This window comes from Cibotium barometz, chromosome 26 (assembly GCF_041138505.1).
Source record: "Cibotium barometz isolate CiBa-2024 chromosome 26, ASM4113850v1, whole genome shotgun sequence".
Classification (NCBI taxonomy): domain Eukaryota; kingdom Viridiplantae; phylum Streptophyta; class Polypodiopsida; order Cyatheales; family Cibotiaceae; genus Cibotium; species Cibotium barometz.
In genome coordinates, this window is record NC_141071.1 from 54,784,324 (window position 1) to 54,928,502 (window position 144,179).

Below are 144,179 nucleotides of genomic sequence, written 5' to 3' on the forward strand. Positions count from 1 at the left end.
CCAAAAGAACTGGAAGCCATCCGTTCTACAAGCTAACGTGGGTAGTATAGGCAAAAACATCTGTATATAGCCACAAACATGCCATCTTTAGAAACGCGTTGCTTTTCCATATTTTTAGTATGCATGACTCTAAATATGTAAAAGTACTCTAAATATGACCTCTTATCACCTAAATTTGAATTTCTATTTTTGGAGATACTTATCTCTTAATAGAACTATTCTTGTCTTCTTATTTCTTTTAGGATTGTTGGAGCTAATATTTTTATTCTAGCACTTTCCTAATGTTTCTAGCCTTATTGTCTCACTCTTCTCTAATTACACTCTCTTTCCTTATTATTGAAATCTATATTAAAAGAGACACATACATACAAGGCTTGGGAGGGACCTTACAACTAGCAATGTCAGCATACCATGGCACTTGCGTTTCTATTAAAAATAGTTGAGCGTCTGGCAGATCATTATCTATCCCAATCTCTTGATCATCCATCAATAATCTAGATAAATGATCGGCCAATACACGTGACTTTCTTGCTTTAGTCACCACTTGGAAATCAAACTCCTAAAATAAAAGCATTCATCTAATAACACGTCTTAATAATTCTGGCTTATTCAAGAGGTATTTCAAAGCCTCATGGTCAATAAATTTGTTTCCCAAAAGATAACGACGAAGCTTCTCGATGGAGAATACTATCAAGAGATATTCCTTTTCTATTGTCGTATACTTTTATTCCACATCACTTAAGTTCCTACTCGCATAATATATAGGATAATATACTTTATTATTATCTACTTGGCATAATACCAAGCCAACTACCATCATTGAAACATTAGCGTGAATATGGAATTCTTTAGTCCAATCCAAAGGTACCAAAACTAGAGCTTCCACTAATCTGTATTTAAGGAGCTCAAAAGCTCCTTGGTTGACAATCCTTCAACCACATAAAAGGAGTATCTTTCCTCATCAATAATGCAATTAAAGGCAAAGAAATAATGGTAAATTTTGTGATAAAACGTCGATAGTAGTTCACATGGCTTAGAAATTATCGTTTTTGTTTAAGATTACTAGGCGGAGGTAACTCACTAATTTTTCTAATCTTTGCTTTATCCATAGCAATCCCCTCTTTGGAGACTACATGTCCTAACAGTGTACCACTTTCTACACCAAAGACACGTTCCTCTAGGTTCAAGGATATCCTAGCCTCAAAATACTTTGATTGAATACTTGTTCCAACTTATCAGGCATATCCCACAAGAGTGCCAAAGATACAAAAAATAATCTAGTAAAACCTCCATCCAATGCTTAAGAAAATCTTGATAAGCTATTATCATGACATGTTGGAAAGTAGCTGGGGAATTGTATAACCCAAATGGCATAACTTTATAGGCAAAGGTTCCCCACTCAAGCATACAGGTTGTTTTTAGGTTGATCCTCAGGATGGATTAACACTTGGTTGTATCCACTAAAACCATCCATAAAGGAATATAGCTTATGGCCAGCTACTTTATCTACAACTTGGTCAGTGAATGGTAAAGGAAAATGATATTTCTTTGTCTTATTATTCAATTGCCAATAATCCACACAAATATGGATCTTTTTGCTTTTCTTAGGGACTATCACAATAGGTGAAACGTATTCATTACTGTAAGCTATAGGATAGATAAACCCACATCTATGAGCTTAGTGATTTTCAGCTTCAACAAGCTCTACATACACTATGTTTGTTTGTCCTTGTCATCTCACTGACAAACAGGTCTTGCATCAGTCTTTAAGTCAATATAATGTTGACAAAGCTTGGGCTTAACTCCTTTTAAGTCTTTATAGGATCATGTAAAAACACTTGAATGTTTAATTAAAACATCTTGTAAATCCTTTAAATAAAATCATTCTAATTGAGAACCTATTAATGAGGATTTTCCTTCAATAATTTATAATTTTGATGACAACTATGTTCCAGTATCATGTGCATAAGTAGATTGATATCTCTCACTAGATACTTTAGGAATGTCTCAAGATATATGCATCAAATTTTTTTATAGAAGACCATGTCAATTTGACTTAGTTGTTTCTTTATCTTTATCTTTTGTTACAATAATCACTGGTACATATGGCACAATCTCATGACATTCATAAAATTCCTCTTCATGTGTCTCCATTAATTCAACCATAAAACAAGTAAGTTCAATTTCTCTCTTTTACTATCACTTCCCTCACATCTATGTAAGACATTGTAACGCCTCTTCCTACATTTAGACTCATGTGATTTCAAACCCCTGGCTACTTATTTACATCTAGTTTTTCATCTCTTCTACCCTACTTCAATAGATTTAGCTTCCAAGCTTGTTTCTTCCCATCTATGGAAAGTCACTTCATCCTTCAAAGTCTAAACATAACTCTCATTCAAGGCTACTGCCTTCTATAAACCCCCTGTAGCCTCTTGTTCTTCTTCCTCAAATTGTCGAATAAGGGCATATTCCTTCTTCTTAAGTTAGCGTATAAGTATCTCTCGTTCTTCTATAATTAGATTTTTCCCTTCTAGTGATGCATCTAATGAGGCAATTTCTTCTTTGTGATATAGCCATCTCTCGTAATTCCTTGCTCTAGCATAACTCTCACAATGCTTGTGCTTTATCTATTTCTAGACACAAGATTACAACTCTCGCTCCCCTTAGTTTCTCTTCAGCTTCTGTCTTTTCTTCTTCTAACTCAACATACAACTCCCTTAATTCACTTACATTATAATTTTTAATTTCACAAAGTCATTATCTAAATTAACTTTTTGACTCTTGTTATCCACCATGTATCGTTTACCGATGTCTTCATTACCTTTTCTCTTCATTGTGAACATCATTTCTTCTAGGCTTTTATCTTCCAGCACTTCATGATTCTCCCCACCATAAATGTCGAATCGACTCCTAAATTCTTTCTCATGCACTATCACTTCCTTCTTCTCCTCTCTCTCACACTCTCTATCATTAATTTTTGAATCCTCCCAAACACTCTCTCTATCTTCCACGATACTTTCTATCATCAAACAGTCAGTCACTCTATTCTTCATAAGTAGATAGCCAATCAGGATGTCCCTTTCTCAGCCATTCCTTGAGGAATAATGCACTTTGTATTCCTCTAACCCATTTTGTTTTACATAGTTTTGTTGGTGCATAGTATTCACTACCATGTTACCTCCCGAAGGTAATGCACTAAGCTTTAAGGCTCTAATCAGCCCCAAATAAGGTTGTTCACCCTTTGAGAACTTATCCTCACTTGTGCTTATTACCTCTCTCTTGGATCCATTCCATAATTTGTAGTATCCTCCTTAGTAATTTCCTTAAGCCACTCCTTAGTTACTACTCTTATTTTAACTCAGTCATCCCGAGGAGGGACATACCACTAAGAAACTAATTCTAAACTCTAGTCAATGATCTTTAATGCTCGCAACACCCCTAGGGGTTTAACTCTTTGCTTTAGCCAACTTCAAGACTAACTAGTAGGTTCTAAAGCCTTCAACTCTAACTCCTCCATAGTTTACTCTTTCATTCAATTAACAGTTGTCCTTCCTTCTAACTATGCTCCATGAATTGACATATTATCTTATGTTGACATCTATCACAAGATCTTCTAGATCTAAGAATAGATCCACTATTTGTACATCTTTTGCTTTCCTAAACTTAAGGTTTAATCTATCAACCACCACTCTAACTCTACGTGATCTTCTTATCGATTTTTGGTAGAGTTATCTCCTACAACTAGGAGCAACCTCAAGTATTTGTCTTAAGTTTATGGACATGGAAATCTTCTCTAATTATGTCCATAAATCAAACACTATATTCTGTGGAGATCCACTAACTTCCTTTTAAGTCATCCTTTCTATATGAACTAATTGTTCAGGAAAGGATGCCACTCCTACCTTCATTTCATTGGGGCAATAAGCCACTATATGCCCCTCTTGTTAACAAGGATAACATATTATGGGGCATTGTGGCCTAAAGTGATTACCACTCATTCCCACTAGTTCTAGGATTTCTAAAGTTTCTTCTAAAAGGAGAACCTCTCCACATATTTCCACTATTAGTAGGATATGAGGTTCTGGGTAGTATCGCGAAGGTTACCCTTGTACTAAAATCCTCTTTGAATAAAAGGTTGTAGTGGCGGGCCTATCTCATGAGTAGCATTTGTTCTATTCATGAAGTTATAATTATTTTATAACCCTTGAGCTTTGTCATGTGTGCTAATGGTTGCGCTTGATATGACATTGGTCTTCACTATGATTATTTTGCAAACAATAATTACAAAAGAGAGTTAGTGGTTGATCTGGAACAATCCTTGACATTGTTGGACATTCTGTTGCTAAATGGCCATACCCATGGCCTTTCCCACACTAAATCTTTGATCTTGGTGGGTTTTGAGTATTTTTCGCATTTTAAGGTGCCACAATATATACCCCCTTCTCTTGCAAGCTTACCACACTAAGAATCTCTTTAAATTTTTCCAACAAATTTGCTACTATTTTACTGACCTTAGCTTCACTCAAGGGGGTGCTTGAGGAGTACCCGTTTGAACCATGTATGCTAGGTGTAGACACATAGGTATTGTATGTATAGCCAGATGCATTATGACCCATCATGGCTTGTCCTTGTGCATTCTTCTGGGTGGCACGGTGGGCATCCCATAAGCTTGAGGTGGCTTCGCTGGCTTTCTTGTGAAGGTTATGGAGGTATAGGATCTTGTAGTAGCAATTCTCGTCATTGTTGTTGACTCAATGTTATGGCTCACCCTAACCCCCTGGTGAACCGCAACTATCATGAGGATCTTTCTAATGGCCGAGCTCATAACCCTTGAGGTCTCTAAGCTCTACAACTCCTTGAGAAGCAATTCCACCGCGCCTCCCGTGAGAACGTTGTTACACCACCACGTTGCACTACGAGTAATCGTCCCTCCTCTCACCTCACATCACTCACACACAATCACTAGCATGCATTAGAGAGAGAGATTAGCAAGAGCAAGACTCAATTGCACAATGGGAGAGTCTCTTATATTATGAGAGAAATTCACTTATATACATGGCCACCATAAGTGTTCACACTCACTTAAACTGGGCCGACCAAGCACTTTAGGCTCATAAGAGGCCATATACAATGACTACTCTCATAATATAACTATGAAGTACATCACTTAGGACTTCATTCTACATGCTACCACATGCTCTTGAAGTGGGAATTTCCATAAATACTCCGTCGTCACACCATTACGAGCGCCCATCCAAGTTGTAGATTTAGATACCATTGCTTCATATCTTGAATGTATGACCCTTTGGTGTATCTACCTTGACTCCTTGATGTAAGATAATGGTAGTAGCTCTTGTAAACCCTAGGAATGGGTTAACATTCTCCCCTTCCTGATGATGGTGATCGCATTGAAAGATTTTGTGTGGGGAGAATTGACAAGCTTATAGATGGCCTTGATGTTGAGTGGCATTCAATGGTCTTTATTCCTCTCTAGAAGGAATAAGAAAAGCTGGTTAGTGAATGAAAAGGTTAGTGGTTTATTTGGAATTCCAAACGGGGTGAGGGGGTGGGGTTTTTTGTGAATGATTTATATTTGTGTGAGCATGTTTTTTTTGTATTTTTTGCTCACTTTGTTTTGGCAATCAGAAGCAAGGTTACATGTGATTTGTGTTAGTGGGGATGTTAAGAGATGTTAATAATGGGAGAGAAGAGAGGAAAGGATCCAAAGAAATATAGAAATAATCATCAAGACAAGATGGTGATTCTCAGTTCCTCATTTGATTCATTGAAGTGACATTCATCATTTGATTCATTGAAGTGACATTCATCATTTGAAGAAATTGGCCTTCGATGAAGTCCTTTTGTGTGGCAGGATTCTTGTCAAATGTTGTGGAGTAGGACCTGTTCTTTCATGCTTCCTTCCATGTGGTTTTTATTCTTTTATATATATTTCAGTGCTCCTATGAAGAATGAAGAAGATATAATGAAGTACAAGAAGTGAGTCATATAGACTCTTATTGAACTGATCTGTGTTGAAGTCACCACTAGTTGGCGAGGATGGAAAGAATTACATCGACTTGCGAGGCTAATATAGATATCATTGATTTGTGAAGATGGTAGCGTCATTTGGAGAGGTTTGTAATTTGAAGGAAAATTTCAAACGATGGGTTGTTGTACCATTGACCAGGCTTTCGCCCACCACCATGGCCCCCTATCTAGAGATGTTCCTGGAAAATATCGATGGTGAGACTTTGGTGCAAACGTTCTCCAATGCATGAGTATAGATATGTACTCATGGACAAGCTGCTACATTAACATATCCAAAAGAATAGTAAGCGATAAGCTTAACAAGATATAATGGCTTGAAGATCCTTAGGAGTTTCTTGTGATATTCTACCACTTCTAGGTAGGCCGTGTGTTTTTTTAAAACTCACCCTAACCACCCTTGAAACACATCCAACAAGATATGGTCGAGCTCATAGCCCTTGAGGTCTCCAAGCTATACAACTCCTCGAGAAGTAATTCCACCGTGCCTCTGCGAAGACGAGCGTTGTCACACCCCCGCGTTGCACTATGGGTATTCATCCCTCCTCTCACCTCACCTCACCTCACCTCACATCACTCACACACACTCACTAGCATGCATTAGAGAGAGATATTAGCAAGATCAAGACTTGATTGCACAATGGGAGAGTCTCTTGTATTATGAGAGAAATTCACTTATATACATGGTCATAAGTGTTCACACTCACTTAAACTATGGTCGATCGGGCACTTTAGGCTCATAAGAGGCCTAATGTTACAATGACTACTCTTATAATATATCCATGAAGTACATCACTTAGGACTTCATTCTACATGCTACCACATGCTCTTGAAGCGGGAATTGCCATAAATACTCTATCACACCATTACGGGCACCTGTCCAAGTTGTAGATTTGGACACCATTGCTTCATATCTTGAATGTATAACCCTTTGGTGTATCTACCTTGACTCTTTGATGTAAGATAATGGTAGTAGCTCTTGTTAACCCTAGGAATGGGTTAATACTCAATTGTACTTCCTCCAATATCTAGCCTCTTGTTATGCATCTACCTAGTGTAGTAGCTCTTGTTAACCCTAGGAATGGGTTAATACTCAATTGTACTTCCTCCAATATCTAGCATCTTGTTATGCATCTACCTAGTGTAGTAGGACGCCTAAGGCTTCTACATTTTGCAACCCATCAATAAACCTTCACTTTTGTGTTTTCCCATTTGGAGCAATAGCTCCTATCTTCCTCACAATATTCTTCATTCACTCAATGTCATGGTCTATACTCTCATTTATGCCATGGTCTATACGCTCATTTATGCCCTGGGATAAGTAATCTAATTGTTGTGTCAATTGATCTTGAAAACCTTGCCTCCCAAACTTTGTAAGAAAGGCTTGTAATAAGTCATTATACGTTGCTCTTAAGTCTAGGTCAAGATTCCCATAATAACTAGCAGCTTCATCCTTGAGTGTGGTTGGAAAGATATGCAATTTTGTGTCATCATCCACAATTTTTTAGCCACACATGTAACCTCGAATATTTATTTATGATCGTCTAGGTCTTCGTCCCAAAGTACTCTATATTGTGTAAAGTCCGCTAAAAGCAAACTGTCCTTCTCATCAGCGGTCGAACTGCCCTTAGCTCAAAGAAAAGCAAAGCTAATCCTGAACTTAAGCACTTTCCCTTTGGGTATATGAAATAATCTTTAAACCCAAAATCTTTGTAATTATCTAATGTGCTTTTTCCTTCTTGAATTTGTGGAGAGGGGGGTGTGTTCTTGAACACTACCTTCCTCTCCTTCGTGTTCCTTTTCCTCTCTTTTTACTTCCTCTTTTAATAGGGCTTACATCGGATTGATAACCCTGATCGTCACTTGAAACTAATCTATCCCAGTATAAGAGATTGTTCTCGCTTATGCTATAGGGTGTACTCCCTATAATATGTCCTTTGTTTAAATTTCTAAATGCTAATATGGTTCCTTTAGGTTTCTCCCCTAGTAGTTCATTCAACTCCTCCAAACACTCAGCAAGTCTCTTGTTACATCTTTCCCAGCGTTCTTCTCTTTCTCTATTTCTCACTTCTCTACTCCTTTCATTGCTCATCCATCTAACTCTATCTATTCTTTCCTTAATGACTCCACTCTAAGTATTAATCACCTCATAGACTGTTGAAAAAGACTCACAAGATTCTCCCACTAACAATGCTCGTAAAGGTTGCACTTTACTAGAAAAAATACTTATGAATCGTCTATAATATGCTACTCTCCCTATAGTGCTCCTAAGTTCTATCTTAGTGATGGGCCTATCCATAAAGAAGAATCACTCTATTCATAAGTGAGAATCATGTTGTCCCCCCACAAGGTCTCTAGATCCTCTAGCTCTTTCTTCACTCTAGTACAAAAGTTTACCTTCATACCACTGCACAAAATAAAATGTTTCCTAAGGTCTTCATAATGCACGTGATGTGGTATGGTTGTTTGCAGTAGTGTGGGGCCTCTCTAATATCCACTATAAGTGGAAAAAGCAATGGTTTCTAATTCTATTTTATCCACTAATCCGCAATGTGTGGCTAGTTGAATAGCTAGATGGCTAGGTTGTGAGTCTTCTAAGTATTCTAATCGTATATCTTCACACAAAGAGTTAATTTCTCTTTGACTCCCTACTCACTAGTTTCTCCCTCAACATCACTTAATTCACATATAACATCATCTTCTTCTTGGATTTCCTCACACTAACGCACCTCTTCTTCTTTGGATACCTAACGTATACACTACAGTTTTCTCTAAGTAGACTCTTAATTATGGGTAGCTTTGCATTACCTGGTACGTCGTCTACTCATGCTAGATCTAAATATTCACTAGTTACTTCCTTGCTAATACTCATACTAAGTTACCCATTTGTAACAAGTGCTAGCACTCTCAACAGACCTACCAAAAATGATCCACTAGACTACTCTCCGTAAACACAAGTTACTAGCCAACTAAGTATAAGGCTGTTATACTATTAATGAGGTAATGTATACATTATCTACTACATTTCACACACATGTTCTAAATACCAAATAAACATGTTTATTTTTCTAACCAACCTTTAATTACTTCTAAATTTTGAGTTATTAGCCCCCCAAAATCTAAGCAATTATTACAATTTCCAAAGCAAGCATATAATATAGAAATCAAATTTTGTCGGCCACTAACACTCACCAAAATAAACATTTCATCTTCATAGCACACTGAAAATCATTTAACTCTCCACTAAATCATAGTTTAATCATAATTAACACTATGACTATATGATAAAGTCATTTTCAATTGAAACCCTTCAACAAAAAAATTCTACTCATATAATTAATCTTATGTTCTTTTAACAGAATCCCCAAATTCTCTCATAATAAGGAAATATTAAATTTTCAACAAAAATTGAACATTTATAGAGAAAAATTAAGAATATTTATTTTAAAAACCATTTTTGAGATCAAACTACATCTAGACATAATCGAGATTAGCAAAACATAACCCTAATTTCCATGTTTATTTTTCATCATTTTCTATTTATATTTCTTTTTCTAAAAAATTGGTAGCCCTCTTAAAAACACATAAAACCCTAACTTTTCATAGCAAACAGCAACCCAATATCTTCAAAAAAAATTCATTGATAAAACATGTTTAGAAACATAATTGACCAACTCCATTCCTTCTAGTTCACTATTTAACATGATTTCTTTAATGAATTATGAAATTACTGCCTAACTTGGAAATTAATATTTAAATAAAAATTTATTCCAAAAATTCAAGTTTGTGTTCTCATTAAAATATTTATTTTTAATCAAAATTAATAAATAATTAATATAATTAGTACTTCCTTTGTTAATTAAGGTGCCGCCAAAATTAAGAAAAGTGATTAATTTCAATATTTAACATGTTTAATTCCTCATCTAGTACTTGGATTTGTTAACTTATAACATAATACACCTTTGTTAATCCCCACATGCTTAAATTTTCACTAAAACTCTTAATATGGCCTAATTATCATCATTTTATACATAATCACAAAGAAGAATACCATATAAACTTGTTTAATTCATTTTGGAGTTGAGGAATATGTTGCTTTTCTCCTTAAGCCTTCCCTATACCAATCTTCATCCATATTTTATCCATAATTTTCCCTCAATAAGTAAATAATCCTCTCAAGAATTCTAATTAGACATAGAAGAGAGAGATATTAGTGAAGGTTAAGCATGCATTCATCCCTCCTACCCATAAGCATGCATTCATCCCTCCTACCCATAAGCAATGTAAACCTCAACCTACACACCCAATGGAGAGCAAGAAGATGATCAAAATTGCTCCCAAATTTCCCTAGAATAAGGTGCTAAAAGCTACTCCAAAAACCTCCTTTCACATGAAAATTTTGAGCTCTTTCACATATGCATTACACCCCTTCACACCTCCAATGCCCGGGCACCCACTAAATTGATCAATTTTTGTTTATTCCACCTCTATTAGTACTCCAACTTTTCTCTAAATTGGACCTACCTCACTTCTGCCAATCCAGCAACACATTCTTGGGCTCCTGGCACTTATTAAAGTTTTTGGAAAAATATCGACGTCAAATACATCAAAACGGTTCAAAAATGAATCAAAGACCCTAAAAATAGGGATAAGCATCCTAAAATGTTTTTAAAATTTTTATAAAATCTATAATTACCTACTAAAATTTTCTAATTTTTACCCTTAGACATTATTAAAAAGTGCTAAAATACACCTAATTTTGCTCAAAAATTAAGCAAATCAAGTCCCAATTTAGGAGTAATCAAAAATCAAGGTAAAGAGTAAATTTCCTCAAAAATATGATAAAGCCATTAGTGTTGTAGCTAGGCAAAAGGAGAGGAAAATAAAATTTGAATAGGAAATGACTAAGGATAGGAGTAGAGAGAATCAGATTTCTGAAGAGGATTAGGGAGCTACTAATCAGACAAATTAGGGATGTGCTACATACTCTCATCTACTTCAGAGGATTACTCAGCCCCATTGGAAAATTTGAATCTACATGTAAGGTTTGGGACAAAGACATGTTATTCCAACTGAACTAAATAGACCAATTAGGAGGCAATAACAAGAATATGTATGCTAAAATTTATTATGAAAGAGGTCATGGAATGAACAATTATCCATATCCTAGAGGAGATCGAGAGAGAATACGTCACGCCCAAATCAGGCCAAAAATCAAACTAGCCATCATACAGACACCGAAACAAGTAGAAAGGGTGTTTAATCAAGAGGGGGGCTAACCCCACCACCTGTGCAAGAAAGAAGGCCTATGGAGGTAGGAGGACCAGCCCTAGTAAATCCTCCTTTCAACCAATTCTGGGAGCTGACAAAAAACATCATCATAGAGGTTGAGGAAGCTGAATTGGAAGTTGATGTCAAAACATATGAATAGGCTAATCTCATGCCATTGCAAAAGAGGTAATTTAGATCAAATTAGAAAGGAGAAAGAACTGAAACTTCTATGTAAGAAAAAAAAAGAGAAAAAATAACAAAGTCAAAGATGTGGATGTGTAAGAGGAACCAGGAATAAGTAAGAAGAAGAAGAGGATTAGAAGGAAGGAAACCCTTACTAATTTTCCATTAGGACATGGTCAAAGACCCTAAAACCTTTTGGAAGACTTAAACAAATGAAGACTTAAACAAATGAAAAGGACCAAACATCACATGGTCTCAACTTTTGGAGTTAGCTCCAAAGATGAGGAGGCACTGGAGTAGGGCTGTTAGCATCAAATTACCCAAGAAGAAGAGAATTATTATTCAAATCTAACTAGCCTCAAGCCACAAGCTGATGTGGAACCCACCTTGGATGCTTTGATAAAAGGACATAGGAATTCAAAGGTCTATATAGATGGTGGAGCACAGGTGAGTATCATGACTGAGGATACCATGCATAAACTTAGTTTGAAGTTGGTGGCGAATAATTCTAGCATAAGGTGTGTTGGAGTTATACAATCTCTGAAAATTACAATATGTGGTATAGAATCTAAAGTGGATATGTATGTGATGCCAACAAAGGGAGATGGCTACCCCATCATACTTGGAAGGCCATCATTGATAGCAATGGGGGCTATCCAAATAGGTTTGCTTATACTTAAGCTAGAGATGGAAGAAAACAAAGGAATGCCAGTCATCTATGTATGAAGCAGGGAAAACATGTTAAACTATGAGACTACAATGGATGAAGAAAGTACAAATGAGTACATCACTACTAAATGAGGAAGAATCTACCATTTTAGATGAAGAGGTTTCTAGTGTTGAACTCTATGATATAACTCTATGGAAACAGGAGGAAAGAGGGACTCCAACTCAAGAATCAATTTAGGAAAATCAAAATTCAAGAAAATTTTAAAAATCAGATATTAAGAGAAACTAAAGAAGATTATTTCCAAAAGATCTCACTCTAGCGGAGCAAGAGCAATACCTAGCCATGCTTAAGAAGTTCCCATATTTGTTGATTACTGATGAGTATACTAATCAGGGGAGTTCAAGGATTCTCAGCACTATATAGATCTCAAAGAAGGAACCAAGCCTGTTGTTCAAATACTAAGGAGGTTGGGAGTCATTTAGTATGAGGCTCTATTGAAGCAAATGAACAAATTGTTAGCTGTTGGATTTATCTATCCGATAGAAAATTTTGAATGGGTGTTTCCTATTGTCATAACACCAAAGAAGAATGGAAAATGGAGAATATGTGTGGACTTTAAACCCTTGAATGTATTTCCCTCTCCCATTTCAGGATGAAATACTCAATGAGGTTATAGATCATAAACTCTATATTGTTTGTGATGGATACTCTTGCTATTTTTAGATTAGAATACCTAAAGAAGATTTAAAAAAAGACAACCTTTGTGACCCCTTGGGGATGCCTTGCATATAGAGTTATGCCTTTCGAAAACTAACAAATGCCCTTGCTACTTTTAGAGTTTTATGAACCAGTTGTTTACGCCATTTTTGGGAGCTTTTATAAGGGTTTTCATGGATGATTTTTGCATATACAATAGTTGGTCTAGTTAGGAGGTCAGCTAAATCTTGAAAAATGTCATGTTGGAGAAAGAAAAGCTACTCTTTTAGGGCATGTGGTCAAGGGATAGAACCTGATCTGAAAAAAGTGGCAAGGTTCATAAATCTTCTCTATCACCTATTTTTTGATCTTTAGCAAATGTTGTGTATTCTGGGAAGATTATGAAGAAAATTAGTTTAAATAGGTTGAAGAGGTGTTAGTTACTCTTCCTACCATCATGCCACCTGATTGGAATGCCATATTCTACATAGGACCAAGCATAGGATCCGATTCAATAGGTGTAGTGCTTATGTAGAGAAAAGGACGTTAATCAAGGGTACATGAGACCTATCTACTTTGTAAGTAGAGTGCTTCAAACCAATAAAAGATAATATTTTTGAAGTGAAATAGATGATGTTATATCTAATTTAAGTAGTCAAAAAATTCAAATCTTATCATCTTCCTAGAAAGATTGTGGTTATCACATATGACTCTACATTTCCTTATGTGGCACAACACATGAACACTTTATCTAAAGTAGTTAAATGGATCATAGAGCTTCACAAATTTCATTATAATTTCATGGGGTGAAAGACAGCGCAAGACCCAGTCTTGGTGACATTTTGACATACAGTTATCATAAAAAACCAAAAAGGGGAGGATCTAAAGTCAAAGAGGAGAGGTTCATGTCTAATTTACCTGATGCATTGATGGAGCTTATAAGATGGCAATAGGACAGAGTAGAGGAAGAATTATCATCTTTGATCTAGGTGGAAGTTGTGAGGTTCAGAAATGCAACCGGAATCTTATTCTAGGATAGATTGTGGAAGAGTAGAGAATTCACAAGAATTGATTCAACCATAAAAACCATTGCTTTGCAAGCTTCAACTAAATCAAATCAATTGAAATTCAAACACTTAACAAAATTAAAATACTGAGCTCAATAGACCATGTTGGGTGCAATCTTCCCCCCTCTTGTGTGTGGCCTCTCCCCACACAAGAGTATTTCTTTATTAGTTTTCTTTTCACCAAAATTAGGCCATAGCCCCCAAAATATACAAAATGTGCTTTTTAGAGAGCACGGCACTCTTCTTTAACAAAAATAGAGTGTCAAATATTGGGACTAGGGTAAAGCCATAGGCTTTAATAAATTCCACATAATAAATGTATCTTTCCTAAAGTTCAAAATGGAAAAATCATTTGCTAAGGTTGCAAGCTACTATGCTTGCCAAAAATGAAATGTGATGAACCAAGACATTTCTTCCAAAGTAAACTCTTCAATTCCCATAGTCTTCATCACCTGAAAATATAAGCCCAATTAATTATTAAATTAATTCCACAAATATTAAACAGGCACAAATCATAACCAACTCATGATTACCAGGCGTAAGTACTTCCAGGGATCACCCTGCCAATACAAACCTAACTGAAATAATCATAGACGGCCTCAAACATACGTCATATACCGCACGTATTAATATTTATAGTGGTGTCACCCACGATATTAACCTAGCCGGCATGACGCAAGAGTAACCTAGGCGTCCCCAAATTACTCAAGAGGGAAAAAAGAAATAATATTCTTCTAGAGGACTTAAAATATATTCTCATAACATCCCTCTTGCTTGAGTTTGCAATTGTCCTCAATTGTGGATTTGCTGGGTTTGAAAAGAATGAAGAATTTCAGGGTAAACTCAGAAAAATTTCTCAGGCATCCATTTAGCATCTTCTTGAGGATGATTCTTAAAAGTCAAAAGATACTTGAAGTATTGATTACCTGTTCTGGTTGTTGTTATCTCTTGATCAATGATAGCATCAGGAACTAGTACTTCTTCCTCTCCTTCAATAAGAGGTGGTTCCTCATATGTTAGGTGAGTAGGAAGTGTTCCTCGAAAAGGTTTCAAGAGATGGATATGAAAAGAATTGTGGATATTCCAATTAGATGGAAGCTCTAGTCTATAGGCCACATCATTAATCTTTTGAAGGATTTTAAATGGCCCATAATATCTAGGCGCTAGCTTAACTGCAGGGAAATTTTCCACACTCTTTAATCGACGTTTTTCAATTCTCAAAAGTACATAATCACCTTCTTGAAATGAAAAATCTTTACGCTTCCTATTTGCTTGAGTTGTATACTTCTCTTGAGCTCTTGCAATACAATCACGCACTTCAGATAAAATGCAATCAAAGTCTCTAACATATTGGTCGGCAACTTCAATCTTATGAGAGAGTCTAGTAGCCGGAATAGGTAAAGCTCTACCATAGATAATCTCAAATGGTGCTCGACCAGTATAGCAGAATGAGGAGTATTATTATAAGCAAATTGGAGTAGGTGTATGTACTTATCCCATGCACTAGGTTGCTGGGAAACATAGGCTCTAAGCATATCTAGGATAGTGCTATTTGTGACTTCGGTCTGTCCATTCAATTCCGGATGGAAAGCCATGGAAAAATCTAACTTAGTGCCTAAGTTTGAGAAAAGGGCAACCCAAAAGTGACTACAAAATTTAGAATCTCTATCAGAAACTATCACTTTGGGTAGTCCATGATGAACAAAAATTTGCTTAACAAATATGTTCGCGGCTTGCTGAGAAGTTAGTGTCTTTTTACATGGAATGAAATAGGCTTGCTTACTAAACCTGTCCACTATTGTCCAAATCATGTTATGATGACTGGAAGTAGTAGGGAAGCCAGTAATGAAGTTCATAGACACTTGTTCCCATGGTCTATCTGGAATGGGTAGAGGCATAAGTAATCCCAAAGCTTTGCCTTTGTAGCTTTTAATTGTTTGGCAAATGTTACATTCAGCTACAAATTTAGCTACATCATTCTTTAAATGAGGCCAAAAGAATTCTCGAGAAACTACTTGAAGAGTTGCGGAAACTCCTCTATGTCCCACAAATGGTGGTTGGTGCATCTCTTCCAAGACAAGTTGTCTATAAGGTTGAGTAACACACAACCTTTTCTCAAAGAAAAGATAGCCATCATTATGAGAATAACTTCCTTGAGGTGTCCAATTGTTTTCACGCAATTTGATCCATATTTCAGAAAAATCTGGATCAACTTCATAAGTTTCTTTCATAAGTACAAATGGTTCACTTTCAATAATGGAAATGTTGTTGATATTTGGTCTTCGACTCAAAGCATCGGCAACAACATTTTCTTTTCCAGGTTGGTATTGAATCATAGGTTGGAAACTTTGAATGAAAGATGCCCATTTGATGTGCCTATCTGAAATAAGAGGTTGCGAAAGCAAATGCCTAATGCTTTGTTGATGTCTTGATAAGAAATTCAGAACCCATTAGGTAATGCTTCCAAATTTTCAAAGCATGCACTACTGTTGCTAATTCCTTGTCATATGTGCTATAATTTTGCTCTGCAGGCTTAAGCTTTCTACTTTAATAAGCAATAGGATGGTTGTCTTGCATAAGAACAGCTCCAAATCCTTTGCCACTAGCATCAGTCACTACTATAAAGAATGGTCTTTGAAAATCAGGTAGTGTTAGAACTGGTGCTTGTGTTAAAGCATTCTTGAGTGTTGCAAAAGATTTATCTTGCTTTTCAGTCCAATTGAAATTTGTAGCTTTCTTAAGGAGTTCAATCAAAGGATGAGCAATACAAGCGAAATTCTTGACGAACTTCCTATAATAACTACATAGGCCAAGAAAAGATCTAAGATCATGTATGTTTCTAGGCGTAGGCCAAGAAGCAATACGCTCAATTTTCTTAGGATCTATAGGAATCCCTTCAGCCGACACTATATGACCTAAGTATTCAATCTCTTCTTGAAAGAAAGAACTCTTTTCAGGATTGACATACAATTCATTTTCTCTCAAAAGGTTGAACACTTGTTCCAAGTGTTGTTCATGCTCTTGTCGATCCTTGCTGAAAACAAGAATGTCATCAAAGAACACTATAACAAAACTTTAAAACTTAAGGAATATGCGATTCATCATACGGCTGAAAGTAGCTGGAGCATTGGTCAAACCAAATGGCATAACCAAAAACTCATAATGACCAGTTTGGGTTCTAAAAGCTGTCTTAAAAATGTCAGATTGAGTCATACAAACTTGATGATACCCAGACTTTAGGTCAATCTTGCTAAAGACCTTTGATCCTCTAAGCTTGTCAAGAAGATCATCTACCCTAGGAATAGGATATCTGTTCTTGACAGTAATCTTATTCAATGCACGGTAGTCTACACACATTCGGTAAGTTCTTTTCTTCTTCTTAACAAGAAGTACTGGAGCTCCAAAAGGTGAACTACTAGGTCGAATAAGGCCTCTCTCTAGCAAGTCTTCTATTTGGTTTTGGATTTCTTTTTGCTCTAAATTGTTGACTCTATAGGGAGCTTTACAAGGCGGAGAATTTCCAGGCAATAAGTCAATACTATGATCCTCAGTCCTAGACTTAGGTAATCCTGGAGGTAGATCTTCCATGAAACAGTCACTAAATTTGGAGATAAAAAGATCAAACTTTGGACTTTTGGATGTGTCAGACTCAGCATCAAGCTGGTTAACCCATACCATATAAGTCTTGTCTCTTTTTCTTAGAGCTCTCTTTGCTTGAGTGTGACTCAACAAAGGACTCATTTCTCCTTTGACTTGACACTGGGAGGATAATATTTTCATTGTCCTTTCTTAGAGAAATGCTATGAGTGTCATAGTCTATAACAGGATTGTACTTGTGTCTCCAAGGCATACCCAAAATTATATCTACCCCTTGTAAAGGTGCAACTAAGAAATCCCTCTTTTCTGTTAAAGGCTTGATGCATAAATCCAAATCTTTCACCTCTTGCATGCAATTATACTTTGTTCCAGTAAATGCTGCTTTGACTTTATAGTGCATAGGTGAAGAATGAAGATTTAATGCTCTAAGTGCCTTTTCAGAAATGAAATCATGTGTACTACCATAATCATGCAAAATAAAAACTTCATGTCCATTTATTGTTCCTTTTATTTTAAGCAAAGAATGAACATGAGATTTACCTTCTTGTTCTGAGTAGTCTGGATCGGAATTACCCTCTTACTTGAATGATTCTTCTTCATGGTCGTCTTCTTCAAACAAATCCCGAGCGATTCCGCGTGATTCAAGAGTCTTGGGCTAGTCGAATTGTTGATGAAATAATTTTTCTGCACTTTGAAACCTGCTAAAACAGTCCTATAAACCTTGCTCAATCTCTGTAATATTTTCTGAAATTTTTCAAAATTTTTCAGAAATGATTTTGGAATTTTCTGACCTTTTCTAGGTAATTTTTAAGCCTTTAAAAACCTGTAAATCACTTTTCTGCACCTAGAAATTTCAGATTTGGAAACCTTTTGTATTTCTCTTCAAATTTGAAAATATGAGAAGTAAAGGCTCCAAAAAAGTGATGTGACTTGTATAGGGATTGGGAAAAGTAAGATTAGGATTAAGAAGTGATTAAGCTTATGGAGGGGATTAAGCACTTTGAATTTTTTTTAATCACTCCCACTCACCGTTTTGCGCCAGAGGCTGCCGCCGTGCGCCTTCTCCATGAATTTCTTTGTGTGATTTTTTTTTTGATGGCTTTTACATGATAATTGTGCTCCGTCCATTATAGATTTGCTAGTGCTTGAAGCTTTCTGATTTCTGAGAGAATACTGTGAGGTTTTTGGCTATGAGGATTTCATCCATGTGGTCAGATTTTGATTTCACTGAGTATTTAGAAAAACCACTTTTTGATAGAGAGGGATGGTTTTGTAGGGTGGTGAGTGGATTTGAGAGTAGATCTAGTTTTGAATCTTTGTCCTTTGGGTAAAGACCTACAAAACACCCTTCTGTCCACTGGATAAATTCCTGCACTTTCTTGATTTTTGAGAAGTTGAAGCCCTTTCCTACCTTCTCCACAAATCTCCTAGCCCAAGCTCTGATACCACTGCAACCGAAATCTTATTCTAGGATAGATTGTGGAAGAGTAGAGAATTCACAAGAATTGATTCAACCATAAAAACCATTGCTTTGCAAGCTTCAACTAAATCAAATCAATTGAAATTCAAACACTTAACAAAATTAAAATACTTAGCTCAATAGACCATGTTGGGTGCAATCTTCCCCCCTCTTGTGCGTGGCCTCTCCCCACACAAGAGTATTTCTTTATTAGCTTTCTTTTCACCAAAATTAGGCCATAGCCCCCAAAATATACAAAATGTGATTTTTAGAGAGCACGGCACTCTTCTTTAACAAAAATAGAGTGTCAAATATTGGGACTAGGGTAAAGCCATAGACTTTAATAAATTCCACATAATAAATGTATCTTTCCTAAAGTTCAAAATGGAAAAATCATTTGCTAAGGTTGCAAGCTACTATGCTTGCCAAAAATGAAATGTGATGAACCAAGACATTTCTTCCAAAGTAAACTCTTCAATTCCCATAGTCTTCATCACCTGAAAATATAAGCCCAATTAATTATTAAATTAATCCCACAAATATTAAACGGGCACAAATCATAACCAACTCATGACTACCAGGCGTAAGTACTTCCAGGGATCACTCTGCCAATACAAACCTAACTGAAATAATCATAGACGGCCTCAAACATACGTCATATACCTCACGTATTAATATTTATAGTGGTGTCATCCACGATATTAACCTAGCCGGCATGACGCAAGAGTAACCTAGGCGTTCCCAAATTACTCAAGAGGGAAAAAAGAAATAATATTCTTCTAGAGGACTTAAAATATATTCTCATAACAAGAAAAGAAGAATCAAGGATTAGGGACATAAATGTCCCCAATCAAGAGGGTGGGCTAAATGATGCAAGAAATTGAATGTTGTATAGAGTTTGCTGAATAAATCCAAGGGCTTTTCCCCATTGGACTAGTATGGATGGTAGGATGTTGGGTTGTACATATAAACTTCTTCTTCAAGTTTCCACCATAGGTATGCCAAGAGTAGAGCAAAAAGGAGGTCAAGAACAGTTCAAAAAATCAAAACAGATACAAATATACGTACAATTCAAAAAAAATGAATAGGTATAATACATGTACATTTCAAGTACAATATAGAAACAATCCTAATACAATTCAGAAATTAGGGGTTTTAGACCAAAATCTTGAATAAAATTCAAATGTGATCTTATAGGGCTCTTCTCCAAAGATTTGAGAAACACTTGTACCAAATGTCATTCCATTGGTGTTCATTTTTTGACATACAAATTATCAATTTTCAATTCAAGCCATATAGTAAAACAATAACAAATCTGATCTAATCTGAGGGTTTCAAATGGAGTTTAAGGAGTTCATCCATCATTAAAAGGTCATAACCAAAAATGAATTAGGTCTACTACTATCAGAGGACTGTGCACAATTTAGATTTTAGAAACATGACAGTTTCAAGGAAGTTCTCTAATTTACATCCAAACATGAATCTGATCTATCAAATAGATAGTAGGCATCATGGGAAACACCTCTATAAAGTTTTATAAGGTTCCATTCTAGTCTTTCAATAGCTCAAATCAGGTTCTCAAGACATGATCAGTGGATGGGAGTTTTAGATTTCAGTTGAATTCAGGGTTTCAACTAGAACTCAGGGTGTGCAGCATTATGAACCTAAGCTACATACAAGATTTTGCTTGGTTCAAATGAGGTAAAGATGACCAGCCATGTATTTCAAAAAAATCAAATGTTTTACTGATTTGCAGGTGAGCCTAAATTGTAGGGTTAAGTTGGCATATGTTGTTCACATAGGATATGAGTTGTCTAAGCAAGAATCCACATCAAATGCCAAACTCGATGGGGATAGGTTGCTAGAATCATGGGGGTAGATTTAGCAAGAGGGAGAGATACTAGGAGACACTTCCTTCTTGCCCTTTTTAGGAGTATTTTCAAGAGAAATGGCTAAAGACAAGTTCTAGAAGAGGGGGAACACGAGTTCATACCATTTTTGCAAGAGGGTCATACCTGACATGTGTACAACACCTATGTGTCGATAGCAAATTCCAAAAGGTAATAAAGCATGCTCTTGTAGGTCACGGATAGCAATTAATTATGAGAGGAAACCATATCATGATCACGGAACACATTGACATGCACCTGTACCTCATGTGGAAGAGGTCTTCTCTCTGTTTCTCTATTTTTTTAATAATTCTAGTCTCTGATGTGAAGTTGATCCATGAAGTGGTTAATAATGCAATCTATCGCAATGCTTCCCTGGCCTTGGAGAAAGCTACTGAGCTTTTGGTATGCTAAGAACAGATGATATATGTGACTATGCAACAATTCAAAAATATTAGGTTTGAGAATCAGAATTTACAGATTTGGACTGAGCTAAAGAGTTTTCTTAGGGACGGAGATTCCTTTTGAGTTTTTTAATGAGTCTATAATCTTAAGCTTGTAAATGAGATCAATGTGAATATCATCTTTCCTAAATTTCTGCAAATTTCTCTACAAGTATCTGAATCAATTTTTTGACTTGACCAGTTCTTTCTTGAATCAGTTTTTGACTTGACCAAATCATTTTATGTAATAATATATGGGCCTTGTAAGTGGTAAAGAGAGAGAAGTTGCCTTGGATAGGACTTAACTTCCTTCTTTGAAAAGGGGTGTCATTTTGTTTTGATCCAAGCCACCTAGTGATCACCTACTAGGGTAGTGTCTCTTGCTGGCACTTTGGGAGAGTTATCACCATGAGTTAAAGATGTCTTACCTTTTATATGGTTTGAGAGGCTTGGATGATTGGGAGATTGATGCCTAGGGAGGTGTGGGTTTGGGACTTGGGCTATTTGGCAGCTTAATTAGCTGATTGTTGCTGTTTCATAGGGGTATAGATGCCATCTATAGAAAAACTCAGTCACAACAACAATAAAGAAATACACTTTATATGAAGTGAGTTACTGGTACCCATCACCAACCAGAAAAAATAGAATGCCAACCTATAAAAGCATAAAGCCCCAACTATAGGAAGTGCTATTGTAGGGGTATGTTGAATGTTAAGATTCATGGTACCTCCTACAAGAAGCTAATTAGCTTAATGACATACTAAGAACATACTAATGACACATGATTAAGTTAAACCTATGGTGGATGGTGTTTAAGTGCGCTCAAAATGATGAGTGTATGCATTAGACTCAAGCACAATTAGGTTACAAGATTAAGACTTGTACTCATAGAGAGGCTTGAGATGTGTGCAAGTGCTTGTACTTCCATTACTTGAAAATGATCCCTTTTATATGGGTAGAGTACATCTTTTCTTGGTCCTTGCATATGGGATAATCCACTTTTGCCATGTGGCTTCCTCCTTACCTATGCACTCCATGCCTCTACATGTGCTCTATGGCACCACATTTGTGAGTTACAACAGTCATTACTCCCACGGGTGCTCAACTGCTACTCTTAGGTGGTCAGGTAGATATACACAACAAACAAGATGAAAAGATAAGATGGGTGTCTACTCATATGGTGACCCCTCTTTTACAACAGATAGCTAGGGTAGTGCTGGTGGTTGCCTCCTTGCTCTTTAGAAGATCTGATCTCTGGGAGTCTCTTCATACTTGGTGGTCAAAGTAGTCCCCATAAAGTTACCTTTGCTTTTCCTCAATCTGCAATCTTCTTCTTTGTACCCGAACTTGTTATAGAATTACACTTTGTCTTGTCTTTGAACCTGCATTCATTTTGAAAGTGCCCTTTCCTGCCACAATTATGACACTTCAAACTTCTTTTGTTGAACAATGCATGCTCACAACAGTGCTAAGATTGCTTCCTTTTAATTCTCTCTCCTTATCCAAAAGGGAGAAAACACATCTATCAAATGTTGGCTCTGGTAGATTCTTCAAGGTTGTTTGACAAGTGCATTGTATTCTGTTGGCATGCTTTTTAAGATTATTGCAACTGCATCTTTATCTCCAATCCTAGCATCTATGCCATCCAACTGGGTCATGATGCTTTTCATTTTACTAACAAATTGAGCCAAAGATTCATTAAAGTTTATTTTTAGACCATAGAACTCAATCTTTAAGTGAATTTCCTAGTTCTTTGCCATAGCTCTAAACACTTCAATGTATCCCATGCATCTTTTGCATGTTCCATAGAGTAAATGTGATGAATAAGCCTAGGTGTAGATGTAAACCAATGAGTGACAATGCTTTCTCATCTTTTTTAACCCACCCTTCACTTTATTTTCCTTAGTGACTTTCCACAATTTCTTATACATTAGGAAGTACTTCATTTGTGTAGCCCAAGTGTGGAACCCTTCCCCATTGAACTTCTCTACATGCGAATTGTTGCTTGTTGATGTTGCCATAATGAGAAGTTCTTACCAATGAGCTTATGATTCTTCAATTGTTGGCAGTGTCTATTCTCATACAACTTAACAAGTTTGGATTCTTTAAACAGGATGAAATGCGTTGTGAGCGTGCTTCTAAATTCTAATTTTTTACTTCTAGAGCTTCCTGATGGTAGTCCCAATGCAAAACTAGTGCTTTTGATGTCTAAACATGTTAAATAAAACCTTAATTACTCAATTATACCCTCAATGCATTCAATTTACTACTAATGACCTTTGAATAATAGTGATTAAGACTAAAAATAGTGATTAACAAGGTTGAGAATGGAGGATAAAATTGGGCATGAGGAAGCATCCATTGAGAGGGCTTTTTGCATGAGGGTGTTGCCCTAGATGAGAGAAAGAGCCTTATATAAAAAAAGATAACCCAAATCTTCAAAAAATAGGTAAAATTTATGGATTTATGTCGCTTGGTTATTAGTTTGTTGTGGTCGCGTCCAATGAAGAAATGAGCCAAGATTTGATTTGTGGCTTACACCATTGCTAAGCTATCCCTACAGGGGCTTGGGCTAATTGTGCACAGCCACGGAGCTTTCAACAAAAAATCAATCGGCATTTCAACGCCATTTTTGGGCTGTAGGAGATGGTTTTGTCTAATTCTTCTTAGCAAATACTTAGCTTTTGGTTGCTAAACATGTCCACAAAGTTTGGAGACAAATGGCTAGGAGAATGGGCAATGGCAAGCTTGTGAAATTTGAGCCACAAGAGGGTGAAGAAGATAAGCCTCCTGAGATTAGTAGCTAATTAGATTATTAATGAAGAGATTAGACTAATGTGAGATAAGACTAAGCTAATAAGAAGCTCAAGGAGGAGAGGGAAGGGTTTGAGACCATGTTAAGATTCATGGTACCTCCTAAAACAAGCTAATTAGCTTAATGACACACTAAGTACATACTAATGACACATGATTAAGTTAAACCTACGGTGGATGGTGTCTAAGTGCACTCATAATGATAAGTGTATACATTAGACTCAAGCACAATTAGGTTACAAGATTAAGACTTGTACTTAGAGAGGTTTGAGATGTGTGCAAGTGCTTGTACTTCTATTGCTTGAAAACCCCTTTTATATGGGTAGAGTACATCTTTGCTTGGTCCTTGCATGTGGGATAATCCACTTTTGCCATGTGGCTTCCTCCTCACACCTACTCACTCCCTGCCTCTACATGTGCTCTATGGCACCACACTTCTCAACATTGAAGTCAAGACTTACCTTAGCTTTGCCAAAGCATTTGTTTTTAGGTCTTTCCTTTGAGCCTCAAATGCAACTTCCCATTTGGGTGCACTAGCTCGTCCATCGCATCCTTACTCCATCATCACACCAGAATGCCCCTTGCCAAAGGGGTGAAGGGAGAGCTCTCAGTGGGTGCAAAGATGGAGGCAAGAAGAGATCGCTTTCGTGTGATGGTGCTCTCAAATTTCAAAACGATCCATGTTGCATGTCCCAGCTGTGATAAAGGTGAATGCAAAGATCTTGTAGGAATCGTTGTCCCCCCTTATGTTGTTTGTCGACTCCCTCATAAGATTCGGAGGGATAGTTGCATGGAGTATAAGCGACTAATGCCCTTTCTTCTATGGTTGTAATCCTAGTGCCTTCCTCCATCTTCCACGCATGGGGAACCTTTATAGGAGTATGCATAATTTTGGGATATGTGCCATGTATGTGTAACATCATCATTTGCTGCATAATTTTGGGATATGTGCCATGTATGTGTAACATCATCATTTGCACCCTTTGACCTCCTTTGCCATGGTATCTACACTATGAATAAAAGCAAGGTGCTAGCACATCTTCTCCAAAGCTTTGAGAAGCACTGATTACACTTGAGGCATCCATCTAGCAAACCAAAGAACTTCAGTTTGAGTTGAGAGGCATCCTCCTAATGGCCCAAAATTTCTTATGTACTCTCTCTCTTCTTTAACATCACACTTGCTAAAGGCTAGAGGATGACTAACACCATCTCTTGTTGGAGTATCTTCACTCTATGGTGGTTGGAAGTCAATTTTCCTTGGTCTACCCTTTTGCTTTCTATCTCTATCTTCCATAACATACCCTGGGTGGTGTGAGCATTTTTTCTCCACACCTATTGAACTTCATTTCTTTCACTGCACTGTTTCTCTATCTCCGTGGAGAGACCTTAGTTGCTCATACATAGGGATATATGTGACAACCCCATGGATGGTTTGTACTATTTGTGGGGGAGTTGGTGTGCTTCTCTAAGATCATTCAATCAAGGTCTCTAGGCTATAGCCACCACCAACATGCCTACCTAGCATGTAAGCATATTGTTTTACACTTTGAAGTAAGGCATTCACCATATTTGAGATGCAAGCAGAGAGTGATCTTGCTTTTTTAACCCTCACCTACAATCCAACTTCTATGCATGCTCTCAACCAAATTTGTTCTTGCAGTACATGCTCGGGGGGTGCACTATATGGAAGCCCCTCCTACGACGTGCGTTCAAGGGGTATTTAAAAAACCCCTTATCTGTGAATTTTGAGCTAATAAAACTACCCCTTTTTCTTTATAGACTTACGGGTTTTTTTCCAAAGTACAATTAAAATACCCCTCTTGTAATTGTATTTCTGTAAATTTACCCAATATTTTGGATTAAAAAAACCCCACCTAATGATCGCACGTGGTAGACTTACATTTTTTGAGGTGCACCCCCCGAGAGTACATGCTTCCTCCAAGGGGCTCCTCTCTACCTAATAAAAAGAATTTAACATTCAAAGCCACATTACATATCTACAAAGCATGTAAGAAATGTTTATCTGATGTATGATCACCAGAGCAATAAGGTTTCCCCAATGTGTAACCCCCCCTCACCTCCCACCAACTCAACCAAATATCCATTGATGGGATGTTGTTGTTAGCCACGTTACCATGTCGCTCGTGAGACGACCACTGTCTAATGATCCTGGATTGATTAGAAGCCTTATCCTTTGTTCTATTCAAGAACCTACTGCTCACATAGTGATAAATGTTTACCTCTCATTTCAAGCTTCACAAATTTGTGGGTGTGTTGGTGAAGGCTTTACTCTCGATGGAACAAACATGTGTGTTCCCTATGTACCATCACCTTCTATGGACCACCATTGAAAACTATTCTAACAACCTTCCAATTGGCTCCAGCCTCATCCACCATGAACCCATGGATATCAGCAAAAGGATGGCCACATTGGTGCATTGTTACATTCAATATTTCCTAGAATAACACTTGACTTTTGTGTTCTTTTCCTTTCCCTTCATTTAATAGGTTGCAATTGTGAGTAACTTCCAGACACTATTGTTAGCCAAACTAATAGGTAAACACAAAGTTAAGCAAAACCCTACTCCTAGTTTAATAGAAGCCTCAAGCATATATGTTACCTGGGATTATACACATGACATGCCATCATATTCTAATTGACTACTTGGTGTGTATGGTCAAATTGCACCCAGGAATTGCACAAATTTCCTTTCGCTCCATGCCTCATTCAACTGACTACAGCCACACCTAATGCAGGACCCTGGTAGACATCTTGAATACGAAATGTCTTTCATCATCAGAGGTAACCCCTGACCTAGAAAAAAGCGACTTATGTGAAAAAATGGATAGGTCGATCTGCTTTTCAACAATAAAAAATGTTGTCAAACCTTTTTTCTCCCATTGGCATTTGAGATTGGGTAACAATCTTTTTGAACCTATACATAGAAAAGAAAAATTAAGCAAATTATATATATATATATATATATATAACATATAATACTACTGACATTCATTCATTGTCATATCATATTTTTTATTTTCCAGGAGTGAAACCAATTCTTCTAAAAAGTTGGTGAGCTCAACATCCCCTATAGTATGTGATCCATCCGTATTATCATCTTCAAGGACTATAGACATTAGTTCCTTTGTAAACAGACATTTGAACCTTCCTAGGTCATGTATTCCTCTCTACCGTAATGACTTCTACCCCACCAATTTATTTGGCTATGGCGTTGATGGTCTCCGCTTTCAAAGCTCTCCGTAACAACCAAATGATCTCTGCTACAAAACCTCACTTGGTAATGATGATGATGATCTCTGCTACAATTTCTAGAATACAGAGCTTCCTGTAACAACTGGATAATTCTATAGAACAAATTCTTGCTTGGCTATGAGACGATGATAACATCTGCTATAAGTTCTGGGCTCTCTGTTATAGACAGATAATCTTTGCTTCACTTGGCTATGGCGATGATGAGCTCTACTAAGAATCCCAGGGTTTGGGGTACCAAAAGGTTAGGATTTTGTGTGTTTGAGAGAGAGTAAAGCCTTGATGCTGCGAAAGCTTAACAGATGATGAAGATCTTCGCGTGTAACAAAGATGGAGTGGAGAGAAGACCCACCCTGCTACGTCGTGTAGTTGGGAGATTGCCTTGCCCCGCCATCGCCATGAGAACATAAAGGCATCAATCATCACTCCCGCGAGTCATAGTTTGCATCATGAACGAACTAGCACGCTTCATGTCTGGGTTTTTTTAGCATAGAACTGTACCACAACAATGTAAGAGCATGTTGACAAAGGCCACTTGCTCAATTCGCTCTGCATGGATGGAGGCCTCAAAGACCTCGATTTGGCCGAGCGCCTGCGATAAGAAGGTGACCGCAGAGAGATGATCAGAGAGAGGGTGGCGCATGTTGTGATGTCGCCATAAAGGCCTCTTGCTCGATTTGCTCTACATGGATGGAGGCCTCGAAGACTACGAGAAGAAGGAGACTGAGGAGAGATGATCAGAGACGTGGCACGTGATGTGCTTATAGTTGCAGTCGCCACCCATGGACTTGACAGAGAAAGAGATCCTAGCTCGCACTAACTAATGGACAATGTCTGTGCTTTCTGATTCAACATGTTGTGACGCTGACACAAAGGCCTCTTGCTCAATTCGCTCTGCATGGACAGGGGCCTTGGAGATCCTAATTTATTTGGCTGTAGCGCTGCGAGAAGAAGGAGACTGAGGAGAGATGATCAGAGAGGCAGGTGGAGCATGCTATGACGCTACGTCTTGCTCGATTTGCTTTGCATGGACGGAGGCCTTGGCGCGAGAAGAAGGAGATTGAGGAGAGATAATCAAAGAGGCATTGCACAACGTTGTAGTCGCCCCAGTTGTAGTCGCCCCATGGACTTGACAGACAAAGAGATCCTAGCTCGCACTAACTATGGACGAAAAGCTTGCGAGCTCTGAAAAGATGCAGGGATGTTCTTCTTCTTCTCAACAAAAGGGTTGTAACAAAAAGATTAGGAAAATACAACATAAGTACTAAAGTACTATGTACATGTAGTTCATAATGTAAACACGCTAAGTGAGTGAACTGGCAAGATAAGTATGCCATGACTCAATGGTGGACAAGTAGCTAGTGTAGTCCAGCTATAGAATCACTAGCAAAGATCTATCATGTCACCATCCTACCAAACACGTCAGTGATGTAAGTGGAGGAAACGATCACCCAGGCGAGCCCCGAGTGTGGGACCCTGCCCCACGCAAGAAGTGCTACTTCCGCTACTAGCACCCCTGAAACTGTTGCGCGGTGGGGACAGGGATCTTACAGGTGATAACATATTTTGCTATCTTATCATGCCATGCTCTCGGTGCCTGTTATATAAAGCTTTCCGCAACTTGCATACAAAATCAAGGTGACCCACATATTTATAACCTGGTGGTGGCTGATCCATATACACTTCTTCTTACAAATTACCATGCAAGAATGCATTATTAGCATCCATTTGTTATAAACCCCGTCCTTTTGATGCAGCCACCGCCGTAATAATAACTCTCATGTTTGCCATCTTGGCAACGAGGCTGAACGTCTCCTCACATAATCAATGCCATAATTTCGAGAATAACCTTTGGCAACCAATCTTGCTTTATACCTACTAATACTTCCATTTGAGTTGTGCTTTATTTTGTACACCCGTTTGCATCCAATAGGCTTCTTGTCCTCAGGCAATGGCACCAATTTCCAAGTCTCATTTACATCGACCAATGCAGCCATTTCTTCATCCATGGCTTTCTCCCAATCTAAATTCTCAATAGCTTCGTCAAAACATGTGGGTTCAACATCTTACATAACTTTAGCCATATATGTATAATGACGAGCGACATAACCATCATATGTCAACCTATGAACAGATTTTCTAAATCTCCCTGACCTGCATTGTCCCCATGATCACTACCTGGCATTTTTGCAACTTTTATTGCCTTTCTTACACCACGTGTTCTAATAGAGCTAGAATCCCGATCTCATCATCAAGGCTCTGCTCCGAGCCACTAGACTCTCCATCAACATAAGAATGCCTTGTAGAAATTTCGGGTATACCAAGAGGCTCACCAAGCTTCTCTTTGCCTTTCCGTGATGTACCAACTGCATTTTCAGGACTGGTATTTTGGCACAGCCTGTCATTCCATGGTCTATCAACAACAAACCCACAATACAAGAGGACTCTCTAGGTCTACTCAATGGCTATGATTGCTGACTTGCATTTTGTGCAATCACATTCCCAGTTACATCAACCCCAACAACATCTTTTTTAGCAGCATACCAGCTACTTATTTCATTAAACACAACATCTTTGCTTACCCTTAAGGGAATATCCAATAAACACACATTGCTCAAGGGAATATCCAATAAAAACACATTTTTTAGCCTTTGGATCTAGCTTCGTACGCAACTCATTTGGCACATGCACATAGGCAATACATCCAAAAACTTTCAAGTGGAACAAATCAGGTTTCTTGCCACTGAATTTCTCCTCTAGCGTTACATCATGTATGGCTGCAGTAGGAGTCCTATTCATGATATAAACTAATGTAGAAAAAGCTTCAGCCCAATAGCTATGCGAGATATTCTTCTCTGTCTACTTTCCAAATTTATATGCTTCATGTACTTTCTACATACCATCAACCATAAACTTAGATAGCCCTGTCACAATTTCTTTAGTTTGAATAAACTTCATTCTTTGCACATTTACATGCCCAATTCTCTTATGCCAAATGTATATATCTACAGCAACTCTGAAACCCTATGCAAACATTGTAGCTTTCACTTTAGGCATATTTACATCTAGTGTAAACATTATGCCCACTCTATTGCCTTTTGTAACCAACCTGCACTTGTCTTTAAAGTCTTCGATATAATATCCATTAGGGTTAGAGCGCACCTGCAAACCCTCCTCAATTATCTGGCCAATAGAAACCATATTCTTTATAATATTTGGAACGAGAAGTACATTTACACGATACTTTACCTTACCATTTTGTATACACGATGGCGCATTTCCAACATGGGTAATTAGATGAGTAGTATCATCCCCTATTTCAACAAAACCTAGCTTTTTAGGATTTTTCATATTCTTGAACCACTTGTCAGGACTGGTCATGTGGTTCGAAGCACCTAAATCCACATACCATACATCACCATTGCATGAAAATACATCATTTTTTGACACAGCATTAAGCACATGTCGCATAAGAAACAACCTTTCATTGTCCTCATTACTTCGGCGGTTAGAGGATGCATAATTATTTTACTGCACTTTTTCACTTCTCATGTCATTTTGCTTCTTATAGCACTCTGCCTGCACATACCCAGATTTGCCCCACAATAAAAATAGCCTCATGTATCATTTTGCTGCCGTTGCCAATTTTCACGACCTCTTTAACTCCCCCTGCCTCTAAACTAGCCTCTTCCACTTGTGTGTTGTTGTTGTGATTCATAGGACTGTTGTTATTTGTCGACCATAATTTTTATTACCTATTCGGCCACCACCTTTTGGCCACGGCCTCGGCCTCCACCTTGTCCTCTACCTACACTTGTGTAGAAGGCCTATTGCTCCGAACTGCCTTTGTTTTGTGAAGACTAGTCTTCACCCAAACTCTTTTCTTCAATGATCACCATTAACACCAAATCTGTAAAGTTGGGAATGTTCTCCTAAGACTAAATAGATGTCTTGAATGCCTTGTATTATGGCCCAAAACCACGTAGACATACTTCCACCTTATCATCATCATCAATAGAAACACCAATAGATGCAAGGGATTCCACAATGCCCTTGATCTTCAAGGCATAATCATTCATAGACACATTTCTCTTCTCCATAGTACGAAGCTCATTTTTCAACTGAATCTTCTATGCCTTGGTGTTAGTTTCATACAGCTTCACCAAGGTGTCCCATGCCTCCTTGGGTGACTTGGCATCGTATATATGCCCAATCATAGTGTCATGTATGCTAATAGAAAGCTAATACATGACTTTCCTTGCTCCTTGATTCCAATCCTTGTATTCTTTTACATCTACAATAGTTGGATTAATCTCAGGTATCTCTGGTGTCTCCTCATGTTCATCTTCAATGTTCATCTTCATGTTCATCTTCAATGTAGTTTCTTGTCAAGCTTCTCTGTAATAATTTGGTTAATTCCATCATTTGACATCTTGTTCGCAACACAAACTCACCAAAAACAACACTCTTGTTTGACCTGCACAAACTATTGTATTCTCTGCAGCAACAGTACTATACTGCATCCAAACTATCACAACCAGTGACCTCAAATTGCATACATACACCCAATGGCAACTATAAGACCTCTTTATATTACACACAGTGTCTGCACAACCAATTGCCCTTCCTGCAGTTCCAAAAACAAAAATCTGCAGAGAATCAAAACTCACCCACAATGCACACAAATGCTCTACAAATTGAAAAATGCAGGCCCAAATGCACCCAACGGCCCAAAAAATTTGGTCTAGAAGACATTATAGTTGCCATGCAATTTTGCTCCTGCAAAGACATCTCCTCAATCAGAGTTCGTTGTTTGTCAATGCCTCTCAAAGAGCTCCCGACAAGGATGTAGTAGTAGCCAACACAAAGGGGGAAGAGTAGATGAAGCTCTTACCCTCGTACTGCTTCTTCCTGTGCTTATCTTGCTTTGCCACTCAGCTTCTTAGCATAAACTAGGCTTTGATACCATGAAAAGATGCAAGGAGAAAGAGAGCTTGAGCTCTTGCAAGTACACACACACATACTTACACAAACCCTAGAAGAGAACACACAAGATGAGAGGTTAAAAATTCTTCTTCTTCTTCTCAACAAAATGGTTGTAATAAAAAGATAAGGAAAATACAACATAAGTACTAAAGTACTATGTACATACAATCCATAATGTGAACACGCTAAAGGGCCCAGAAATGCATGCTCAAATTGTTAAAAAAGGTTTGTTGTTGAAAATCAAAATTGATGTTAGCAATGCTTTGATTTGATATGTATGCTAAATGTGGCCTCCTTGTAAAAAGACGTGTTCATAAAGCTATTATAATATGGTTGAAATTATGCCACCCTTGCTCCTTGGAAGCTTGTGTCAACATAGGAGCAATAGAGAAGGTCTGAGAAATACATGTTGAAATGCCAAAAAAGGGTTGTTGAAAGGAGATATAATTGTTGGCAATGCATTGGTTGATATGTATGCTAAATGTAGTTTGTCTATAGAGGCATACAAAGTGCTAGATGTTACCTCATGGACTGCACTAATCAGTGTATGATATACTGACCAGGAACATGGCGAGGAAGCACTAAATTGTTTGGAATAGGTACAACATGAGGACATCTCATTCACATATATTTAGGGCTTGAAAGTTTGTGGGTAGCATAGGAGCCACTGACAAGGGTCAAGAAATATATGTTGAGATTGCCAGAACAGGGTTGGAAATAGATATTATGGTTGGCAATGCATTGGTTGACATGCATGCTAAATGTGGTTTGATGTTATGGTTCACCCTAAGCCTCCTTGAAACACATCCAAAAAGAGATTACCTGGTGAATGTTGTGAGGATCTTTCCAATGGCCGAGCTTGTAATCCTTGAGGTCTCAAAGCTCTACAACCCCTTGAGAAGCAATTCCACCATATCTCCCGCGAGCGTTGTCACACCGTCGCGTTGCACTACGGGTCCTCGTCCCTCCTCTCACCTCACTTCACTCACACACACTCATTAGCATGCAATAGGGAGAGAGATTAGCAAGAGGATTAGCAAGAGCAAGACTCAATTGCACAATGGGAGAGTATGCTGTATTATGAGAGAAATTCACTTATATACATGGCCATAAGTGTTCACACTCACTTAGACTGTGGCCGACTGGGAACTTTAGGCTCATAAGAGGCCTAATGCTATTACAATGACTACTCTCATAATATATCCATGAAGTACATCACTTAGGACTTCATCCTAACTTGCTACCACATGCTCTTAAAGCAGGAATCGCCATAAATACTCCGTCACACCATTACGGGCGCCCATCCAAGTTGTAGTTTTGGACACTATTGCTTCATATCTTGAATGTATGACTCTTTGGTGTATCTACCGTGACTCCTTGATGTAAGATAATGGCAGTACCTCTTGTTAATCCTAGAATTGGATTAACTTCCCCCCCTTCCCTGATGGCGATCGCGTCCTCGTGATCGCATTGAAGACCTTTGTGTGGGGAGAATGAACAAGCTTTATTGATGGCTTTGATGTTGAGTGACGTTCAATGGTCTTTGTTCCTCCGGAAGAAATAAGAAAAGCTAGTTAATGAATGAGGAGGTTAGTGGTGTATTGGAAATTCCTAACGGGGTGGGGGGTGGGGTTTTTTGCAAATGATTGCATTTTTATATTTACTTGAGCCTCTCTTTTTTTTGGGCTCAATTTGTTTTGGCAATCATTGACAAGGTTACATGTGATTTTTGCTAGTGGGGACACTAAGAGATGTTAATAATGGGAGAAAAGAGAGGGAAGGATTCGGAGGAACATAGACTTAATCATCAGAACGAGATGCTGATTCTCAGTTCCTTATTGAAGCGCCATTCATCATTTGAAGAATTTGGCCTTTGATGATGTCCCTTTGTGTGGCAGGATTCTTGTCAAATGTTATTGATAAGGACATGTTCCTGTCTTCTTCTACCCATGTGCTTTTTATATTTTTATGTATATTTAAGTGCTCTTATGAAGCAAATTTACATGAAGTACAAGAATTGAGTCACATAGACTCTTATTTCTGCTCTGTGTTGAAGTGGCCACTTGTTGGTGAGGATTGAAAAAATTAAGTTGACTTACGAGGCTAATATAAATATCTTCAGTAAGGATTAAAGATCATTGATTTATGAAGATGGTGGCGTTGTTTGAAGAGGTTTGTAATTTGAAGGAAAATTCCAGGCGATGGGTTGTACCATTGACAGGCTCTCACCCACCATGGCCCCCCTATCCAGAGATGTACCTGGAAGTTGTCGATGGTGGGGCTTTGGTGCAAATGTTCTCCAACGCGTGACTATGGATATGTACTCATGGAGTAGCTGCTACATTAATTTAGCCAAAAGAATCATAAGCAATAAGCTTAACAAATATATAGTGGCTAGTGCATGATATGGCTTAATCCGTGATGGGGCTTAAATCGTGAAAGTGGAGGCTCTTAAGCCGTGAGACTATAATTCATGTGAGAAACTTGAACTCGTGAGATTACAAGATTTTTGGCTATGAAGGGATATTTCGTGAGATGGCCTAATTCGATGAAGTTGCATCTAGGTCATGACTTGCAAGCAACCTCTTCTTATGCACTTATTTCTCACATCCAAAGGGGTGACAAGATCATTGTTATTTTATCCTTGATGCGATCATAAGTCTTCGTTTGCAGATGTGGGTATTGATTCTGGAATTTGTTGCTCAGATATTATCGAGGCAGTAGGGAAGAATGTTGATTCTTTGGTTGAACACACAAGCTCTTGTGTTGGTGCTGAACGAGAGTTGTTGAGTGATTTGCTTGTCATTGCTTGGGCCTTTCTTCTTGTCGAACTTTAGGTGAAGTTGTTGGGATTGAAGTCGGTAGTGAGGTTTTCGTCACATTGTTCGATCTTGGCAAGCATATGATGGAATTACCATCATAGTATCCTTGTTGAAGCACATGCACAGGCACCCATCTTTGATGGACACTGTAAATTGGTGGCCGATGTGCTTAGTGTTAAGACTTTCTTCATTGTGCAAGATTGGGGGACTTTGTGATGTGCTTGGGGACCCAAGCTTTGGTATTTCTTTGGTAGTAGTGTTTTTGGTACCCACACTTGTTGCATTGGTGGAGTTCTTTGACAAACTCGCATAGGCTTTTGTGGACGGTGTTGTGGAGTGCCTATCTTTTTCCTTGGCTTTCGAGTGATGCGTTGAGGAAGAGTCAAGTCACCTAAATTTAATTGGCACCTTCATAGTAGCCTTGAGCTACAAGTAGCTACTTCTCCACCCACATTTCGATACTATTAAGATATCGTGATTGTGGGACTCTTGGTGGAGTTTTCTTTTGGGTTGATGTGGAAGGTTTGGGGCTCTCCTTGACTTTGGTTGGTGCTGAGGCTACAGGTTTGAGACTCATGGGCATTGTTGATGATGATGAGGTTAGAGTCTCTTGTGGAGTGGCTGTCGATTGACCAGGAATTTGAGAATGTGGTTGTCTCCTTTGGTGAGGTTTATCGATGAAGATACATAGGCTCCGGGCTCTTTCCTTTGATTTCCTTGTTTTAGAGATAGACTGTTTGGCTCTAGAAACTTCTTCAGGAATAGCTGCTGATTATGCGATTTTGGTATCGAACTTCGTAGGTGAGGATGGGGTTGAAGGAGTAGCTGCTTTACTGTAGTCAGTCGTTTTGATGCAAATGGTTAGGTCATTGTGTAGAGAGGCTTTTGTGGAAGAGGCTTGTATCCTTTTGTGTTCAACATCATAGATATCCATTAAAGTTGGATCCTCTTCCTTGCAGTATAGTATTGTCAACTTTTTGTCATTGACCATCATAATGACTCTATCGCTAGCAAAGCACAGCGGTGCTTGGGCAGAAATAGTCCATTTATGCCCCAAGATCAAACATGCTTCTAACACATACTCAGCCACAAAAAACTTGCAAGTGAGGGGGTTAGTTTCAATATACATTGTATGTTCAAAGTACCCCAAACATGGCATGTTCAGCTCTTGTGTAAAGGTAATCCTTTTAGGATGTGCCATGAGTGTTGGTTGACCTAACAAATCCCATAGCTCGAGGGTCATGAGATTGTGTTCTCATGTTGGGTAAAGTTGTGCTTGAGTTGTGGTGATTTTATTTGTAATTTCCAATCCAACCATAATCCTAGGGATCTTTTCAGTAAGATATGTTGGAAGTTCCAGCTCCTACAAGGTTTCTTCTTCCTGTAATAGTAATTTTACATTGCTTGCAGGAGTGCTCAAGGTGACTGTTTATAGGAGTGCTCAAGGTGATTGTTTGCAGGAGTGCTCAAGGTGACTGTTTGCATGGATTCATCTAGTGAATACAATGATTAACCTACCCAAGTTCTGCCAAGGGACGACATCATACTCAAGGGAATCTAGGGTAACATGGAATGTAAATTCCATATCGCCATCGATTGTTTGAGTAGTGTATCTAAAGTAACCTAGAACTTCAATATTCAACCAACCATAATCTTAGGGATGTTTTCAGTAAGATATGTTGGAAGTTCCGGCTCCTGCAAGGTTTCTTCCTCCCGTAATAGCAATTTTACATTGCTTGCAGGAGTGTTCAAGGTGACTGTTTGCAGGAGTGTTCAAGGTGATTGTTTGCATGGATTCATCTAGTGAATACAACGATTCACCTACCCAAGTTCCACTAAGGGACGACATCATACTCAACCATAATTTCCAATCCAACCATAATCCTAGGGATCTTTTCAGTAAGATATGTAAGAAGTTCCAATCCTGCAGGGTTTCTTCCTCCCGTAATAGCAATTTTACATTGCTTGCAAGAGTGTTCAAGGTGACTGTTTGCAGGAGTGTTCAAGGTGACTATTTGCATGGATTCATCTAGTGAATACAACGATTCACCTACCCAAGTTTTGCCAAGGGATGAGATCATACTCAAGGGAATCTAGGGTAACATGGAATGTAAATTCCATATCGCCATTGAGTAGTGTATCTAAAGTAACCTAGAACTTTAATATTTTGTCCATTGGCTCCTTTTGTAAGACTATTGCTTGTAGGGATGAGTTTAGGTTGTCCCAATGACACCCAAGTGTCTATTTTCCACGATGTTATGACTAGCTCGAGGGCTAATCAATGCACGTTTGCGCTTAACATCATTGCTTATAGGAAAATCCAACCATACCATGATAGAATCTTCCAAAGGAACCATGGGTGTTTCGGTTATTGTTTTCGGCTTCAGATCCCGTTTCTGTTCCATACTCCCATTCACTTTCATCCTCATTTTGGCTTTCACCTTTTTCAAGAGTACCCAATGCATACATTGGCACACTTGGCCCTCTAACAATTTTTAATGATGTCTATTTGAAAACTTACGAATCCTCATAGTCTTGTTTTATGGAGTTCTTTATGTCTTGGCATAACTCAAGTTGAGCCCTTAAAGGTGCATGTGATGTTGTCTTTATCATGAGAGAAGAGCATTCCTCCGAATGAGGTTTTGAGAGACTGTTTTAATCTTGTAAGGGAATTATCGAATTCCTCACGTGCTTTCTCAAGCGTATAGTTCGTACAATCTGTCTCAAATAACTCTTATGTAGAAAGTATGTCTTCCTCTTGAAAGAGAAAGCGGTACTCCTCTAGGCTTTGTATCTTGGTTCCTATTTTAGGTTTGGCATTATGAGGCTCAATCACAATCGGTGACCCTGTAAGACATTCAACCAAGCTAAGCATGCTCTCCTGAGCTTGCTTTTTGCATTCCGCATATATCATGTGATCATTATTATCCATTTGGGGTGGTTAAGTGGGTTCTAGTTTCTTGATTAGTCTATGTGGTGCATTGAATGAAGAGTAAGAACTAGTTTCATCCTCACTTAGTGATGTACTAGAACTTGTTTCATTCTCTGACCTTCTTTGGTTTGTCAGTTTTTCATTATGTTTACCCATGTTTTGTACACTTAAGATGTTAAGAGTTGTATTTTATGAGACAAGTTACATTGAAGCAACTCGTCTTGAGCAATCTTGGAACATGTGAACAATGCCACATCGTTCACACATGGGTCACAAGGTGTCAGTGACTATGGGCATGGAAGTATTCCAAACTGTGTAGTCTACCACCTTGTGAGGTCCACGACAATAGAAACACTAAAGTGTTCGATTAACTGCTTCCTGAGCAGTTTCTACCCTTTGAACTGTTTCTGTTTGGTGCATGGGAGATGGAGGTTTTGAGTCCATTGTGGATGAAGCGGGACACTTTTTTAGTATCATGGTCAAAGGTTTTACAATGTATGTAGTATAGAAGAACAGGTGCCTTGTATGCACAATGAGGATTGGGATGGTCGTAGTGATTGCACTCAACACAATGCATTTTGTTCCTCACTTTTAAAGGCATTAAGGATATCTAGTTTTGAAGGTTTTTATCCTCTCTTAGAGATGTTAGGTGTAAGGTTTTAAACAAGGCTCAATAAAATTCAGGGAATGTCAATTCCGAGATCGATCTTTCTTTTGCCATTTCTTCACTTGGTTTAGATGAGGAACACCTCGTAGCATGATCATCTTCTATCATGTTGTCATCTAAACGTATTGCTTCTTTGTAACATTGATTGAATGTTTTCGGATTGGATACAATGATCAAGTTGTGTAAGTGGTTATTCTTTAAGCCCATCATGAAACATCTCTTCAATTGAACTTCGTTTAATTTTTTCCATGACTTACAATGTGAGTCCAAGAGTTTTATCCTAAGGATAAAATCTCTAATGGATTCATTTGGTTAACGCTCAATTGAATAGAGTTTTGTCACTGCACTCCACCGATCACCTTGTCTGGAAAAGCAATGTATAAAGGTTGATTTTAAGGTTTTGAAGTTGGTCTTGATTGCCAGCATCAATGTGATGAACCATCGACTAGCTTTTCCCTCTAATAAGCATAAGTTCAATGCATGTACCTTAGTGGGGCAGTTGGGATTTCCAAAGGCTTAACATCTCTATTCAAACATTTGAATGAATTGAACAGGGTCGGTTGTTCCGTCATATTTGTCCATAATTTTGAAAATTTGTACGGCCGTATTTCTATATGAGTCACTGAGGCCGTATGTGAGTACTCTTGTTGTTGAAAGAGACTCAATGAGTCCTTGGCCACCCCCCTTCCTAGACTAGTCAGTATGTCCAAGGTGTGGGCATCCAAGAAAGGGTTGGTACTTATAGGATTTGCGAGAATGTTAGGTAAGGAACCAAAGCCTAGTGGGATAGAAGTGATAGGGAGTGTAAAACCTGATGACACGCTTGTTATAGGCAGGGCCAATGGTATTGGGAGGTGAATTTGTGGCATAGATCTCAATGGCTCGAAGATGTCAGCCATTGGGTTCAGTCCTTGTGTAATCCCTATCAATCTCTCTATTGTGGCCACATGACAGAGTGCCTAAATGCTCCTTAATGAGCAATCACAGTTTTTTTTTGTTTTTTATACTCTCCCACACCCCGTTACAGCCTCAAGAGTCTTGGCGTAGTCTTCATTGGATCAAATGGGTTTCCATTTGCCCTAATTAGCTTAGGTGCTATACGCACGTGAACCTGAGATATTTTTTCAGAAAAAACGTATGCTAGGAACTTCCCAGATGGAAGATAATTAGCTTAGGTGCTATACGCACGTGAACCTGAGATATTTTTCCAGAAAAAACGTATGCTAGGAACTTCCCAGATGGAAGATGCGGTCCTAAAACCTATTTTCTATCATTGTCTCAAGACGGAAAAAAATTTCAAGAATTTCTTCCTTGTTTTGTAGCACGTTTTTTAGGGTGTTCTAAAAGGAATTTTGAAAAACTTTGTATGAGGGAGTTGTAGTATTTTTGGAGTACAACTTTGTTTCCTTGAGTCATATGTGATTTTGTCATTTAAACCCTCAAAAAGTAGTCCGAATATGGCTCGTCGTCATTTTCACGCTAGTTTTTTTATGATTTTTCGTATGTTTTGGGTTGTTTTTGCCTCAATTTCTCGGTCAAATTTTGAGGCTGCTAGTCGGAGGCCAAAATGGTTGATTTTAACTTTGGATGACCGAGTCCAAAGTCGAAGAGCTCGATATTAGCTTTCTAATGAGTCTTAGAGCGCCTTCATTGGATATACGGTTTAGGAGATACGGGCCTCCAAACAGGGATAGTTTCCATAGTTTTTTTTTAAACCGACGAACCCCTTTTCACGTAGGCAGACTTCACGAGTTTTATAAATTTTGACTTTTAAAAAAAATGCCATGAAACCTTAGGTTTTCACGCCGTGAACTGGACTCCACCGAATATTAAATTTGATTTTTTTTAACGTCGTAAAACGTTAAATGTTTCACGTCGTGAACCGGACTCCACAGAATATTTTTTTTTAAAGCACCATGAAACCTTAGGTTTTCAAGCTGTTTCAAAACGTTAAATGTTTCACTCCATGAACCGAACTCCACGGAATATTAAATTCAATTTTTTTTATACGTCATGAAACCTTAGGTTTTCATGTCGTGAAACATTTAATGTTTCACGCCATGAACTAGACTCTACAGAATATTAAATTCATTTTTATTTATTTTAAATTAACTTCTAAACTTTCACGGTCGAAATTTTGTTCATAGCTGGAATTTATTTTGTTGAAATTTCTTTCACGGCTAGAAATTTTCATCGAAATTTCTCACGGCCAAAATTTTTCGTCGAAATTTCATGTCGGACTGTTTCACTTTGGTTTTTTTTTAGGTCTAGTAGGAAATACGAATTTCTCTTTTTTTTGGAGCAATATTTTTAAATTTAAAATGAAAGGGACAGGGCATTTTCCCAAAAAAGTAAGTGGGAATCAAAAAAGCCAACCTTTTAATGACACCCCTTACACCCTTCATAAATGACCCCCAAAATGGACAATTTTGACAACTCATGAGTATCTATTCATTGAATGCTCATTAGCCTTAATAAGTTATGTAAAAAAGTGATTAAAGATTAATCCAAGTTTAATCTTTTCACTGATCTTTTCCTTTTACATTAATCAAGGACTCTAATTAACCACTAATCTCTAATTAATTCACCCAATTGAGCAAATCATTGGATAGAGCAAGGGAATGCTAATCTTTGTGTATCAATAATTGTGTAAATTAATCTAAAATAGGAGATTAATTAGACTCTTAATTATGGTCTCCTCTTTTAAGGTAAAAGTAAGCAAAGAGAGCCAAATTTCTCCAATTGATGAAAAAATTGATATGATTAGGTGTTTTGATGCATCTAGATGCTTTCAAAACAGTCAAAAACCTCAATTTCAACTACTCATATGATCCATTTAGACCCCAATTAACACATTTTCTAAATTTTTGGCCTTTTAAACAAGATTAATCACCCTTAATGACAAAAACCAATCCATTAAGAGAAATTAGTCAAATTCAAGGGTTTTTTTATGGTTTTAAGAAAATTTTTGAAAGATTAAGCTACTCCTAATGCTTGCTAACACTCTAATCCAAACAATTTCAACAAAAAACACACAGTTAAACTATAATTAATGATCTTAGTTCTATGTTTAAACTAAAGAGAGCTAACATGCACTAAGAATTGCATTCTATTGCATTGTTTGATGCAATGGATGCAAAAAACTAAGCCTAATACAAACTATGTGCAAGCCCTAAGAACATGAAAAACCACAAAAGCAACAACAAAAATAACAAATTAATCTAAAAATTAAGCAAAAAGCATTCTTTTCAGAAACAAAAAAGAGAGCTATTCTACACCAAATCTCACACAAATCCACATCTTTTTCATGGGAAACCATTAATCAAGATAATGGGTTATGTGTAGATTAGAGGCAAAACGATGAAAAAAGCCAAGGGATGGCTCCTCAGCCACCCAGCGCCAAAAATGTTATGGCTCACCCTAACTCTCCTTGAAACACATCCAAAAAGAGATTACCTGGTGAAACGTAACTATTGTGAGGATCTTTCCAATGGCCGAGCTCGTGACCCTTGAGGTCTCTAAGCTCTACAACTCCTTGAGAAGCAATTCCACCGCGTCTCCAAGTGTTGTCACACTGCCGCGTTGCACTACGGGTCCTCGTCCCTCCTCTCACCTCACTTCACTCACACACACTCAGTAGCATGCATTAGGGAGAGAGATTAGCAAGATAATTAGCAAGAGCAATACTCAATTACACAATGGGAGAGTATGTTATATTATGAGAGAAATTCGCTTATATACATGGCCATAAGTGTTCACACTCACTTAAACTGTGGGCCGGTCGACCGGGCACTTTAGGCTCATAAGAGGCCTAATGCTATTACAATGACTACTCTCATAATATATCCATAAGGTACATCACTTAGGACTTCATCCTAACTTGCTACCACACGCTCTTGAAGCGAGAATCGCCATAAATACTTTGTCACACCATTACGGGCGCTCGTCCAAGTTGTAGTTTTGGACACTATTGCTTTATATCTTGAATGTATGACCCTTTGGTGTATCTACCATGACTCCTTGATGTAAAATTGGATTAACACACTTGCTTATTTGCTGCAAAAGCATAGGAAGTGTGACATGCTTTCAGTTCGAGATACAGTCTTGTCCCTAGTAATATGTGTAGTTTGTTATGTGAAGATGGTTGGCCATACTCTCAAAGCATAAGAAAATTAAAAAATGAGCAGACCCATGAGCCCCTCCATGGTCTACGCTAGACCATGGGGGGGATCACGACCCTGCTCATTTTTTTATGTTCTTGTGCTCTGAGAGGATGGCTAGCCCTCTTTTGTTTGATTCCTTGTGCTTTATTTTGGGCTGCATATGTATTTGATTTAAACGGCATAACCACACGAAATAAAAAATCAACAAGGGGCTATGAGCTAAAAAAAGGGGAGCCGTGAGCCCCCATGATCTTCATTCATGCCCCCCCCTTTTTTTTCCTTTTTTTGGCTCTATGTGTATGGCTAGCCATCTTTTTGGATTTCTTGTGCTTTGAGAGAGATGTGTACTGTGTAATGTGTGCTTTAAACTACACAAGAACACAAAATCAAAATTCAACATGGAGGCCGTGATCACATTTTGAACTGCATGTATGTATTTGAATGGCCGTGAGCATGTTTTAAAAGAAACTCTCACATACAAAGAGAGCTCACCATACACACAGAGTGCAAAAAATCCCAAAAAAAAAAAGAGAGAGGAGGGGGGCCATGAGCCCCCCCATGGTCGCGCTAATGCAAACCATGAGGGGGCTCATAGGCCCCCTCTTTTTTAATATTTTTTTACATAGACCAATGAAAAAAGATTTTATTTTGTTTAAATCAAGAAACATATTAATTTTTAGATACAAAAACATAATTTTATTTTTTGAGTGTACAATTCAACAAGATCTGAATATAAACATTGTAGATGATTCTTCTTATTTGCTTTTTGAAAAATTCTCCTTCTTTTTGTCATAGTTATTATTAGGTGTGTGTAGTGTAGTGCCTCCTACTTTGCTATAAAATGATCAAGGACTTTAACTTAAGAGCCTCTCTTCTAGGATTTGGTGCAGCTTGATGTTCTTAAGAGTAGACAGATGTATGGCTTGCTGTATTTGAGAGCTTCCTTTGCAAAGCTTGATGTTCTTAAGAGTAGACAGATGTATGGCTTGCTGTATTTGAGAGCTTCCTTTGCAAAGCTTGATGTTCTTAAGAGTAGACAGATGTATGGCTTACTATATTTGACAGCTTCCTTTGCAAAGCTTTTTCTAGAACAAAGGATTTTTTGGGTGCCGAAAGAAGCTTTTTCTAACCAAAAGCATTTTCTAGAAGAACTAAGTTTCAAACAAAATTTGGGATTTGAACAATCATACCCATATGCTTTGCTGATGGCATGCTGGGTCCTATAGAGGCATAAAGTATATGTGCATGTGTGTGGCTATGGATGCATGCATTTGATTATTTGCCTTCATTTTGGATTATGTGTAAGTGTGCTATCATATGGAGTGTATGTGGGAATAAATGCACATTTGGACATGTGCATTTGTATGTTTATTAGTGTCATGATGTGTGTTTGTGCTTTTTTATGTGCGTATATGAATGCATTATTCAAAAGAATGAGTATTGCATTTTCTTTTTTGGTGCACGATGCAAAGTTGGCTTAAAGAGGTTATGTGCTCTTAAAATATAATATGCCAAAAGGGAAGCATGGGAAATGAGGAGGTAATATAAGCATGCTTATGGATCTGAGGCATATCTTATAATTGTAACCATGGATGATCTTGTAGGTTCACACGTTTATTTTAATGCACTCAAGGGCTACAATTGGTTCCATGAGTGAAGAGGGCAACATAAGTTACTATTGAGGTTGGTGGTGTGGGTGGTCAAATACCTACCTATTATGCCTCCAGAAGGTATCGAAAATGAAGGTCATGGTGAGACTAGTGACCAATAACAAATTCTGGGGACTTTAATTATAGAGGTGCAAAAGGGGCAAACTCTCGGGGAAGGATATATAGATTGGCCTCTTGCAAGATGTGTTGTGGCAGGTTTTGGGCGGAGACACGACCTTCCGAACTACCACTCATCCCTCTATGCCACTTAATACCTAATGAGGCCATTCGCACATCTTTTGAGGTGGATGTCCTCTGTAATAGTTTTGATAGGATGGGGTATGTGATTTCCAATTTCCCTTTTTTGGTTGCATTGAGGAAACTAGGTAGTGAGTCATATTTGGAGGTCACAGATATGGATTTGGTAGAATGGGTCCTATATATGGTGTGCAGTGAATGAGCTATTTGAAAGGGAGCTCACAGATGGGTGGAGAGATATGTCAGGCAAAAAGTTTCTTGTTTGGGATGGCAATTATAGGGTCAAGGTGTGGTGTGCACAGATTAGGAAAGGTAAACTTTGACATAATGCATTAACACCTTATATTTTATTAGCTTATATAATGCATTAAATCCATATGTTTTATTAGCTTAGTCACATATACCATCCTGACATGTGAGTTAGTGTATTGCTGCTGATGAGTGTAGGGAGAGGGAGCTCCTGGTAGCACTTCAATCAGAGGATCACTGAGCCTTGTTGCAATGGTTATCATACATATGTACTATATTGTTTCTTCTCTCATGTACGACGATGATGTTTGTTGTAGATTGGCTCGTTTACATGTGGCTTTGTTGATCTATTAGCTCTCGATATTCTCCTCAGAAAGAGTATGTCTATGACATTTGGAGGTTTAGCCTCAACATGCTATGTGTGAGCTCTTAAAGTTTCATGGATTGTATGAGGTCCTTGTGCCCTAGTTGGCACAATAAAAATTTTAAGGATTAATACCATGATTTTGCACTCAATACTATGATAGCGATGCTTGGCTAATACCATGATTTTGCACTCAATACCATGATATTGATGCTTCGCTAATACCAAGATAGTGATTTTTGGGGTTTTTTTTAACATGATAGTAATGCTTAACTAATACCATGATTTTTAACATGATATAGTGATGCTTAGCTTATACGAAGATAGTGATTTTTGGGGGGTTTTTAAACATGATAGTAATGCTTAGCTAATACTTTATCATCCCTTAACTTGATCCACTAGGTCAAGTGTTAACAGTAGCAATCTGTCATCAGCACAATCCACCAAAGAAATGATTGATCCTCCCCATTCATATTACCAAAAAGTTGCATCTATACAACACAAGGGTGCCCATTGCCTATCTCTATTTATATATACAAGACTTATGGCTAGGCAAATGTTACATCAACGAGACCCATGACTATACATAATGTGAAATGCTCTTAGACTAGAGGTGGGGATTTCCTAATGTACGAAAACTGTGAACATATACATAGACACTAGAATATTACTAGCTTTTTGCCCCCCCTACACATTCCATGGGCAGCCAGATACTATAAATATGAGGCCATGTCTACAGGTTACTTTTAGTAATGAGAAAGAGGTAATCCCAATAATCACAGTTGAGTTTTCTTGGTGGTTAATAACTTACATGCTTTCCCTCTCTCCCTTTGATGCATGCTTGTGGATTGTGGGTGTTTTCTTTGATGTGTTTCTTGTGATGTTCTCTCTCTTTCTCTCTAGCTTTCTCACCACTCCAAGCACCATTGGCATTGAGGTTGAGGTGAGCTTTTCCATAGATCCTTCCCTCTTTACTCCCTTGCCACTCTTGCAAGGCACACCTTTGGTGATGTAAGTGCAGTGGTCTAGCTTCCCTACATAAGAGGGGGTTGTCACCTTTGATGCCTAGATACAATCCCTTTATTGATCCTCCCCCCTCATATTTAGAAAGATTGGGAGACAAAATTTGTAGACTACCTCCAAATTGAAAGCAACATTCTCCCGAGCATTGTTTTTGTCTGCTTCATCTCTCCATTTAATCATCCACTTAGAAACCATCTTGTTCCCCTACAATCTCAATAATAAAAACCGACTCATGGTGGGAAACATAAATTGATAGATCCTCGGGTCTCACAAGCTCATTGTCAAACATACCAAGCTATCTCCTGCACCAAAAACCGCTTTCAATCTACTAACATGAAAGATAGGATGCATGCGAACTCTATCCAGCCTCATTAATCTTTTTAAAGATCAAATAATATCCCGAGTATTTCAGAGACAACTTTAAATACTTTTGGTTGCTCAATTCATGGTTTCTATGTATACCTATGCACGTGACTTATAACCAAACTAATAGGCAATCCAATCAACAATTAATTAAAACCAATACCAAACTAATAGTCAATCCAATCAACTATTGTTTAAAACCAATACCAATGACCAAGCTTTAGAATCCTTGAAAGAAATTGAGCTATGATAACAAATGAAAACACCCACTAAATAAGTTGTCCTCAAAAGACATTGAGCTATGATACCAAATGGAACACCCAATGCTAGCTATAAACATCTTTTTGAGAAGCTAATGCCTGAGGTAATTTAGCATTAGCAGTAGTACAAACTAGCCTTTTTTTAAGGAGTTCACAAGAAAACGAGTTTGAATCTATCATAGTTAAAGTAAAGTAATTAATAAAGATATTATTTTGTTCAAACAAAAATACAAAGGGGCTTACTTATAGTACGTTTATTTATTTATGAAATGCAACTATTATATTAAGTTTTGAAAATATATCAATCGATACACCCCAATGCATTGCAGAAAGGCAAAAAATACACGATAATAACTTCTATATGTTAAGCCTTTACTCTTTATAGTTTGACCCTCTTCTAGTGACGTAGACCACATAGTCTAGTACCAAAATAATTTGCCACATTGGATAAAAAGCCTTAGCCTCTCAAATATGAGGGGGTAACACATGGATAAAAGAGTAGGAGATTTTTTTTGCAAAGGGATTTACTTATAGTACACTTATTTATTTATGAAATACAACTATTATATTAAGTTTTGAAAATATAACAATTAATACACCCCAGTGCATTGTAATAAAGGTAAAAAATAGTACATGATAATAGCTTCTATATGTAAAGTCTTTACTCTTTATAGCTTGCCCCTCTTCTTGTGACTTAGACTGCAAGGTCTAGTACCAAAATAATTTACCACATTGACCAAAAAGCCTTAGCCTCTCAAATATGAGGGGGTAACACATGGATAAAAGAGTAGGATATTTTTTTTGCACAAGGCTCTTGAGGTTGCAACGCACGTATTCAATTATAACCCTTAAATCTGGCTAATGGAGATGGCTACATGCCTAACCCTTAAATCTGGCTAATGGAGATGGCTACATGCCTAACCCTTAAATCTGGCTAATGGAGATGGCTACATGCCTAACAAGGCAAGGCCACCTTAGTTGCCATCTAGAAAGCATCATTGAACCAATCAACTTGATTCACCTACATTCATCAACTACATTCAATTAATGTGGTTTGCCTTTACCCGATGATATTTAAGGACCATTGCAACCTACGCTAGTCACAACAAAAAGGTCAAAGTCTAGGCACCTACTCTTTGTGTAAGTAATTATCGGCATCATTAGTGTGCATGAAACTAACCTCAGCCCACATGGTGAATAAGGGCACTTACACATATGGTTCAGAAATGCCGGGCTCAAGTGCATGTCTAGGGAGATCGACAAGGGTCTATGAGCTTGGGTGGGGGAGAGCTCCCTCAAAGTGGCCATTTTTTCCCAAAAAATTCAAGGGCAAGGGAAGCATGTAAACCACCTCATAAATCTATTGAGACAAATTAAATGTCGCTAATGTGGCATTTAATTAATATATCCTTAGGAGATGAGTTTCACCCCACCCCACCCCACCCCACGCTCTCCCTCTCCTATGTCTCACTCCCTCTACTCGTTGAGTGAGCACTTTGAGGCTTTTTATAAAGAATTATGGACCTTAAATAGAAAGGATATGGGTGAATGCATGCAAATAGAAAGTAGATGGGTAAATGTATGCATATAGAAATGATATGGGTGAGGCCTACGAGCGTGTAGTTGAGTTGGTAGAATAGTTGGATTCCATTGCAATAATGAGGACCTGGGTTCGATGCCGTCAAGCTGCGTCGAGACAGGGGTGTGTGTTGTGAGCAGATGAATAATCCACCTTCCCACTAACATAGAAACGATAACGAGGGTCATCATTTTATTGCCATAAATAGAGAGGATATGAGGTCATCATTTTATTGATTTTTTCAAGCATTAATCATTACATACTAAAATGAAACCTTAGAAAAACACTCTTATTTTTGAAAATCAACAGAATATATATTTAATGGAAATGCAAAAAACATTTTGGTGCCATATATTTTTTGTTGGTGTTGTATATTCACACTTTTTGTTGGTGCTGTATTAATAAGGCGACTTATTAATAGCATAAATTTATGGCTGCTAAGGTTGAAACATCTCGACAATCTCTGCCACCACTCCCTTGGCGCCCACGCCCTTGTTGCTAGTCCCACCAATCTCCGCTGCCACCCCCTTGGTTCCCACCTTCTCAACTATCTCCGCCACCACCCCCTTGGGCTTTCCCGGATAGGATTTGCTTAAAGCACTTCACACTAGAGCTACTCGATAAGGCTTTGGCTACACGACGGAGACTGGAGTAGGGGTTTTCGCTCCACGATAGGGCCATCCGATCAAGGTTTTTGCCTTGAGGTGAGGACTAGGGCTTGGCTCAACGGCAGGGCCTCTGAGAGTACAACCTTCATCGTCGTCTTGTCGTCACACTGGCCTTCTCTTGTGACTGTGTGGAGTCTGCGAGAGACAGAAAGCCTACGCTTTTCACAACCACTCCTACGGCTAATTGAGACTCTTGAGGCTGCAACCAGCCCCCGTAACCCGTGGGGCAGTGCACTTAGGAGGAAGCTACGAAGAAAGAGAGAGAGGTTGTTCCACTCGGCCATGAGCTTCTTGAGACGCACGCTTGCCACATATACCTACACGAAAGTCCTTCCAATTATAAAAATATCCAAAATCAACTATTTCTAATTCAGCCGTTAATGCACCTTAGAAGAAAAGAATTCCTCCAAGTGCAAACTAATTAATTAATAAGAGAAACATTTTGGGTGCATATTTGAGCAATGTGGGTGGAAAAAAATACCTTTATCCTTTCATCACTCAAAAAATTGCGCATTAGATGTGAGCATTATATCCATGGCTTGGATATGAATGCGGGTGGGTGCTGCTACGCAAGCTCAGAAGAGTCATGGGCCTGCGAGAGCTGGGCTTTATTCCGGGCGAGCCCTTCCCTTCGCTCACGCAGCATTCCTTTTGGGACAAACGAGTAAGCCCATTTCGTTGCTTTCGGCCGGAAGAGCAGCAACTCGTGCAGCTAACCACCACCACCACCAACAACGACAACAATAGGAGCCAGATTTATCCATATTGGGTAAAGAAGCATCGCTCCCTCTCTCGCAGAATCGTAGAGCTCACCAAAAGACGCCAGCTCGATTTGGTAAGCCTCACCCTTCTTGATTGCTTATGTATCACATGCATGCAATGTGTATGTATGTATGTATGTATCACACATGTATGCATGTACGTATAATAATCCGTGACCAGTTTTTTGTGTCATTGTCTGATGATTTCGTTCATCTCTCTCACCCCAAAATGTAATGGTAAGCTACCATTGATCTAACCCTCTTCATCCCTCGGTTTGCTCCAGGCCCTTCAAATACTAGATGATGCCATCCTGAATAACTTCAGACCTAATCGAGTGGTGATGAACTCTGCGCTTGCAGCATGCGTACATTGCGGTGATCTGTCTCGTGCCCATACCATCTTTGAGAGTATGCTGCAGCCAGGCAATTGCGGAGTAGATGGTGTAACCTATGCAATCCTCATAAAAGTACGCAAATCACCTCAACATAGTCTGTTGTTCAAGTTGTCAATCCCCTCACTATGTCTAAGCTAGAATCGCATTCACATTTCAAAGGTGGTCAAATGGCTAATTGATGATGTTGTAGCCGGTGGCAAAATTGTTGTAGGGGCTTGGTAAGAGTAGGATGTTGGACGAGGCTTTTGAGCTTGTAGAAGCTCTCGAGAATGGGACAGCTCCAGGGGCCCCGGCATTGACAGAGGTCCACCTTCGTACTTTACTCAATGCCTTTGCAGATGCAGGTGAATTTGGCATCTTCTTTTCACCTTCCTTTTCGTCTAGATTTGATAGCTTTGGGTGATGAGTGTTCGTTTTTCTCAAGTGGTTTAGAATGTTTTGTACCTTTATATGCATTTTTTTTTGGTTATGTCCTACAAAATATTTGCTTTGTGAGGTTTTTAGTTGTGAATATAATCCAAGCTAAGCATTGTTAACTTGGGAGATGTCCACAGATTTAAACTTTTATGTGTTGCTAGCATGTTTGCAATCGAAGAAAATTGTGTTTAGCCATGGCTTACTCCAGACCAGAAAGCGGAGGCAGGCAAGACCGGTGGCAAGTTGAGTGCTGAGGAGATTGCTTAGCACAAGGAGGAGGTTAGGTGTTTCCTTTGTCATACAAAAGGACACACTTCTCGGGAGTGTCCTAAGAAGACTATCGCTCCAAAGATCGCCGCCTCAACCTCCACGGCTTCAATGGTGAGCCCAGCTCCCACACAGTCCCCAATGGCTGCCCCTAGTTCTTCAAATCCCAACGCTTTTGTTGGAGCAATCATTAGTCGAGAGCTCGAAGATAAGCTGAAGGGTGCCCATGACCAAGAGTATGAGCGCAATGAATTGCTCAAGATCTTTGGCTACATAGGTGGCCAGAGAGGAGTCATCTTGTTTGACAGCGGCAGCAGGGAGGACATGGTCACGGAACAGGCCGCTTGGCGTTCCCGTTTCGTCTTGACTTTGGTGGACAAGCAAGTTGAGGGTTTTAGCACAGGCATGACGACGAGCGTCAAGTATGAAGCTCTAGGTGCTGAATTAGTTATTCAGGACATAAGTTTATGCGTGATTTTATGGTTGTCCTCTTGTAGGAGCAGACATATAATTGGGCATTCAATGGTTTCACAAGTTTCTTCCTGATGTCAAGTGGGACAAGCACACTTTCCAGATTAGTCAGAATGTGTCAAACGCCCCAGTGACTATTAAGTGTGAGCGAGGAATTCTGAACTTTCCGCTCATAAGCCACTTGCAGGCTAAACGAGCAATCAAGAAAGGCACACATTGTGTGATGATTTACATCTAGACTGCCCAGACGGTGGCCAGTGCTTCCGAGAAGTATTTGGCTCTCCATGGAAAGTTCCAGAAGATTTTTCTTCGGTACAATCTTCCTCCCGAGCTCCCCCCGTCCAGACCGGAGGACCATAAGATTGATCTCCTCCCAGGCTCGGAACCCTCGAGCAAATTTCCATATCGCCTTTCCAAGGCAATGGAATCAGAGTTCGATCGCCAACTCCAAGAATTGTTGCAATTTGGCTTTATCCACCCCAGCGTGTCACCATTTGTAGCACCGATCCTATTTGTCAAGAAAAAAGATGGGTCTTCTTGTTTGTGTGTCGATTATCGTGCACTCAATAAGCTGACTATCAAGAGTAGATTCTTGATGCCTCGAATAGATTATATTCTTGAGAGGCTGAATGGGGCTAAGGTGTTCTCGAAACTCGATTTGAAGAGTGGGTATCACTAGGTGAGGATTGTTGAGGGAGACATCTCCAAGAAAACCTTCCGTACGGAATGGGCCCACTATGAATGTGTTCATATCTTCCGTACGGAATGGGCCCACTATGAATGTGTTCATATCTTTTGGCTTGACGAACGGCCCAGCCACATTTAACCGCACGATGATGCGTGTGTTTTGGGAATTGATTGGAAAGTGTGTGCATATTTCTCGACGACATACTAGTATTTTCAGCTATGGTTGAGCAGCATGACATTGATGGGGAGAAAGTCCCGAAGTTGCTGGAAAGCAACCAGCTCTACGTCAATGAGAAGAAGTCGGAATTTGATTTGTTCAAGGTTCATTACCTTGGATATATAATTAGTGCAGAAAGCATTCGACTTGATCCGGCCAAGGTGGTCGAGATTGTCAATTCGGAAGTACCACAAACTGTTTATATAACATCAGATCCTTTGTGGGTATATGCTAGGCATACTCCACCCACATAAACAAGTTTTATAACGTCTCGATGGATCTCACCGATGTGCTAAAGGGTATCAAGACAAGAAGGCAACAGATTCGGATGACTCCACGAGGGTTGGAGGCATTCAAGAACCTCAAGGTAGCTTTGTCAGAGGCGCCTTGTCTAGCACTTGCCTCGTAGGACGAGCCATTCCAGGTGATCACTAATGCGAGTAACATAGCAATTGGAGTTGTATTACAACAGAATGGTCATCCAGTAGCTTACATGTCTTGTTAGTTATTGCCCGCAGAAGAGAATTACTTAGTCTACGATCGGGAACTCCTCGCAGTTATACATGCCTTGAAACATTGGAAACATTTTCTTTATGGCGGTGACTTTGAGGTTCGCATTGACCATCAGGCATCATGCTGGATTCAGACAATGCCAAGTGCACAGTGGAGTGACCGACAGCACCGTTGGAGCCAGATATTCCAGTAATTTGGTGGTATGATTGAGTAGCTTCCAGGAAAGGCCAATCTAGTAGCTGATGCTTTAAGTAGGAAGAGACAGGCAACGTTGATTCAGACCACTAGACTTGACCTTGTTGGTATGAGACTAGATGACATGAAGCACACGTACGTAAATTTTGAGGAATTCAGTACACAGTGGGAACATGCATTGGATACTATAGGACCATGCCACTTTTTGATACGCGATGGTTGGCTTTTCTACAAAGACCGACTATGTGTCATGAAGTCGTCCAGGGCAGCTCTTCTCCATGACGCCCATAATGCCATTACTGGTGGTCATAGGGGCATGAATTCGACTTTGGAGAAGATGGAACGACAATATTGTTGGCCAAAGATGTGTTTTTATACGTACCAACACTGTGATATTTGTCAAAAAGTGAAAGCTCCTCGTGGGAAGAAGATAGGGTTGTTATGATAGCCCTTGCAATTCCTGAGAGACCTTTCCAAGATACTTCGATGGATTTTGTCACGAACCTGCCTCCCAGTCCAGGTAAGCATAATACTCAGTGCTTAACTATAGTTGATAGATTTAGCAAATTTGTTATGCTTTTTCCATGCAGGGCCAATGTGACCGCGGAGGATGTTGCCTATTTGTTCATTCGGCATTGGTACCCGATTGGCGGAATTTTTGGGACCATAGTGTTGTAAGAATGCGCAGCGGAAGACTAACGCACGTAGGAGACGCATAACCATCGAGCTCCACGAACACCCCCAATGGGCACTGCAGCATCCTTCCACTGGGCTCCCATCTCCCGGTGAGCTGCCCCCCAAAACACCGGCCAGAGGAGATAACTATGACAAGGTGCCACTCTAGCCTATATATGGCTCTTCAACTTCCCATGCTTCCACTTATGGGATAATCCAAGGCACCTTCTAGCCATAGATCACACGCTCGAAATCGCCGACCTTCCAACACCCTCCCTCGATTTGAGCTCCGCAAGCCACCGAGGCGTGAGGAGGTCACCCAAGACCACACACGCCTGAGCCGCCCAGGACCACACGCGCCCGGGCTCTGGTACCATGTAAGAATGCGCAGCGGAAGACTAACGCACGTCGGAGACGCATCACCATCGAGCTCCACGAACACTACCAACGGGCATTGCAGCATTCCTCCACTGGGCTCCCATCTCCCAGTGAGCCGCCCTCTAAAACACCGGCTGAAGGAGATAACTATGACAAGGTGCCACTCTAGCCTATATATGGCTCTTCAACTTCCCATGCTTCCACTTATGGGATAATCCAAGGCACCTTCTAGCCATAGATCACACACTCGAAATTGCCAACCTTCCAACAAGTATCAGACCGAGATGCCAAGTTTACCAGTCGTTTTTGGAGGGCATTGTTTGATAACTTTGGTACTAAATTGAATTTTTCCAGTGTATTTCACCCACAGACGGACGGCTAGACAGAAATCTACAACCAGTTGGCCTTTGATGTGCTGAAGTGTTATGTCCACAATCAGCAAGGTAAGTGGGAATCTTATTTGCCTTTAGTTTAAGCTGTGTTGAATGATTTCTTTTTCTTCAGCTATTGGCAGGACTCCATATGAGGCAGCGTTTGGAAGACCATTCCAGTCACTATTGACCAGGACCTCGTCTTCAGTACCTAAAGCGAATAGATTGATGGAGTCTTACTAGGAGTCAGGAAAAGACAGGTTGGCTAAAGCGTAGGAGGCCTACACTCGACAGGCCAATAAAGACTGAAGGGATATGAAGTTTTCGGAAGGTGATTGGGTATATATTCGGATTATGAAGCAAAGGTTGAAACGGGTGGGCAAGTGATGCCCAAAGTTGTCATTCAGGAGCTTCGGACCTTTTCTCATCCAGAGAAAGATTAACGACGTTTCAATGAATTTAAAGCTACTCCAAGTTGGACTATGCACGATGTGTTCCACGTCAATTGGTTAAAACCATATGCAGGTACGATCCCTTCGGAAGTTAAAGATGAGGCGGAACCAGATATCATTGATGGAGCTGAAGTTATGGTTCGAGAACAGATCCTTTTGCACTGCTTCAAGCATGGCTCAAGCCGAAGGCAAAGACAGTTCCTCACAAAGTTTCAGGACCGAGATACCCACGAAGCGGTATGGCTTGACAAATAGTTTTCGACGATTATCTGGCGTTATTGACGGATTATTTGGAGGCTATGCAGCTTCCGTCAAGTTAAGCAGAAGGGGATGTCACGTGCATCCTACACTTGGATGCCACGTAGACATATCTATACAGAAGGTGCAGGACCTGGGGTGGAAAACTGGTCCCATGTGAGCCCAGTCCGGGACGAATCAACCAGGGTTCCACTCCATTCGTCCGAGGTCAGGTGTGCATTGTCCTGCACATCGTCCAAGGCCAAGTGTGCATTGTCTAGCACATGAAACAGTTCCAATCCGCACTGTGAGTCTCCCTTTGGATGGCAATTGTTCTGTATGTTTGGTCCGTGGTGACCAGATGTGAGATGCAATCCGCACTGTGAGTCTCCCTTTGGATCGCAATTGTTCTGTATGTTTGGTCCGTGGTGACCAGATGTGAGATGGCTGTGTAGATGTAGGTATGCATCAGGTCTGGGCATGGGGAAGGCTATGGGCCACCCCAAGGGGCCAGGCAGGCCCCAGGACTTGCCCACCAGCCCAACGAAGGGCTGGGCAGGCTGTCGGCCAGCCCAAGAGGGCTTGGCCAGGCAGCCGACTTGCCTTTGGGCCAGCCCAACCCATGGGGCAGCCAAGACTGCAGGCGGCCAGTGTCTAGGGGCTGCCCAGCAGCTTGCGTTGGCCTGGAGAGCAGGCCACAGAGGCGGACAGGCCAATCAGGCAGCTCAGGTGTGAAATGTGGGACTTTACAGCATTAAATACTAGTTAATAAGTCGTGGAGAGAAAAAGTATCCAGCCGACCAGCATCAAATAGGGGTATAAATACCCAGTGCATAAATCAATCCCAATCATCTCATAATTCACAAAGTGCTGGAGCTAACTCAAGGGCCAGGAGAGCCAAGGAGAAGCTAATGCAAAGGGTGAATAATTGAAGGTCAAGGGCAGAGGATCCTCCTCAGCCAAGAAGGTTGAGGTTCAGTCTTTTATTTTCAGATTTGCATCATTCTAATAAAAGCAAATACACCATTCGTGGTGGGGGCCCTACAGAGGGTATTCGGGACCCAATACTGTGTCCTCCTCTCTCTCTCTCTCTCTCTCTCTCTCTCTCTTTTTCTGCACATCTACATTCCCTTGCTAGCCAGTGGTCGAAAGGTTGCAGTAAGGGCAAAGGGAAGTATTCACAGGAGAAGTCTTTTGAGCAGGAGCTCGACTTCGATCGTGGCGCCTTGAAGGCAGAGAGGACCTGTAACAATTGTGGCGAGAAAGGACAGTATTGGGGGAAATGTCCTAAGTGGAGCACCGAGAAGGGTGCAGATTCCTCAGTAGTAACTGTGAAGACTCTAGATTTTGTGCACTTGGAGATTATGGACACGGATGCTTCATCTTCTTCGAGCAGGGAGGCAGTTGGACTCACCACTAGGGACGCATGTCACATCCTGATTGGTGACAAGTCTACTATCCCTATTCTGAGGGCAGGTTAGAGATCGTTCCTGATGGCAGAGGGGGGAAGCATTCCTCCCAGGTTCTTTTTGTCCCATCCCTTGGTTTTCATCTGTTGTCAGTGTATGAGGTTTGCTAGACTGGTGTACGGGTGGAGTTTGATGAGCATTTTGTTGCTCTCCGGGACAAAGTAACATGCCAGATTGTATGGGAAGGCGGAGTGGAGAATGGGATCTACAAACTCTCAACACTCCCTCTTACAAGTTCTCAGTTAGGTGATTTGTGGCAGTTTCGTCATGACCACTTGAATGTGGATGCGTTGCGGCAGCAGGCTTTCCCGGACTAGATGGTGGATGGCTTGCCAGATGTTGGCAGCAGTAGGCAGGGACATTCCAGTTCTTGCATTTGTCAGTCAGAGGAACCTTTGCAGGTGAACTATGCTTTGATGTCTTGTATCATTCGGGACAAAGAGCCTACTGCAGTTGAGGAAGCTCTTTTTTCCCAAGGGACTTGTAGAAAAGCCATGCAAGTAGTAGATGGTGACTTGCAGGAGGAGGTGTCTGTTGAGCAGCCTCCAAGCTTTGAGGTTCTGGGTTCAAAAGGGGTCGTTTACAGGTTTCGGAAGGCCTTGTATGGTCTTGAGCAGGTTCCCAAGGCTTGGCATACCAAAGTTACAGTTGATGATCCTTGTGAGCAGGCTGATGCCTCCTTGTATCGGAAGCGTGTTGGTCCATTGATTTGATTGCTGAACACCAGATTGGACTTGAACTTTCCTGTGGGGCTGTTGAGCTCATTCATGTAGATGCCTTTGAAGACTCATTGGGACACAGGATTGCAGATCTTGCGGTAACCGCAGGGTACGAAGGATCTTGGACTCTTCTATGACACTAGAGAGGGAACAATGGAACAAGTCAGACTTCAAGGTTGGAGTGACTCAGATTGGGGAGGAGATCCAGACATTAGGAGATCTACATCAGGCTACGGATTTACCCTTGGTTTAGGAGCTATTTCATGGAGCAACAAGAGGCAGCCAACCATTGCCTTGTCTTCTACAGAGGCAGAGTACCGGGCTGCTTGTGGTGCTGCTTGCGAGGTTGTGTGGCTGCGGAGGTTACTTGGCGAGATTGGGTTTCCACTAGCGGAACCTACGGTCATCCAGAGTCACTTTGTTTGTGAGGAGTTTTTTGTTGATGACATCTTGCTAGAGTTTTGTTCAACGGAGAACAATGTGGCGGACCTCTTCATAAAGTCTCTACCTTAGGCGACTTTCGCAAGAACAAGAGAATGAGTCGTGTGCAAAAGTGCTGCGCTCCCTCACCGTCCCTGCTCGCTTGGGCCCTCCGTCCCTTCTCTTCACATCATAGCGCCTCCCCCCGTCTTCTTCTGCCCCCACCCCCCTGTTTTCGTCGTCTTCCTCCCCCCTCTTCCCTACGTAACTGCGCTTCTCTCCCCTGCCCGCATGTCCGCCCCCCTTTTGCGCCTTTGTCTGCCCTCCATTTGCGCCCCTATCCGCCCCTTCAGCGCCCTTTGTCCGTTCCCACCATTTGCCCCCCCCCCCGTCCTTCGCCTTCCCCCTCTTTGTCGCGGTTTTTGCCCCCTTGAGCCTGCCCCTCCCCTTCCTCTTAGTCTTTTTCTGTACCCTCTTTTTCTCCCGTTCCCTGCAGGTTTGTTTCAGGTCTTCGGGGTGTTTCATTCGGCAAGTCTCGGCCTTTTTTGGTCTTTCCCTCGGGAGGACTCCATGGCAGCCACTCTGTAATCCCAGGCCACCGTTGCTTGCCTATCTCTTTCCGATGGGGACGTTTAGATCCTCGCCACGATTGTTGCAGCACTAGAGGCCTCCACCCTGGTTTGCAAGATTGTCGGTAATTGCCCTGCGCGTGGCCAACTCAGGGATCTTCTTCAGGCTAGCCTCGTAGGTGCGCCTGCAAAGATCGTAGACATTCATCCTTTGGGGTGTGGCTACTACCAGGTTGAGTTCGACTGGCCAGCAGCATCTGATCTTGTCATGCAGCTGAGCCCCGTTAGGCCTTCTTTGCCCGATGGCAGCACGGCTTCGACCCGGCATCCGACCCTCTCGCTGGAGTTTCAGGCTTTCCCGTGACTGTCCCCGTGACAGGCCTCAGGAAGTAATACCTTCCTCTTCTCCTCTTATCCGAGGGCGCCTTGAGCATGGGACTTCCCAGGTTTCTCGGAGATTGGATTGCACATAGGCTTCTACCTTAGGCGGAGTAGGAGAGAGGCCTGACAGGGATTTGAGGTAGAGGAAGGCTAAGCATCGACATCGACATCGACTCGGCTATTCCTCAAGAGTGGTTGACTTCAATTCCAGAACCCCCCCCCCCCCCCCCCCCCCCCCCCCCCCCCTTCCCCCCAGTGTGGCTAGGTGTGTTCACAGATTGGGTGGAGACTCTGGATGCCCCTTTCTTTGCATATATAACGCGGCTTGGTCGTAGGATCTAGATGCCTGAGATAGATGGCACACCGACAGTAGCAGCACAATGGCAGTCTTAGGGCCTATCACAGCGCTTCCTTTCAGATTTCTAGAAGAGGCTTTGGGATGGCTTTCGACCGAGGAAGATCACTTTCTGGCTGACGGCACATAGGAGTCTGGCGGTTGGTACTTGGCTGGCAGTCGGAGGTCGGTTAGCAGCTTGCTCGAGGTGCAGCTACCCCCAGGAGTCTCAGGACATTGCCTTTGGGATTGCCCGAAGGCTCAGCGGATTTGGTAGCGGATTCTCCTCATCTTCGCTATGGACAGGGCATCGACCCGGATCATCACTTGGGGTACTGTCGCTTGGGACACCGAGGCTAGAGTGGTGCTAGTTTGTACTCTGAGGCTCCCTTTGGAATGATGTCAGGTGACCAGGTGACCTGAGTAGCTGTTTGCAACCAGTTGCTAGGCATCTGTAGAAGCATGTAGGATTGCATGTAGATGGGGCCAGCCCTTAGGGCTACCCCAGGAAAGAGATGTTGCATGTCTTGATTTGGGCATTGGGTAGGCTGTAGGCCACCCAAGAAGGGCCAGGAAAGATGTGGGATAATAGACTGCCACATGATAGTGTGAGCAGCGGAAGGCAGGAATCCATTCCAACAAGCTTCTGCTGCTGACAGACTGCTACCTATGCTGGCCGACAGGTTCCTGGGCTTGTCATAAGGCTTCCTTAAGTGTGTTAAACCCACTTTTCATCTGCTGCCCAAATCAGGGATTAGCCTTGAGACCAGCCATGTCCATATGTGCACTAGACAAGTTCGAGTGAGCTTGGGCAGCTCAATTGCGTACCCTACAATGGGTTCTAAGGCCTGAGGAATACCAGCGAAAAGAGAGCCAAAAAATGGCCCTCAAACAGCACCAAATTCCTTCATTTTGGATGGTGAAATAGTCCAATCAGGCTGCCCAACAATAGATCACACATAGTTTGTTAGGCAAGGTGTGAAACAACTTACAAAGTATGAACATGCAACCCTTGCAACCCCCCCAAAAAATAAACATGGGATAATGGCTTGGTCATACTGTTTGATGACCTGGGCATGCACACACAGACAATCTTACATTGTCAGTGATTTGCATAGAACAAATGCAAGGTGTATGTAGTGCAGTAGAATGGCTCAAACAGGAACTTGAAACGTGATTTTGTACAGTCTTAGCTCATAGCTGACATTTACAATCAATTTATGTTAAATTTACATGAACTGTTTTGACTTCCAAGCATGTTCTATGGAAGTGTTAGTTGTGGCTAAGCTCACAGCTTGGCTTCTAGGTGGATATTACATGCTCATGTCTGTATGAATAAGTAATTTGTCACAAGAAGCATATGGAGACATTCATTTCCATGATTTTGTTTACATACATGGAGATGGAGACTTGCAGGTGATTGTTGTTGGTTTTGCTGAGTAGACAGCTGTGCCATGTGTGTAGTGCAGGGGAAATGATGCGTGCACGTGGAGTGCTTATTAGGTACCGCCCTCTATTCAATCGAACGGGCCCATCCATATTCACATACAATATTCTTATCAAGGTCCTCTCTCTCAGGATTTTTACTTCAAATATTTAAAAACTCGATACATGATGGCTGCTAAAGTCTACTCTTGTTGTTATGAAGTGTAAGAAAATTTCAGAAAATATGCCAGTTTAGTTACCTTTCTTGTATTCATGTGCAATTTTTTTTGTAGGGTTATGCACGGTCTGCTAATCCAATGGAAGCTTTGAAGCTGAGAGAAGACATTAATAGATTGGGACTGCAACCACAAAAGATTACCTTCAATTCACTGATTCTAGCATGTGTGCGTGGAGGAAATTTGGGAGAGGCTCTACAGGTGCTGAAAGAGATGAAGGTGTGTCGCGACCTTTCTGGACAAAATTCTTTGCAAGAAAAGTCAGAAGTAAAGAAACTTGAAGACTGTTTGAACATTATGTGGATCGTTTTTCTAATCAAGTGTTGGTCTTTCTTCTCAGGAATCAGCACGGCAGTTGGAATCTTCTGAACTTCTTCCTGATATTGTAACTTACACCACTTTAATACAGGTATTGTATGGTCTTGTTAATGGCCTGCATGGCCTAATGTTGTTGTAAGGTTGAGAATTTTGGGATTGGGCTAGAGGTTACACCATGGTTATTCTATGTTAGGGTGACTATATGGAAGTGGAATCTCCTCAATAGGTTGATATCAAGGCCAGCAACAGTGCATTCATAGCTGGTGCCTTTGTTCGTTTCTCATTGGTGTTTGGCCAGTTCAGGAACCCTTAACCATGGCTTTTGATTGTGCAATTCGGGATTTAGGTTTCGAGTGTGATGAATATCAGTGGTACTAAGTATTTAATTAAGCATGATTTAGACTTAATGCTGAAAATTACAGAGTGTGGAGCTGAAAGCAGAATGATTGTATTGATGTCAAGCCTCTCTTAAATAGAGGGAAAAAGGTTACAATCGAGGAGTCATATCCCCTGTGTGGAGATGTGACCCTTGATTGAAGAATTGTCTTTTTGAATAGTTGTGGCCTTTGATCGAAGAGTTATGTCTCTTTGAATAGTTGTGGCTTCTGGAAGAAACTTGTCTTTCCTGGTAACCCTTTCAATGATGTCTCTTTAATTAATATAGTGATCAATAAATAATTAAGAAGTTAAGTTACAAATCGGGACATTTCCTCGCCAAGTCAATCCTAGATCACTTGATTTTTTTTGGGATCCACTGAGACACTTGCTGCTGAAATTGCGTGACACAAGTATTCGAAGGATATCTTAAAGAACTCTCTCTCCTTTGGATTGATGAAAAGAGCATTATCACGCGGGATTTAAAAATGTGCTGAAGATGCACGTTGTGTTCTTCGATTGAGTGGCTTATTTCCAAGATGCCATCCACATCCTTGTGCATCACTGCCATGGCGGGAGCCTCATCAGCCTCATCTCCCTTCTTTAGCTCTATTTCACCTCTCTCCTACACACCCACCATGGTGATCTATGAGCCTCCATAGCGCCAAGAGAGCAAGTTTGCACAACTCAAATGATATTCACTGTGATAATGAATCCACCCAAATACATGCTTTTATAGGCACCAAGGCCTTATCTTTTGACCCTTGATAAGAGGGAGTTCACAGATAGTGTGTTTGCACCACTAAGGACACTTGACTAGACTCTAGACTAACTCCGAAATACCCAACACTTCTACAGTATAGGCCTATCCTTGATTACTTGAATCTTCTTCCGTGCACGATGTACGCAGCTTTTTGGGATTGTGTTCCTATTACAGGCGGTACATACGGTATTTTGAAACACTTTTTGCTGAAATTACACGACCTTAATCTTCTTTGCATCGATGAAAAGAGCATTATCATGCACATACTCAAGAATACTCAAGATGCACTTTGTTTTCTTTGATAGAGTTAGTGAATACCAAGATGTTATCCAAATAGTTAATTGTGAACTTATTTGGATATGGTTGAAAAAGATCATTCATCAAGCTCATCCAGCTCATAAATATCACTGGGGCATTGGGTTATTCCCAATGGCATTCATAGTGACCATACTTTCTCCGACAAGTTGTTCCATATTCACCATCATTGCAAATGCGAGTTTGATGGTAACCTGATTTTAAATCAATCTTGGAGAGCAATTCATCAAATAACTAACTAATGTGAGGGAGAGGATACTTGTTCTTGATTGCTAACTTGTCTAGGTCGCGATAGTCACTACAAAGTCTGATCGACTTACCCTTCTTCTTGACAAGCAAAACTGGTATACCAAAGAGGTTATGTGGGATAGATATGACCTTTATCCAAGAGCTTTATGAATTTCGTTGGATTTCTTGTGATTTCGCAAAAGAAATTTTGAATGGTGCTTGAGTAGGGGAGTACTTTTCAGAGCCCAAAATTTTAAAACTCAAGTTGCATAATAACAGAGATGAGAAGAATACTGTATTATTGAAGTGATACAATAGATGGCAAAGCCCCACATCCATGTGCTTGTGTGAAGGCACCTTTGATCGTTGATCTGGAACAGCTAAAACGGAGGGTGTATGCTAGTAGAAGCTAGAGAGTAATCTTAGAGTGATGACGAATGAACTTTGGGACCTGACTTATCACCAGACAGATGGAAGAAGATTGAGAGGCCTCAGATCATGATGTTCTCACGTACGATCCTAAGCAAATCATCAGTGCAACATGAGATTGTGAGAGTAGCATTCGCCGCTCCACCGATGGAGGTAGATGCTCAGAGCTTTCTTCCAGACCATCTCATACATCCGCCGAGTGCAGGAGATGGGCCCACACAGGTAACCCCATCTAGCCATTGAGTCTTCACGGCTACTAACTGGAAAAGGGCATGACACTTGGTTTGCAAAAGTCTCCGTATGGTTCACATCACATGGTATAATGATGGACCTCCCACCACTACAATATGACCTCGCCTGCAGATCACACATGGAGAGATCAACCGGCTCTCCCGATTGGATATCTTTAGACATTGTATTCGGGATACTTGGGTGACACCCGGAGCTGAGCTTGGCTCGAAGATGGCCTTCTACAGAGACCATATCTGCCGACTATACTTGGGTGACACCCGGAGCTGAGCTTGGCTCGAAGATGGCCTTCTACAGAGACCATATCTGCCGACTCATCGAAGATAGCTTCATCAGGCGAGTCACCTACATGGACGTCCACATGTCACATGCCATGAGGATTGCCATAGGCCAGATCAGAGTCTAATCCCATCGTCTACACAGAGAGATTGGGAGAGCCACATGAGTAAAGAGAGATTATGCCACACAGAGGTGAGGACAGAGCAGCCCTTTATCTGCCGATGCCTATGACATTCAGGGGAGATTCCACTGCCTCTTCCAAGAGGGCTTTGGTCCACTCTCTAGGATTATGGACTGTTTTTATCTGAGATGGGCAGACACCAGAGGATGAACGGCCTCTTGGAAGCTGCCCTTGATTGCCCCATGGCCGATGTTCTCCATGGACCACTACTACTAGGGAGAGGTGCACTACTATCTAGGATGAAATATATCATGGAAACATTGTAACACTTCAGTCTCCACCGATCCATGATGATTCACAGTTGTATCCAGACACATGCACACTTTTTCTTTTGTTTCTTTTCTTCCGATGACCGGAAGAACACAGTTGTATTATTTTTTGTCTCATAGGCCGACTTTGGCCTCTCGTAGATGTTAATATATCTTTCTTTCTTTCTTTCTTTCATGGGCCAATTTGGCTTTTTATAGACGTTTATTATAACTTTCTTTCTTTCTTCTTCTTCTCTCTCTCTCTCTCTCTCTCCACACCCTCTCGTTTGTACACCACCATTGAGTCCCCTATGGTTGTGTTGTTATACTTGTACATTTTATTCTCACTCCACATTTTCCTCTTGATGACTGGAGGAACATCATTGTACTACTTGTTTGTCTCATAGGCCAATTTTGGCCTTTTGCAGACGTTAATATATCTTTCTTTCTTTCTTTCTTTCTCTCTCTCTCTTTTTTTTTCGTGATTCTCTCTCTCTCTCTCTCCACACACACACACACACACACACACACACACACTCACCGTGGTTATCCTAGTCATGGCTTGATCCTTCATCCCTCTCTTTGCACATGCTCCATCTTGGCACCATGAATGCTAACATGGTATCAGAGCCACCTACGTCACATCTCCTCTATGTGTTTGTCATCAAAGTTGCCGCCATCATCACGCTATGCTGCGTTTTTTTTTCCATATGAAGCTGTACATTTTTCTAATGCTATGCTGCATTCTTTTCTCCATAAGCTGCCCTGTGTTCTTCCCAACCTATGCTGCATTTTCTTTTCTGAAGCTATGTGCTGCCCCACGTACCCTTTTATGAGACACCTGCTGTCCACATAGCCTGCAACCATCTGTCATCGTTTCTGCACACCATAGGGCAGCCTATAGAGCCAAAACGCACCATCAAAGGGCGGCCAGGTCATAGCTGTAGCATCAGTCCCAAATGCAAGGCTAAAGGGGGGTTCTGTCGGAATACGCAGCGGATATGAGACAAACTGCTGAGAGCATAACGTAGCAAGACACCATGAAGAGGATGAGAAAACGCAAGATAACCACCAGCCTGAAAAAACATAGAGCTGTGTGGAGAAAAGCAAACGCAAAAGAGAGAGTGAAGCGGTATGAACTCTGCACTATATACAAGATCCGGTACAATACCCAATACATGAGGTGTGGGGGACCGGGGGTGATATAAATATCACCCCTCAGTGCTGGTCAGCCAGCATAAAAGCAGCCGACAAGACCTGAATGTCCACGACTGCATAATAAAGCAAGTCGGCCAATATATGCAAGTCGGCTAGGACATCTACCAGTCGGCCAAGTCTGAAAACAGTGAGCCAGCACACTACTGCCCCACGACCTAGAAGTAGGGAAAGAATACGGGGAGATGGGGAAAAATGAGAAAAGGTTCAGGGTGGGCACACCCACAACAAAGGCCCTTTGTGAGATAATGTACAGACAGGAGATGATTGCTAACACCCCCTCTCAGCTCGTAGGTTGGGAACCAACCCCAGTGAGCTGGAGTGCTGTCGGAGTATAGCCTGAGGTACAGACTTCATGAAGAGGTCCATTGCAACAGACCTCATGAAGAGGTCCGTTGCATTGTCCCTTGTTGAACAAGACTCTAGCAAGATGTCATCAGCAAAAAACTTCTCACGAACAAAGTGACTCTAGATGACCATGGGTTCCGCCAGTGGAAACCCAATGTCGCTAAGTAACCTGTGCAACTGCACCACCTTGCAAGCAGCACCACAAGCCGCCCGGTACTCCGCCTCTGTAGACGACAAGGCAACAGTTGGTTGCCTCTTGCTGCACCATGAAACAGCTCCGGAGCCGAGGATAAAACCATAGCCTGATGTAAATCTCCTCGTATTTGGATCTCCTCCCCCATCTGAGTCACTCCAACCGTGGAGGTTGACTCCATTCATCGTTCCAACCGTGGAGGTTGACTCCATTCGTCGTTCCCCCTCTAGTATGATAGAAGAGTCCAAGATCCTTCGTACGTTGCAGAAACCGCAAGATTCGCAATCCTGTGTCCCAATGAGTCTTCATAGGTGTGTGCAAAAATGAGATCAACAGCCCCACCGGGAAGCTCAAGTCCAATCTGGTGTTCAGCACAACCAAATCAATGAACCAAACCGCTTCCGATACAAAGAGGCATCAACCTGCTCATCACAAGGATCATCAACTGTAACTTTGGTATACCAAGTCCTGGGAACCTGTTGAAAACCATACAAGGCCTTTTGGAACCTGTAAACCATCCCCTCTGAATTCAGAACCTGAAAGCCTGGAGGTTGCTCAGCATCCTCCTCCACCTGCAAGTCACCATCTGCCACTTGCTTGGCTTTCTTACCAGTCCCCTGGGAAGGAGCTTCCTCAACTGCAAGAGGCTCTTCGTCCAGAATGAAACGAGACATCAAAGCATAGTTTACCTGTAAAGGCTCCTCTGACTGACGAACACAAGAACTGGAGTGTTCGTGTCTACTGCTACCAACGTTCCTGTCTACTGCTGCCAACATCTGGCAAGCCATCCACCATTTGGTTCCGGAAAGCCTGCTGCAGTGTATCCACATTCAAGTGGTCATGATGAAACTGCCACACGTCACCTAACTGAGAACCTGTAAGAGAGAGTGCTGAGAGTTTGTAAATCCCATTCTCCACTCCGCCTTCCCATACAACCTGGCCTGTCGCTTTGTCCCGGAGAGCAACAAAATGCTTCTTAAACTCCACCCATACACTAGTCTTGCAAAACCGCATGCACTGACAACAGATGAAAACCAAGAGATGGGACAAAAAGAACCTGGGAGCCCCACGCAGCCTGTAGAGGATAGTGCAGAGTTGGAGAATAAACGCAGCCGTCTGCTTGTGGAGGTGGAGGTAGCGCAGCTTGAGGAGGAGGAGGCGCACAAACGTCTGAGTGTGAGAAGAAGGGTGGTCGCCTCTTTGTAGGTGTTGGAGGGGAAGTAAACGACCACAGCTGGCCGGCTCCCCAAGGTTCAATGGGGACGGCGAGTTTCATGGTGTGGTGTGGATAGGTGGCCATGCACCCACCCCCACACAATTATGGGGCTAAGTGTGGCTCCCCACCTTGGCCCATATGTGGGTGCCCATAATGGGTGCCCACTTTTAAATGAATGTGAACTTACCACCTTATAAAATGAAAGGTTAGAAATAAAGCTATTAAACCAACAAGTGCAATACACTTACCACCTGTTCACATGCAACAAAACTCGTCGGAAGACAGAGCAAACTTCACGACTCACTGGCAGGCGTCCCCGCTGAGTAAGTGACACGTCAAGCAAGCAAACACAAGAATACAAGTCATGCGAAAACAGTTTCAAACATGCAAAACATGAGTGCATGTGCAAATAGTATCATGGACATATCTCCCGTTCATGGAACAAGTACAAAACATCTGTCGGCACAAAAATGGCACGACAGAAAACATAAATCCTGGTCTTCCTATGGAGTGACAGTCCCATAGGTAAAACACAGTTCCAGGCACGAGCCTCCCTATGGAGTGATAGACCCATAGGCAAGACACGGCACAAATACTGACCCTTCCATGGCGTGACAATCCCATGGATAGAACACAGTCCAGGTCATACACGGGTGGCACCAGTCTGGCTCCCGTCCATACGACACCATCCTGCTAACACACGGGTGGCACCAGTCTGGCTCCTGTCCATGTTAAGCAAAAATACTGGCCCCTTCACATGAGACACCGGTCTGGCCTCAAGTGAACGAGACACAAATCTGGAGATGGACCAAATGGTCGGCCAATTGGTGACATCCCCCCGGGCTTCTAAAGAGTTGTCCTCAACTGAAAAGCCTCAAGATATGCCTGCAACAACTGTGGGTAGTCAACAAAATAATCCTCATTTACCCACTTTGCATCAATAGGCAAATAATTTTTGAACTTCACAAGGTATCTCCTCGAAAGCTTTCTTGCAGGTAGCTTTCGCTCCTTGTGAAAGACAATCTGTTCTGGCTGGAGGATCTCCTCAAGCTCATCAATCTCTGGCGGATCTTCTGTGACAGGCTCGTCAGGATTTGGCCCCACATATTTCCCGAAAAAGACTCACATGAAATGCATTGTGAATCTTTCAATGACTAGGTAAAGCAAGCCTGTATGACACTTCATTGATCTTTTGAATCACCTTGAAGGGTCCATAATAGCGAGGAGAAAGCTTAGGATATGATCCTTCTTGTCCTGGCCTCTTCCGAAGCCTAGCCTTCTCAAATTTCAGCAAAACCCAATCACCTTCTTTGACTTGCATGTCCCTTCTATGCTTGTCAGCAGCCATTTTATGCTTATCTTGAGACCTTGCAATTGTTGGTGTTGGACTCACACACTCACACACACAAACTTGCACATTAGGGTTAGGTGCAGGATGGAGAAGCTCACACACAGAAATGAGGGAGATAGAGAAAGCCAAAAGTGTGGTATCCACAAAAGGCAAGTCAACCCTTGCATGTGTGCCACATCCATATAATATAGAAGTACAAAATATTATATGTTAGAGTGTCCTTTCACACTTGATATCCAAAGGGAAAAACCACATGGGAAAAAGTGCCCTTGGTTAAGCCCTGTTCACACATAGCACTACCATAAGTGAGCATATGCCTACAAATCCCCCTGTAGTGGAAGTGTGAACCTGTACAAGGTAGCAGATCACTCTCTGTATGAGAGTAAGCCCAAAGCTTTGCGGAAAGCTTCAAACTTTTCTTGAGGTAAAGCGTTTGTGAATAGATCTGCAACATTATCCTGTGTAGGGCAGTAAGATAAACTGATCTCCCCTGCATGTAGCCTCTCTTTGACATAGTGATAATGAATCTCAATGTGCTTGGTATGTGCATGAAATACTGGATTTCGTGCCACGGCCATAGCACTGTGGCTATCAGTGAGAATGGTGGTGGGTGTCTGCTGACACTCACGAAAATTAGCCAATAGTCTCCTCAACCATACACAATCTACTGTAGCTGTGAAGACTGCCCTGTACTCAGCCTCACAAGTAGATGTGGCAACAGTGGGTTGCTTTTTACTGAACCAAGATATGCATGAACTGCCAAGAAAAAAACAATTCCCACTGGTGGATTGCCTGGTATCATAATCACCAGCCCAATCTGAATCACTGTATGCATAAAGCTGCAAGCTGCCCCCCCTGGGATAGGACAAACCAAGATCCAGGGTACCCTTAAGATAATGAAAAATGCGTTTGATTGCTTGCCAATGCTTTGCTCTTGGGCTGTGCATGAATTTGCTCAACAACGACACCCCAAAAGATATGTCTGGCCTCGTGTTACACAAGTAAATGAGACATCCCACTGCCTGGCTGTAAATGCCGGCCTCAAAAGGCTCTCCAATATCATGCACAGTAAAGCTGTACACCTGGTTCTACTGGAGTAGAAATTGGCTTACATTCATCCATGTGAAACCTTTTTAGCAAACTTTTTATGTACTTAGTTTGCTGCATAACAATGCCATCATCTGTATGCATAAACTGTATGCCAAGATAGTAGTGTAAAGCCCCAAATCTGACATATCAAATTCAGCTTTCAAATCAGCTTTGAAATCTGAAATTTGTGCTTTGCTAGTACCTGTAATGAGCATGTCATCTACATACAAGATGACTATGAGAATATCGGCATCGGTTTTCTTCACATACAATGTGCTTTCAGTTGGACTATTCACATAACCTTGGCTGGTTAGATGAGCATGTATCTTATCATACCAAGCTCTTGGAGCTTGCTTTAACCCATACAATGCTTTGTGTAACCTGCATACTTTATGTTCCTCACCAGGAACTACAAAACCAATGGGTTGGTTTACATATAGTTCCTCCTGTAAATCCCCATTTAAGAATGCAGTTTTGATGTCCAATTGATGCACTATCCATCCTTTATGTGCAGCCAATGCAATCACTGATCTTATTGTGGTCATTCTCGAAGTAGGAGCAAAAGTTTCTTCATAATCTATTCCCTTTTTCTGGGAGTAGCCTTTAGCCACAAGTCTGGCTTTGTACCTGTCAATAGTACCATCAGACTTTCTTTTGACTTTGTACACCCACTTTGTTCCAATGACATGCTTGCCTTTAGGCAATTCCACAAGATCCCATGTATTGTTCTTCATGATAGAAGAAATTTCAGCTTGCATAGCTTGCAACCAATGCTCATTCTCATGTGCTTCTTCATAAGAAGAAGGCTCTTCTGAATCAAAGAGACCACCCATTGCTAATGCAGACTCCCCACGATGTATATTCAAAGCATGGTTGGAACTAGCCCTTGTTCTACCTGTGAATGGAGCTGGAAGTTTGCTTTCTTGCAAAGTTTTCAGCAACCATCTTGGCACTGACTTGGCTGTGTGTATGGCTGTTTGCACTTCCCTGACAAGATCTTCCACTTCTTCCATAGAAGGGGGCTGAATGGCTGGCTGTTCCACATGTTCTACATGAGGATTTTCTTGTGTAGGGGCTGGCTGATCTGAATCCCCCCTAATTGCAATGGGTAAAAGTCCTTCAAACATGTCATGTATGCCTGTATCATTTGCTTTTATACAAGCTGTAAATGGACTGTTCTGAATTTTCAGCAAATACCACATCTCTACTTACAAAAATCCTTCGTGTAGTTGGATTATAAAGACGGTAGCCTTTGCTCTCATTGCTGTAGCCCACAAAAATGCATTTCATTGCTTTGTCATCTAGCTTTGTTCGGAGTTGTTCTGGCACATGTGCATATGCCAAACACCCAAATGCACGGGTGGCACCAGTCTGGCTCCCGTCCATGTTAAGCAAAAATACTGGCCCCTTCACATGAGACACCGGTCTGGCCTCGAGTGAACGAGACACAAATCTGGAGATGGACCAAATGGTTGGCCAATTGGTGACAGCATCTCAACCATGTTAAAATTCCCACCAATAACCCAATGGTCAGCATGAGGCATCAACGTAGTGAGAGATTTCCAAAAGACAATCCTCTCACCTCTATGGTTAGGAGCATAGAGGTTGAGAATACCAATGCGTGTAACACCTTGCAAAAGAAGGATCCACTACACTCTCGTAGGTAAAATGACACCATGTCCAATGATGCAAGGCAAAACCATAGCTGAAACATAAATACAAACACCACCTTTGGTACCAGTGATGACTGGTGACCAAAAGGTGTGTCCCGAAAGATTCTTGCCTGATCTTCGACACTGGCTAGCATCCAATTTATGCTCTTGCAAGAGCAATACATCCATAGGTCCACCTGTAAAACGGCAATGTGAAGTTGAGTTTTGACAAGCTAATTTTGCCGACGCGGAAAAAACCCCCCAAGACCTTAAATGTTCCATGAGACAATTCTCATGGACTCATGAGTAGGAATGAGTGGATCTCGTAGTCAACGAGGGACCCCCTTTAGAGACGAAGGTACATCTCGCATAGATAAGGGAGGGAAAATCTGACTATGAAAACCTTACCTCTCGTTTCCATTCCAGGGAAAAGCCAGGCTAGTCCTCAAAATTGAAGAGGTACCATGATTATGTGACTACGCAATGTCATTCTTGAGGGTGCAATCATCCTGTATCTATAATGCTACATCCTCCTACGAGGGATCAAAATCTTGTGCTTGCAAAGGCCTTTCCTCCAAAGAAGGATCCACATCCTGTGAAGCAAGAGTTGCATAAGGGTTGGGGTGCTCCTCTATGGGTGTGGATAAAGGGGCAGGTGCAGGGGTACGAGGGCACTCGCCATCTCTAACCACAACCCAACACTGTGGTCTAACGGGGTACAGGGGCAATTGGAGTTTGGGCATCTGTTGGGTATGACCATGTAGCCTCCAAGCGTGACCTCTCGATTTGGAACAATCTCTAGTAATGTGGCCCTGTCGACGACAAATCCGACCAGGTGGAAATGAGAGCCGTTGGATGGCCCGTGGATGGCTTGCAAGCAGACCTGACCAATGCTTGCATAATCTCGCAGGCCCGTGGATGGCTTCTGGCAACTCTCCCTTTGGAGCTCATTGTGCACTTCCAAGATACACGTCTGCTTGGTCGAGGCTTCTTCCGGGTGGACTTTCTTTCTCCGGAAGCTATTCTCAGGTGTTGGCTGGCAGCCCCTTTCCTCTTGGCCCTAAGAAGATCTTCTCCTTTCAATACGAGGTGGGCTTTGATCTAGTGGTGGACGATCAACGTATTACCCCAGTCTCATTGTGGTTCCCTGCTCTTCCTCGGTCTTATTGGAAGCTCTTAGCTTCCATACGGGCATCCTTTGGGCAGGTTTTAGAGGTATTGGCCCTTCCACGCTCTCCTCCCTCGGCTTCCGCCACACTCTCCTCCCTCAACTTCGGCTTGCTCTGTCACCGCCACTTCTGACGGTGTACCCCGGTTTTTTGTGCTTGTTTGTGATGCATCAATTACTAACCATCATATCATGCTTCAGAATCCCAACGGCTCTCATTTCCACCTGAGGTGGAGGCGAGGGGCAGAGGCGGGGACAGATGGGAGGCAGCATAAGTGAGGTGGGGGCAGCAGAGGCGGAGGCGAGGGGCAGCAGAAGTGGGGGCAGAGGCAGAGAGAAGTTCATTTTAGCCACATGAACCTTGGAAAATATCAACATAGAGTGATTTAAGTGTTTTAAGAGGCCGAAAATTGCTGAATTTCTGATTTGGCTTGCCTTGTTTTTGACTAACAGGGATTTGGCCAGCAGGGCCTGTTTGATGGTGTAGTAAGCTTAGTAAAAGAGTTGAAGAGCTCCAAGGAGTGTGCTTTTGATCGTGTTGCATATGGTGTCATTATTGATGCGTTCCTGTTGGTTGAATCCTCTTCAGGTTGGTTGATACTTCAGCTTTTCCTTCTTAAAGCGTAAGAACATAAAGTACTTGTGAGGTGATTATATGCTATGCTGTACTGTCCTTCTCAAGCCAAAAAACAAACACGGTCTGTAAACCCATAAAAAAATAGCATCCTTTGGTCCAAAAACCAAGCTCACTATGCAAGAGAGGGTGGTGAGGTAGATGTGTTTTGGCTCTGCTGAACCAGCATCAGCAATATGGATTCCTCCAGGATGTTAACAAGCTCCTACACCTCTTGTCAACGCTAGTCCCTTGCATGTGGACCTTTACAATACTGGATGGTGGTGGCTCAAGCTCATGGCTTCCTTGTGATCTATGTGTGGAGGTCTTCTGGGTTCTCTCACCAAAGGCAGGTCTCGCGATTGAGGAGAATAAACTATAATGTTAATGTAAAGAAGACCTTGTTGTGTTTGAAATCTAGTTGTTAAGACTTTTGATATGATACCCATGTTGCATATAGGTTTGGTGAAGGTCAATGAAGACCCATGTTAGTGTTTTCGGAATATTTTAGAGTCAGTAAAGTAGAGTTGTCTACGCAATAATCTAGAATATTTTAGTTTCCTAGGTAAATCCAGGGCAAATATCTAGCCTCTTGGTTTCTGATAGAAACATGTCATTACCTCACTTGTAAAACAACTCGTACCTCATGTAACAGTGTTCTCATTCTTGTATGCTCATTCAATGTGTTGCTCAGGTCTGGTGGAAGGACTCTCGTTACTCAAAGAAATGTTAGAGCTTGCCAAAGGGAAGAAAAGTTTGCGGCCGAAGCCTCATGTTTTTCTCTCTCTGATGAGGGCGTTTGCTGCAAACGGTGACGTTGAGACTGTAAAAAGGCTTCATTCTGAGATGGTTCGTTTAGCTGCGGGACCTGTCTCGCCTCAACATCGAGCTGAGGCAGATGAACTGCTCATTGAGGCTGCAGTAAATGATGGCCAGGTGAGTCTTTGTACCTTGAAGAGAAGCATTTAGAAATCATGTGTTAGCTATCTCTTTCTTTGTCACTTTTGACACTTCTCAAGTCCAGTTCTTCTTCTGATTTTCATTTGTTGAGTCCTCCTCTATGGGTAAGTGTTAGTGTTCTGTGTGTTCTGAATAGTTCGGTGTGGCAAGACAACTTCTGAAGGACATGAAAGCTCTCAAGAAAGGGATACCATTGAGCAGTCGTGCTTACTTGGTATGTTGGTTTTGAGCAGGGTTTCTTGTTGCATCAAAATCCTGAAAACAACTTGCTCCTTTTAGTTTGTCTTACACACTACTAGTTTGATGCTATGAAATTATGGAATCTAAATGCTTGGATGTTTTGTGCATGCTTCAGGCGATTATAAGGCTTGACTTTTTCTCGAACTTTGGGCCTGATATTTTCCAGCCTTATGTACTTCAGGAAGGGGTGAGGATAATTGTTGCTGGCTTTGCTTTGCACCATGTGTCTTGTAGTCTTACACTGGACATTTACACAACGCATAGAATTTATTGGATTCTTATATAGGATCGTATGTATGTTCACTTCTACTTTAGCCATTTGAAGCCTGTGTGTATGTGCTGGGCTGTCCTGGAGGGTTCTTGTTGAGAATCCTATTCCATATGGACTCAAGCGTAATGTGTAAACTCTGATCAGATAGTAGATACAGTCTTTGGTGTGGAAGGTCTGGGTGCCTTCAACGGCCTCTGTATAATTACCTACCATGCAGTCACGCTCCCAAAATAGATTGGTAATCTGCATTGGGTTGGTAACAAAACTAGATTTGTAGCACATGCAGTAAACTCTCTGAGTCATTTGGAAAGCCATTAATATACTCTTATGCTTCCTCCGTGCCCATTTATGTCTTCTAGATTTTTTTACGCTCTTCATGTTCATTGTCCCACTTAGATATCTATGGACGATCCAGTTGAGAAATGGATGTGTACTGTTGAAGAAGCAAAGCCTCCACTGCCTAATGTCCGGCTGTCTGAAGTAGTGATGCACTTCTTTCGAGATGCTGTGGTTCCAGTTGTGGATGAATCAGGAAAGTGCGTTGGCGTTGTGCATCGTGAAGACTGTTTTGAGGTAATTGGTGGTGACTCTCCATATCTTTTGTGATAATTCATTTTGTTCAAGGTTTTGGGATGGGTTATTTGAGAGAGAACTAGAGGTTGATGTCTCTCAGATAAAAGTCATAAGAGTCATGGTCTTTAACTCTGTGCTAACAAAGCATCGACTTAGCTCAGCTATTCCCTGTGTGGGTGTGGGTCCTGTATCATGGCATGTTCTAAAAGGCAAATCATGCCTATGTGCTGTTGAAATGGCCCCCAATAATCTAGGCGGTTCATTTGCAAGAGCCTATAATATAAAGTTGTTCTCCTTGAGTGGACCTGGTAAAGGGGGGTGTATTCTGAGGGTACTGATCATTATGCTTTGTATGAGGAGACTAATTACAGATTCAAAGTGCTTTGTATGAGATGAAAATTAGAATTTATATCTTTTCTAAGTTGTTTGTCATGCATTATTTCTTTGCAAAATCAATTCCAAGTTTTTCTTTCAAAATAAATATGTGATAAATCGATTCTTCACATCTTGGCAAAGAACCAAGCAGAATGTGCACATGAGCTAGACCATGAATGTGGTTGGTGTTGGAAATCAATGTTGTACCCTTTGTCTGCTGCATTTGTAAGGCCTCCTATATGAGGCGTGCCATGGTTGAGCAGCTCGGGGTACTTTGCGGACTGCAACGGACGGGAGCTCTTCTTGTTTGGGTATATTCTTGCAACCATTCAGCTCCTAAGACTAAATACTTGCCAAATGGGTGTATGGTTTGTAGTGAGGAGTGATATTCCCATATCAGATCACACTAAAGGCTGAAGGTGTGGTCTTGAATTGTGGGACCCAAACAGGCGCAAAAAAATATCTAGATGCACCTAGCAGCTTTGCAGAAAATGATTCAATGTTTACTACCCTAGTTGGCGGTCAACATGGATGCAACCGTAGGTGCCCAAAAGGCCGACCTAGACCTACCTCAGTATGGCAGGATATAGATAGTAGACTCTGAAACCGATCCCGTCAAGTGGGAAAGACTCCGTTGGTTACCCACACGCGTAATAGCACAACTTAATACCACAATTTGAAATGGACAACTTAATTACAACTTGAAATTGAAATGAAATAAAATGAGATAGATGGACACTAGCACTGGGGCTGGAACGGGCCGACCCCCCCCTCAATATATGATATATTTATTGGGAGTATTTAACAAATACAATGCTCCATGGGTTCCAAGAACCAGATGATGTCCATGTACAAATGAATACAGTACCAAACAATAAGCTCGAAGTAGATATTCGAAGTAGAACGACCACTAGCGTGGTCCAGTCTCTACGGTCCTGTGCTTTCACTGGACTCCGTGGAGAGCGCCCAACTGGTGTTCCAGGACCACGCACAAACAGGCGCTCCCGTACTAACGCCTGGCTCTCCCGATCTCAGCACCTTTGGACCGAGGTTCTCCAATAGAGCTTGGACTACCCGGCACCGAACGGGTGTTGCCGTGGAGAGAGTCCCTTATCAGATTTATCACAAAATACTTTACTTAAATCTGAAAATTCACTTACTTGTAGGTTGCAGATTGTAGACCAATACCCAAGGTATTCGTGTGTGTAGCTACTTGAGTGGGATACCAAGATGTAGCCACTTGAAGAAAGAAAACACCGCCTATGGAAAGGAGGTACAACCACCTGGCCACCGAGCAAGTGCAACTACCTTGAAGACGGTACAGCCACCTGTATGGAGAAGAGGAACAGCCTTTTTGGTGATGGAACGCGCAAACGCTATGCTGAGTAGGTAACCGCCTGCTGGAGGGTGGCACACAGCCGCCGGCAAGAGTGGTCAGCAGGCTGGTAAACAAGCACAGACACTTGCTGAGAGCACCGCCGCCTGAGAGGATGGGGAACAGTCGCCTGTTGGGTAGGAAGAAGCGCCTGGCTGTAGAGGAGGAGGAGAAGACACTGGCGCCTGCAGGAGGCAGCGCTCAGCCTGCAAGAGATGGTATATGCCGCCTCTGAAGATAACGCACAGGCGCCTGCTGTGGTAGGCAGCGCAGCCTGTTTGGCTGCCTGTCTGGAGGCGCACAAACACACAGCCGCCTTCTAGGTCACCAGGCGAAGGGAAGGCAGCCTGCTGGTGATTCAACGCAGCCTGCTGGTGAATACGCACAGCTTGAAGAAACGATCGCCGGTTCTGTTCGATGGAGGTGGTGGCTTATTTTTTTTTATAAAAATTAGAGTGGAGTTAGAACCTTAGTGTTGGCTGGCTCCCCACGCTTGCATGTGGGCGGCCAGTTCTTTGGGGTGTGGGTAGGTGACCATGCACCCACCCCCACACACACTTAAGTGGGGCTCCCCACCTTGGCCCCTAAGCCCAACGGGGGTGCCCACTTTTAAGTGAGTGTGAACAAATGACCTTATAAAACAAAGGGTTAAAATATGAAATATTAAAACAACATGTGCAATATACTTACCACCTGTTCACATGCACCAAAACTCGTTAGAAGACGGAGCAGACTTCATGACTCACTGGCAGGCGTCCCCGCTCAGTAAGTGACACGTCAAGCAGGCAAACACAAAAACACAAGTCATGCGAAAACAGTTTCAGACATGCAAAAATATGAGTGCATGTGCAAATAGTATCATGGACATATCTCCCGTTCATGGAACAAGTACAAAATATCTGTCGGCACAAAAATGGCACGACGTAAAATATAAAACCTGGTCTTCCTATGGAGTGACAGTCCCATAGGTAAGACAGTTCCAGGCACGAGCCTCCCTATGGAGTGACAGTCCCATAGGCAAGACACGGCACGAATACTAGCTCTTCCATGGCGTGACAATCCCATGGGTCGAACACAGTCTAGGTCATACACGGGTGGCACCAGTCTGGCTCCCGTCCATATGACACCATCCTGCTAACACACGGGTGGCACCAGTCTGGCTCCCGTCCATGTCAGCAAAATACTGGCCTCTTCACATGAGACACCGGCCTGGCCTCAAGTGAAGAGACACAAAATCTGGAGATGGACCAAATGGTCGGCCAATTGGTGACAGACTCCTGGCTTCGGCCTTACTTTATCATATTTGCCTTTGCTATACTATGCATATAACCTGTGTCCCAAGTTAAAAAAGTCTCTCACATGGGTAGAGAGTAGAGAGCCACGTGTCTACATCTGCGAGTGTTAATCTGGGTGCACTGCAGTTGGAATTTCTTACATGGTATCACGGCTTTAGCTTTGTGCAAGTCTGTTTTGTTGCTGCTGTCTTGTAGAGGATGGGGATAAATAGCTGCACCTGCTAACACAAACACCATCAGTGTTCACCCATCACCATTGGGCAAAAAGGCAAGATGGTGCGAAGTATCAGTTGTGGAGGTTGTTCAAGATGAAGTCACTTCTGTCATCCTACAAGCAGTGGGACACACTTATCAAAATTAACAAGATATTGGACGCAACAGCAGATTCCAACAATGTGAATAATGCAATCCCTTTGGATTTTGCTCTGTTTTTTTTTGTCTTGGAGGGAGAAGAGTTTTAGATACTCTCTCTGCCATTGTCACCAACATCAGTGTTTCTAGAACGAGTAAAAGACTACTAAGGATGATGAACCTTGAGAATCAATTGTTGTAAGAGAATCTCTCCCAGTAGTGGAGTAGTTCATGAATCCTCATGACTAAATGGTGGAAATTGGGCTTAAATTAACACTTGAAGAGTGCCACACACAAACAACAGTTCTATCACTTCAGTGGCTGCTCAAGTTAGAATCCTCCTCACCTTTGGGGAGTTCAATTTGTTACCTGTGGAGGAGGTTTGGCTAAATTCTTGATATGGTAACAACCAAGATTTCTCTGACAAGACAAGGGGAAAGAAAAAAATAAAGGCTCAGGTAAACTCTCTGCTCTATTGCAGAAAAAGGGTAAAGTTTTTCCATATAACAAAAAACAGCATGCTCAAAAAGGAATGTAGGAAGGAGGTGGCATATTCCAAAAACAGCTCTCTCTAGCAACAGCACAAAGGCTGAAATGGAGTTGCTTGTGGCCATTGAAGAATTTCGTACTGATGCAATTTATCAATCAAAGCTCGGTGATACATGGACAATGGATAATGGCACATTGGAATACATGATCATCGAAAAGATGGGTATTCCTCCCTCAAGCCTTTGGGAGATGACATCGTGGTAGCATTTGGAAATGGTGTCAAATGGTTTGTCAAAGAGGCATGCACAATTCTATGTTTTGTCATAAAAAAGGGTTCTACTAAATAGCTTTCCATTCTCTGTTTACCAGAGCTTTGGCGGAACCTCTTGTCTGCTGCAGCCATTACTGATGGTGACTCGTGTCTTCACTTCAATTGCAATGCTTGGGTGTGTTGCAATGTGGTTGGAAGAAGGCATTCGGTGAAACAAGTTGTACAGGATTCTGGATTTTGTTGTTTGAGCTAAGTGGGACACAGGTAAGGTATTGTCAGGGATGCCCCATGGACATGGTCAGCAGGCTTAAGGGAGGTATAAAGGTCAGATAGGCACCCATCAGGAGGCCTACGAGCTGCCCAGACATCCCAAGGCCAGGTGCTCAAGTGTGAAGGCAAATCAGTTGTGTTTTCAGCAGTGTGACTTGGCCGACCAGTAGTCCTCCAACCTTATATCAGGTTGACCAGCCAACTTGCTGTTTGAGACATACATAACTGTTGGAAAGGGTCATTTTGAGGTATTCAAATGTGAGATCTGTGGAGTCCAAGACAGGAGCAGTAGAGGCCAAGGGACATCCCAAGGCCAGGTGCTCAAGTGTGAAGGCAAATCAGTTGTGTTTTCAGCAGTGTGACTTGGCCGACCAGTAGTCCTCCAACCTTATATCAGGTTGACCAGCCAACTTGCTGTTTGAGACATACATAACTGTTGGAAAGGGTCATTTTGAGGTATTCAAATGTGAGATCTGTGGAGTCCAAGACAGGAGCAGTAGAGGCCAAGTCTTGAGATTAAACAAAAGAGCTCCCAACATTTTCTAGAAGGTTAATGCACATAGGAAGAAATCCCGATCACACTATCGGATTTTGATCATTGTAAATTTTAAGTTTTAGCATTATTACGTGGTTAGGTTGATTACTTGAAGAATTGCTCAACTAGGCTCAAACACAACCACAACACCCCCCCCCCCCCGCCCCCCCCACCCCCAAAAAAAGAAGAAGAAAAAAAGAAACCCCTGTACTGCTCCCCACCCTCCCTTCTCGGATTGCCTATTAACCATCATGTGGTTAAAAGTGGTCAGAGCATTGGTTAGTGTGGACTCTGAAAGGCACTACTAGGCACTCATACAACCAAAGGATGTCTTGAATGCGGTTAAAACTGGTGAGAGCATTCGTTAGTGTGGACTTTGAAAGGCACTACTAGGCGCTCATACAACCCAAAGGATGTCTTGAATGCCATCTTATGGATATCTTTTAACCCACTTTCAACCATCATGCGGTTAAGACTGGTGAGAGCATTGGTTAGTGTGGACTCTGAAAGGCACTACTAGGCACTCGTACAACCCAAAGGATGTCTTGAATGCAGTTAAAATTGGTCAGAGCATTGGTTAGTGTGGACTATGAAAGGCACTCATACAACCCAAAGGATGTCTTGAATGCCATCTTATGGATATCTTTTCATGCAACCTGTATTTGATGATAGCCACTCTTAAGATCAATCTTGCTAACTTGATGACATCCATTCTTAAGATCAATCTTGCTAAAGCAAGAGGAACCACTCGACATAGGAAATGGAATTCTTGATAATGATCTTATATAAGAACCATGTCATTTACGCACATTCTGCAGGTCCCATCCTTTTTTTGCACTAGAAGAACTGACAAGCAATAGGGCGAATTGCTCGGCCATTAAGTTCTTCTCTAGGAGTTCATTGACTTGCGTCATGATCTCCTCTTGTAGGCTAGCATCCAGTCTGTAAGGTGACCGATTAGGTGGCAAGCTTTTCGAAATAAGATCAATTCAATGATCCTCTAAGAGCTTCGATGGGAGCATTCTTGGTTAGGCTTTTGCAAAACAATCTTAATATGTATTCAAGAAGTCTTAAGTCGATGCGTCTACACAAATATTACATTGCTCTTCCTTATTTTGAACAACAACCAAGTACAAGTAAAGATAAATTTTGATTACTTTAGAAATTTAAATGTGGCTTACAAGTATCTTTGAGAGACTAGTATTAATACATGCTCACGACCTTTATGCATCAAAGCAATTTTCTTGGTTGAAAGTCTTTCTAAGATTCAGCCGTGCATGCCAAGGTGAAACCGATCCCGTCGAGTGGGAATAGATTCCGTTGGACACCCACACACGTACTAGCACAACTTAAATATCACAATTTGAATGGACAACTTAATAACAACTGAAAATTGAAATGAAATGAAATGTTGATCAATGGACACCAACATTGGGGACGGAACGGGCCGACCCCCCCCTCAATATATGATATATTATTGGGAGTATTTAAAAGATACAATGCTCCATGGGTTCAAAGAACCAGATGATGTCCATGTACAACTGAGATGAATACAGTTACCAAACGAGAGACTCGAAGTAGACGTTCGAAGGAGAGCAACCCACTTGAGTAGTCAAGTCTCTACGGTCATGTGTCTTCAGCATCCTGCTAACACACGGGTGGCACCAGTCTGGCTCCCGTCCATGTTATGCAAAAATACTGCCCCCTTCACATGAGACACCGGTCTGGCCTCAAGTGAACGAGACACAAATCTGGAGATGAACCAAATGGTCGGCCAATTGGTGACATCCCTCCGGGCTTCTAAAGAGTTGTCCTGAACTGAAAAGCCTCAAGATATGCCTACAACAACTGTGGGTAGTCAACAAAGTAATCCTCATTTACCCCATTTGCATCAACGGGCAAATAATTCTTGAACTTCACAAGGTATCTCGTGGAAAGCTTTCCTACAGGTAGCTTTCTCTCCTTGTGAAAGACAAATCTGTTCTGGCTGGAGGATCTCCTCAAGCTCATCAATCTCTGGCAGATCTTCTGTGACAGGCTCGTCAGGATCTGGCCCGACATATTTCCGGAAAAGACTCCCATGAAATGCATTGTGAATCTTCCAATAACTAGGTAAAGCAAGCCTGTATGACACTTCATTGATCTTTTGAATCACCTTGAAGGGTCCATAATAGCAAGGAGAAAGCTTAGGATATGATCCTTCTCGTCCGGGCCTCTTCCGAAGCCTAGCCTTCTCAAATCTCAGCAAAACCCAATCACCTTCTTTGACTTACATGTTCCTTCTATGCTTGTCAACAGCCATTTTATGCTTATCTTGTGACCTTGCAATGGCTGTCCGTACCTGAGCAAAGGCTACATCCAAGTCATGAACATATTCATCAGCTGCAAAAATCTCATCCTTTGTACGAAGGATGGGTGGCAATACCACTCTGCCATAAATAATCTCAAACGGGGCCTTTCTCGTGGAGGCATGATTTGTGTTGTTGTAGGCAAACTCAACAAGTGGAAGATACTTCTCCCATGCAGTCTTTTGATCTGCCACATAACACTTCAACAAATCCAACACGGCTGAATTTGCAGCTTCACGTTGGCCATCCGTTTGGGGATGATAAGCTGATGAAAACTCAAGTTTAGTGCCCATATTATCAAATAAAGCCCTTCAAAAGAGGCTCGTAGTCTTGGGATCTTTATCCCCAACAATGGATTTAGGCATACCATGATGTTTGAAAATATTAGCAAGCAAAAGCTTTACTATATGATCAACTTTAATGGTTTTCTTGACGGGCAAGAAATGAGCTTGCTTGCTAAATCTGTCCACAATGGTCCAAATAGCATCATTCCCATGCTGGGATCTAGGCAAGTCCATAATAAAATCCATAGTAATACTTTCCCAAGGTTGCGAGGGAATAGGCAATGGCTGAAGCAAACCTGGAGGTTTTTGCTTGTCAAATTTCACCTTTTGGCAAGTAATACATGCATGTACATTTGCCTAAATGTCTTTACGCATGCTTGGCCAAAAGAAATATCTCTCAATCATGCGTGTAGTGGACATGATACCTCTATGACCAGCATAAGGTGGAGCGTGACATTCCTCCATAACCTTTGGACGCAAATTCTTCACCACACATAGGCAGTTATCCTTCATAAGATAACCCTCGTTGATAACATAAGAGGCATGTGAGTGACCAGCCATCAAATCAGTCCTTATATGGCAAAAATCAGCATCCAAATGCAGATAAGTCTGCGTGAGAGGCCACTGAAAGTGCATCCACATAAGGCCTCCTAGATAATGCATCTGCCACCACATTTTTCTTTCCCGGAGTATGCACAATTTGAAAATGAAACATGGAAAGAAAGTTTGCCATTCTCATCTGCTTCTCCGAAAGCTTTGTTTGAGATAGAAAGTATCTCAAGCTTTGATGATCTTTCTTGACTACAAATTCAGTCCCAAGAAGATAATGTTTCCATATCTTTAAGGCATGAATTACAGCCAAGAGCTCTTTCTCATAGATATCCATAAGTATCATGCAAACGACGGCTCTCATATGTAACTGCATGCCCTTCTTGATTTAGGACAGCCCCTATTCAATCGCCACAAGCATCACATTCCACTACGAATGACCTTTGCAAGTCAGGAACAATCAATACGGATCGACATATGATAGCATGCTTGAGCTGCAAAAAGGCATCCTGTTCTTTTGGAGTCCATTTGAAAGTGGTTTTCTTCTTTGTGAGATCATGTAGAGAGGTGGGTATCATAGCAAAATGCCTTATGAAACGTCTATAATATGAACATAATCCCAGAAAACTACGTACTTGATGTACGTTTTGCAATTCTGGCCAATTCCGAATGGTTTCTATAATTTAATAGGAATAACACTTTTAAAATAAAAAGAATTTCTTTATGCATCTATTTATGCATAAAAATTAATTTTTATAAGAATAACACTTTTATAATAAAAAAATTCTTTTATGCATCTTTCTATGCATAGAATCAAATTTAATAAGAATAACACTTTTATAATAAAAAAAAATCTTTTATGCATCTTTGTATACATAGAATCAAATTTAATAAGAATAACACTTTTGTAATAAAAAAATTCTTTTATGCATCTTTCTATGCATAGAAATAAAATTTAATAAGAATAACACTTTTATAATAAAAAAATTTCTTTATGCATCTTTCTATGCATAGAATCAAATTATATAAGAATAACACTTTTGTAATAAAAAAAATTCTTTTACGCCCTTCTATGCATAGAAATCAAATTTAATAAGAATAACACTTTTGTAATAAAAAAATTCCATTATGCATCTTAATGATACTGTTTATTACATCGCACATGTTGGTAAAGTGCCATTGTCTATGCAGGATGGCAAAATGAAGTACTTGGCTGATGTACTTCATGCTCCGAATATTACAAAGAACGTGGTTTCTGTTGGACAGATGGTTAAGTAGGGTTTGCAAGTAAGGTTTAATCCTCTTAGCGAAATTTTCGTCGCCTGCCAGAGCAGACTCGGTAGGCTCACCTTCTCCACCATGATCCTCCACATTAATCCTCTTGGCGAAATTTTCGTCGCCTGCCAGAACAGACTCGGTAGGCTCGCCTTCTTAGCATGAGAGGGATCTCCACCATGATCCTCCACATTGAGACACTGATTCTCCCAGCTTGGCTCCTCCCTTCAGAGGATCCCACCGATCCCCCGGCCGTGGATGGTGTCCTCCACTTGTATAGATGTGTTACTCGTGGTTTTTGGTTTCTCCCATGGCAGCATCATTAGCATCCTCGAGGTTGGCTCTTGGGGCCAAGTGTTGCCCTCCCACTAGCAGCCTGGAATTGACCTTCATCCCTCTTGCAGAAGATGTGGGTGCCAAAGATGGAAGTGGTCCATTGACCCTCCTCTCGAGGTCAGAGGCGTTGGATCTTGGTGTCCATGGCTTTGGGAGAACCACCCTCTTCCTCATGTGCAGTGGGACACAAGAGTGGCAGTGGTGTGATCTAATGGTTGCTTCCCCTCCCCCCAAGGGTGACATTCCTTTCTTCAATTACACTGCCCGCCTCGATAGACTGATTTTACTGCAGTTATCGTTGGTACCCCTGCTGCTCAGCCACACGGGCGAGCCTAGGGTGTCCATCGAGGACTTCTGGGGGTGGTTATAAAGCAGCTTCCCGCCATGGAAGGTGACACTTTTTCTTGGCTATTGGTCCATTGGAGCCTCGTAGTTGCCACTTTCCGGACGATCGCCGGGTGACCGGCCAATTTGCGCTCACTGTAGTGTCATGCTCGAGGAGAGCCCGTGGCATTACCTTTAGGATTGCCCCAAGGCCCAGCCCGGGTATGGCAATGCATCCTCTGACTCCACACATCTGATCTGAATGCTGCTGCTGACACAGTTATGTGGGTAACAGTTGCCAAGATAGCAGAGGCAGGGCAAGCGCTATTTTATGAGGATGACGGGAGCGGCTTAGCACTGCTTCTGACCCATATTTGCATCTTTGCGGTTACTGTGGCCACTTCCCAGGTTGGATCATTGGAGCCCACGATGGGCAGTAGTCAGCGATGGGAGCTCATTAGTAGCGAAGCAACTTGGCTCATCTAGTGTGCTCGCTGTAGTGAGACCATTGATGGAGTGACTACAGTTGAGACTATCCAAGCCATATGGGTTGATATCATTCACACACTAAGAAGGTGATTTGAGTGCTCGTTGCAGTGAGACCATTGATGGAGTTACTACGCCACTTCTGGAGACTCCCTGAGCCATATGGGTGGATCTTATTCACATACCGAGAGGGCGATTTGAGTTGGAGCGCATGTAGTAGAAGCGAGGAGCATTCCTTCCCGTGTGTATCTCTGGACCCTTCCTTCTTCCAAGGAGGACATAGGAACTTCTTGGCATTATAGACCCCCAGGGACTTTTCCCCTCTGATGTAACCTCCCTCCAAGAGGGGCCAACCATGGAGGGAACTCCCCTTTCATGTCCTTTGTATATATTGCCTGCATTTTCGTAGTGTTTGTACTTTGCCACTTTGGCAGGGTTTTTCTTTAACTAATGAAAAGATCTTCTCTTGGGGAAAAAAAGGGATATTCACATGAATAATACTTGACCCTGGTCCAAAAGCATTTTAATAACTTGGCTTGGTCATTCCCAAAGCTTGTTGACAAGTCCATCAAATTAGTTTCCTGCAAGGTCTCTGAGGGAGAGGCTTCATAGTTGCTGACTGCACTAGGTCTAGAATCTTTGGCCTCTCTGGCAGTGGCTTCAGTTTCAGGGCTAGTACAGGAGGAGGATTCTCACTTGCCGTTTGCATTGGGTGGAGTTTCTTCAGCGTGTGGTGTCATGGAGACACCACGATAGGACATATCACCAGATTTGTCTTCACCGTGGGAGGATATACCTATGGGTGTGTCTTCACAATGCACAAATTTCTTACCATAGTCGGAGTTTTGGCTTTGGTGTATCAATGAATGTATTACTTGTAGTATCTTTCACAGAGAGATGGTGGTCTACACATATAGGTGCAGAGCAGTACTAATGGATACAGATTTGGTGCAACTCTTCTCAGGAGTATTAATCTTGGTTCAGCTTTCATTCTTCAAACTGCATTGGAGTTGGTGCAAGTAGGTACTAAGATCCATTTGAGCCGATGCAATAGTGCCTAGAATATGTTTAGTAATGTTTTGCCAAGCCTTTCTCTGGAATGTTCTTTTCAAGAGCTACCGGAGGATCTTTAGCGGCCTGCAATGTTCCTTCATGGATGGTTGGACAAATGAGAAGTGTTGGATCTGACAAGAGTTGGTCATCCACAGGTTTCTTTGTAGGTCTTTGTGCTAATGCGGTGGAGGATGGAATGTGAGCCTTTGCACTGGACGTCAAGTGGTCTCGTAGTGTCTGGGAGCAAGTACACATGGTTGGTCTGTAGGAGCCAGGCAAGAGCAGCAGCAAGAAATGTGGGTGTAGCCCATGGGCTGGCGCAAGTCCACATGGCAATGCCATGTGGTAGGTTGTGAACAGGCCGACACCATTTTATACTGGTTGACCAGCACGGTAAGGTGCTTTATATACGCATGTTAGAAAATCACCAATATTGTCTGCATTTCTCGATGGTGGACTTGACAGAGCATTTCTCTGTTGGCAAAGTGCTAGGCCAAGAGCATTGAGCAGGTCACAGGGCTGTTGTTGATGTTCTCACACAGCCATATCTCCTGTATTTTAAGGAATTCAGTTGTAAACCATTTCTACATAATACAAAACAATACTTTTAGGACTCTTGTGTGTGCTGTGTGTTGATTCTGCTGCATGTTACTCTCAAACCTGAGCACATAGACGCGAGTGTTCTACAGGACAAGGTCTCACCATATTCCTTTGGTAAGGTTCCCATGGGGAGGCTAGTGACTTGTACATGGAGCACACAAGAGTGCTTATGCTTGTCTTCTTTCAAGGTGGCCATCATGATGGTGTTTTGGCCCGGATTTTTCTTTTTGGATACCTCTTCCTATTTGGACTTCTCGTAAAGTTCTTCTTAGCCATTCCGCCCACTTGGAGAAGGCGTAGATCTCCTTTCTCAGCCTGGTGTTTCTCCTCTTAAATTTCCTACTTGGGGGCTTCAAATTTAAGGCTGAGCTCCTCCGCGATTTCCTTCTTTTTTGCTTGTGAAGCTCTTGGTGGAGCTTTGTGTTCTTGTCCTTGAGTTGCTCCAACGGCCTTGCAGGCTTACTCCTTCACTATGGCAATGAGTCTCTTGGTCCACAAAGGGCACTGTTGAGGTCGGCGATCTTCTTGTTGTAGTAGGCCTTCATGCTCCTTGTTTCTTTGTTATGGGCCTCTTGCATTACATTCCTTTTTTCTGTTGGAGTAAATCCACCTGTAGTAGCAAATTTTCCCCGCTTGTAAGTGCATGGTGTTGCCCACTCAAAGGCATACGCCGGTTGGTCATTCCTTTCCCTCTCCTGTTGCTCTTCTTTAAGGGATAGGATTTCTTTGATGCTCGTGAACGCATCCTGGCCATGCCCCTTCGTTTATCGGTGCTCTCCATCATGTATGCATATGGCTTCCGTCATCTTTCTCAATCGTCTTTTCCATTTTCATCCTGCTGTTTGAGGGGATGAGGGTAGACATTGTCAGTTTGCGAAACAATGATGATGACAATGGCAATGGCACTGATGATGAAGATGGAAGTGAAGAGGCCGTGTTCTTTTTGTTTTTCCTGGAAAAAAGATCCTTCTACTAGTTACTAAAAAAAAACAGCCACAAAGGGCTAAATACAACCATGAAGGGCTAGATACAAACTCGCCTCATGTATAGGGCGGGGATCAAGTAATCAAAAGAGGGGAGAGAGACACTTCTCCTCTGGCTGGCCGCTCTATTGCTGCATCTAGCTCGCCAAATGTGCCAAGCTGCAATGCTACTGCAAATCTCCCATCTTTGGCATGAGCCCGATTGCCAATGTTCGGTAGATGGAGTTGTGATTGGTCTTGCCGAAATGCGGAGGTGAGAGACCTAAAGGGCTAGCCCCCCACCATCCTCCTTATAAGCCATGACCACCTCAGTCTCTGTGGCCCAAGCTATAGTGCCCCATGTAATGATCCGGGTCGAGGCCTTGTCCATCGTGAATATGCAAAGAATCCGCAACTAGACTTGCCGAGCCTTCGGGCAATCCCGAAGACAATGTCGTTGAGACTCTTGTGGGTGGCCGCATCTCGGTCAGACTGCTGGCCAACCTCCAGTTGCCAACCATGTGCCAACCGCCAAGCTTCTGTGTGTCATCAGCCATAGAAAGAGGGTGATCTTTCTAGGTTGAAAAGCGTCCGAGAGCCTTTTCCAAAAATCTGAGTGGAAACGCTGTGAGAGGCCTTGAGACTGCCATATACTATTGCTGCCGAGGTGCCGTCAATCTTGGGCATCTTAATCCTGCGGCCTAGCCGCATTGTATATGCAAAAAAGGGGGCATACATTGTCTTCTCCCAGTCAACAGGGTCATGTCAAGTCCACTATCCCGGCCTCCCCTGGAGGCGCGTGAGAGGATGGCTCTCCTAAACCCATAGCCGTCAGAATCTCTCCTTGGTCACCTTGTCAGGTGGGGGGGTCTATGTGCCACTTCTGCACGTGAAATCTGATCACCCTCACCCTCACCCTCTGGAAGGTGCAGCGCGCTGAAATCCTCCAAGGGGCGCTCGTATCTCTCTAATCTGCCGTGTGAACCAATAGAAAAAGTGAGCAAACCATTGCCCTCGTCCGCTCCATGGACTGCCAAAAGAATGTCATACGTGGTAAACATGCCTAGCCACAGAGGGGGAGTCGGGTCTGGGATAGGGGTTAGCCACTCCTGAGGGATAATAGAGTCGATGTCGATGCTAAGCTTGTCTCTACCCTGGATCCCTATTAGGCCTCTGTCTTGAAGCTCCGGGTGTAACTGCCTATGTGCAATCCAATCTCTAAGGGACCTGGCAGGTCCCATGCCCAACGCACCCCATGATACATGAGGTTTGGCCCCCAACATATGGCCATTGGGTAAACGGATCAGGGGGTTCCAGACCAATGGATGTCTGAGACACTCCTTGGAGGCTACCGGAGCTAGTTGCCTAAGGGCGGCCTAAGGTGATCCCAAGCCCGAAGTAAACTGGTGCAAATTTGTCCTCAAAAGCTGGGCTGAATCCACAAGCCCACATCTGTGTGAAAATCCATCTAGTACTCTGTGGCCAAGGGTCCCCTAGGCTCGGGGTGCGGGTTGAAATCCGGGCCAAGAGAAAATCCTTCCAAGGCTCGCCACCAAGGAGTCGTCCTCATAACAATTAGCTTGCCCAGCATGGCGTGGCTTTGAATAGCTGGGTCAATGATGCCTAGCCCCCCTCTATGCCATGGCTGAATGATCACTCTCCATGCCACCTTGGCCTTGGTAGGCCTCCCATCACTAAATGCCCATAAGAAGTTCCAAATCAAACGCTGAACTTGTCTAATACATGCTCGAGAGAAGGCCTAGCAAGACGTGATGTACCACATATTGGCAAGGACCTGGTTCGCCACCACCACTCTACCAGCTAGGGAGAGACTCGCAGAACTCCAGTACAAAAAATTCTTCCGAATGTTCAGAAGAACAGGGGCGAGCTGTTGCTCCGAAGAGATGTCTATGCCCACGTGGCATTCGAGATAGCGAACTGGAGTGCCTCTTGGGATCCACTAGAAAGCCTCAACATGACACCAAGTCGAGGTGGGTGCAGAGCCTACCCAAAACCACACGACTTGTGCTAGTTGATCTATGCTCTTAATGCACAAGAGAAAATCTCAATTGCCCTAGCGAATCTCTGGAGATTCCCAACATCTCCAGAAAGAAATGCAGCTGTGTCATCTGCAACATCTGCACACTCTGAGTCTAGTAGCTCCTCCTGTGAACCGAGGGGGAGATGCAATCCTTGAAGCCCTGTCTCCTGGGCTGCGATGAAACTACTCATGGCCTCGGCGACGAATAGGAAAAGGTAATGTGCCATATGACAGCCGTGCCGGACCGAGTGGGAAAGGGGGAATCTGTCGCTCCACGGGCTCTCTGAATGAGAACGTGGCTGTTAGAGGTTGAGTAAAGTCCTAAAACCCCACGGATCCACTCCACGGGGAATCCCATCCGGCTCATAATACCCTCCAAAAAGCTCCAATCAACCCTATCATAAGCTTTCACATAGTCGAGTAGTAGTACAATGAGGTCCTGCTGCCGTATCCTGGCCAAAGAAGTGGCCTCCTAGAAGGTGAAGATGTTGTCTAGAATGCTCCGATCCTGAACAAAACCTGTTTGAGTGTCATGGATCAAGTTAGGGAGGAAAGGCTAAAGTCTCCGGTTGATGGCTTTGGCCAGAATCTTGTAGGCCGTCCCTCCCAAGAAGGGTGATGGGTCTCCATTGCCGGATCTCCAATCTGTCACCACCCTCCTTAGGAATCAAGTGTATCAGGCCCTCTGAAAGCGTCTCTGGCATGGTTCCTGTGGACTTAATCTCATTGAAGGCAGCATGAAGGCCGCCTTCCATGAGGTCCCAATGGGAGAGAAAAAAGGAAACTGGAAGCCCATCCGCTCCCGGGCATTTACCCCTTGGAAGAGCAGTCAATGCCTCCGCCAGCTCCCCTGCAGAAAAGGGAGTCAGCAAGGACCAAAGAGCGAGGGGAACCACCTCCCTCGTGTGCCGCCAAACCCTCACGCACGTCCATCACCTGTGGAGATAATGGGGCACCCGTGAGGAGAGATCGAAAGAAATCAGTGCAATGGCTCTCACATGGGGGGCGCGGGGGGGGGCGGGGGGGCGTCAGAAAAAATGTCTTTATCCTGGCCACGCAACCTATGAATACCATCTCTCCTCCTGTGGGGACTAGCTATCTCAAAGAAGTCTCCGTGACTCTATCGCCAGCCTGGGTTCAAAAGGAAGCTCTGGCATGGTATCTGTATTCCACCCTCCTCTCCACGATGGATCTGATCTCCGTACGGGCGGCAGCTAAGTGACCCTCGATCTAGGAGCTATTAAGGGAACTCTCCTGAAGCCGCTGAAGAGAGGCAATGTCACCATTTGGCCACCCAAATGGTTCACTCTTGCTTTCACACTATGTACATATTGGATTGGTGTCCATGGCTTATGGAATATGCCTATGCAGGTGATTGACACATGTCATGCTGTATAGTTGGATATGATATTCCGCTGGGACTTGATGTTATCATGCCCGGAATATCTGGAGGACTTGGCTTTCCGCTGGGACTTGTGCCTTTGTGTACATGCCCGGAAACGTCTGGAGGACTTGGCTTTCCGCTGGGACTTGTGCCTTTGTGTACATGCCCGGAAACGCCTGGAGGATTGGCTTTCCACTGGGTCTGGTATTGCGTATACTTGCCTGGAAACGCCTGGTCTTATATGGTTTCATGAACGGAAATTGCTCATGCCAATGCTGCATTGCATAGCATCTTTATGTGCTTGCCTGCAAATGAAATTGCATGCTGTTTTCATGCCTGCATGACCTATGTGTAGTTCCGGGCTAGGGGACGCCCGCCCGTGAACCGTGCGTGTGAAACTGTCTGCTGACATGGTTGTGTGGCATGTGAACAGGTGGTAAGTATTACCCAAATCTAGGCTCAAATAGCCCTTAGGACTTAGCCAATATTTATAAGTGAGTGCGTTCCCACTTCATTAAAGTTTGGGCGCCCAAAAGTCACTTATAAATTATGACCGCTTCCAAGTTCACACTCACTGAAGTCCCGAGGCGGACAAGACTCAATGTCCAGGACCTGATTCTCCCCTTTTACTCATAAATGGGCATCTCCCCATGTCCCTTCACCTGATTGGACCCCAATTCACTTACTTATTAAGAGAAATTCGTGTTTTCTCTTCATGAGGATTTTTGGAGGCTGAAAACTCTGTTTTTCCACCATTTCTCTCCATTTCCAAGCTCTCCATAGCCATACCCAACTTGCTAGGGTGTTTTCCAAGCTTCCAAGAGTGTTTCCAAGTGCTAATCACTCTCCTACTCACTCCCAATGACTGAAATTCAGCAAAACAGCTCTCATTTTTGCTGTAATTTCTGGTCTTTTTGCTGAAAACCCTAATTTCAGCCTTCCTTTCTCAAGTTGAACCATAGGGGAAGCTTTCCCAAGGTTCCCTTCATCCTCTTGAAGACTTTTGTCGCGAAGGATTGCGGCAAACCGAAGATATCAACACTTCTAAAGCTTCCAGCGCGAAGGCTTCCGCTTGCAACAACTTCTATGAAGACTGGTAAGCTAATTGGACAATGTGTTGTCATTACTTACTCAGTAGAAGGGCAGGACTCCTTGTTTAGCCGCCCTGTGTAGTATTTCTCTTGTCCTATGTGCTCTTGAAGATGTTGCTACCTTGCTTGGTAGAACATAGAGCCAATGGTAGAGAATATGGGCACTGAAGTCGGGCCGGGCATCAAGGCAGCTCCTTGGTGATCTACATCGACATACCATTGTTTTCTAAATGCTGAATTTCATATGCATTGGCATGGAGGATTTGGCAATGGATGCCCGTGAAACTATGTATTGAATTTCTCCAATAGTAATACAATTTACTCAAGGGAGGGGTCGGCCGTTCCGGCTCATTGTGTGCCTCTTGTCAATTCAGCAATTTACTTCTTGTATTTGAGCAAGTGTCCTTCAAATCTTCGTGTATTTAAGTGTATTGATTAGCATTGTGTTCAACCAAGTTACATTGGTATCAGAGCATACGGTTCTCTTTCACTTCTATCGTGAGAGACGATCACCGTGAACACTAGCTATCTCTACACTTAGAACATTATGGACAGCCATACAATGAATGTTGGAGATGCTAATACAAGTGGCAGGGACAATGAAATGCATGCCTCCAATGCTTTACAGGATGAGCAAACTCATGTGGTGCACAATAGGGAACATGAATATGTGGGACAGCCGTCTCGTGGCAAAGAGAAGATGCAAGAAGAAGAGTCCATAGTCTTGAGAGCTGAACTTACTCGTATGCAGGCTCTTCTCCAAGCACAACAAGAAGAATTGAATCTATATCGCCGCGAGGATCCATTGGTACATGATCGTTTGAAGGCCAAGAAAGCTGAATCTTATATGGATCATGCAATGGCAATGATTGCTCAAGAGTTGCACATGCAACCGAGGGATGCAGCACGTGCATACTTGGCTCGTACCGAGGATGCCTATGCAGAAAAGGCAACCATCCCACATGTCTTGGAATCCCCACAAGTGCCCGAACAAGAAGTTATGTCTAAGAGGATGAATCTCCATGCCATGGGAGAGGAACAATCAGTGACTTCACGCCATGCAGGAATATCTCATGTAGCCCGTGAAGGATACAATGTTTATGGCAGTGGTCAAAATGTATGTCAAATGCCATTGCCGGCTGAAAATGTACATGCACAACACATGCAACATGGGCTGCAATTTTCTGTTGGTGCAGGTATTCCGCGTATCTCTCATGCCACTCATGCCTTCGAGTGTGCTCGTGAGGGAGAAGCTATGGCTGAAAATGTATCAATGCATGTTGAGGGGCCAGCCATGCCTCATGCTTACAGGGCACATGTATCTATGCCTTATGCATCACCTTTTGGTCCAAAAATGATGCCAATTACAGGGACTGTCCCAATGGACAAACATGGGGGAAAACATGTTGAGATGCACACACATGCATCAAAGTCTCGTGACTTCAAAGCCGGAGACAAATCTGTGAAGTTTGACACATATCATGGAGAATATGATGCATCAAAGGCACTTGCTTTTATTGCCCAGTTTGATATTGCTTTCAGTGATGAGGATTTCACTCAGAAATCCATGATCCGGCATGTAAGCATGTTCATGAAAGGCACTGCTGCCCATTGGTGGCTCACGGAGAAGCTCTCACCGAATCCTGTTAGATCATGGGAAGAGTTCAAGGAGAGGTTCTATGCTCAATTCTTGCCTCCCAATGCATTGAATGAGATAACAATGAAGTGGGATTGGGTAAAGCAAAATGAGGGGGAATCGGTAAATGCATATGTACAAAAGTTTTGGAAAGTGCTCTTGGAGGTGTCTCCATTTATGCATGTCACCGAGGCGGAAAGGAAGAGAAGGTTTCAATCGGGATTGCAACCCGTGTACAAAGCGGGATTACAAATGTATCCTGGTCATACCTTACACCAATTAATCGCAGCTGCCACCGCCACCGAGCAATTGGAACTCAAATTGGGTCGATCCAATAAGGCTAAACCCTCATTTCAAGGCAAAGAGAGGGCTTTCCAAAACCTGCAAAATGATGGACAGCCACCTAAAAGGGACCAAAACCAAGCCAAATCAGGTCCAAAAGCTGAAAATAAGTTTGCTAACAAGCGCCCTTATAAGCCGGCAAACTTTGGTCTTAGTGCTGAGAAGAAGGAGCAATATATGCGTGAAGGCAAATGCTTTACTTGTGGCAGCACTGAGCACATGGCAAGAGCATGCCCAAATAAGAAGAACAAAGCTGAAAATGCTAATGTACCGAAGCCTAATGTGCATATGGTTCCGGATGTGCAGGGCAACACTTCACATGATAGCAAAGATAGGGTTGTATGTAAAGCTTGGGGACAGCTCAAAGATCAACCTGCTTTGTTCATGTTTGATGATTGTGCATCGGAGAATTTCATATCCACTCAGATGGCAGCTGCTTTGGGTATTGAAGTGGAGGACATGGGTCCTCAAATTGAAGCAGGGGCTGCCTTTGTTGGTAGAGAAGTGCAGGTCATGTCTATTTTTGGCAAGTTGCGCATACACATTCAAGGCTATGTGGATCATGAGGATTTTCTTGTGGCGTCTTGGAATGGCTGTGATGTATTGCTTGGAAAGCCTTGGCATACACGTATTGATCCGTGCAAGGCTTACAAGACTAATAGGATCACCTTCATACATAAAGGCCGAGAACATGTAATTGATGCTGGTGAAGAGGGTGATACCATTCCCCTTGTATCTCATGTACAAATTAAGAAAGTAATGAAAAAGAGTATTTTGCGTACTTGATTTTTGTACGAGATCATGTTGAGAAAAATAATGTACATGTAAACACTCTTAGTAATGATAGGCTGAAATTTTTGCAAGAGCACAATGATTGTTTTGCTGATGAGTTACCAAATGAGTTACCACCTGTGCCACCGGAAGATCATCGCATTGATCTTGTGCCGGGTAGCTCACCACCTAATAGGCCAGCCTATCGTGTAAGTGCATCCCAAAAAGAGGAGATCATGAAGCAAGTGAATGAGCTTCTTGAGAAGGGTTTGGTTCAGCCAAGCTCTTCTCCATATTGTTCACCCGTCCTCTTGGTTCAAAAGAAGGATGGATCCTTTCGTATGTGTGTGGATTATAGAGCTTTGAATAAGCTTACCATCAAGAATCGGTTTCCGATTCCACGCATAGACGACATCCTTGACAAGTTGGATGGATCGGCATGCTTTAGCCGAATTGATCTCAAGAGTGGATATCATCAAGTGCGTGTAGTGCCTCAGGATGTACACAAAACTGCTTTCAGGACAGCATTTGGGCTTTATGAGTATCTTGTTATGCCTTTTGGTCTTACAAATGCCCCGGCTACATTCAATAGAATGATGGATCGCATATTCCGTGGGTACAGGAAATTTACAGGTGTCTTCTTTGATGACATCCTAGTCTTCTCGAAGACCGAAGAAGAGCATAAAGCTCATTTGGCTATTGTTTTTGAAGAGCTCCATAAGCATAAACTCTTCATAAATGCAAAGAAGAGTGAGTTCTTCTTGTCAGAGATACATTATCTTGGGCATATTGTGTCCAAAGATGGAGTGCGAATGGATCCTGCAAAGATTGATGCAATTCGGAATTGGCCCGAATTGAGTTCGGTGCATGAGATCCGCAGTTTTCTTGGATTATGCTCTTACTACCGCAGGTTCATTCGGCACTTTGCATGGATTGCTTCTCCTTTGCATGATTTGACAAAGAAGAAGGCCGTGTTCAAATGGACTAATGTAGAGAGAGATGCATTCCTCAAATTGAAAGATGCAACTACTCATGGTCCAGTGTTGATTGTTCCGGATTTGCAAAAGCCTTTTTGTGTGGAATGTGATGCATCTGGAAATTGCATAGGGACTGTCCTTAATCAAGAGGGACATGCCGTGGCTTATGAGAGTCGTAGATTGCATAATGCAGAGCTATCTCTTGGCATTTATGAGAAAGAGCTCTTGGCTGTAATTCATGCACTTACTATATGGAAACATTACCTTCTTGGGGCTGATTTCACTGTGAAGACAGATCACCAGAGTTTGAGATATTTTCTTACTCAAACTAAATTGTCAGAGAAGCATATGAGGATGGCCAATTTCCTCTCTATGTTTCATTTTCAGATCTTGCACACCCCGGGAAAGAAGAATGTAGTGGCCGATGCATTGTCACGAAAGCCGTATGTAGCAGCTATCTCGGTTGCCTCTCATGGGGACTTGTCTACCATGCGTGATTTGTATCATACGGATGCTGATTTTGCCACTATTTGGGCTGATTTGATGGCTGGTCATGCACATGCCTCATATGTGATCAAAGAGGGTTATCTCATGAAAGATAATTGCCTATGTGTGGTGTCTGACATGAGGCAAAAGGTTTTGGATGAGTGCCATGCTCCTCCATATGCTGGTCATAGAGGCATAATGCCTACTACGCACATGATTGAGCGGTATTTCTTTTGGCCAGGTATGCGGAAGGATATAGAGGCACATGTACGTGCATGTATCACCTGTCAAAAGGTCAAATTTGATAGGCAAAAGGCACCAGGTTTGCTTCAGCCATTGCCTATTCCCACGCAGCCATGGGAAAGTATTACAATGGATTTCATTATGGACTTGCCACGTACCCAACAGGGTAATGATGCAATTTGGACAATTGTGGACAGGTTTAGCAAGCAAGCTCATTTCTTGCCGGTCAAAAAGACCATCAAAGCTGAGCATATGGTTAAAATATATCTTGCAGAAGTGTTCAAACATCATGGAATGCCGAAGTCCATTGTGGGGGATAGAGATCCCAGGACTACAAGTCTCTTTTGGCGGGCCTTATTTGATAATATGGATACCAAATTGGACTTCTCATCAGCTTATCAACGGATGGGCAAAGTGAGGCTGCAAATTCAGCCGTGTTGGATCTCTTGAAATGTTATGTGGCGGATCAGAAGTCTTCTTGGGAGAAGTACTTATCGCTTGTGGAATTTGCATACAACAACACAGTGCATGCATCTACGGGAAAGGCCCCGTTTGAGATTGTTTATGGTAAGGTGGTTTTGCCACCCATCCTTCGCACAAAGGATGAGATATTTGCAGCTGATGAGTATGTAAGAGACTTGGATATTGCTTTTGCTCAGGTGCGGACAGCCATTGCAAGGTCACAAGACAAGCATAAAAAGGCTGCCGACAAGCATAGAAGGCAATTGGATGTTAAAGAGAATGATTGGGTATTGCTGAAATTTGAGAAAGCAAGACTTGCAAAGAGGCCTGGCAAAGAGGGTGCATATCCTAAGCTTGCAACCAGGTACTATGGACCTTTTCGAGTGATCGAGAAGATCAATGAAGTGGCTTTCAGATTGGCATTACCTAGTCATTGGCACATACACAATGCTTTTCATGTGAGTCTCCTTCGCAAGTATGTAGGGCCGGAGCCCAGTGAAATGGTCATTGAGGATCCACCAGAAGTGGATGAGCTTGAGGAGATCTTGCAGCCAGAACAGATTGTGTATCACAAGGAACGCAAGCTTGCTGCAGGCAAAGTTGTGAGGCGTTACCTTGTGAAGTTTAAGAACTATCTTCCCATTGATGCTAAATGGGTAGATGAAGAGTTCTTCAAAGATTGCCCGCATGTGCTTCAGACATATTTGGATGCATTTCAGTTGCGGACAACTGTTTAGAAGCGGGGGGGAATGTCACCATTTGGCCACCCAAATGGTTCACTCTTGCTTTCACACTATGTACATATTGGATTGGTGTCCATGGCTTATGGAATATGCCTATGCAGGTGATTGACACGTGTCATGCTGTATAGTTGGATATGATATTCCGCTGGGACTTGATGTTATCATGCCCGGAATATCTGGAGGACTTGGCTTTCCGCTGGGACTTGTGCCTTTGTGTACATGCCCGGAAACGCCTGGAGGACTTGGCTTTCCGCTGGGACTTGTGCCTTTGTGTACATGCCCGGAAACGCCTAGAGGATTGGCTTTCCACTGGGTCTGGTATTGCGTATACTTGCCTGGAAACGCCTGGTCTTATATGGTTTCATGAACGGAAATTGCTCATGCCAATGCTGCATTGCATAGCATCTTTATGTGCTTGCCTGCAAATGAAATTGCATGCTGTTTTCATGCTTGCATGACCTATGTGTAGTTCCGGGCTAGGGGACGCCCGCCTGTGAACCGTGCGTGTGAAACTGTCTGCTGACATGGTTGTGTGGCATGTGAACAGGTGGTAAGTATTACCCAAATCTAGGCTCAAATAGCCCTTAGGACTTAGCCAATATTTATAAGTGAGTGCGTTCCCACTTCATTAAAGTTTGGGCGCCCAAAAGTCACTTATAAATTATGACTGCTTCCAAGTTCACACTCACTGAAGTCCCGAGGCGGACAAGACTCAATGTCCAGGACCTGATCCTCCCCTTTTACTCACAAATGGGCATCTCCCCATGTCCCTTCACCTGATTGGACCCCAATTCACTTACTTATTAAGAGAAATTCGTGTTTTCTCTTCATGAGGATTTTTGGAGGCTGAAAACTCTGTTTTTCCACCATTTCTCTCCATTTCCAAGCTCTCCATAGCCATACCCAACTTGCTAGGGTGTTTTCCAAGCTTCCAAGAGTGTTTCCAAGTGCTAATCACTCTCCTACTCACTCCCAATGACTGAAATTCAGCAAAACAGCTCTCATTTTTGCTGTAATTTCTGGTCCTTTTGCTGAAAACCCTAATTTTAGCCTTCCTTTCTCAAGTTGAACCATAGGGGAAGCTTTCCCAAGGTTCCCTTCATCCTCTTGAAGACTTTTGTCGCGAAGGATTGCGGCAAATCGAAGATATCAACACTTCTAAAGCTTCCAACGCGAAGGCTTCCGCTTGCAACAACTTCTATGAAGACTGGTAAGCTAATTGGACAATGTGTTGTCATTACTTACTCAGTAGAAGGGCAGGACTCCTTGTTTAGCCGCCCTGTGTAGTATTTCTCTTGTCCTATGTGCTCTTGAAGATGTTGCTACCTTGCTTGGTAGAACATAGAGCCAATGGTAGAGAATATGGGCACTGAAGTCGGGCCGGGCATCAAGGCAGCTCCTTGGTGATCTACATCGACATACCATTGTTTTCTAAATGCTGAATTTCATATGCATTGGCATGGAGGATTTGGCAATGGATGCCCGTGAAACTATGTATTGAATTTCTCCAATAGTAATACAATTTACTCAAGGGAGGGGTCGGCCGTTCCGGCTCATTGTGTGCCTCTTGTCAATTCAGCAATTTACTTCTTGTATTTGAGCAAGTGTCCTTCAAATCTTAGTGTATTTAAGTGTATTGATTAGCATTGTGTTCAACCAAGTTACAGGCAAGACTCCTCAAACTCCTTTCCTGCTCACGAAATCCCTCCAATCTGCTATGAGCTGCCTCCTGCAAAAAGTTGTTGATCTCACCAAGGCTCGCATCCAAAATGCATGCAACAAAGCCTGATGTAAAATCCAATCCCGTCCAAATCTACTCTATTCTTCTGCAGATCTCAGGGTCTGAATAAGGTTGTCTAGGATTCTAGAGCTCGCATGCTTGTGCTGCCTCCTGGGGTCATCTAGTGTCATAATAATTGGAGCATGATCCGAGAAAGTAGTGCCCACCAAGATTCCGATCATGCCCCCATGGCCGCAAGCCCACTCATCCACATAAAATCTGTCTAGTCTAGAGAGGTTGAGGCCGGTGCTCCTCTTGTCAGACCGGGAGAAACACAGGCTCCCGGGGCTACATCCAAACTCTCGAAGATGCCAAGGATTCAGACCCTTGAGTGCCATGATCAACTCCTCCCATGTAGAGTACTTTGAGCCTGAAACTGTGGTTGTGCGTCCTCCAAGTCTGTCCTGTGTTGCCTCTATTATGTTGAAGTCTTCGCCCATGCATGAGAAGTCAGCAGCCTGAGGAAGGGCCTGACGAACCGTGTTCCAGAATATGTCTCTACCTGTTGCGGCATTCGGGGCATAGACATTAAGGACGCCGTCGCAATCCTCTCCGATCATAATGGTAATGCACTGTGCTTGCCTAGGGACTATGACACCTGAGCGTGTCACTGTCGGTAGGAGCTCCTCACTGATAGAAATACAAACTCCTCCTTGCATCCCCAAGGGACCAGAAGAGGGAGACCAAAAAGTGTGGCTTATGCTTGGTAAAATCTTCCCACAGTGGCGGGAATGCCCCTTGGAGAGATGGTGCTCCTGGAGGAAAAGAATGTCGATGGGTCTCCCGACTGTAGCTCTGTGCAGCTCACCTTTGACGACGCCCCGCCTCTGAAAGCACTGAGGCCTCCCTAAACCCTGAATGTTCATGATGCAAACCGCATATCTATCTCTGTGGGAAATGGAACTATCGGAACTGCCTTCCACTCCAAGAGTCTTGGGCGTGGGTTTAGATGGGGAGTAATCACTTACAGTCCTAGGGCGAAGGTGCGCCAAGTGCGAGGGGTATTGCGACTGAGATATGGAGGAACACAAAAAGGAGCATCTCCAGGCTGGAGGCTACCATATCCCTGTCCTGGTCCCTATGGCCTGAGCCTCTTAGCTCCATCCTAGCCAAGGGCCAGAGGTGGGTGAGCACATCAGTGATGCGAAGATCGTGGAGATAATGTGAAAGCTCGACTGCCTGTCGCTGAATGCCGGGAGCCACCGACTCTGAGTCCTACTCCGTCTCTGGGACTGCACTCAAAGGAAAAGAGAAGATCATCGCACCACTCTTTGGTGTAGAAGGTCTGGAACGATGGAACACCACACATATCCGAATGGGCTCAACTCTCCTTAAAAAGATCTGTCCCTTCCACGGGAAGGCAGCGGAAGAAACTAAAGTCCATTGGGAGCCCCAAGATCCTGGGGGGCCCACCTCGGGACTCTGGCGGGAGAGTCCTCACCGGGGAAGCAGCGATGGTCATCTTTAGTGGCTTTGAGAATGTATGGATCAAGCGGTGAACGGAACTCGTTGGCTGCCTCTGCTCCAGGTCGGGTGCCGCTGGAGGGCAACGGGAGTGCTCTGGAGAGGCAGAGGGAGGGCGGGGTTCTGGCTCAGAGGAAGAGAATGGGGCAAAGGGGACCGCTGCAGGAAAAGTTGGAGGCGAGGGTGGGGGAGGAGGGGGGGGTGGGAGGCGGATGGGGGTGGGGAGGAGGCGGAAGAGGCTGTGTTCTGTTCTGTTCTGTGGCCAGTGGGCATTGTGGCTATGGCGGGCAAAGGACAGAGAGAGAGACTAATAGTGGGTGAGAAAAATGGAAGTGGTGGCCCAGAGACCCCAGAGCCTTGGTTTTTTTTCCTTTGGGGGTGGGAGGACAGTGCAGGTGAAGCAGCAGCCAGATGCAGATGGGGCAGTGGCAGTCCTGCAGATGTGAGGTGGGGCAGCATGATCGTCTGCAGATAGGTAAGGTTGTGTGGCAGCACGCAGGGCACGTGAGTGGGACAGGGCACATGGGCGGCAACAGGCAGGGCACACTGGTGGCGCAACTCCAGTGGGAAGCGAGATAGGGGGCTTATGCTGGCAGCACAAAGTAGGAGGGGTGGCACAGCATGGACATTCACTTCTTTGTCATTAGAGAGAGAGAGAGAGAGAGAAAGAAAGAAAGAAAGATTTTATTAACGTCTTCCAAAAGACCGAACTCGGCCTATGAGACAAATCGGTGTACCTGTATGGGGTATCCTCTGTCATCCCAACAAAATGAAAAAGTACTGAACTAAAAAGCTGAATCTGGGTGTGCAATAAGTACAATGAGTGGGGGGAGGGGATGGAGCTCTACTACTAGGAGAATGCAAAGCTATATGCATGGAGTATACAATCATGATATGCAACCTAGCTAGCTCCATCCTGTACCATACTGGGGGTATAAAATGGTATACATCAATGAAGGGGGTGTCCACAGCTCCCTGAAGAACATGCCTGGGTGTGCTCTGAAGCGAGCCAGTCGCTCCGCACCCTCTCTGTGAAACTGAGCTCTGATCTCTGTCATCTCTCTCTGGTATAGGCGTGGTGTCCGAAAGCCAGGTATCCTCTGTCTCCTGCGGGCTCTGAGTGTCTCTGCTCTCTGGAGAGTAATTCCCTGCCATGCAGGGGTTGGGAGTGGGATGGATCTCTGAAAAAATGTAGTAATCTGTGTCTGTCGTCCCCCCTCTGGAGCTGTCTGAGCCTGTAATGATGTCTCTCTGTGGCGCTGTATGTCTAGAATGAATCTCCCCAGTATGCGCTGGTCTGCTGCCTCAAAGATCTGGCGTAGGGAATGTGGCTCTCTGAATAAAATGGGATCTCCCTCTCTGATGGCTGTACATGCGTGGTCCGAACCCAGCTCGGAAGAGGCAGTGGAACCTCCCCCGAATCTCATAGTACACGGGGCATCAGCATATGTAATGGTCCTCTGTCTTGGGCTGTGTGTGACAGAGCTGGCTTATCCTATCCTCTGGTGCGGCCGCCTTAGGCCCATATCTGGCAGTCTCCACTCTCAGCTGGTGGGACGAGGTGCGGATCTGGCCGATCGCACATCTCACCCCAAAGGATAGGTGTATGTCCATGTAGCGTGGACGGATGATGAACCCATCCTCTATCAGGCATAGGAGGTGATCTCTGCAGAAGGCCATCTTTGTCCCCAGTGGACGACTAAGTGAACTCCATGTCCTCTGAGTATCCAGTCTGACAATGTCCTTCCTGATACCCCTGTTCCGCTCTGTGCGGCTGAGAGCAAATGACGGGGCCTCTATGCTGTACTGGAAGGGGGGGAGTGCCTCCATCTGCATACCGTGCATGCCAAACCAAGTGCCTACCTGTGCATACCAGCACTCTGTATCTCCCTCAAGTGTCAACTGTCTCGAGGACTCTAGGGATAGCTGGGGGTATCTATCAAGCGGAAGCTCCCATAGCCTATGCCAGTATGTCACTGTCTGGAATAGAGCCTCTATGATTATCGGTGCAGCGCCCATCTCTGCCCGCACAATCTCATGTGGCATTGATGGTTTACTCCTAATCATGCGTGAGATCATCGCCACTAGGGGCCTCTCCATGGGCTTCCACCCATCATATACCTCCTCTGTATCTATCTCGGCCGGCTCTCTCCTCTGTCTTCTCCTGTGGTATAAGCTAGGACCCCAGATGGGGGCACCATACAGTAGTGCAGGTGTAAGTAGAGTATCAAATAGCCAAAGCTTCGTCCTCGGCTCCTGAAACTGTATCTGTGAGCATAGCCTCTCTAGTGAGCCAAGGGCTGCATATCCCCTCGTCAATCTAGTGTTGGCCGCCTACCGCATTGAGAAATGAGGTCCAGCAAAAGTGATCCCAAGGTATACATATGAGTTAACATACTCCACAGGCTCTCCACTGTATGTAAACTGTACTGCAGATCTAGTTATCCACTGTGAGGAGGTGTTAAAGATCATGACCTTGGTCTTTCCAAGGTTCACAGTAAGGTCCCGGTCCTCGCAAAAGGCCCGTAATGCATCCAAATGCCTCTGCAGCCCCTCTGGTGAATCAGAAATAAGAACAATATCATCTGCATACAAGAGGATCGGTATCAAGACTCCTGCCAAATGTGCTCCTGGTCCTCCCTGTCTGGCTATGTAATCCGAGATCTCGTCAATGTATAGACCAAATAGAGTAGGAGACAAGGGGCAGCCCTCCTTCACCCCAATAGTGCTGTGTATGATCTCTGAGTCACCTCATGGAGCCCGTACTCTGCCTGTGACTGACTCACAGAGTGTAATGATCCCCCATAGCATCTCTGCTGGCACTCCCATATCTTGCAGGGACAGTGTCAAAAGCTTTGCGGATATCCACAAAGAAGCAGTATATCCATTGCCCGTGAGCTCTCCCCTCCTCAATGATCCCCCGTAGTGTAAAGATATGATCTAGTGTGGAGTGCCCTCTCTAGAAGCTTGCCTGCCCCGGTGCTCTGAGTCTCTGCTCCTCGGACCATCTACTAAGCTCATGCTCCAAAATCGAACCATAAATCTTGGCCAAGGTGTGACCAATCATGATAGTCCTATAGTTGTTGGGGTCCATGGGGTCACCTGCTTTCAAGATAGGTACAATAGTTGTTGGGGTCCATGGGGTCACCTGCTTTCAAGATAGGTACAATAGTATTCGATGACCAGCTGACGGGGAAGCCTTCACATAAAGCCCTGTTAAACATGTGAACCAGTAAAGGGGCTAGCGTGTCTCTAGCATGGGAGAAATGCTCGGTGAGGAGTCCATCACGATCCTGTGCTCTCCCAGTCTGCATCCTGTCAATAGCATCTCTCACCATGCTGAGGTGAAAGAAGGAAGAGTGTGGGGGACGAGGTTCGGGTGTATGGGGGAGAGGTGGCTGCTCGGGGACATGGTAGAGAGAGGTGACATAGGTGTGCTAGGTGCTGGGTGAAGTAATCGGAGTTGGAAGGCGATGATCCTGGAAGATCCTCCAATAGTCCCTTCCAAGAAATAGTTGGTATAGCTCCTGCTCAAGCCTTGCTAGGTAGGCTCTCTTCTTTCTCCGTGTGAGATGTCGAAAGATCACTCGCGCCTGCTGGAGAGTGGTGGATCCTAGTGCCATCTCCCGATGTAGATGGGCTCGGGTATCACGACATTCCTCGTCGTACCAGCTATTCTGTGGGACAGTCTGTCCTGGCGATGTAGGGGTGGCTCTGGAGTGTGGGAAGGCGGCTGCAGCGGACGTATGGAGGGTGGCTGAGAGGTGTGTAGTAAGCTCATCAAGTGGGATGTGGGGGTCGAGGTCGGAGAGGATGCGGTAGACGTGATCATAATAGATGGAAGAGGTCTCTCTCGTAAAGTGGTATCTCGGACGGTGATGGGGCAAAGCAGGTGGTTGCATGGTGTATCAGCCTGTGAGTGAGAAGGCCAGGGATGCATGGTCGGCTGCAATGCCGATGGGGTGAGGAGAGATGGTAAACTCCGAAATGAGTGGGATCAAAGAGAGGGATCCCATTAGGTGGTCCACTGTACGAGCTCCATGTCCGAAGGGGTAGAAGGTGAAGGAGTTGGATCTAGGCCATCTAGCCAGGCCATTATAAATGGCTAGCCTATGAGCCCCGCCGAGGGCTGAGAGATACTCTCCATAGTCTGTGCGGGCTGCTGTATCCTATGATGTCCGCTCCAGATCTGTACCCATTGTGTCAATCTCCTGGTACATGGGATCATCTGTCTCAAAGAAGGGTACCTGTGCACCTGCGGTGCGGGCATTGAAGTCTCCAGCCAGGAGGATGTCCCCTAGACTGGAAAACTTCATAATGTCACCATAAAGGGGCAGGTACGGGGACACTCTCCATGGGTGGCATATTTAGAATTGGAGGGTGCAAAGTATGATGTATCACACTGCAAGGTAGGTGTCTCGGGCCCTCTCTGTTTGGATCCTCACCCACAAAAACCATGCGGCCTCATCCCGTCCTACCACCTGTATCACATGTTGAAGCTCCTCCCTGTATAATAAAGAAGAGAGAGAGAGAGAGAGAGAGAGAGAGAGAGAGAGAGAGAGAGCTAACTTCTGCTTACATAGTTAAATGCAAGTCTTGGAAGCCTCATGAGGGACCCTCCCCCTTTTGTGCCAACAAATACATCAGTGGGGAAAGCGGTAACTTTACTTTTGGAGACCGAGGTGAAGATGGTTGCTGTTCTTGAAATGAAGAAAAGCTATGTTCTTGCAAAAGATGCGAATAATAAATTAGTAGGTTTTTTGACATTAAAAAGAGTGCTTAGCTTGAAAGTTGACTATCCAAATCTATTGATGAATAGAATGAAGCAATTCTTGATAGAATCAGCAAAAGAAGATGTGACATAATTGCCCTGAATTGATTGTGTTGTAAATTATGGTTTTGTTCAATAACAAGTTGTATCAACATGTCAAAGTAAATTTTTTTTGGGGGGGGGGGGGTGGTGTGTGTGTGTGTGTGTGTGTGAGTGGACAGAAACTACCCTTTACGCTCACGCATGCGTGCGTGCATGTGCATGCACAAGATAAGTAAGACCATTACGGTTATGAGTTTGGAAGCATGCATGCATGAGTTTTCGGGGGCATGAAAAAACTTTCTTTGTTGTGTTAAACGTAATGGCGAAACAGCCACAACTAATTCCAGTGCATGTATGTGATAATTCCTTGTCTTGTGTAACATATATTGTATGTCTTCTGTAAGGGTTTCTTGCTTATTGTGAGCAATTCAAGGCAATAAAAAATCCACATCAGATTCATTATGAGTGGGGCGGTCTTGTGTAACGTATATTATAGCTCTTCAGTAAGGGTTTCATGCTTATTGTGCAATTCAAGGCAATCTTTTTTAGGACAATCCAAGTCTTATGTGTTAATGTAGGTTCTTCAAAGTTGCTGTCCAGCTTTCCTTGTGAAGTTCAGCAGTTCTCACTGGTTTTACTTGGTTAGGATTGTAGCATGTACACAAGGCCAACAATATTATGATTGACAATGTGCTGATTTTTTGCTATTTGGATAACCCTCAGAGCTTCAAATTTTCGTCTTATCCATTTGTGCTCCCTAGGCAGCTAGGGTAATCGTACACAGAAAAGTGCCCCCCCCCCCCCCCCCCCCCCCCCACCAAAAAAAAAGAACTTCTTTCCTTCTTTTGTCAATGGCTTGGAAATGTTCTACCTTTAGTGGCTTTGTGAATCCCACCCCACCCCCCAGCTGTTTGGTTCCTGCCCCACATGAAGGGAAGCAGATGCCTTTTAGTTTTCTTCTATTCCCTCAAACTGCAGAGGCTTGATTTCTTATGCTTGGTGGTTTAGATAAAGCTTTTGATCAACTATATGCCAGATATGTGTCCTTGATTTGGGTTTTGTGCAGAAGCTTGTGCTTACATGGCAAGTGGGTACTCAATAATGGCCAGGTGGGGGTCCACCAAGTGGACATTCGGAGGCAAAAAGGCTTCAGACTTAAAAGTGTCCACATATGAACAAAGTTTAGCTCTTAGAACTTGAGCCCTTGTCAATGTCTTGGAAATGTTCTGCCTTTAGTGGCTTTGCAAATGATGTCTTGCTTGCAACACAAGGTATATCTTCTTGTAGTGATAGTGGCGCTGGTCATAGCGCTCTTCATCCATGGAGAACATTTGGTTATAGTGCTCTCTGTAATAGATTGAGCTTTTGGGCCCACATGGAGCTTTCAAGATGCCCATTTGGGCCCAAGAACACAATGACCAAGTGTTTCGGAGTAAATTCCACCTACCTTATGTACAGAACGTTATAGAGTTTAGGGTTCACACAAGGATGCAGCCTATTTTGCAGTGTGCTACCTAAGGTAAAACATCACACAGATCAGTCTCTTTGATAGGCTCAAGTACACAGGTGCTACTTACCAAGTGACCTATCTGAGTTATGTATTCACTCCACATTTCAACTATGTTCATTGAATTATTTTACTTGAGGTTAGCAAAACACGAGTATAAATAACACTATGTAGGAACATGAGTTCTATAGCCAACAAGCCCGTAGGCCAGCAATAAGAGCTTGCGAGGGTCCATCAATCCCCTGATGGTTTAGCAACCTTAAATTATAACCCCTTTGTTTGGGGAAGACCCAATCGTGAGTGACTAGAGGAGAAGGTCGACTTAAGAAGAAGAAACACAAAAATGTGGACTCATTGTCGAAGTAATATGTTAATAATATGAAAGGCTAGATGATGAATTCATGGAGAATACTCATGATCTTTCCTCTTGCTATCTTTAGATATTAGTTATTGGTGGAGGTGGCTCATCGAAATCATAAGTCATGAAGATGATGGGAATCTTTGAAATGTTAAGAGGCAAGTATCTTGTAAGTGCTTATTCAAACTCTTAGTAACCTTGTATAGGCAAGTAGAAGTACACCTCTCTCAATGCCACAAATTTCATGGAATAAAAGAGCCACATATCTTTGGTTTTTATACTTAATATTTCTAATGTGAGGGCCAAACTTCTCATTACCATTGTATCCATCAAGTGTTGATGTTGTTCTATCTATGTGTCATATTTTCCTATATTTTACAATTCATGCATGTCCAAACATTTGAGTGATCCACTAGATTCACCTCTTGGCATGTTTGTATGTGCAAGTTGGGATTAAAGTATGGAGCTATCCCATTGATATCATCAATACATGTAAAAGCTAGAACTTTTAAGTATTAGAGTGTGGTAAATTTATCTTTGATGGACTCATTATGGATGCATGGGTGCCCTATTAGATTCATGTCCATCTATGATTGATATTTTCTTCCTCCATGTGGTAAAATGGTTACCTCTAGTCCATTGCAATGTTTTCATTTGATAACATTGTAAGAGTACAGAACGTGTAGTGTGTGCAAACAACATTCACAAGATGTAGGATCTTTCATAGCACGAAAATCAAACCTCAAGTTACATCATGGTTTCGAAGATGAACGACAATAACAGGTTATTGATGTTAGACAGCTCCATACCAATCTTCTTGGATAAAGTTAATTTTGATGGAAAATCCGGAACTTCTCAGAAGGGAGGCTTTGCGGTAATGGAAGCTTAAGATTGTGGCTCTGTAAACATCCGCTACACACCATGTGTGGTGTTGGGGATTGTTCACAATCAATGCATGGTAAGATGACAAGTGGATTGAGATGATCAATTTGCATCCTGCTTGCAAATAATGAAAGTCACAATGGGTGAGATATGGTTTAGCCATAACTTTCCTGTCCAATCTAGAACCATCTAGGCATCTATTTGGGTGGAGAACCCAATGAAGGGTGTTTTGGAGTTGATTCCACCTACATCATGTATGTATTTTTAGAGGAATAAGGGTCTACACAAGCATGTGGCTTGTTTGGTAGTGTGCCAAATTTTTTTAAAGGCACTTCTAAATTGCATGGCCTCCTAGTCCCATCATCCTTTGTGAATGGGAGGGTTCTTGGCTTCTCGATTGCTCAACCATGGCTATTGCTCATACCAAATGCCTTAATCATATGAGCTAGCCAATAACACATTCTTGAGTGTAGAGCATTGATATCTAACACTACCCATCCAAAGGTGAGCTATCTTTTTGATCCGTTATGAGTCCATGGAGATGCTATTCCTCTATTGTTTTTTGTTGTCGAGAAATAGATTATCTTGATCAGTCTAAACATGGATAGCTTGTACATAGTGATATAAAATCCTTTTGTGGTATCGTGTATAGTATTCTAAGCAACAAACATGCAATTTTCATTGTCACATTTCAACATTGTGGGTTATTCTTGCATTGCTTCCATTCTTGTAGAATCCGACTTATTCATAATGCCTTGTTGTAAACCAAGTAACATTATACTTAATCTCTATCATTATGAATAAGTAGGATTACAAGAATCCTACTTATTCATAATGCCTTGTTGTAAACCAAGTAACATTATACTTAATTGCTATCATTGTCCTACCTCAGATTTGAATCACCTTTTTTTCCTTTTGAATCCTTTCCTTGAATTCACTCCCCTTGATTTATCAAAATTCAAGGAAAGGATTCCCTTAATCCTTCCCTTAAACTCCCCTTGATTTATCAGAATTCAAGGAAAGGATTCCCTTAATCCTTAATTTATCATAATTTATCACTCCCCTTGATTTATCAGAATTCAAGGAAATCCTTAATTTATCATAATTTATCACTCCCCTTGATTTATCAGAATTCAAGGAAAGGATTCCCTTAAGGGAAGGATTAAGGGAATCCTTTCCTTGAATTCTGATAAATCAAGGGGAGTGAATTCTGGATCAGAATTCAAGGAAAGGATTCAAATCCTTTCCTTGAATTCTGATAAGTTAAGGGGAGTGATTTCCTTTCCTAGAATTCACTCCCGTTAACTTATCAGAATTCAAGGAAAGGATTTGAATCCTTTCCTTGAATTCAGATAAATTAAGGGGAGTAGGATTCAAAAGCTAATTCTCAAAAGGTGATTCAAATCTAAGGCAGGCAAAAACCAAAAGATCTATTCTCAATAAGAGTGATAGAGAGCGTGCATTACTTTTTTTAAAGGTAATCCAAGAAATATATCCTAAACTAGAAATAAAAATAAAGCCCTTTAATTAAGCACATGATGTCAATATCATCTATCTAGTCGAAGTGACTAAAGCCAGAGAGGACCTTACCTACATATGTGATAGTATACCCTTGAGTTTTTTGTATATATCTCAATATGTTTGTGTGTGTTTTCTGATGGATCTAAAATGACATGTTACAGAATATTCTTAAACACACCAACAAATCTAAAACTACAGAATATTCTTAAACACACCAACAAATCTAAAATTATAGTATACATAAGAAGATGGATATTCAAACCACCTCTTATATAAGGCCTCATTCACAAGATTTGAAAGTTTTTCAGAAGACATCTCCATAGATGGAAAAGATGTTGACATACATCCTATATACTCACGTATGCAAAGTGATCGAATATGAACATCTAACTAGACCTAATACTACGATTGTCCATGATGATATACAACGAATTGCCAGTATCACTCTTGAATTGCATCAATGTTTGTTTGGGCACATATCATGTGGATAGGTAGGCACTAATCTACAAGAAAAGGGCTTCATCTTTATGGGCGATTTGTATTGCTAGAAATAGAGAAAGGGAGAAACTAATACAAACTATTAGTTTTTACTCTCTGATGGCACTCCCCTAGTTTCTAAGCTGCACAAAGACCTTATATATGCTATTTCTTTCTTTTAAAGAAAAAATAGAACGTAAACCATAGGTCATCATAAACATTTGAGATGTCCTTCAGATATTTATAACCGTCAAAGAATTGTCTCTGAAGAGATTTGTACTGATTATAATCAATAATATATGTTGAATATTATCAATAATATATATATTGATCCAACAATAATAAATAATCAGTCACGTGGTCTTCATGCAAAGTATCTCGTCATCTATGTTACCATGGATGGATCCCAAGAGATTTCATAGAGTTAGGCATTCAAACTTGTTGGTTTAATGTTTGTTGTACTTGGGGATCATCCTTTTGTAACCTTTCTAAATGTAATAGAAATGCATGCTAAAATGTAAAAATCATTCCTAGTCTAAGTGAAATGCATGTTGAATAAACAATGTGTCATGTTCCTTGTCATCTTGAATGTAGAAATGATATGTGTGTTGAACTTTTATGGACTTTGTAGAGTCAAGAGGTAGGCTCGTATTTGCCAAAAGGTTAGATGTGGTGATAGATTATATACGATAGGATCATTATTTTCTTGTAACACACTTTTTTGTGAAACCATTGTTTATATTAAATAGTAAACTATACAGTCATAGTCACCTGAAGCGGGTAGAACTATTAGAACGAACTAAAAAAACTGGGAAAATTCTTCAAACTGCTGGAGAGAAAGCTCGCCAAGATCATAGCAATCTCAAAGAGACCGGAGTAGGGTAGCACGAAAATAGGGAAAGGGATGAATACATCACCAGAAAAGTGCAGATGATTTTTGGTGGAATAGATGGTCCAAAGAGCCCAAAAGCGCAACCATGTGAAGAAATCATCATACCCCGGTAAGGCCTGGGACAATCTGCCAAAAATCCAAAAAAGTCGCCCAAAGCGCTCTCAAGGGAATCTATACTGCAGTAGTGCTGTCAAGTGTTAAAGAAAATCACGGGAACGCAAGCAGATCTACAATAAGTGAGGCACGGTCTCGGGCATAAGGCAGTAGCACCGACATAAAGCTAGAGCAATACGCCTTTGAGCCAATAGAGTGCCACTGGTAGCACGCACGTAATGCATCACCAAAAAAAGACTCGGTGCTTAAGTGACAACTTTGACTTCCACACCTTTTATAAAGTCAATTTCCACCCGGGCAAGGGCTTATCCAAGTGCCATAGCCTATTTCCATGTTCCACTATCCAAGGCTGAGGAATAAGCAAACGGCAAGGCTTGGAAGCAGTAAGGAGATGGAAGGGGAATGAGGCATAACCCGGTTGTTGATGAATAAAATGCCAATCCTATAATGAATCCTCCTCCTCAAGAGCGGGTACCGGCTGAAATGGAGCCAGAAGTTCTACTATGGCACGCCATATTGGCCTATGATGCATGCCCAGATGCCATTGCTTGGTGGCCCTGGGAAAAGAAAGAACCATACCATGCTCATCAACCACATCCTGTACCATACGTATTTCCAAAGTTGATAGATGATAAGCCTTTCTTGGGTGATCCAACGCTAAAGGCCGAGGAAAGGCTCAACTCCAATGAATGCTCTGAGATCGGAGTGAGTTCCCTATATGTGGAGGTCTACCTGACCAATGGATGAAACATAAGATCTGTTGCCAAGCTATAATCAAAGAAGTGGCATAAGGGCAACCTGGTATGCACCCAGTAAGATAACCAAGAATGACATCCGAATGATCCTAAACCTAGTGACCATAAGCATCTACTTTCATGTGTGCACACATGGCTACCAACATCTTCGTCCAAGGCTGTGTTTGATGGACAAAGTCAATAAGCAATGTGGCCTTACGTGCCTGCATGTGATAGTGTTTGGCGAGCACACATAAGCACATTTGAATAGATGAAGCCCTTTGCTATCCGATTGTGTTCGCTAGAGACAGGCAATGGCACAAGACATAAATGTATCAATCTGCTTACTAGTCCAGGGTACCAAAGGAAGGTGAAACTGAATGTATGCCATGATGATCGATTGGACAATTCACAAGCGGATATGCAAAGGCCAAGTGGATAGCTTCTAGTAATCAATTTTGCACTCCAATCAAGTCAGCACCCATACAATCTCATCTTTCAAAGAAACATCCCAGCCAATCGGGTATCCCAAATGCTTGACCAACTGACCGGGTGGAACAATCTGACCTGGCCAAAGATTAGAATGCCAAAGATAGTGGCAGATTGATAACAGTTTCGACTTTCAAAGATTGACATGCAACCCAGCTGCCATCCCATAAAGAAAAATGGCATCCATAATCCGTTTGCAAATCTGCTGTGGTATTTCTAGGGAAGAAGAAAAACTCATCAACATAGGCCTGTGCCACAAAGTGAGAACCATCTAGCATCGTAATACCATGCAAGCTGCCCTGCTGGGTAAGCTTGTCAATATATAACAGCAAGGGGTGTGTGGCGATGGCATAAAGCAGCACACTAAGTGGGCAGCCTTGACATAGCGATTTACCCAAGGTCCAAGCAGCCGAAAGTTCCTGACCAAAAATGCATTGAGCAGTACCCCCTGGTATAGCCAATAAATCACATTTTCCATTTTGGGTCCAAAGCTCATCTGATACATCACCCCAGGTATGCAGTCATAGTGGACAATGTCAGATGCCTTAGCAATATCTACTTGCATGATCAAGACATCCTGATCAGTGTACTTGGTGTTGTCCATAATTTGCCGCCTAGGAACAAAGCCATATTGTGCCGGGTTTGATCCCAAGTGAAGGTGGCCCTTAATGCGATTAACTATCATTTGGTTACCATTTTATAAATAACTGGTATAAGAGAGACGGCGGGCCTCTAGTCACCTAAATTCTCACATAGTTGCTTTTTTGGGAGCAATTTTAGCAAGCCTTCCTTCCAAGAATGAGGCAACATGTCGTCATGCCAACATTAATTAATCATGCATAGCAATGGAAGCTCAAATTCATGTCAAAATGTGTGAAAGAATTCAATCGTCAAACCATCCCACCCGGGAGATTTCCATTTGCCCACACCTCTAAGTGCAGCTTGTAGTTATTTCTCCCGTAAAGGACTCTTCCAAGCCTTATGCCTCATCCAGTGATAGGATTGGTGTAACCTCATCCAAAAACATAGTGCGAGCAGCCAATGCATCCTATGTAAGTGCCATAGGATGGACAAACAAATCCTATTCCATTCTGCTTGCTCAGCCCGCAACATATGGGAACAATGTGAGGAGTTTACCTCATGGCTAGGTGAGTTATTGAAATCCCCTATGGGAAACGCATTTGTAACCCATGGGGAACACCAGCAGATGGAGCGCCAAAGTTTCACTCTACGAAGCAATTTTTGTGAAGCATATATACTAGCAAACTCGTAAACCTCGCCGCGGCAAGGAGACACTTCACCACCATCCACCGTCCATGTGAATCATTGTATGCGACACGGTTGCAAATAGTGTTTAACCATGATGAAAGTACCCGAAAAGTTGCTTTTGCTAGCATAAAAAATATGATACCCCAAGAAAGCACCATTTCTACTAGCAAACAGGTGTCGATTGTGTTCTTCCACACACACTACATGCGGTTGCATACTATTTACATATGCCCAAAAGAGCCTCCATTTATTGGGGTCGCAGAGGCCCTGAATGTTAAAGCTAATGGATTTCAATGGTGTATACATATGGAAATGATGAAGGATGCAGAAGCTCATGATTCCATTTGCGTAGGTGCTTGTCTCCCTACATCACCATGTGAGGGGATAGGAACCTCAAAGCCCATTGAAACATTACCCACATCATAAATGTTATTCGCAAAGAATGGACCCTCTTTAATGACTGCACCCCAAGCCTTCCCACACCACTAATTTCAGCAGAGCGAGCATAATCGAGGGTGGAGTGGGTATATTCGTATCCCAGAGAATGCAAAACCTATTCCCATTGCCATTAGGCCTCGGAGGACAAATAACTGTTCCCAAACTGGTAGTAATTTGTGGCAAAGCAACCCGGAGGCATTTGGAGAAATCCACACATTCTCCATCCACACCGGGCATTTATGCATATCAAACTTTGATAATCCTTTGTAGGTGACGACGGCAGTACATGAGTCAGTTGTGCCCCAAAGTACAATGGCAATTTTTCCAACAGCATTTTCTTAAAACGAGGCTCAGAACACAAAACCTCATAAAAGCCTCGTGTTACAAATACCACCGCATACACCGAACTCTGAGTTCAACCATTGAGCAACATCATCTGCATTGGGAATTTTTCCCGAAAAAAATAAAATGATTGCATTCTCTGCAAAGCGCTTAATAGGGGATCCAATTTCTAGCAATGCAATTGACACACTGTGCTTGGAAGTGGCTTATCCCATGCTCTCCAAATGTTAGCAAAACCCTCATGCATTGCATCATATAGACTATCTGAGCATCAATAGTGTCAGGGCGACTGTCCTGCTGCATAACCTATCGGCGTTTAACTAGTTGAGCAGGCAGGACGCTCACTATCTCGGCTGTACATTGCAATAGGCTGTGATGAACTGGAAGCCATTAGGAAGAGGAAAAAAGCACAGCTACTCCTACGCGCACACTTTTTTTGTTGAGAAACTGCTCCTGGCGAGGCAAGGGAGTCCGGCAAGAGAAGTATTTGACGGCTAGCAAATGTAGACGATTGCCAACAAGCAGGTATATGTCGGCTGCAGAGAAGAAGTGGGCGATGGCAAGAATGAACAAGCGAATTGGCAGCTGTGGGCACAACAAAGACAAATAAACTTGGCAAGGCAGGGGAGTCCGGCAGGAGAAGTATTTGACGGCCAGCAGATGCAGACGATTGCCAACAGGCGGGTATATGTCGGCTGCAAAGAAGAAGTGGGCGACGGCCAGAATGATCAAGCGAATTGGAAGCACCAGCAAGCGTGTAGGGTTCAGGGTCAACAGTCAGGTAGGAAGAAGCGCCAGGAAGAGGACGACTCAACACACTACTCACACAATGATTTATTACTAGTGGGAAACCTTAGTGCAAAGTCGAGAAATATGCATTGTACAATCATGAGTCCCAAAAGGGCTTATACTAGAGTTTCTCAAAAACAGTCAAAGAAAAGAGATAAAGTCTGCAAATCAACATCTTTGCTCGCATAACAACAATGCAGTGTCTGTCGGCAAGGAGAGCCTAAAGAAGGAGAAAGTGTTTGACATATGCTTTTCGAACATGAATCGGTTCCGGCTGGTCCAAATTGTCCATGAGCCTAGAGATGTACCCATGAGAAGAACGCAACATAAGGCCGGAGCCCAATTGTCAGCACTCCAAATATCTAGAACTACTATCCAAAAAAGTGTGGGAAAATCTATTGCGCAAGCAAGCTGAAACCTTGTCCACGAGCAGTTTGGAATGTGGACAGGACCAAAGAAGGTGCAACACCATCTGAGTCTGTGTATCAGTGGGGCATGACGAGGCACAGATACGCTGTGAGTCCAAAAGCACACCCATTGGGAGAACGCCAAGCATGCATCTCCAAAGGAACATGCGTTCTTTCAATGGCAAACCGCTTCTTGAGATCCCTCTTAAACATTTCCTCCATCATAGTAATGGTTTTTGTAAGTGTCACATATCATTACATACATGCGTAATCCATATGGCAGTGGCTGCAGCTGCACATATGGATCCTTAGCCGATATAATATCCAAAGGCACCCCCCAAAATTTCTAATTAGCTAGGCGATCATGTGTACAAAGCGGTCGTATTGGTGTAAAGGGGGACAACAACTCATATATCTCACGCCACAAAGGTCTATAATGCATACCCAATCCAAAACTATGTCGAGCCATAGGAAAGGACTTAATGTTTCCAACCTAGTCCACCACACCATGGATCTCAATTATGCCCTTTGTTGCTGAGAAGAAAGCTTTCGTTGGCTATGTGAAAGCTAATGGGTGGGCAAGAGCCACAATCCAATGTATGCTTTCATAGTCCTCAGCGAATTCCCTTGTACCATGTCACGAGACCATTCCATGTTACATGTTGTAAAACTTTCTTCCAATCTTGAATAAGGTGCATGTTGTTTGGGAAGCCAGGAATCTCTCCAACAAAACAACCAAACACAACCTTCTAGTGTGTAGTAGTCTGCTCGCCACCCAAAGTACTAGGATCTCATTCTAACACACATATGGCCGCTAGCATCCATGACCAAGGCTGTCTCGCTGCTATGCTGCAAAATCTGACAACAAAGTAGCTTTCCATGCAAGGACATGTATATGTATGTTGAGGATGTTCAATCCAACATGCATACGGGGAGTGCATAGCTTTGCCATTGAAAATAGCCTGAGTGCTTTCTTATGGTGTTTTGTTTTCCAAAAGAACTCTAATATTTTCAACATAAAGGCATCAATCTGATCCCTTAGCCAAAACAGAAGAGGTAAAAAGAACTGAACATATGCAATGAGTAAAGAACTGCATATGCAATGAGTATGGATTGGTCTATTCTCAAGCGCACATGTAGAGGACAAGTGGAAAGCTTCCAGTAGTACAATTTCCCTTTTAGGTTGTAATATCCAGTCTTCCTGTGATTAGCAATAGTGTTCCATGCCAGCGGATATCCCAAATGACGTACAATCTGTGAAGGCTCAATTATTTTCCTTAGCCATATATGAGCATGCCAAGCTTCAATTTTTTAGTGGCAAGAGTTTGGATTTCCTGAAATTGACTTCAAGGACTGCCGCACATATGTGAAGAGGTCAAGTGCTTCCATTATGGGCTTGAGATCATCCGGATGATTTCTAGGCAGAAAGAAGGAATCATATGCATATGCCTGTCCCACAAGTTGATCACTTGATGGCAAAACCAGCCCATGCAAAGTATGCGTGGCGAGAAGGTGATCCATATGTAAAAGCAATGGATACATGGCAATGGCATATAGTAACACACTCAAGGGGCAACGTTGGTGTACCAATTTGCCTAAGCTCCATGCCTCTATGAATTCTCCATACACAATGCCGGATGCCCGACTATCTTGATAAAGCCAATAAACAATATTTCTCTTTTGGCAACCAAAGCCCATACGGTGCATGGTTTTTGCCACAAAATCCCATTGGATTGTCAAAAGCCTTTTCATATTTGCATCAGAAGCACATCTTGTTCTGTGTATTTAGCATACTCAATGCCAATATACGCATTCGCAATGTTGTCTGTAATGTGTCTGCGAGGCACAAACCCATATTGGGCCAGATGCAAACTGGTATAGAGAGAGTCTTTAAGGCGATAAGCCAGCATTTTTGTAACCAATTTGTATACGACTGGCATGAGTGTGATGGGTCTCCAATCAGCAAAAGACTCACACAAACTCTTTTAGGAAAGAGTTTTAACATTTCATTTTTCCAGGAAGAAGGAAATTCCTGATTTTCCCATGCAATATTTATCATATATACTTTCAATTGGTCCAAAATTGCACAGAGAATTCCATCATTAGTCCATCCCAACCGGGGGATTTCCATCTCCCCATGTCATGCAAAGCTTACTGTAATTCTGCTTTAGTAAAGGGCATTTCCATATTACTCGCATCATCCAGGGACAATATTGGATGTACATGAACCAATAAGGCTTCCCTAGCAGGCTGCATTTGCAGTGAAGGGGGCTGCGGGGTAGCAAAGAATGCAATAAAGTGAGTTGCATATGCATCTACAAGTTCTTGTTTTGTGGATGTCCATCTTCCTGTGTTCATTTTAACCCTCTTAATGTTATCATTTTGTCGGGTATGATGAAGCTGTTGGAAGAATTGTTTAGAGGAGCAGCCCTTATCCCGCAAGCATTTCTCCCTGGCTCTCACTTTCCATTTTTCTAGTTTTCTCTTGTCATTTGCTAGTTGTTCTTTAGCATTACAAAGAGCTTCAGCAGGTTGTAATGGGCGTGCATCAGCCAGTTCTTGCAAGACCTGACATTTGACTTTGGCTTTTGTTACCATTTGCCTTTGTTCATACAAAAAGCTTTTGCCATAATCTTGAATAACATCTTGCATACGGGTCACAAATCTATACCATGCAACATCTGGATTTTGAAACATTTGAGCAGCTAGCGGAGGTATGATATCCTTAATCGTTTGTTGGAAGCAGTCATGTAAGAGACAACTATTGTTTATTTGCAACAGACATTTGTTATACAAGGGCATATCATCTATTGGCAGTCCAAGAATAGATACCCATCCATAGCGGAGCATGATCTGATAGTTGCAATGCATGGTCAATCCACATTTTGCAAACAAAATCATCATACTGATTTGCATTTAATAATTACCATCTATCCAACCTAGCACGGTAAGAAAATATGGCCGAATGCAACAGTGTAACAGGCATCCTTCGTCACATGTGTCCATAAATCTAGTGCATGTATTTCACCAACCATGTTTGCCCAAGCAACCTTTTCCAAAGCCAGCATATGTGAGTGCCCCCAGGAATTATCTCCCAACGAGGGTGCATTATTGAAATCACCATAGATAAAGGCATTGTGCAACCATGGATAAGCTCTAATTTTAGCCCAAAAGGCAACCCGCTTGGCTGATACTGTGTGTGCATAGACTGTAGCAAACTCAAAAATTTTCTCGTGTAACAAGCATTGTACAACCAACCAGCGTCCAAATGGATTATTGAATGCTAGAGTTGGGTGTAGTTCATTTCAGACCATGATAAGCACATCGGAGTAATCCCTTGTGCCTGTATAAAATATACTATATCTGGCAAAGTAACCCAATTGATTATTAAATTCATGTTGATTGTGCTCTTGCAAAGATATCACATCTGGCTTCATGATAGAAATATAAGACCATAAAAGTACCCATTTTTTAGGTTTGCACAACCCATGTACATTATATGTCATGCATTTGATTGGTGCAATCATGTATATACAATGCAGTGTACGTAAAAGGCCATGAAACTATAATTATAGGACATCAGGCGGTGTTCATGGGAATATCACCCAGATCCAAAACATCATTACTAAGATCATCTTAAAATTAGGCATTAGAATGCTCCCCAAGATACTAAAACAGTGAGGACATCATTTGATGGTGCAATCATGTATATACAATGCAGTGTACGTAAAAGGCCATGAAACTATAATTATAGGACATCAGGCGGTGTTCATGGGAACACCCAGATCCAAAACATCATTACTAAGATCATCTTAAAATTAGGCATTAGAATGCTCCCCAAGATAAGACTGATGTACTGAAACGGTGAGGACATCCTTATCTGTGCCTTTTACAATTTTTGCCCAAGCACCATCAATGGTAATACCATCATCTCCCTTATTCACATAGACATTTGGTTGCTTGCCATTAGACATAGGAACCATATAGTTTCTTTCAATTATTGGTCGCTTTTCTTTAAGAGACTCTCTTGGCAAGGTCCAATCCTCTGAAACCTCTGAGACCTGCATTTTTCCCTTTTGTTTCGAGGTAGATGCCAAAGTTACTGGCTGAGATAATGAGACTTGCTTTCCTTTGCCTTTTTCATTTACATTGTTTTGAGTTTGTGTAACATTTGGCGATTTAGCCTTCTATTGGATATTGTGCCTTGCTGTAACAAAATCTGACTCTTTAGGGATAGCCGAGGGAGGCGGCTGCAATTGCGGTTCGGGACATTCTAACTGCAGATGTCCAAATTTCCCACATTGGAAACATGCACCTGCAAATTTTCCCATTTTAATTTGAAAGGCCTTTCTCCTATCATAGGGTCCCTTGAGTCAATGACAATACCTGGAAGGGTGGGTTTGATAGTATCTCACAAGATGCAAAATCGATTCATGTTTCCAGTCATTCTGGGGGGGGGGGGGGGGGGGGGGGGGGGGGGGCAAACTACTTTCCCAAATCCTGCCACAATTCTAGAAAGCAAGCATCTCCATGTGCGGGGAAAGTCGACAACCTTGACCCATACCATGCATTTATGTCTTATCAAAATTTGGAAATCCCTCGTGAACGACCAAGGTAACACATGCACCATCTGTGTGTTGAACATAAGAGGAGACATTTCCAACAATGTGTGTTGAACATAAGAGGAGACATTTCCAACAACTGCTTTTTTGCATCATTATCTGAAAGCAAGATCTCATATAACCCGCGAGCACCAAATAAAACTTCTTGCACATAACGTTTTTAAAGAACGGAGACTATCCACTGAGCCACATCTTCGGCTGAAGGCATCTTACCTGGGAAATACAAAATGACTACATTTTGCACATATTGCTTCATTGGTTCCATGAGACCCTATGCTGGAATCTGAAATTTCAGGTTTGGCAAGGGACCCTCCCATGTATTATTCCTTGCTTGAGAAAATTCTTCTGACAAACTCTCATGCAAACATCGGTCATCTTCATCTACCCGATTCCCCATGTCTTTCCTGTGTTTGTAGGAGAAAATCAGCTCCAAAGAAGAAGTAGACCTAAAAGGGAAACTTGTGATTGCTGCCTGTAGACGTTGATTGTGTTTCTTATGATATTGGGATGAGAACACAAGATGTGTGTGCGCACGCACACACACGCAGAGTACCCAGTAGAAAAAAGACGTAGCACAATAGAGATAATGGGAAGATCTATAAACAACAAAGGAAGGCGTGAAGCTGAAGCGGGAGCAGGTGGTAGGTTGCACGCAAGCGGCATTGTAGAGGAAGCAATAAGAAGCCAACACTCCAAAGGCAGCGAAGGGCGACTAGCAGTTGGCCCTGTAGAGGGTGCAAAGGGTGGGGGGTAGCCGGCACTACAGAAGCAGCAAAGAGGGCAGGGCAAAAGCAGCGGATAGCAGACAGTCTTTAGATGCACGCACACATACATACATACATACATATTATACATACATACACACACGTTAAGTGGTCCATTGTTAGTTTTAGCTTATTTTTATTGACTTGGCTGGTTTTCTCATCATACAAGCTATACCGCAAGATGTGGAAATATTCTCTAGACACTTTAAGTCAAGAGCTTACTTGGGTGTATTTTTTTTGGCGAGTGCTTTTTGGTTTTAAGGTGAGCGGTTTCTCTCTCTACTCGTTTTGTCTCCCTTTGCTCTTTCTCTCTCTACTCTTTCGATCTCTCTCTTCCTTTCCTCTCTCAATGTACTTCGATCATAGCATGTTAAAAAAAAGATGACAGTTTTCAAAGATGAAACTTCCAATTTATTCCAAGACTTCTGCATATTATGACCGCACCTACGAGATGTTGAGCACAAGCAACCATACAAGAAAGCATTTGAGACCTTATTATACTATTGGGACTTAGCTATCATCTTTCTCTCTCTATCTTCCCTTGATGTACTACAATATTATTGCTACTTTTTTACAAAGATACCATAGAGAGGTGAAACTTCCATTATATTCTAAAGCAAAATTACAAGACTAGAGCATATTATGACAAACACCTCGGGATATTGAACACAAGAAACAATATATGAAAGCATATGGGACCTCAACTATCATCTTGGACTTCTCTCATTACCCTAAGTTTGCAATAAAGGTGGCAACTTCTCCTCGAAGAGGAGTATCTTTTGCCTCTTCAATGATGCCAAAGGCTCCTCACATCCCAATGGTTGTTACTGCTTTCACCTCTAGCATGTTCTTGTCTATAAGGTCTATCATCTTCTCTGTTGTGAGCTTTTTGTAGAGCTAGTGCATTTCAGACCTTATTATCCATGCCTCTAACCGATCTTGGTTCTTTTTATTTGAGGTGCATGAAAGATGTAAGAGCTTTAATTAAGATGCTTGAAAATATCTTAATATTAGAGGGGTTGGTGGATAAACCCGTGAAAATAGACTTTATGCTCAACCTATGACAATACAAAGAAATAAAGAGTGGTTGGGGTGGGATGTATCCCTTGAATAAGAGTAGTGGAACATGGCAATCCCTATTCTATTTATAAGGTCTTAGAAATTTAATATAAAAATAACTTTTGAAAGCATATAAAAATATAAAATGTCTATGCAAGTGCGGCATACAAAGACAATAACAAGTCTCTCGTTCAAACTTTCTCTCTTTCATCCAAACTCTCTCTCTCTCTCTCTCTCTCTCTCTCTCTCTCCTCTCCCTCTCCCTCTCCATCTCTCTCTATCTTTCTCCATCCCTCTTTATTTGTTAATTCAATTTTCTAAATTGTTATAACAAAACCAAAAAACAATGTCATAGAACCAATTTAACTGTATAAAAGTGCATCATAATAATGTATAAAGCAATAATTTTTTGCATTACAAGAGATAGATTACATCAAAAAGGGCATTCACAGCTCTGCTGATGGAAGAAAGAAGGTGGTTGCCAATGGGAAGCTCTATCAAATGGTGTAGGTGGAAATAACGGCCTCGCAAGTTTAGGACGTTCTGCCCACGATGAGGGCATCGCAACAAGAGCCAAGGGGGACATATGTGGCATAAAAGGTCGAAATGGGGCCTGCCTTGGAACACTAGATGGCCATGACAAGGCACTTGACCTTGTTTTGGTCATGGTGGGTAATGGGGCGGGTGTGGAGGAGGGTGGTGAGGAACGTGTAGAGATGAGGTCCCCACGTCCCTCTTCTACTCTCATTGAGCATAATCACTGATGTCAGCCTTGAAATACTGTTGCCCTAAATCTTTGGGAATGTGTAGAAGTGTTTGTATACAAGAACTAAAGCACACCTCGTCCCACTCCACGCTAATGTAATGTCGAGCATGCTCTAGCAAGGGTCCCAGTTCCATCCCCTTGATCAATGAATGTCTGGGAGTAACCACTTGATATACATGCTTCTTTCACACACACACACACACACACACACACACACACACACACATGAATGAATGAATAAAAGATAATGAATACAGAATGATTACACTACTTGAAACGACTTGCAACAATGAAGTGAGTGCCATGGACAAAGCTCTACTTACCTTGCAAAAGCTTCCTACACTTAGCAACATATCAAATGGGATTCGCATCTGTATTCAACATGTATGAGTGGTTCCCTTTTGCAGTTTGGGATTTATGGACATCATCATCCACCTTGAAACCTGGATGATCAGCAGCTACCTCACCTGCCTGCCTGTCATACTTTGGTCGATTAAACATAGTGTGATGGGGGTGCATAAAGATGGCGATGACCAAAACAGTGACTTGCGTGCACACACATATAAGTACATTAGGGAAATCATGGTTGTTCACTTAAAATATAAATTGAGCACAATCCACTCTTTCACTCACCTCTTCTTGTCCATCTTATGGCATGGGATGCATGTATTATAAGTACATTAGGGAAATCATGGTTGTTCACTTAAAATATAAATTGAGCACAATCCACTCTTTCACTCACCTCTTCTTGTCCATCTTATGGCATGGGATGCATGTATTATAGGACACACATGAACAAAGACCTACACAATGTTAAGTTGCAAGTTTCTATTTCTCGCACTGCAATCCCCAAGTGCTTTGTACGTACAATATAAACCATAATTCTATTGGCATGTAAAAACTGTGCACGAGTACAAAGGCTAACTCCACAAGCACCTCCCTAAATATAATCCATCAGGGAACCACATGCTTAGTCTTGGAGAAAGCAAGATTTGTTGGAAAATCTTCCCACACACCGAGTGCAAGCCTCCAAGACTATCATAAGCATCGATGGTTCCCAACCTCGTCAACGATTCCATGAAGCATTGCAATAGTGGAAGATTCTTGGAATAACATAATATAACTACGATGAATGGAGAGAGTGATTAGCATGGGTAAGAGATCATACCTATGTTTTGGCTTTCCAAAAAGTGCGAGACGGAGGTGATCAATGTTGGAGTTGAGACCTAAGTGAAGAGGGTTCACCATTTTTGAATCAAAGTCTTCATTTTGACAATACTAATCACATGTTATTATCCAATGTTCAAATAATAAACTTATGCTTAAACACAAAGATGTTGAGTTCACTTACTAAACCCCATCAAGTCTATGAAATCTTTCTTTGGACTCTTCGTCCCATTCTCTTCTCTCTCACCACTCGGGATCATTTCATCATCACCCCGTGCATGGCTCCCGTCGACCAATGCTCTCATCATCCTCAAGAGTGCTCTCTTCATCATCCTCATCATCGTCTTCTCCTTCCCACTCTGGCCGTGATGGTTATGGATGATGGAGACGTAGGTATGGTCGGCTTCTTGCCCTTTTTGTTGGGTTGCTGCTAGGTGGCTGACTTCTTGCCATTCTTTGCTCCTACATCCAACCCATATAGTAACTATAAACTCCCTATATGAACTTCATAGTCCATACAAACATGCTACCCTACACAATGATACTTACTCAAAAACTGCTCAGCCTCGCTCTACGAGGAAACTCTCCCTTGGGATAATCTATCCACCATGAGCACGATGTCCATGTCTCCTTGCCTTGTAGGTTGTCGATCTAGTCCTCGGGGTATAATCCCATCTCCTCACTCTCTGGACTGCACCCATGTGTCTAAAGGGTACTTAGGAATACATACCCGATTACACACACAATTTCTCCACCACCTAATACAAAAACATTTGAATACTCTTTTAATCTGATAGATGAACAATAAAATGAGACACAGAGTATCACATATACTACTACATATCTGCAGGTTTCCAAGGAGGCATCATAGAGGCACTCTAGGTAGGCGGTGTTGGTCACATCAACCAAGTCATCCTCCATCCAATTTGTGGAGATATGTTGATCAACCACATGGCCGAAACTCTCCTTTATGGACTCCTCTTCTTCGGCAATCATGGCACCACTGTTGGTAACACGCTTATTGTTGCAAGAGAAAGCCTTGCACCCAATTGTAATCCAGATGTATTCATCACCTCGCTTGATGTCGCAACTTGCAACATGCCCACATCCTGAGATAGTGCAATCTCGTCTAGATTTTTGATGAAGCCCTTGGATTGTAAATGCATTCGGGGATGCATTATGTTTGTTTCCTTCTATGCCAGGAGCGGTGGTGAGGTTGTGAGAGTATGCACTAGAAGGGGGGAGGTGAGGGTTTGAGATGAAGAGATTGAGAGGGTGTAGAGTATTTGAGAGGGTGAGAAGGAGAGAGTGGGAAGAGTGAGAGGTAGAGAGGGTGGCGATTAGCGATTAAGAGGGGAGAGGAGGGTTTGAGAGGCTAAGAGGGAGACAATTAGAAGGGGGGACGAGACGGGTTTGAGAGGGTGAGAGGGGAGAGGAGGGGGGATGAGACGAGTTTGAGAGGGTGAGAGGGGAGAGGGGAGAGGACGAGTTTGAGAGGGTGAGAGGGGAGAGGAGGGGTTTGAGAGGGTGAGGCATGCAACACACAGCACCATGTGTATTGTCCAAACTCGGGCAATATACGTGGCATTGACGTGGTGCTGCCATGTGTATTACCCATGTGCTAGCAATACATGTGGTAATGCCACATCATTACCATGTGTATGGCTTGCGTTTGGGCAATACACCTGGCAGTGCCACATGTAATGCCTCGACATGGCATTACACGTGGCAAGCCACATGTAATGCCTCGACATGGCATTACACGTGGCAAGCCACATGTACTGCTGCCTGATCGGGAGCAATACACATGGTGCACAAGTATTGGTGCCACGTGTAATTCCCAATGCCAAACGTGGGTAGTACATGTGTAATACTTGTACTACGCTCAGGTGTAATGCCTTGATGTGGCATTACACGTGGCATGCCATGTGTAATGCCCAGGCTCAGGGCATTATACGTGGCATGTACCTTGTGTAATATCCAAATGAGGGCATTACCCATGGCATGCCACATCTACAAATATATATATATATATGTGTGTGTGTGTGTGTGTGTAAGTACACACACACACATATATATGTGTGTGTACACACACACACACACACACACACACACACACACACACACACACAAATGAAAAGGGAAAAAATAAAAAAATTTATCACACACACACACACACACATGTGCATATATATATATATGTATGTATGTATGTATGTATGTACACATATGGGCTGCAGAGAGTTGAGGGTTAGCTGGTGGGGCGCCCTCTGAAGAGTGAGAGTGGCCGGGTTCTTTCTGGTGTGATTGGCACAGCAGGCAGGCGAGAGGTTGGTGATGATTGAGGATGTGGTGTATCCTCGGCAGTGAGACAGGTCAGAGTGTTGAGGTGTTCGTGGGCTGGAAGGCTTGGTCGTCAGACGCAAGGTCATAATTCCTGAGGTGGTGTGGCCGTGGTGGAATTCCCTTGGCAGTAAATCCAGGCCTGAGTATTTGTGAGTTATGTGAGTAAGGCTTCTATGTCGGGAGAAGCTTGTATACAGTGTTGACTGGAATATATTGCTGGGTGTTTGCTTTGTCTATGGTGCCCCTGTTTTGTGCTGTCTTTCTGGCATGGGTGGGTGGTGAAGTGTGAGAAGTGTTCCAGCCGGTGGTGGCTGGTGGTGCCTCCGTTGTGTTTGTATTTTCCAAGTTTGGGAGGTGAAGGGCTATAGAGGCGTGGTTCTTTTTTCTGTTTTTCACCTCACATTCTTCTGGTGCCCGCATAGAGGATAGCTCTGGTGTTGTGCTTTGCCTAGAAGGGCGTATGTTCCACTGAGGAGAGCTCAGGGATTGTTACAGGTTTGTCATGATGTGGTCTTATCCAGAATTTCATGGCAGGAAGGGTGAAGATGTGTGTGACTTTTTGGAGCAGATGGAGTTGGCATGCATTAGCAATCATGTGACAGATGAAGAGCAGGTTTTGAAGCTGATAAAGATTTTCTTGAAGGGAGATGCTCGAAGCTGGCTTAAGGATTTTGAAGCACACGATGCGGCATGTGAGATACATGGTGTTTTGACCTTAGACAGGTTAAAAGAAGACCTTTTGGAGCATTTTCAGCAAAGCGGCGGAGGATTCTAGTGTGCTTTGGCAGGAGTTGAGTATCTTGAAGCAGGTCCATGGGCAATCACTGGGGATGATTTTGTGCAGGTATTTACATGTTTGTGGGGTAAGTGGTATGACATTGAAGCAGGAAGTTCCTCCTATGTTTATGAAGAAGAGCTTGTTTATTGATGGTTTGTTACCCCATTTGAAGGTTAGGGTTGAGTTGAAGAATCCCAAGTTATTTGATGATGCAGTTAGGGTTGCTAGAGAAAAGGAAGGCAAGACTTTGAAGCAGATGGAGATGGGTATCTATCCGTATGAAGGTATTGTGTCTGCAAGGCATATGCAGGTAAATTTGGTTGAGGTGGATAAGAGTTCTATGCAAAGTTTGATAAGACAGGAGCCTCAAAGGCCAGTACAAGTGTAGAGGGGGATGTTTTATGTGTCTTCTGATCTTTTTCCAAAGTCTTTAAAGTAGGTGAAGGAGACTAGTGAAGATAAGGAGTTGCCAGTGGATTCTTCTTTGGATTTGGACGTCGTAGCTGTACAGGACAGTGATTTGGAAGGCCCTATTGAAGATCATTTGGATCTGGATGATATGCATGCACATGGAAGCAAAGAGGATGATGCTTTGGGATTGGCTGATGATAAGAAAGAAGAGGAGCTGGATGATAAGAAAGAAGAGGAGCTGGATGATATGCATGCACATGGAAGCAAAGAGGATGATGCTTTGGGATTGGCTGATGATAAGAAAGAAGAGGAGCTGGATACAGGATGCTTTGAGGATGATTCTTTGCCAGATTTTACAAGGGAGGAGGATGGGGTAGAGACTTGTGATGAAGTGAAGATGGTTTGCAATACAGTGGAGAGCATGGAGGAAGATCCTATTATCTTGGATTTTCTTGGACAGCTTGATGGTGGTTTGGTACTTGCAATGAATGGTATGGATATATTTTCATTTGATGCATTATGTGCTGGGGAGTCTTTGGACGATGATACCAGGGGGGTTGGCAACACTCAGGAAGGTATGCATGTAGATTTGGTTGATGAAGAGCGTTGTGATGTGGGTATTGTGCTTGAGGATGATATGTGGGAAGTTGCTAGCCTTGATGAACAAGAGCCAGAGGTGGAGATGGATCTTGATATGGTTGAGAGTGTAACTAAAGCTTCTTTGCGTGTTGCTGAGATGCTAAAGGCAAAGTGCATGGATGATAAGGATTCTAAACCAGTTGAGCTGTATGGTTGTGAAGAGATGCCTATTTTACAAGAGCTGGAAGTGCTTGTGGACACTACTGTTGGAAAGGATCTAGATTTTTGTGTGCAGAAAGGTCAAGATGCTGGAACCTGGCCTTCATTGGTGTTGATGAATTGGATGCCTAATGTTGCAATGCCACAGGTTTTGAAGACAAGGAGGTTTGTTGTGGGTGAAGTGGACATAAATGATTTTGTGGCACATATGGTTGATTTTTGGTATGTAGTGATACAGCCATTGTGTCTCACAGATATTGGGAAATGGGATGGTCAGTTACAGATGTTTCCTTTTGATCCTGGTGGTGGATAGCTATTGGGATTTATCTTTTTGCTGTGCTGAGCATGAATGCTCTAGCAGATGGGGGGGTTGGCAAAGTATGTCAGGCGTTTTTCTGAAAGGTGTTTTGGGCTTGTGTACATACGTGTGCATGGTGTGAATAAAAACTTGGCCGTGGAATGCCTTGCCAGGTGTACAGGGTGGATGGCTTTTGTTTTGGGCTTGTGCAAGCCTGTCTAGAATGTGGTTGGTTGGAGATGGTTTCAGCTGTTCGGCCGCTTGATATGTGTACGCGTCTCCAAGTACAATGGGCACTCGTAGGTTGTGTTTGAAGTTGGTGGAAGCATAGGGCTAAGGTTGCCTTGAGCATTGGTGTGGAAAGAGTGATGGTGGCCATCACATTGGGCTTTAAACAAAATAAAAAATAATACATATAAATGTGGCCAATTTATTAGAAGACACATGGCTGTTTACGATGATACCAGCGTTGGCGATACACGTGAAGAGAAGGTTGGTGAAGGCAGGTGATGCGCAGCTGCAAAAAGAAAAAGTAGAGACCGCCTTGTTTGTTTTTTTTGAGGCTCTCGGGCGTAGCCGCAGGCACATAGAGAAGGGGAGGTCGCCCTGGAGAGAAGCTGCAGCAGAGGGACAGACTGGCGGTGTGGACGAGAACGTCCCTAGTTTACAGGTTTTGGCGGTGTGGACGAGAACGTCCCTAGTTTAGAGGTTTTGGCGGTGGTTGGAGCCCCCTGTGGCAACCACGTGGTTGTGGGTTTGTGTGAGGTTGGTATAGCTGCTGCTACTGGGGCGGCGACAGTGGAGAGCAGTAGCAAAAAGGCGCCGAGCGTGGAGACGTAAGACAGGCGTGAGAGCAGTTTGGGTGTAGCTGGGTGTAGCTGCAGCCATACACAGAGGGAGGCCGCCTTTGGGCTGGTTGGCGCAGTGAGTGGCGCAGAGCTACTGGGAGGCCTTGGAGGTGATGATGAAGAGCTGGATGTGCAGTTTTGCAGGTGCAGCTGGATGGAAGCAAAGGAGTGACAGCGCAAGGTGGAAGCCGATGGGCTGCTGGTGAGCAGGAGTTCAAGGGATGTGCAGAGGCTGGTGGGGCCGGTAGCGCTGCAGATAAGCGACAAGAGGAAGTGAGGAAGTGGCTGACAGAGGATTAGCACAGAGAGTGAGAGAGAGATGTTTGTGTAGCTGCTGCTGCTGGCGACACATACAAAAGTGATGGGCTGCAGAGAGTTGAGGGTTAGCTGGTGGGGCGCCCTCTGAAGAGTGAGAGTGGCCGGGTTCTTTCTGGTGTGATTGGCACAGCAGGCAGGCGAGAGGTTGGCGATGATTGAGGATGTGGTGTTCGGCAGTGACAGGTCAGAGTGTTGAGGTGTTCGTGGGCTGGAAGGCTTGGTCGTCAGATGCAAGGTCGTAATTCCTGAGGTGGTGTGGCCGTGGTGGAATTCCCTTGGCAGTAAATCCAGGCCTGAGTGTTTGTGAGTTATGTGAGTAAGGCTTCTGTGTCAGGAGAAGCTTGTATACAGTGTTGACTGGAATATATTGCTGGGTGTTTGCTTTATCTATGGTGCCTCTGTTTTGTGCTGTCTTTCTGGCGTGGGTGGGTGGTGAAGTGTAAGAAGTGGTCCAGCCGGTGGCTGGTGGTGCCTCCATTGTGTTTGTATTTTCCAAGTTTGGGAGGTGAAGGGCTATAGAGGCGTGGTCTTTTTTTCTTTTTTTCACCTCACAGTATCCAAGCCAGTGCACTAGAAAGCCAGCTACCTTGGCTCACTAATGGATAAATGCCAAGGAACAATACTTAACCACCCAAAGCAAGTGGATAACCAAAAGGTATATTTCTAGTACCATTCCATGAAGTGCATGAAGTTAGTCAATGTGATGACAAAATGAAGGAGCAGTTGGCACAGATAGGGCTACTAGAGCGAGTTTTGCAGGAGCAATCAAATGTAATGTCAACAACAAGTTATGTGCAAAGTTCTTGGTATCCTATCAATAAGTTACAAAAAGAGGAACACTAACCTACCCCAATGGATATAAGATGTTAGTTTTGATCTCTAAGAAGCTCCTAAGAGAAGTCCTACAATTGCCAAGCAAAGTAAAGTTGACACATTTTTTCAAAAAAATAGGTTTATTAGAGATCTACCTAGCTAACAAGGTGAACAATAATGGAGCCCATTTCTTATGTCTCTAGGACCCAAAGGAGAAATCTTGTTGAGTGGTGTCAATGATTATACAAGTAAAGCCCACCGACAAATATAATAGAGTGGATATGCATAAGGTGTATAGACTGCACAAGGGAGAAAAGGATCACTGGGCCAACCTGAGTTGGGACTTCACCCCTTATATTATCAGGCATATCTAATCAAGTATGACAACAAGATAGTGAACCCTTATATCATGAGCAAGGTGCTTAGCCATGCAGTTGGGATTCCCTTGTTGGAGACATAGGTCTAGGAGCTTGAAGATTTTCTAGTAGATCCGATAGGGCATGGTAGAACATTTGATAATTCTAGCAAAAACAAAAGATTTGATGGCCAACTTAGGGAAGCATATCACACAACAAGAACATGTGAAGATGAAGGGGCAATAGCACAAGTCAAGAGTGAAGACCTAAGAAAAGTATCTTTCGCTTGATCCTCTAGAGCAATGGATATTTGATTATATCATGAATAGAAGCTTTATGCTTCCTTGCCAGCCACACTTCCTTCCTCGTGAATATGGCAAGGGGTATCTTGCCTTATTATTGCATATTAACCTTTATGAGATCGACACATACTTGCAATTTTCCATTCTTTTTAGGCACAATGGGTGACACCAAGTCTAAATGTTTAATCTAATACATGAATCCACATTCGATATGCTTGTCTCTCTTCTTTAACAATGTTAGCATACTTTGGATTCATTGGATAAAGTCATTGATGAATAGGTTTAGTGTTTAGTACCATTGGGATTTTGTGTTGCACAACCTCAGTAGGTGCTCCCTTCATATCATGGTAAGTCCAGGCAAAGCAATCCTTATATTCCTTAAGGAGATCAATAAGTTTAGCTTCCTAATTGGGAGTGAGGTCTTTTGCTATAAATATAAGCTTAGGGTCTTCCCAAGGTTCCAACCAAGTTTAGTTTAGCCAAACTATCATAAACTCCTTTTGCCTTACTTGTTTGTTTTCGTGTGGTGTTATCAAACACTAACAATCTCCCCTATTGTAAAATATTTATAATTCTCTGGGGAAAGGCACAAGTTAGGTGTTGTCTCTTGATTTTCTTTAGTTGCCTTAGTTGCATTCCACTTCCCTCTCTTTTTGGGCCAACTCTTTGTTCTTCTTCCACCTCGTGGAATGATTAAACCACGACATTGATTTCAAATACATGGGAGGTGGTTGTAATACATAATGTTTTGTAATTCCTCCCTAGTTATCAATAAACTTGCAATCTACATCAAATGCACCAACATATTGCAGCCATTAGGAAGTAATTTTCTTCTCTTGTAGCCTTCTATGAGATTGGCTGCATAACGATTATGTCTCTACCATTTTTGGAGATTCTCCTTGGATAGTCACTATACTCCAACACTAGAAAAGAAACAAGACATGGTCCCTACATCAAACTTAGAAGCTAGTAAGCATGGTTAGTGATGACTAGTGAGCATGTCTCACAAAAGGAAACCCAAAATATTCAGATTTCGGGGGACATCATCCTAAGCAAAGAAACCTTGACTCAAATAAAAAAGGACTAGAAGTTAAGGAAGAAGAATCTTGATGTCTACATGAAGATCCTCTTGCATCGTTGTTACTAAGCCAATATGACTTGGAGCTCATGCATATTTTTTCAAGGAAGATACTATCAATGAAGCTCATGATTGTGATGAAGGTCCCAAAGTTATAGCAATTGACATTATAGTGCTCTGGATCACATACATTCTATCAAAGGTCAAAAAGTCATGCATGTGAAGGTGTTTGATGAAGACCATGTGAGTTATTACTTCATGAAAGAAGCATAAGATGTAGCCAATGTAGCAAAGAAGAATGCAACCAAAATGTAGTTTATGCAAGAAAGAAAAATGCAGCCCATGTGAGCTTATGGCAGCTATCTATGGAGGTAGTAGATAATTGATGGACAACAAGAGTGGGCAGCCAACAAGGTATAGAAAAATGCATAGACTCATAATGGAAACATAGCCCTGATGATGATGGAAGCATAGTGGGTAGCACCAACAGGGTACAAAAAAACACACAGAATTAGTGTGGACAAAGAAACATAACCCTGATCATGATAATGATGGCGATGATAGCATCAAAATGAAAAATCCTAAAAATAGTACAAAAATCCTTTAAAATATAAAAACCCTAATAAAAACCCTTAAAAAAATATAGAAAAGTAGATGCGCAGCAGACAAGGGTTAGCCAGACATAAGCATAAGTGAGAGGTGGATAGGGTGGCTCTGATACCATATTCGCATTTAGGATCACACATATACAGCTATGGAGGATGAAAGATATCCATGATAGGCATGTAGGAGTAGAGTGCAAGAAGAGAGATGAGATGGAAGTTCAAGCCATGACTAAGGTACACAGGTAGGGGGGGAGAGAGAGAGAGAGAGAGAGAGAGAGAGAGAGAGAGAGAGAGAGAGAGAGAGAGAGAGAGAGAGAGAGAGAGAGAGAGAGAGAAATGAAATGAAATGTTATATTAACGTCTTCAAAAGGCCATAATGACCTATGAGACCAAAAGTTACATCATGGTGGATCTGATACAATGTCTGGATAAAAAAACCCAGAAAATGAAAAATAAAGATGATACTACTGGCACCTAGAAAATGAAACTGGAACTGGAATATAGCGAGGGGGGGTACGCTATGGAGGTGAGTGGAATATAGTTAGAGGATACAATATCATGTGGGACGGAGGGGTACACTATGGAGGTGCCTCCATCTCATAATATGTGCCGCATCGGACACTGGCGGATCTCCTCAATATCCTCTGTGGTCAGCACCCTGACTGGGTGTCCCGCATGCCTCGCAAGAATAATCTGAATCTGCCGTTGCAACCTCCGTCTATGCTGGGATGCCCCCCTCCGTAGTCGTGGGCGTCTGGACCACCCAAGCTCAATCGCACGATCAATCAGTGTACCCCTGCTGGTGTGGGCGGTATCCATGTCCTGCTGCTGCTATGGTCCATCTGGCGCAGTGATGGCTGGACTAAAGAAATCTGTAATGTGCCTCTGAGTCTGGCTCTCTGTGCGCCTAAGCAGGCTATCTCTATGTCTCCGCAACTCAAGCAAGAACAATCCCAAACACCTCTGGTCCTGGTATCCCATGACTCTGGAAAGTGGTCCAAAACCCTCTCTGAATAAACAGTGGAAACGACCACGTATCTCATAGTATGCAGTACAATGGCATATATAATGCAGCTCTGTCTCTGGCTCCCCATGGCATACTCGGCATATCCTGGCCTCAGCTGGTATACCTCTATATCGGCCAATCTCAATCTCAAGCTGGTGTGAGGATGTGCGAATCTGACCAATAGCACATCGTACTGCATGAGACAAGTGTACATCCATGTAACTGGGTCTGATCACAAAACCATCTACTGTGAGCTGAAGAAAATGCTCTCTGTAGAAAGCCAGAGAGAGAGAGAGAGAGAGAGAGAGAGAGAGAGAGAGAGAGAGAGAGAGAGAGAGAGAGAGAGAGAGAGAGAGAGAGAGAGAGAGAGAGAGAGAGAGAGAGAGGGAGCATAATGGAGAGAGAGATTGCGCAACACAATGATGAATGAATTATAATAATACTTCCACCATGTACATTGCTTATATAGGCATTAACCCTCATCTTTTAACCTAGAACTGAATAAGGGTTGCTCACATCAATGGACACACTACTATACCCCATAATACCCAACATCACCATGGTTGCTAAATTAGGCTTCCATTGATCATTGTGTCTAATTGGAGCATAACTTGGAGTAGCACCCATAGACCTTAATGAGGATAATTCCTATGCATAATCTTAGCAACATCAAAATTGATTTGCCCTTTCAAAAATTGTGGTGGAAAAGCTGTTTTCTTTCTTGAATGGGATTGTGCATGCTGGAGTCCATGGCCTATTTTGGGGAAATGGATAAGTATACTATTGATGTAAGAATGTGATTTGAAGTTTCCAGCTTATATAAAGTGGATTAGGAATCATCAAACCAAATATTGATGTAAGAATGTGATTTGAAGTTTCCATCTTATATAAAGTGGATTAGGAATCACCAAACCAAATATGCAAGCATTGTGAATCCATTTGATCATGTTTATAGCCACGTGGAAAATGCTCATTTTGCATACAATTTCCTTCAAGAGGACTAAAATCATTGTGCATATAGTTTCCTTCAAGTGCACTAAAATCTAGATTTTTACTAAAAATAATAGGTAATTTACTTTAGTTATAGACCAAACCTTGTGTACATGTGAACCTCAATAGGGAAAATCACTGTGCAAATCCAGATGCAATTATGAGGTCATCCAGGCCTTGTTTTGACAAGATGGGAAAACTTGTAGGTTTTTGAGCAAAGGTTATGCAATAAGCATACTTTTGATAATGATGCAAAGCATGTTGTTTTGAGGGGGATTTACATGAAACCTTAGTGGAATCTGAGCATGGGACGTGCCTTTTTTACCAAGCATGGAAAGTTGTTTGCTTAGGCTGTTTGGGATGTGTTCTCTGTAGAAATTAAGTCCCATAAATTTATTATGACAAATTTTTTGACGTCTACTACATTCAAATTTGCCCTAGGCTTGGTACCATGAAAAATTGCATGTAGATTAACAATTGTGCAAGTGCCTATTTTCATCTGACATCCAACTAACTCTTTCAAACCAAGCATAGAAGTTTGAGTGCTTACAAAACCTCTATCCGAGGGTCACTTTGAGAACTCAAAAAACATACCAAATGATGTCAGATTAGGTTGAGGTTTGATATGTATGATGTCCACATACTTGTTAACATCTATGTGTTGGCTTGATCTAAGAAGGGGAAGAGTGCTTTTTCTTTTAGCATGCCCACCATGTGATTTGTATGCAAAAATATGACTTTGAGCTTGGCAGAGTGACCTAAGGTGCTATGAATAGCATAAAATTTGATACCGTGGACCTTTCTAGTATTTAAAAGATTTGTACTAGTGCTTGTGTCAATCTGGATGCTAGATATTTTTCCAAAGTAGTTAAAAAAAATCAAAGGTTTACATGCAAATCATTGTCTGGGGACAATTTGGAGTGGCCAAAAATACATTATATTAAAATTTGTGGAGGTTCATCTCTAGGTATCAAACAAGTGTATGTAAGCAAGTGAGATTTTGGTGGGTGGGGAAGGGCTTGTTTTTTAACAAGTTGGGCTAGCTCAAAAACTCGCCACCAACCCTTTCAACAAATGTCCATTGGAAAGATTACACATCCTGGTTTTGGTCCAAACTTGATACAAGGGTGAGTAGTAGCTAGAATAACATGCCTATAATTGCTCACTGAAAAAAGATTATGAGAAGGCCTTCTCCATAGCAAAAGCTACCTTAGAAATCTATGGATTTTTGATCCAAGAGTGGTACACCTTTGTAGGGAGGCTAGTTCTACTTGCTTGAAAACACTTCATATGATGTCAGAATCAGTGGAGGTTTGCATAAAGTATGAATGTTTATGAATTCTTTTGTAAGGTTGTATACTCATTACAAGGACCTTCTTTTCACTAGGCATGGAAAGCAAAAATATTTCCTAACCATATTTTGTAACATTTACCATAGCATACCCCTTGACTAGTCCTAATAAGTGGTGTTTGTATCAGCTTGGATTGTCAGAATTTAGCTAGAGTGCATACATCTATGAATAATAATTGCTAGAAGTTCTCCATACTAGCATACTCTAATTTGATAACATATCAAATATTTTCGGAGCAGTTGGATAAATTTTTAGGTTTCCAAGATAAGGCTAACAAAAATGTGTCAGAAGGCCATTTCTAGGATCTAGAAAACAATGCATATGATTTCAAAAGTATAGAGGTTTTATAAACATGAAGTTTGAATACCTTAGGACCTTTGTATGAAAGTAGGTAGGAATATGATCCACGTTAGGCCCCTTTTTAAAGTAGACATGGAAAATGTTCTTTTTATTCCTTTGAATTTTGACTATGTCCAACCTTGGCCTACTACTCCTTTTGAGTTTAGAGAAATGTTCTTTTTATTCCTTTGAATTTTGATTATGTCCACCAACCTTGGCCTACTACTCCTTTTGAGTTTAAACTTGGTAAGCTTGAAGATTGTGATATATTAAACATGTGTGTAAAGCCTTGTTTAATTTTGACTTGAGTAAGGTCTTCTCCAAACCAAACCAAGAAAACGTTAGTGTAAATTATCTAAAAATGGCCTTTGATCTATAAAACATCTTGTCCTAACACATAGCCTTTGATCCATAAAGTATCTTGTCCTAATAACTGGTCTAACACATGGTTTGAGCCATAATAACTACATGGCATGGCAATACTCTCTACCAATGGTTTGAGCCATAATAACTACATGGCATGGCAATACTCGCTACCAAACCTTGCGATGTTCTATCATGGTTAGGACTTCCAAATTGTAGGGCTTAGAAAAAGCATTTCTTGGTTTGGCTATAAATCACAGTTGAGCATGGAAAAGGCATCCTGATAAGGCAAGTTCATCTAACCCTTTCCACTTTTTTTCAAACCAAGAAATGTTTTGCCTCAATCACCTAGGTAGATGCTTGCTAGAATCATCAAATTCAGGAAAGAGTTGGTAGGCTTCAAGTACCATTTTCACATTTAAAATTAGGTAAATTCGGAGAGAGTGTTATTACTAAGCATGAAACTTTGGATTCTCCATAAGCAAGCTTACTGAGGTCATATCTTGGATTCTATAGCTCGATTCAAGACGTTCAAATAGTGAAAGTAATCTATAAAAAATAAGATTTTATTCTAGCATGGTTTGGAGCTATTTTGACCTTAAAAGTTGTTGCATTTCAAGATAATTTCTTTGTTGCTTTTTAAATCCCAATTTGCAACCTTTGTCTCAGGAGGGTTTTTTAGCTAGTGAAAACTGATGGTCGCCATTGTTCAAGGTTTGATATGCTTGAAGTACATTCTATTGAAAACATGAATGGATAACCTTATATGGAGCTAAAAAACCTCCTTTTTACCAAGTGTGGAAAGCAAAAAGCAACTTTTGATAGTTTTGTTCAGAATTTCTACTTGGGACAACCTTAACTTGCCACATCCATAACTTTTGATCCACAACTCTGATTAAGGTGATCAAAGAGTCAAAAATTATCTACAGAAAACAACTTTCCAATGAGGCTATAATTGTGCAACTTCGTGCACTCCAAAAAAATTTCTTACACTTCAAGCTAAAGCATCCATGCATTGAACTTCCATAAACATCGTGAAAGTGTGTGTTCCCAAAAACATCAAGTATGGAGTATCCAGTGCCTCACTCTCCACACCTTGCTCATTTTGTTACTTTCATTCATGTTAGAGGGTAGTGTTGGAATTAGGGTTGCAGGAAAGCACACAAAGCAGCTTGGAGAAGAAGAAGCAAGAATGCACACAACACACAGTGTATTAGATTGTGTCAATGTACAAAGATAAGTTAGCCCTAGAATGATGGGCGTATATACAAGTCGGGGAAAAAAACCTCCTAAGGAGGGAAAAAGTGCCCCGACGGTCCTAAGTGTGTTCACACACATCAATGCCTATATATATGGCAACAAATCCCCCCTGGGAGTGATGGTGTGAACGAGAGCTGGCACTCATGTATAGGGAAGTGCCATGCCCGAAGTAGATTAGCCCACAAAGGGGAGCAAAACAAAAGCTTTGCAAAAAGCTTGAAACTTCTCACCAGGAAGCGCCTTTGTGAAAAGATCGGCGAGGTTGTCCTGTGTTAGCACATATGCCAAGCTGATCTCTCCTGCTGAGAGTCTCTCCCTGACATAGTGATAATGCACCTCAATGTGCTTTGTGCGAGCATGAAAAACTGGGTTTCTCACAACTGCCAATGCACTCTGACTGTTAGTGTAGATAGAGGTGGCAGACTCTTGTCCAACACACCCAAGTCAGCCATAAGCCGTCTGAGCCACACACACTCAACCGTAGCTGTGAAAGCTGCCCTGTACTTGGCTTCACAACTAGAAGTGGCCACAGTAGGTTGCTTCTTGCTCAACCAAGATATGCATGAGCTACCGAGCATGAAACAAAAACCACTTGTGGACACTCTTGTGTCATAACAACCAGCCCAATATGATTCCAAAAAAGCATGTAAATATGGTGGCAACGATCCCCTCTGTTGCCATATATATAGGCAGTGATGTGTGTGAACACACTTAGGACCGCCGGGGAACTTTTTCCCTCCTTAGGAGGTTTTTTCCCTCGGCTTGTATATGCACCCATCATTCTAGGGCTAACTTATCTTTTGTACATTGACATAATCTAATACACTGTGTGTTGTGTGCATTCTTGCTTCTTCTTCTCCAAGCTTTGTGTGCTTTCCTGCAACCCTGATTCCAACAATTGGTATTAGAGCAGGCATCAGCTCCCGAGGCTCCCAAGGCTACGCCGCTAGCACCCTCCGACTCATGTTCTCCGATTGAGGTGAGCTTTCACGAGCGCTTGCAGGTCCCTACACTCTGCAGATCAGCCCATAGGGCTATGCGTTCTCAGAAATTGCATCTGAGGTCGTTTCGGGCTCCGTTTTTGCATTACAAGTTCTGTACAGGTGTTTTCGTCATTTTGTGCAGAAATTTTGACAATGCAGTTTTTTGCAAAATAGGCATACGTATTCTATTGTGGACCGTGCTACATAGCACGAGTTATTTTCTGTTCAGTCTTTGCTTCATTACAGGTAGCTTTTGCATCAGTTTCAGTCAGTGGCCATGGCTGATAACAGCAATGATGTATTTCGCATGTTATCTGCTTCTGCTGATGATGACAAATTGGATGGAGACAGCAACTACCCACTTTGGGCATACATGATGTAGTATGTTTTGGTTGCAAAAGGAGTGTGGAACATTGTGCAAGGTATGGATGTATGTCTAAGTTTTATGGATGTAGGATCTATTGAGGATGTTGCAGGTTCTAGCAGCTTTACTATTGCTGCTGTTTTACCCACTGCTGCTGAACAAGCTCGTTGGGATGGTAAAGATGTGCAGGCTCATGCCCTGATTGCACTTTTGGTCAAACGTAAAATCACTCCACATATTCGTTAAGCTAAAACAGCAAAACAGGCTTGGGATATTCTAGCTGGTTTGTATGCAGGTCGTAACGAGGCAAAAATCTCTTACCTGCGTAAAGAGCTAGAATCGAAGATTATGTAGGAAGATGATGACATGAATGTTTTTCTTGAGGAGATTAAAGATCTCAAGGAACAGTTGATTTATGCAGGTGAGATTATTCCTGATCATTCTCTTGTGCAGACTATTCTTGATGCTTTACTTGAGTCCTATCAGACTTTTGCTTCCATGTGGAGACTTGTTACTGAGGACAAGCCTCATGTTGTCAAGTATGATACTTTAGTCAACAAGATCTTGCAAGAGCGCAGTCCACGCCAAACAGGGCTAGGCAGCGTGTAGTTGATCAGGCATTTGTTGCTGCCCAACAGAGAAGAAGTGGTAAGATAGCTCCTTCCACTGTTTTTTCTCCTATTAGTAGGTCTGCAACTTCTTCTCCTTCCATAGGTAGCAACAATAGGTCTGAGAAGGCTCTTGATAAAGGCAAGAAAAAGATTAGGTGCAACTATTGTAAGGCAACTGATCATGTCATTAAGAATTGCCCTAAGCTAAAGGCTAAAGAGGCAAAGAAGAAAGAGTTAAATGTAGCCACAATAGCTGATGCTTCTACAAATGCAGATTCTGCAAATGTTGTACAGGATACAAAATGGGCGTTTAACGTGTATTGCCAGTATGACCCATCTGTACATGATGCATGTTTTGGCAGTTTCTGATGACTTTGATGTATGGTATTTTGACAGTGGTGCTACAAACTACATTACCTTGCATCATGATATGTTCACTTGTCTTGAGGCTGTCCCTAATGGGAATACTGTCACATGTGCCAATAATGCTTCTTACACAGTGAAGGGCATTGGTAAAATTATGCTTACTACTGCAAATGGCAGCGCTTTCACACTTTCAGATGCTTTGTATGTGCCAGGGATAAAGAAGAATCTATTGTCTGTCTCTGCGCTTGCTAGACTTGGACTTGTAGTCAAATTTGAGGATGACAGATGTACTGTTCATGATTTGACTTCAAGTGACACCTTGTTTCATGGGCTGTATAGGCTCAATTCTTATGACAAGTGTGTGAAAGATTCAGCAAATGCAGTTTCTGATGAAAAGGTAGTTTCAGATGCAAAACTATGGTATGCTTGTTTTGGTCATCTGAACTTTGCTAGTTTGCTGCGTTTGCAGAAATTTGATATGGTTGCTTCATTGCCCCCTCTTGAGGCACCATTGGAACATGTTTGTGAAGGCTGTATTTTGGGCAAAATGCAGCATTTTTGTAAGATTCCTCCCCCAACCCCTTTTTGATGTCTAGTATCTTCCCCTGTAATCAACCCTCTTCAGAAATATAAAGACCCTGTTGCTAACTATTTTAGCCTAGAGAGAGAAAAATTATTCTAGAGAGAGAATATTCAGATTTTGAATATTTTTGGATAGAAAAATATCTCTTATAATTCAGATGAGTTTCCCTGAAACAGAAATTCAAAAAGAATTTTCCAATGTGCAATTGGAATTAATTGGAAATAGGTATAAAGAACCTTAGTCTAAGGGTCTAGATTTTCAGAAATCTTTAGACTATGGTCCAATTAAGGTTCCTATGGGCCAATAGCATCAATCCATGTGTAGGGAAGAGATAAATCCAAATTTGTAAAAAGAAGATACCCAAAAATGAGTAAATGCTCACATAAGGTGAAGAGTTGAAAATGTACAAGGTTTATTAGTAAAAAACTATGAGCAATATTAAAAATATGAGATATTTTGGGTATCCAAAAATGAGTAAATGCTCACATAAGATGAAGAGTTGAAAATGTACAAGGTTTATTAGTAAAAAACTATGAGCAATATTAAAATGATTCCATTATGACACATATGTAAGGAAGGGGAATTCTTTAAAGGAGGTGCATATTTCACATAAGATGAAGAGTTGAAAATGTACAAGGTTTATTAGTAAAAAATTGTGAGCAATATTAAAATGATTCCATTATGACACATATGTAAGGAAGGGGAATTCTTTAAAGGAGGTGCATATTTCACATAAGATGAAGAGTTGAAAATGTACAAGGTTTATTAGTAAAAAAACTATGAGCAATATTAAAATGATTCCATTATGACACATATGTAAGGAAGGGGAGTTCTTTAAAGGAGGTGCATATTTCACATGCTTGAATGAGTTTTAAACTCATAAAAATTGAGATATTTCATCTCTCCTCTCTCCTCATTCAAGTCTAGTTCCAAAAAGTTAGCTTAACTGACCTAAAAATGGTCAAATATTGACCAAACTGATTTAGAAAATTCTAGAATCAGTTTGTTTGGTTAGGAGCTCAATTTTTCCTATAAATAGAAGCCTCTCCCTTGTTGAAAAAGAGATAGTGTTTATGCATCGTTACTCTACTCCACCTAAGCCAAGAACTGTGAATTCATTTAATAATTCACTAGTTTTTGGAGCTTCCCTCTTTCTTCAATCCCCATTAGTGGCTCCATCAACATACTTAACCAATTGATTGGTTGGGGGCCTCTACCGTGAACAAAGAATCAAGCAAGTTGTAAGGTAATTAGTGAATATTGATCTTTCTATAATTTCTCAATGTTTCTCTCTTCTCAACCCCTCTCAAGCTTGAGAAGTTTAATTGGTATGGTTTTTTAAATGCTATTGAAGTTTGAATAGTAGTGAAGAGTTACATAATTTAATAAATGCTATTGAAGTTAATTTTCATTTATGTTTAAATTCTAATGATTTTTATGTAAATTCTCTCTCTCACTCAAGAAATGGTCATACTCATGACCCGTTCTCAATCCAAATCAAGCTTTTCATAAAGCTTTTCCTTAACCCAAGATTAAGCTATGCTTGAGGTCAAATTAATGGCTTTTTTCTATGCTTTTAGTTTATGTATATTGATGATTCAATCCATTATGGATTAATAATCCAATTAGAGATCATTTTAATTATTTTCTTAATGATAAACATTATCCCTTAGAAAAATTGAGATTTATCAGTCATAGCAGCGGAGCTATGGCAAAATTTTTATAAAAATTATGCATAAAATAATCTCA

At 42.1% G+C, this 144,179-nt stretch overlaps 1 protein-coding gene across 3 annotated transcripts; it reads left to right on the forward strand.

Annotated features, from left to right (window-relative positions):
* Positions 1 to 49,851: 49,851 nt before the first annotated feature.
* On the forward strand, positions 49,852 to 106,777 carry LOC147624108 (pentatricopeptide repeat-containing protein At5g10690-like). 3 transcript variants are annotated; one of them, XM_086820770.1, is made up of 12 exons: positions 49,852 to 50,226; positions 50,437 to 50,619; positions 50,759 to 50,891; positions 60,789 to 60,883; positions 61,038 to 61,199; positions 61,321 to 61,389; positions 73,051 to 73,186; positions 73,905 to 74,146; positions 74,307 to 74,384; positions 74,526 to 74,597; positions 75,078 to 75,254; positions 106,436 to 106,777. In XM_086820770.1, exons 1-12 carry the CDS (start codon positions 49,978 to 49,980, stop codon positions 106,715 to 106,717), a joined length of 1,878 nt encoding a protein of 625 aa, XP_086676896.1. In that variant the 5' UTR covers positions 49,852 to 49,977; the 3' UTR covers positions 106,718 to 106,777. The 3 variants fall into 3 exon arrangements, with proteins under 3 accessions (XP_086676896.1, XP_086676897.1, XP_086676899.1); XM_086820771.1 differs by having other exon boundaries at positions 106,447 to 106,777; XM_086820773.1 differs by having other exon boundaries at positions 49,902 to 50,226; positions 50,738 to 50,891.
* The last annotated feature ends 37,402 nt before the right edge of the window (positions 106,778 to 144,179 follow it).

Coding starts and splice junctions, on each gene's coding strand:
- LOC147624108 (XM_086820770.1), top strand. CDS start 49,978: ATGGGCCTGCGAGAGCTGGGCTTTATTCCGGGCGAGCCCTTCCCTTCG. Junction 61,390..73,050: donor CTTACACCACTTTAATACAG/GTATTGTATGGT, acceptor TTTGACTAACAG/GGATTTGGCCAGCAGGGCCT. Junction 73,187..73,904: donor GTTGGTTGAATCCTCTTCAG/GTTGGTTGATAC, acceptor TGTGTTGCTCAG/GTCTGGTGGAAGGACTCTCG.